Source organism: Micromys minutus, assembly GCF_963924665.1.
Source record: "Micromys minutus genome assembly, chromosome: 25".
In the NCBI taxonomy this organism is placed as follows: Eukaryota; Metazoa; Chordata; class Mammalia; order Rodentia; family Muridae; genus Micromys; species Micromys minutus.
Window position 1 is genome coordinate 25,897,801 of NC_137960.1, and position 144,179 is coordinate 26,041,979.

Here is a 144,179-nt window from a genome sequence, read left to right on the forward strand (position 1 = left end):
TTCCTCTGAGGTCACCTTGAGGCTGCACCCATTGCCAGGTGTCTGTCCCTACTCAAATCTGTGTGTGTGTGTGTGTGTGTGTGTGTGTGTGTGTGTGTGTGTGTGTGCGCGCGCGCGCGCGCGCGCGCGCACATGTGTCTTTCAGATTTTCTTTTTTAACAGTGTCTCACTATAGCCCTTGGCTGGACTGGAAATCCCTATGCAGACCAGTTTGGCCTCAAATTTATAGAGATCCACCTACCTCAGCATCCTAGGATTAAAAGCATGTGCCTGGCTGTTTGTATCTTCTTCAGAGGCTAGGGGGAGGGTACCTTACTATGCTGGCCTCAAATTCTAGAGCTGAGAGAAGTTTTTCTGCAGTGGCCTCCTGAGTAGCTCAGTCTGCACCGAATTTGCATTACCAACAGGTCCCAGCCAAGGAGGTAGAGTAGGAAAGGAGTTTGCAACTCTACTTCACAGTGTAATTTAAAATCCTGAAGAGACAGTGTTTAACAGAAGAACAGTAGTCATAAAAATATACAGTTAAGTATATTTAATAGAAATATCAGTCATTACAGTTCCTATTGCTGGTCACAAAAGCATGTATGTCTTTTGTAATCGATATAATTTTTACCATGCAAAAAGTATTTTTATTATATTCATATGAACAGATTAGATTTTAAAACAAGTTTATACAGACTTCAAAAGGCATGTTAGGCCCAAAGAAAACATGGGGTTTATTTAAATACTACTAAAATTACATGGGATGCCGCTGGGCATGCTCACATTCACAGTTTATAAAGGTAGAAAACCTCACCTTCGGGAGTCAGCTCTGAGAGAGATGTGTTTGCACCAGCACACTCCCTCGCTAGGTCTGTTCTAACACAGGCGGAGCAAACACTGAGAGATGGACAGCTTTAACAAAAACTCAACATGTCAGCAGCAAATTTCAGCCAAACCAGGCTGGAAACCAATATTCAAAGTGACTGAAGTACAGTTTTTAGCTGAGACTGAAAACTGGAGACTAAACCATAAGCTTAATACTCCAGACAGCACTATGTAGTTGTTTAGCAGATTACATATTAAAATATAATCCCCAAATTTAATTTAAGAGCACAATTTTAACCTAGTCAATATAGTATTTCCAGAGACGTAAGGACAGAGACACTCCCCCAGCTAGGCTTATTCACCAACAGTGGGCCTGGGCCCTCTGGGGTCATGCTTAGGAAGTAAGACTACCTGGACAATACTGGAAGCACCAGGTTCACAGATAGATTTAATGTTGAGTGAGACAGTCACTGTTTTGAGATGCAAGGAATTCTCAAAACAGACTCATGGCTTATGAGTAGTGGCAGCACACTAAGCCTGGAGACACCACAGACACATCAGCTGAGGTGGGCCCCACCTATTCAACCAGTCACATCACCAGGACTACAGCCAGTTCTGAAAATAACAAATGGAAGAGGGGGTTTATTGTAAAGCAACTGGCTGAATTACAATTCAACTTAGCCTCATAATTAACCATAGCATATTTACTTCATAATCTTTAATAAGCATGTCAGCCTTACCAATAACGCATTTCCTCAATCTTGAAACATTATTTTAAAAGATTAAATTCCCCAGTTGGTATGGTACCAAAATTTAGTTCAATACCAAAATTCACAGTACTACTCAGAAGTGAGTGTCTCCTGGGGTTCCAGAGTGCAGGAGTGAACTGTCTCCTCTGTGGATGGATCTCAGGCACCGTGAGGTCATATGCTGAGTCAGAGGGCCGTGGACAACTGGTACCACTGCTTCAAGCTGTTGTCCTCTCACTACAAGACAAGACCCTAAATACATAGGTTATACATATATGTACGCAGATATGCACACTTCCTGAACAATAATGATAACCATTTTCCCCACAGGAATTCTGTTGAGTCACTGAAGAACCTTCTGTCTACAGTCTAGCGCAGTCCAGACCAGCTATGGAGATAGGATGCCCATCCAGAGGAACGAGAAGCATTTTCTTCCTCACCTTTAGAAGATTAAAAGTAGAAATTATTATTTAATCTCACCAATGTCAAAACTAAATATGGAATCACTATATAGTATAAGCAAATAGTCTACTTCATTGATTACATCAGGCACTATAAGACATATTAATTATTGTTCTAAATTTCAGGGTTTTTTTTTTTTTTTTTTTTTTTGGGCACTTCAACTCCATACTTTAGTCAGATTTACTGATCAGTGACTTTTTCTGTTCCAAGATCCCTATTCAAATGCCACACTTAGAGATGTCATGACCCCTTGACTAAGTTTCAGATTTTTGTCTTTCATTGCTTTTGAGTTTTAGGGTATGGTGGTTAGGTATTTTGTACAATGCTCACTGGGACTTGTCTGTTTAGTTCACTTTCACATGGAATTATATTTGAGAAAGGTAAACACCCTTCTGCTGTAGCAAAGCAAATACTAACACGGTAACACTGGCTGTTACTGTCGGCAGGGAACCTGCTAGTGTAATGCTCACTTTCCTCCTTCCCATTGCTAAACTCTAATGTGCAGTCTGCCTTGGGAAATGTGGACTTACTGTTGTCCATGACCCATTTTCTAGTTTGGACTCAAATTATTACTTCCTGTGGTACTTGCAGAAGCCTGGCTACCGGACGTGGATCCTTGAAGGATCTCTATGCTATGCTATGGCAGGAGAGAACTGACTCCCAAGGGTTGTTCTCTAACCTTCTTGAAATGCATGCATGACATGTGTATACTAGTAACAATTATAATAACTGTAACTGATTTCTCCCATGTCACTGAACAATAAAATGTTAATAAAATTTATAATAAAACATCGAGAGAGATTTTGAGCAGAAAATAGCATTAAAATGTTTGCATAATTTTAACACTTCCTCACTATTTTTGAAAGTATTACAGGCTAAAGATGAACCAATTTTACAAACAACAATACAACCTATTACAAAAATTTATAACCTATAACAAAAATTTCTTCTTTAATGTCTTATGTCAGGTATCATTTAAATGATAAGAATTAAAACAACCTGAATTTCTTGCTTTACAAATGAGTATCCGAATTCAGAAACTCTGAGTGCATTCAGGGGTGCAGAGTATTTCATAAGGTCATTATGTTCTTAGGTCTGTTAGTCTGATCCATGACTTTAATTACCTACCAGCATTTTCATGTAGTAAAATCCTATAACAATGCCACACAGTTTTAATTAAATTTTACGATAAGCATGCTTTTGATTAATTTTCTAAGGGATTATGGACTTATTTTATATATGTAGATATGAGATGATGATTCCTGCTATCTTATTACTTTTAAGTATTTTCAGCTTCAGCTGCTACGGTATGGTATGCTTGTGAGGTAGGAAGGCTACATAAGGAACTGAGGAATTATCTCATGGCCCGGGTTTAGATTCCCCTCTAACTGATGAAGCATGAGACAACCATGGTCTTAAAAGTGAGTTCATGTGTTCCTTATAAAGCAGCCCAGTTTCTGCAACAGCCACCTTGCTGTGAAGTTTTTCAGAATTGAGAATTCAGTGTATAAAAAATCTTTTCCCCCTTTGAGTCCCAAACAATTCTCAACAAATTATCTAACACAAAAAGAAAAAAAAAACTAGTATGTACATGTGTACAATCTTATGATTTTCATTCTGACACTTAGTTTCTACCTAGCTGAATTTTTCCACATAGTTCCTGATTTGTGGTTGCAATTGGCTTTAGCTATGAAAATTATATGCAAGGAAATTAGGGGTGTTGCAATACTTGGTTGCAAATAATTTGCCATCTGGTGTTGGGTCAGAAAATGCAGCTTCATTAGTGCGGAGGGAACAGCCAAACATGAAGCAATTCCTCACAGTGTCACCAGTTGTCTTGCAATGTGCTTTCTTCCTTTCAGTCTGAAGACCCAGATTCTACTTATTTCACAAACTGCAGGTTCTGGTACATCTGAACACTGCCAAGCTCTAGAACATTCTTTAGTGGCACTTGGTTCTGACAGAACACGAAAGGCCTGTTTGATGGGTTTCACAATTAAACATCCAACTACTCTCTTTTCATCAATAAAGAGGAAGGTTTTGGTTTTGTTTGAACACATGGGAACATCCTGCTGGACACCCAATTCTAGATCCACAAGTTCTTGGACACCCTCTACCTTTTTAATGGCATAAATTGAATCATGTGGCAGAACCAACACTATCTTCCCATCCCAAAATGCTGCTACCATCTGTTCTCTTTTCCAGCCCACATACTTAATTACTTCCAGAAACCCGTGGTGATGCTGGAGATGTTGTATTTTGTCTTCAGGGCTGGAAGCAGTATAGACCATGCCACAAGACTGACGCATAATTGTTCCAAAATGTTTCTGACCTGCGTCATTGATGAGCTGGTCATTTCCTCCTTTATTTATATCTCTGGAATTAATATTTTTCTGTACATTTGTCTGTTTCAGGAAGTTAGTACATGTAGTGGGTTCCACAGAAGATTGTTCTTCAGGTGGAGACCTTTTTGTGTTCACTGAAGCAACACTGAAGATGGGATAGATAGACTCTGAAGAAATAGTCTTGTTTTCATCAAGTGAATTCTCGGAAGGAACGTTATGTTTATCAAGTTTACATTTTATTGAAGAAACTACTGCACCTGAGGAATTCTTTCTCGGTTACCCTTCCTTTTTACCTCTTGCATCCAGTAGCTCAACATTTGATTTTTCTTCCACTAACAAGGACTTTGGTACTTGCTTTGCCTCAGGAGCATCTTCAGTGACCTTTGGCCCATTTTTCTGCAAAAGTATTGGTAACAAAAAATGCTGCTCTATCCTGGGGTGTAACTTGTGGCTTTATTTTCTAATTTTATGCTGGAAAACAACTGTTCTCTTTGTCCACAACTGGCTTATAAATCACTTGATTTGGCTTGGAATTTTTCAGGTTTCTTGATGTAGACTTGATGTGCTTATAATTCAGTTGATTAGCAGTTAAACTTTCCTGCTTCTTCTTATTCTCGGTACAGCCAGGTTTCCTTTGAATTATTGCTGTCACACTGGGAGTTTATCTCCATTTTTATTTGATGGACAAATAGATCTGCACTGTCTTACCAATGTCCTCTCCAGTGGGTTGAGGTAGTGCTGACTTTTATTGTACAAAGACACAGTAGACACAGCTGGTTTAAATAACGAGCTGCGGTTGCAAATGACAACCTATTGTTTTCAGTTGTTTTGAGTGGAGTTGAAGTGGGATGTCGTCAGTGAAAGCATGGCTTTTCTTCCTTTTGAACACTGCCTTGACTATTATGTTTGTTAGGTGATGGAAATAGATTTTTCAGCAAATCTTAAATTTAATTTGCTTGATGAAATATCTGTTAATAGGCTATCGTTATCAGCATCCAGTGTATGTCGCTTCCTCTTCCTTGGAGTAAGTTTCCATCATTTTAACTAAACTCCTTTTTCCTCAGTCTCCCTCTGGACCTGCGTCCACTGCTGCAGGGAGAACCACGGAACTCTGCTCACAGGAGCCTGGCTCTGCCCTCTGAATTTCTTAGAAGCATGGAGCATGCTATTAGATGAAGTGTGACGGTACCTGAGCAATACCAATGCTGAATTTAGTACGGCCTTTTTAAACTTCTGTGAAGAGAGGCAGACTTTTTTTTTTTAAACCTGAAATCACTTTAAATCTTTCACCAGTCTTAGAAAGATTTCTTTATTCTTTTTCTTCTGCTCCTTTAAGAACCTTTATCATTTTATGGAGTATTTCATTTCCATATATGCTTGTGCAACACTTGTAGAGGTCAGAAGAGGGCATCGGTGCCACTGTTACTATAGTTACAACTGGATATGAGCATCCTTGTAGGTGCTGGGCACTGAAGTCAAGTCCTCTGGAGGAGCAGCCAGTGTTCTTAACCACTGAGCCATCTCTCCAGCCTCTAGAACATTATTATTGTTAAACGAAGCCATTTATGAGCAGTGCTGATGCCAAATACATACGATTTCAGAAGAACCCAGGTACCACTGTCCAACCACAATCTCCCCTCCATTCTCTTCTCCAATGCTGTTTCTCTCTAATTTCCCTTTCTAATCTTTTTAAAAAATATACAATAGAGTTTATTTAGGGCATGGGGAGGGGAGTTGAGGGAGGGAAAAGAGAGAGGGGGGGGAGAGAGAGGGAGGGGAATGGGGGAAATGAGGAAGAGGGTAAGAAAGAAGGAGCAAGAGAAGAGTATTACCTTTCTCTACGAGTCTGAGAAACTTTCCCAACTCATTTGAAAGCATTTTTTTCCCCACAAGAAAGTTCACTTTAGGGGCTGGAGAGATGGCTCAGTGGTTAAGAGCACTGGCTGCTCTTCCAGAGGTCCTGAGTTCAATTCCCAGCAACCACATGGTGGCTCACAACCATCTGTAATGGGATCTGATGCCCTCTTCTGGTGTGTCTTCTGGTGTGAAGACAGCTACAGTGTACTTATAAATAATAAATAAATCTTTTTTAAAAAGAGAGAAAGTTCACTTTATAAAAAGCAACAACAAACAACAGCGGTCCTCTCCCAGACACAGGGTCTTAGACGCCCAGCTGAGGGTGACCTTGAATTCCTGAACCTCTTCTCCTACCTCCCAAATTGAAGCTGTGATTAGAGGTATGCAGCACTTATTTAGGAATCGATGGGGATAGCACCCAGGGCCAATGCTAAGCAAACACTCCACAGAACTACGTCTCCAGCCCCTTGTCTTACAACTCTGAGCCAAAATAGAGGAAAAGGCCTCCACATGGAAGGACAGGACATCAACTAAACATCTGTCCAGTGCCTTCTTTTCTCTGCTTTTCTGGGTCTTTAACTATTTCTTGATGGTCTGTACAATTCCTTCTTGCGTGTGTCTTGGTTCACTTGTTCTGCCAACTGTTTCTGTGTCAGTCATTAATCCACCAAGGTTCTTAATTTTGTGGGTTCTCATTTCCTATGTCAGTGAGAGAAGCAGCAAATAATTTTAAGACACTCAGGAGACTCTTTAAGATAAATTAAACTTTAAGAATTACATTTAAGTGTTGTTGAGAAAGTTCAGTGGGTAACAGAGCTTGTCTTACAAGCCCGATGACCTGAGTTCAATTCCTGGAACATATCATAGAGAGCGAGAATTGGCTTCCAAAAGCCGTCCTTGTGGCTTACATGCATGTGCATCTTGTATATACCTGGTGTGCATGGACTCCATGCAAGCCCAGACATTAATGGTGGTTTGAATACGCGATGTTGCCCACGGGCTTCTGTGCTTGAGCCCTTGGTCTCCAGCTGGTGGCTGTGTTTGGGAAGGTTATGGAACCTTCAAGAGGTCTTGCTGGAAGAAGAATATTGCTGGTGGGCTCTGACGTTTTACAGTCACAAGTTGGTATCTCTGTATTTTGGGCCTAGTATTGCAATGTTAGAGTAAGTACACAGTGAACTTGTGAGATGTTCTTGGTGCTCTCTTTGCCCAGATCCACCTGGATGTAACCAGAAAATTGTACACACGCAGTCTTTGAATAAGTGTAATGCTCCTATAGATGCCAAGTTCAGAATGATGGACTGCTATGGACAAAAATGACCAGTTTCTTCAGTTCGTAAATGATATATTAAGTTAAAACACATGACTTATTGTAACTGAGGGGACCAAAGCAAGCAAACAAACAACTAGACCCTCACCACCCCTCACTCAATGACCTGCATCAGAATGAGGCAGACCGTCCACTGACGGCAGAGTAGACCCTGATGTCAATGACACAGTGGGCATGGCGTGCTGGAGGAGATTACAAGCCTCTAGTTCTACTTCTGCTGGAAAAACTGGCCATGAGTTGAAAACCAGAGACTGACGACAGCTACAGGAGACATTACTGTACTTTCTCTGTATGCTCGAGAATGAAAACATTCTAGACCAATTCAAAAATAAAAGCATGATTCTTAACCTGCATTTTCAAGTCAGGTCTATCAGCCACGACATTTCAAAGGAGCCTACAGAAACACTGTTAACCTCACTGATGTGAACATCACAGTCCACCATGGAACTGCATCTGAAAAGTGCACTGAGACAAGGATTGGGTCACATGACTGTTGTCCCTCTACCGTCAAAGAGTGGGAATAGAGTCAGGGGAGGTGAGGGAGGAAGAAAACATGTAAACACACCAAACTCAACACCAGGGTACAGATGGACTTTTCAGAGGTAGAAAGTCAAACTAGGTCATACTGTATTTTGTGGTGTACTTAATTCACTGATGTATTGCAATTGCCCCAAATGTTAAAGAGCCAGCTTTTCAACTCTGATTATGTGTATGACAAAAGTAATCGAAGTGAACAAAATTTAAACAGAAAAAGGTTACATGCACACAGCAATTCTTATGCAAGAGCAATGGTTGGTGCCAAGGACCACTCAGCAGTGAATGTCTCCCATCACGTACGTACCTTGAGCAACTGTAGCAAGCTTTCCCTTCTCTTCAGGGCTGAGCTGCAGCATCGTGTCTATCACCGGAAGAAGCCTCTCTCTTTCACTACCGGGCTTCAGGAAAATGAACCGCAGCAAGACATTCTTCAAGTACTCCAGGTTAGCCACAGACTTCTCGCGCTCTTGGTTTCTTTCCAGTCTTCTTATTTCGCTTTTGAGAAGCTGGCATTAGGGGTTAGTTAGCAGAGTTTGGGCACGCAAACTGAACACACACATTCCCATCTTTTTTCTGAGCAATCCCTGCCCCATGAAAACCAAACTGGAGCGGAGACAACAGAGAGGGCGATGGACCAACTCAAGGAGAGAGTAAACCAAGGAACAGGCGAAGTGCTTTAGTCTGACAGGAGAAGAGCAGAAGCACCCAGTGTGAACACAGACATTCCTGCCCAAGCATCACACATGCTGAACACTGGGGAGTGACGGAAGCACTAATGAACAACCAGGGCCACAGTTGGTGCAAGTGCACTCCCTCCTACTCTGGGGACATGTGCAAGCACTCGGAGTCTGGGAGCAGGTGAGGAGGGGGACATCTGCAGCCTCCCTGTGTGCAGAGACAGTCTCTCAGGATGTCCAGAGCAAACAGAAGGTTATCAAAACAAGCTCAGTTCAGGCACACTAAAGAGCACCAGACATTATAAAACACTACCAGAAAAAGAAGGAGATAATTTGAAAAGTAGTAAAAAGTTAAAAACCACCCCCCCAAAACAACCAAAAACCCCATTAATTTTTAAATGTATGAGTGTGTTGGGAATGGAAGGGGGATGTTCCTGAGGCATCGGACCCTGGAGTCAGAGCTGCAAGGGTGCAGTCTGTATTTTAGCCACTGGGCCATTTTTCCAGCCCCTTTCCTACCCATCTTTGAGGATGACTTTAACGTTTTAAGTAAAACTGATATTTTTGTGGTACAGAAGAGTTGGCCTACTCTCCTAAGATCCAGGATCATTTAAAAATGTGACAGAGGTTTAAGAGATACATGCATGATGTATAGAAATAGAACTAGTCAGTGATGCTAGACATGATGATGGTGCTTTGCAAAGTCGAAACCTACAGAGATGTACATTAAAGTATTTAGATGTCACCGTAAATATAATTCAGTACAAAAACTGACTTGACAAGGACAGCTGATAGCTATACACAGAGGTAGGGCACAAGCACAGAGAGGCAGAACCACATGTGTTTGCCCCCAGGCAGCCACAGGTTTTAGTTTTGCCCTACCATTTTTACAAGCTGCTGTCGCTGCCTCCTGCCTGCCTCTGCCACCTCCCCCATAGTCATTCATTCATTTATTTCTTGGGACTAGGTCTCATTATGTAGCTGCAGCTGACCTGGAACTTAAAAATCTGCCTGCTCTGACTCCCAAGTGTTGGATTAAAGATGTGTATTACTTCTATGTCTGGCTCAGTTTCAGCTTTTTACCCCTTAAGGTCCTCAAGTCATTATGAAAATTAAATAAACTTTTTTTTTAGGGGGGCGGTGTTGTTCAAGACAGGGGTTCCCTGTGAATTCCTGGCTGTCCTGGAACTAGCTCTATAGCCCAAGCTGGCCTTGAACGCACAGAGATCCACTTGCCTGTCTCCCGAGTGGCTGGATCATTCTTAGATGGGGTATCTCATCTGAACACTCTCAGCTGTAGTCCTACATGCTTGTAGTATTAGCACTCAGGAGGATAGTCAGACATGAGAAGCCATATGTGGCCACATTACAAGCTCAGGGCCAGCTCAGGGTGTGTTCCAAGAAGTAGGAGAGGAGGAGAGAAAGACTGACCCAGTGTGTGTGTGTGTGGGGGGGGGGCAGGCAGAGGAAAGAAAGAGGGAGAAAGGGAAAGAGGGAAGGGAAGGGAAGATGAAGGAAGGGAATGCCTTGAATTATTGGTGCTCAATTGTCCTTAGAATTCAAGGACATATGCTTATGTTTTATTTAAGTCTGTGAGAAAAAAGGATTGGGAAATGTCTGCCCAACTGCTATACTATCTGAGAAGGAGTATGAATGAACAATATTTAACAAATACATGGAATAGATCCAGAAATGAGCCCTCACGTATATGGTCACCTGATTTTTGACAAAGGAGCTGTAAACATTCAATGGAAAAAGGACAGCCTATTCAACAAATGGTGTTGGTCCAACTGGCACTCAGCATGCAAAAGAATGAAAATAGACCCTTTCTTATCTCCTTGTACAAAGCTCAAGTGCAAGTGGATCAAAGATCTCCACATTAAACCAGATACACTGAAACTATAAGATGAAAAAGTAGGGAAAACCTCAGAACACATAGGCACAGGAGAAAATTTCTTGAACAGAACACCAATGGCTCGAGCTCTAAGGTCAAAGATTGACAAATGGGACTTAATGAGATTTCAAAGTTTCTGTAAGGCTAAAGACACTGTCAAGAAAACAAAACGGCAGCCAACAGAATGGGAAAACATCTTTACCAACTCCACATCAGATAGAGGCCTAATATCCAAGGTATACAAAGAACTCAAAAAGCTAGACACCAGAGAATTAAACAACCCTACTAAAAAATGGAGTACAGACTTAAACAAAAAGTTCTCAATCAAGGAATATCGAATGGCTGAGAAACATCTAAGGAAGTGCTCAACATCCTTAGCCATCAGGGAAATGCAAATCAAAACAACCCTGAGATTCCACCTCACACCAGTCAGATTGGCCAATATCCAAAACTCAGATGACAGCAAATGCTGGTGAGGATGCGGAGAAAGAGAAACACTTCTCCACTGCTGGTGGGGTTGTAAACTGATACAACCACTCTGGAAATCAGTCTGGTGATACCTCAGAAAATTGGACATAGTACTACCTGAAGACCCAGTTATTCCACTTCCGGGCATTTACCCCAGAGAAGCTCCAACATACAACAAAGACACATGCACCACAATGTTCATAGCAGCCCTATTTATAATAGCCGAAGCTGGAAAGAACCCAGATGACCTTCAGTAGATGAATGGATATAAAAATTGTGGTACATTTACACAATGGAGTACTACTCAGCTATCAGAAACAACGACTTAACGAAATTTTTAAGAAAATGGATGCAACTAGAGAAGATCATCCTGAGTGAGATAACCAGTCACAAAAGAACAGGCACAATATGCAGTCACTGATAATTGGATACTAACCCCAGAAAGCTCTGAACACCCCAGAAACAACTCACAGACTGTGTAAAGTACAACAACAACAACAAAAAAATACAAAAGCAATAGCTCCTATCATGAGGAACTATAAGTAACACAGACGCTATGGCTGCATCTGGAACGTGAACTTGTAAAATGGAGTGCATGCACACAGAGGTTAGAGAAGTAACTGGCACAGAGCATTTCAGGGTAGCCAGCGTCTGCCCACACCTTGATTTGCTCCATAAGGATGGCGTTGGTAGCCTCTGTCTCCCGAAGCAGGCCGTTTAAGTGATCTGCACTCTTTGTGGTGGAACTGAGCTTCTCAGCCAATTCTTCTTTGGTAAATTCAGTATGCCATAAGGAGGTCTCTGTAATATGTTGTTCTACGAATTAAAAAAATAAAATAAAATAATTTTTTTTTAAAATCAGAGATTACAGCTGCTAAATAAAAAAATGAAATGTTTTACTTGGTAACATGCACACTTCTTGTTATTCATCTATGACATGCATCAGCTCATAGGTTTCTAGCTGAAGGCAGCACCAGTTAGACTGACTTTCTGCTGCAGGACACACAGTTTTGGAGCAAAGGTTCTGCCAGCCCCTCACAGTTTTGTAATTTGGGGGTGTGTGTGATGGTGTCCTGGGTTCCCAGTGTGAGGTAGTACTGGGAGATGGGGCACAGTGGAGTGAAGTTAGGTCACGGGAGGGGTGCCTTTGACAGGAAACTGGAGCCCTGGCCCATTCCTGTCCTCTTCTTGGCTCAGGTGCTCGCCATTACATTCTGTTTTGCCAGTTTTAAAATGATAGGGCCTAGTGACCATGGGCTGAAACTGTAAACCAAGACTAATCTTTCTTTTTTTTTTTTTTTTAATATTTATTTATTTTGTATATATGAGCACACTGTAGCTGTCTTCAGACACACCAGAAGAGGGCAACAGATCCCATTACAGATGGTTGTGAGCCACCATGTGGTTGCTGGGATTTGAACTCAGGACCTCTGGAAGAGCAGTCGGTGCTCTTAACCGCTGAGCCATCTCTCCAGCCCCCTAATCTTTCTTCTTAAGTTACCTTTCTCAAGGGTTTTGTTACAGTATCTGAATGTGGCTAACACAACAGTGAATATAAACGTGGTCCCAGAGCATTAGAAAGATTAGAGTCCTCCTGAATTATTAACAGTAATATTCATGACAGGTAAGAACAAAAAGCATACCAAAACTATACTGTATTTATCAGAGCAAATTTACCAATACTTCACTGTAAGGAACAAATGGAAACTTAGTTTCTTGGTGGGTAAGGGAGCCATTCACTTACTTTATAATAACATTAAATGACTTTATGACTTCCAATGACTTCACCATCCACTTCTGGCTCAGGACTATGCTTGTGTTAATGTGTTTTTGGATTAAAAGTGTGTGCCACCACTGCCTGGCTATGTTTTAGTTTTTAAAGAGATCTGTTTCATTCTGTAGTGTCTTCACTGGAATAGCTCAAAAACCACATAAAAAATCAGAGTAGTATTTATCAAGCAAGCCAGTCAAAGTAAAAATGAAATAAAACCAAGAACCAGTCACATGAGGTGACTTACCAAGCTTGCTGTCAGGAGAGCTGAGGAGCTGCTCCAAGGACTGAATGTGTGTACCCGCTGACGACACAGACTCAGGGTCAGTTGTCTCCATCCCCTCCCCCTCCTCACGGGCCACAGTGTGCATGTCCAGAAGTGGAAGGTCTGCGGTTCTTCTTTCTCGGAGGCTTTTCGAAGGTTGATGGGAAGAAGCAGGGCCTAGTAGATATTTTAAAGGGTTAAGTGAAATTGTTACATGAACTTGACCCCAACATTTCTTCAATAAAGGTAAATAAATTAAACAGCAGGTACACAAATAGTATCTGAAGAAAGGATGCTACATGGTTAGAAACATTCAGTCACTTGACATTCAGCTATGCTGATCATCCAACAGAAACAACATACATTGCTCCTTGCTGCCTATGATGAACAGTTGGCTATGCTTATCCTGCGTAACACCCGTCTTTCCCCTGTCATCCTGGCTGGTACTTAGTGCTGCCTGCTTACATCTCCAGTGTCCACGTCACAGAGCCCAGAGTTCAGTGTAGGGAACCATCGGTGACCATAGAATTCTTGGGCACATGCCTTTAATCCTAACATTTGGCTGACACAGTGAGTTCCAGGCAAACCAGGGCTACAGAGTATGATTTTATCTCAAAAAAGGAAGAAAGAATTTCTTGTTTGCCTATAAAGAACACTTTTACAGACCTGTGAAGCTCATAAGACTTACAAATGTATTACTTGATTGATGAGACTTTATGCAAGGTCTCATAGCTTAATCCAGAATTTTTAAGTTTCAAAGTTCATTTATTTTCAGTAAGTGTCTCCCAATTCTTGTAAAGCTCAGTTAGCCTCTGGCTGCCTGTTTGGAGCATTTCCCTGAGTTTCTGACATTTTTACCAACTGCTTATTACACTGCTGATCCCCTCATTACGATTTCTTTGTACAACCTGTTTTTTTTTTTTTTTTTTTTTGGCTGATCATTTCCTTTTAAACTCTTGGTGCAAGTTAAATTCTCCTAAGGCCAGTTTTTGGCCTTGTTAAGTGATGCGTGCCTGACATGACATGGGAAATGAAGCACCATGAACATACGACTAAAACGTCAGTGTCATGACTGATGCTCCCCTGGCTTCTCTGGAAGCAGAATCGAAGACAGTGGGTGAAGCGACAGTTCCACCTCACTAAAATGTGAGGGAAGAAGATGCACTGGTAAAAAACTGGACAAGTACAGTTCATAATCCCTAGCTCTGCCCAAATCTTCCAACCAAGAACCCCTGCGCTTGAGGGAGAGTAATAGATGAGAGAGTTAGAGCTCATGCCGTCCGCCTGACAGGAGGGTGTCTAAGCCAAACAAAAAGTAAACACGGTTATGAGCATCAGTAACCTCACAAGTTGCCTAGGCTGCTGAACATATAATCAAGGGCTCACATGACTCAGGTCTATTTCCAGTAAGCAAGTCAATAATTCATGATACAAGTTACTAGCCTGTAACTTTTTCTTTTAAGTTTTACATGTTTTTAGTTATTACTATTATTATTTTTATTTTGGGTCTCTGGGTGTTTTGCATGTATGTCTGTATACCGTGTGCAGTCAGTGCTATCAGAAGTTGGAAGAGGTTATTGGATTCCCTGTGACTGGAGTTACAGATGGATGTGAACCAAGAAGCGGGTGCTGGGGAGCAAACCCAGGTCCTCTGGAATTGTAGCAAGTATTCTTAACCATTAACCCATCCAATATTTTACTTTCTCATCAATTTATGAATGATGTTCTTATATGATACACATATGCCGTAACACAGAAAGGTAACCCTCCCACACAGATACACATACTTCTTGTGGATGGCTCACTCTTAAGCTGGAAGAGCTGAGCTTCCACCTTGGAGAGCTGGTGCTGCAGAGTCTCCACTGTTTTTCTGTGTTCATCCTGCAAGTGTCGAACTTGGTCTCGGAAGCTGTTACGGAGTGCTTCATTCTGGGATGTGAGTTGACACATTGTCTGGGCATGTTCAGACTTCATCACGGTGTTCTCAGATTGAACTGAACACAACCTGAAGGTGAGAGGAGCTATGTTCATATGAGAGCCTAGAACTACACTTGCTGAAGCAGCCTGTCAGCTGGACTCTCTGGGTTCAGTCCCCAGCACCACAGAAACTGAACACATTGGTATATCCTTGGAATTTCAGCACACAGGGGTAGAGGCAGGAGGATCAGAAGGTCACCCTCATCTACGTAATGAGTAAGTAAGACTAGCCTGGGAGATAGAAAGCCCTTTTAAACATTTACACACACACACACACACACACACACACAAATTCTACTTATGATTTTATGTAGGCAGCTCATATAAGATTAATCTACCAATTACATATTACCTTGAACATATGAAAAAGGATACTATTCATAAAGAGTCCAAAGGAAAACACCAATTTTGAGTCAATTAGCATGGAACACACAGGCACAAAGACCTGATTTATTATAGCTACTTCTTGTTCTTACAGCACATGAGATTTGCTGGTTGATCTGGGAAAACACTAACACCCAGTTTTCATACTCCAGCTACTGACGCTGTAGTAGTTGTCCTGGGAATCAGCTACTAACAGCAGTTCTCCACTTGAGTTTGAGTGTCAGGCCGACAACCGTTAGCAGACCTACACTTCGGGAGCAACTACTTCTATTAATTAATTTAAGTTTATCCTTTTTATTATTACTGTGTGAGTGAATGATGGGTATGTTATGGGCAAACATATGGCAGGCGTCAGAGACAATTTTGTAGTCAGTTCTCTCCTTCCACTGTTTCATGGGCTCCAGGGGCTGAGTTCGTGTCCCCAGGTTTGCTCAGCAAATGTCTCCTTAGTGAGCCATCTCAGCAGCCTGAGCAACAACTTCCTTTAAAGTTCATTTGTATCTTTGTTATTTTATGTTTGGTTTTAGCAAACCTCAACCAGAAAACACTAATGAAATTTCCAGAAATATTTGCTCATAAGAATTAGAAGCAATTAAAAAATACTGAACTATGCCCTCTCCTGGGTCTCATGCCTGATAGTTCCAAACCTGACTCCAGTGTTAAATGAACATTTTTACCTATTGGATGTATACTGTATTAAAATGAATTTTTTTCTGTCATAAACATATACACCATGTTAAGTTAAAACAGACTTAATGTCCAAAGAAGGAAAGGCAATAAAAAAAAAATCACTGATTTTTTTCTTTCTTTTTTTTTCTCTTTTCCTTTTAAAGACAGGGCCTTATAATTCAGTTCAGGATGGACTTAAACTTGTTATGTAACCTTGGTCCTGAACTTCAGTTCTGAGATTACATGTATATGCTACCATGCCCGGCTTTAGAAAAAGGGATCTTAATGGGCAAGTTCATAGTGACTAGTAAGACAATCTACATAGTATCTTGCAAGCATTTTGTTTATAATGGTCACAAGGAGGAAGCATTCTCAGTTACAACAGTTTTCTGAGGGCTGAGATACAGCTCAGAAGCAGAGCACTTGCCCATTTCAATCTCCAGCATCATATACACAAAGAATACTCGGTAGCAGCCTCCAGGTATTAGCAGCGATACTTCTGATGTACTAGCAAGCAAGCTGCTTGCAAACTCCTCACACAGAACTGAAATACCAGTCCTTGACAGCTTATTTTGTCCCAGTTGTGACTTGGGACACATAACCACAAGAATTAAAGTAATTAAAGAATATTAGTTGGGCTCTGTAGGTTATATCAACATTGGTTGGCCTCATTAGTGAATAATTACTTAATTCTCCTTTACGGCAATAAAGAAAAAACTTTTTAAATTTGACACGAGTTGGAAAGCCTTTTTTTAAAAAGTAAAGTTCCTGATTATTATAAAGGCTGTAAGAAAAGTGGGATATCAGATGTTAGCTGTTGTAAAAATGCTAAAGATAAAACCCATCTGAGTGAAGCTTGCTGGTAGGTAAGGCAAAGTCCTCAAGCCTCGGTGAGCTCCCCCTCCTTCTGCAGTTAAGGAGGAACACACGAGAGTACTTGGCGGCTTCCTGACACTAAGGGCACTTGCTGCTGCTGGCAGCCTTACTTTTCCCGAAGTTCTGCCTCTTTGGTCACAGTTTCCTGCAGCATCCGGTTGTGCCTCTCTAGCAGAGTGTCATGCTCAGACTGCAGTGTCTGGAACTCTGACACACTGATTTGTAAGCTGTTTTGGCTGTCCTGTAACTTGATTTTCAGTTGGTCAATCAGCATTTCCAGGTGTTCCCTAAAACAGAATAGTTCAACAACATTTATGAAAGGTAAACTCATTTTGTGGTCTCAAATGTTTGCTGTTTCAATGTCAGACTTTTTGTTGCTGTGGATGATTCTAAAGGACACATAATCACAAGAATTAAAATAATTAAAAAATGTTATAGTGAGTTTGCAAATATCAGGCACTATGAATTAAAAAAAAAATGTTTCTTGAGTTTATTTTATCTATCCATGGTTGGTTTGATACTTGCACAAACTGGCTTTGAACTAGTGGCAATCCTCCCATCTCAGCTTCCTGAGTGCTGGGATCACAAAGCTTGGGCTTGTGTGGGTTTGATATTTCATACTGAGATGGAACAGGATATCATGTGGTGTCAGACTAGGCTACGTGGTATAGTCTATGGTTATATTGGTTAGAAACAACCTCACACACCTCTCAGACAGTGGTTATAAGAATGGCATGTGATGTTAAAATACAGCGAAAGGCAGTATGTGAAGAAAAGGATAAGTCTGTTTAGAATTGGAATAAAATCTTGGTGGAAATAATGAAAACCTACAATTCTTCCATAATGCATATATTATTAATTCCTTAAAAGATGTATAAGAAATGGACATTCTCTAAGGTGACAATTCTCACCCACAAGAAGCTCTAATAAAAAAAAAAAATCACAAAAATAGGTTAAGAAAAAGTGTAAAACACTGCTAAGAACTTAAAACATTGAAGAAAGCTGAACTCAAATTCAGGGATGCTCAGAATGGTTCTTAACAGATGATGATAGTCACTAAGAGATATTTATGATGGCTATGGGTAGAAAAATACCTTAATAGGTCCAGAACAGAACCCAACTAAAGCATAAGCGTGCAAGCATTACAGTACGAGCCCTGTTCCGAACCTTAGAAATGGTATACAGCAAAATCAGAATGGACATGCCATTCCCCTTCCCCATCTCCTTCTGAGACAGAGTTTCTCTGCAGCCTTGGCTGTCCTGGAACTCACTCCAAAGTCCAGACCGGCCTCTGCCTCCTAAGTGCTGGGGTTGAACTGTGTGCGCCACCACATCCAGCTCATCTCTTGTTCCTGGTGTATGTCTGAACAACTTACCAAATGGATCTGGATGCTAATTTTAATGTCATTTAATTGTAATGCCTATGTCTCTGCTATGTTTGGACCTTATAGACACAAGAGGTTAGTTTAGAGACTGAATTCTGGCTTTAACATTTTTTAGTGTTTGCAATAATGCCTGTGCTGTGTCCTTCCCTAGTTGCCTGGGAATATGGTGACACCAAGAATTTCTCTACTCACTAGTAATGGTGCCTAGAATTCTAGTCAAAAGCAACCAAAACAGGGCTTCTGACCAACTTTGGGAAGAACCTATATTTACATTTGTATGGGGAAAACCTTAGACTTTACCTTTCTTGTTTAGCTCCCTCAGTTTCGGCCTGAGACACAGATTTATTTTTCTGTTGTTTTAGAACGTTATGAACTCGGACTTTGTAGCTCTCAAATTCAGAGGTGACAGCAGCTTGTTCTGCCTATAACATTTAAGAGAGAGAAAATTGTCACTGTGACATCATCTGCCTATGTCCTTTCAGAGGCTAATGAAATGAAGTAAAAACAAGTGAAAATGAATAAAATAGCTTATTGTTCATTTTAGCCTTTATTAATGCTACTAATAGTGAGTTCTGGGGCTGGGAATGGCTGTTCATCCCTGCAATCTCAGCAGAAAGGAGCATCGAGAAGAGTTTGAGGCCAGCCTGAGATATACTATGGTTTCCAGGTCAGTATAGGATATAGAGTAAATTCCCAGTCTCATACAATGAACAAAGCAAACCCCAAAATACTACAAACTTAACTGGAACGGAAACCCAGCCCTGCTGACCTGACCCTCTTTAAAACGCCAGTCATGTCCTTACCACTCATAAACCTCACACTGACACTCTGCTGCTATTACTCTGCAAAACATTCAGACCTATGATCTGTTCTCTTCTTATAAACAGAAAAACCTGGTTCTCAAAGACAGATCCATTTTACACAGTGGTAAAAGTTAAGCTGTGAGTTTTTGAAGTGATCTGTAGATTCCCACACTCCTTAGGTAACTGTCTGGACACCAAGAATTTCTCTGCCCGCTGGTAACTGGACCTGAAATTCTAGTCAAAAGCGATGAAAACAGGGCTAATATTACCAATCACTTAGGTAGGAGAGATATTTCTAATGAAGCCACAGTAAGTAACTAAATGCTTTGTATGTTAAAGCCGGGGAAGCAGGCCCATTCTATTAGAATGTCACAGGGCTTTTCCAAAATAAATGTGACAGTTTTACACATACACATTGCTAAACATAAATGTAAGATAATTGTTGTACTCATGACTTTCATTTTAGAAAAAAAAGAAAACCCAAAGACCAATTAAAAAACAAAAACAAAAACAAAAAACATGCTGTCAAGAGCTGGGTGGCTCAGGGGCTAGAAGTACTAATTATGAAAGTCTGAATACCTGAGTTTGAGCCCTAAAATCCTTGGTGTTTTTTAAAGCCAGATCAGAGGTGTGTATTTACCTTCCCTGTACTCCCATGGCAAGCCAGGAGGCAGAGAGAGGAGAACTGCATGAGGCAGCTGGCTCTGAGTACACAGCACAGCAGCAGATACGCGGGGAGAGCCTTCTCTAGACCTCTGACCTCTGACCTCCACACATACATGGTGACTCCTGTGCTCCATAAACACTATCCCTGGGATGTTGGAGGGGCCGTGTGGTTGGATTATAGAGGATGATCTGAGGTGGGTGTGCATCTGCTAATCACAACACTGCTGGGGATATAGCCCTGGAGCACTAGAACCCTGTGGGTTCGTCCTGAAGGACACACCTTGGCAGAGCGGCTCTCCTCCTGCAGGGCCGCCACCCTCTGCTGGTATGCACTTAGTGTGCGCTGGTGCTGTTCTGCAGAAGTCTTTAGATGCTCATGGATTTTGTGTTTCTCAGATGTCATCTCAGCCAGCTGAATCTGGAGAGACAGATTAAATTAAACAATAGTGGATTTTAGATATTAGTAAAACATTTTCTTACTAGTAGGCTGACTTATTTTTTTAAATCAGAATCTTCATAATTTAAGACTAAATATTTAATGTTTAATTAAAAGCCATCAGACATTATACATACAAAATACAGCAAATATAAAACAAGCTCGCTTCTTGCAACTGTATTTTCAGTCAGAGGTAAAGATGAAATTTGGGGCCATGTTTATTTTATTTGCACTATTAGACCCTTAAAGGCATGACGGTCACTAGCCTGAACTGTGCTGTATTACTAGATGTTACTGCATCTGTTTCAGCAAAGTGCTGAGCAATCTTTTTAAGAACCTCTAAAGAGTAACTCCTTACCTGATAGATAAACATTGAAAATGAATTTTTTTCTAGAAAACAAACAAACAAATAAACAAAAACACCAAAACCCCCAAACCTCTTTAGTTTTTATATAGATGTTTGTCTGTATGTATGTCTGTTGCCCTTAGAGGTCACTAGAAAGCACATCAGATTCCTGGAATGATGAGTGAGTGAGTGAGTGAGTGAGTGAGTGTGTGTGTGTGTGTGTGTGTGTGTATGTGTGTGTGTGTATGTGTATGTGTGTGTGTGTGTGTATGTGTGTGTGTGTGTGTGTGTGTATGTGTGTGTGTGTGTATATGTGTGTGTGTGTGTGTGTGTGTGTGTGTGTATGTGTGTGTGGGATGGACAGTTGTGAGCCATCATGTGGGTGCTATGAACTGAACCTGGATTCCCTACAACAGTAGTGAGCTCAGTGCTCTTCAAAAAATTCAAAAATCTTACTTTATAGACTTCCACTTGCTGCTGGCTTGCTTCCAGCTCACCCTTTAAAGATGCCTGGAGTAGTAAGTGGTCCGTTTCCTACAGAAACAGAGCCGTGGTTAAACAAACACTAGAGACTTGGAGCCGTGAGTGAGCACTAAAAGGTACCGGGAATGAACATACTGCTTGCTTTGCGTCTGCCAGCTCCTTTTTGGTTTTCACAAGCAGCTGCTTGATTTTGGTGTTCTTTTCTTCACAGTGCTGTACTGAAGACTGCAGTGAAGCTAGCCCACGAAGCAATTTCAGCAGAAAGAGATAAGATTTGTATTAGTAAACACGACACACAAATTACTTTTTTCTTCATATTAATGTACCAGAAACTCATGTCAGCTCTTCATTTGGAGCTTTCAAATATATCCAACAATACATTCCTCTGTGCCAATCACCCACCTCAAATACTTACAAACACATAGCGGATCTTACTGTACCCTGACAGGCTCAGAACAATGCAGTTCACAAGCTAGTTTTCCAAATATAGTTTAAAACGGAACACAGAGAGGTGCCTTCATTCACATACAGTCTATGGCTGCATTAGTATGATCCACTGGTACCCCGAGGAACTACCACAAGGACTGTGTAGCCCACAAAAACAAAATATTTATTACTCGGCCCATGATAGAAAATGTGCAAACCTCTGGTCTACTCTAAAACTCTACTGGGTATTTTTAAAGCAAATATGTTCATCTGGAAATATTTACATATGTATAAATTAAATAAAAGCATACTTATATTTATATGAAGCTCCTTGGGTCAAAGAACACAGACTGAAACGGGAGACAACAGTTTACAAGATGACGTAAAGTCATGTCTGCATGCCACACGAAACACAAAAGGCTATGCGGTGCCATATGTTCAAAGGTCTTACCAATTTTACAGAAGGAGGGAAGTTTCACAGGACAAGAAGCACTTAGGACTAGAAGGATCCCAAGGGTATTCAAGAGTGGAGAGGAAAGGGAGAAGTACGGGAACACGATTTATACCCGTGGTGAAATCACATGCAGAGAAAAATGTCTAGTCCTTTACTGTAGAGAGTACTGCAAGCCTGCTGTGTGGTTGTGCCTCACCCTACCTCTGAGGCTTCCTTCTCTAACATGACTGCAGCCCGAGGGCATGTTTTAGTCCATCCGTTAGTTTCTGTGGTGCTTTCTGACACACTTTTTAGCAAAGAGACACCGGAAGCTCCTCAGGTGTTGCCCCTTTACCTGATCTTACTGTGTGGCTCTACCTTAGTGTCTCCTTTTATGTTACTTCCTCTTCACTTATGCATCTGAAGTCATTGTGTAGTAGCTGCTCTGCTTCTGGCCATGGGAGTGACAGGGTCTAGACTTAAACTTTGCTGTCATATACAAGTGAGCAACGGAATAGCAACACCTTTCCCTCCCTGACACTCAAACAATAAATAGTGGAGGAGTGTGATGGCTAAGAGATGGCAAACGAAGACGGTGAGCCACACTTCCTGTCCTGACTTTGTGCACGGGAACAGCCTGTAGAACGGGGTGTGAGGGTGGAAAGCTGAGACGGCTGTTGCTCTTGCTGAGAGGTAATGACTCCGGGGAAAGAACAGCCAGCGGTGCTGCAATGTGAGTGCTTTAGACTCCACACTGACGGTCACTAGCTACCAGCCAGGGCGGAGAAACCCCAGTGAACAAACGCACAGGGGTTCAGAAAGAGAAAATGACGCACAGCTAGGGGAAAAGAAAGGAAGATAATCAGACCATATTTTACAGAAATAATGGATATACAGGTATTATATGTGTTCAAAGAAACACTAACATAAGAAGAATTTTAAAACTGAATATAACAGAACTTTTAGAGATAAAAATGGGATTCAATATTTAAAGTGAAATTTTTACCACATGGAATTAACAGATTAAGAGACTGTAGATTAGTGAATGGGAAGACAGAGTAGTAGGAAATTCCGCAGACTCCATTCCACGGTGGGGCCACAGTATTAGGGACTTCCAGAAACTCCATCCCATGATGGGGCATTTGCTACTTCAAAGAAACAAAAGACAAACTAAAGATGTACAGGAAAACTCTGAATTGCCAAAGCGGAAGTACAGCATGTTACTACATGGTGTAAAAGACTTGCACAAGACAAGGACTACCGCTACAAAGGCATACACTTCATAGGCAACCACTCTGAAAATGGCTCAAATATTTCAACAGTTGAGACTTAGTTTGGAGGGAAAAGCAAGACCCAATTATAGAGCTATTTAAAAGGTCGTGGAAGCTGTAGCACTGTTCAGTGGTTAAGGGCAAGGACTGCTCTTTCAGAGGCCTGGAGTTGGTTTATAATTCCCTGTAACTCCAGCCTCCAGAGGATCCAACTCCTGCCTACTGTGGTGCCTGCACTCAGATGCTTACATCCACAGATAGACAACTAAAAACGCACATGTATGTGTGTGTGTGTGTTCATGTGTGTGTGTATAATATATATAATAACACAGAAGGATTGCGGATTTAGTTCAGTCTCTGGGTTCAGTCCTCAGCCCCAGGGGTTGCAGCAGTGAACACACCACTTACTTAGGTTAAAAGGCAAATGTCAGTAACAATCAAAAGGCTCAGTTGTGTAAGTATTAGTAAGTACTGGAGCTAGAAAAGAACATTCACAGTAAGAGTGACCAAATCATTAGGAATACTCGAGAATTCTAAGTGTGAATGCAGCCAATACTAGACTTTCAAAATAAATGGAACACAAATGTGGCAGAATTGAAAAGACACAAAGGGATCCAAGATTATGGCTTGAGATTTCAACACAGCTCTCAGCACACGGAAGAAGTAGATGAGAGCAAAATCATTATGACTTGAAAATCAGATGACCTGAACCCATCCACCAACTGATGGCCACCAACTATTACACAGAATACTGTTGTCAAGTGTACTAAGAAAACTCACTCATCAGACATCAGACAAACCTAAAACTCAACATATTAAAAAGGAATCTTCTGAAATTACTCAAACCAAGAAAAGTGCCATTCAGGGGCGCTTAAAGGGAAATATATTTTATGGGAAAAATGCATACAATCACCTTAAAGAGGAATGCTTCACTGCTACTTAGTATTTCCTAATCTGCTGACAACCATTAAACCATGAACAAACATGACTGGTACCTTGCAGCAAGCACTATATGAATCATTAATCTCTTAATGGCAGATGGTTTGATCTGCTTCTGGCCCTCAAGACTGTGCCACATGTGCTGGTGATTAAAGACTGGTATGAATAGCTGGGTGTGGTAGCACACAACTTTAATCCCAGCATTTAGGAGCCAGAGGCAGGCAGATCTCCGTAACTTAGTTCTGGGCTAGCCCAGACTCTGTCTATTTAAAAAAAAAAAAGTTTGCAGAGGAAGAGAGACAGGGCAAGGCAGGCAGGCAGGGAGGGAGGGAGGGAGGGAGGGAGAGAGGGAGGGAGGGAGGGAGAGAGGCAGGCAGGGAGGGAGGCAGGCAGGGAGGGAGGCAGGCAGAGAGGCAGGCAGGGAGGGAGGGAGGGAGGGAGAGAGGCAGGCAGGGAGGGAGGGAGGGAGAGAGGCAGGTAGGGAGGCAGGGAGGGAGGCAGACAGGCAGGCAGGCAGGCTTGTATGAATTCGTGACTCATGCTGTTCTCTTTATCATGTTAAAAAAAAGGCATGATAAAGAAAAGGGAATTGTTTTACTCACTCATTTCTTCTTGTAGGGTTTCTTGTTTTTGTTTCTGAATTTTCATTTCTTGTTCCAAATCTTCTATCTTACTGTTTTTATTTGTTAACTTTTGATTTAATTCTTTCACCAACCGTTCATAATCTGCTATTTCCATATTCATCAACGTGGTCTGCTGGGCATCCTGCATGTTTTATAAAAGACTTACTATTACTAGGGCAGCTAGTCTTAGAAACTGCTGTAGTCATGCAACAGGAACAAGTAGGTTTTATTATGTTTTTCGGTAGTATAGACATAATTTAATGAGGAAGTAAGAAGCTCAATAGTTCACAGTTCTAATTTCATCAAGTGTTTTCTAACAGTTTAAAACTCAGCTTTTTAAATTCCATCTAACTTTAATTAAAGTAGTTCTAGTCTTGTGAAGTTCTTATATATGGAATATTAGTATTAAGGTAACTCTCACAATGCCTTTTTTTTACTTTCTCTTTTTTATATATTACTATAGCTCACAAAATTTGTTACATAACAACATATGATTGAATACACATTTTTTTTTTCCTTTTTCTTTTTCTTTCTTTTTTTTTTCTAAGAAGGACTGAGGCATCCACATTTTGGCCTTCCTTCTTTTTGAACTTCATATGGTCTCAGAGTTGTTTCTTGGGTATTCAGAGCTTTCTTTACAATGCCTTTTATAAAATATTCCTTTAAAAAGTAGAGAGAAATCAATTAAAATGAATTTTAAGCTTTGACAATAATCTTCATGTATCATACAATACAGCAACCACACATAGAGAGAGAAATAAACTCATGAGCCTAGGTTCTTCTGAACAGACAAAAATTCAAGTTTTAAGTTTTAATTTGATAAGGCTAACAATCTGTAAGGGACTTTTTTAGTATTATAGCCAATCTGTAAGATATTTTTTACATGTACAGAAGTGCAGTAGTGTGAGCTACATTGTTCTATGAACACGTCCTAGTCTGAGGTCCTGGGATCAAAGCCAGGCTTTCGGCATGCTAACCAGGCACTCTGTCACAGAGTTCTCTCTTGGAGAATTTCTGTACCTTTTTAACCAGTTCTAATTCTTGCATCGTTTTCTGAAGCTGCTTCTTTTCCTTTTGAAATTGGAGTTGAAGTTCTTCGAGCTCATTTACCGTACTGACATGTTCCTACAATTAAACCCAAAGCACAATCAACATTACGGAAGACATTCATTATGTATAAAATGCATACCATACACAAACCGCAAGATTTTGGTAATGTTTCAAAACTTTAAAAACTATATGGCTAGCACATAAAACTACAACAGAGTCTCCATTATAGAGTTGGCATACATTAAAGAATTAACTAACACAATTAATGAGACTGTCTCATAAATGTACTCAGTAAGACTGTTCATTCAAGCAATATGTGATTAAAATCTACTGTATACATGGGACCTGGTCTCTGGGTTGTTCTTACCTTAATTTTCTGTTCTTTCTGAAGTTTCTCAGCTTCTAGTTCTTTTTCTACTCCCCCTTTGGCTCTCTGGACTTCTAAGATCTGTGCTTCCAATAACTTGGCATTAGCTTGCAGGGTCTCAATTCGAGCCAGAAGATCCTCATTGTCTGAAGTTAGTCTTTCACACTGGAAAATAAATGTCTCGTTATTGTGAACACAAAGTAGACATATACAGAAGGTGAAATATGTAATGAGAACACCAGTGTCGAATAAAAGTGACTTCACCATTAACCACACAGATGAACTGTTAAGTCAAGAATAAGTTTAAAGAAATAATCACTGCTGATACTGACCTGGCAAAAACTTCCCACAGAACAAGAAGCAACCTTGGAAGGTAGGAGGTGGGGGACCCTCAAGAATGTACCAGAGACCTGGGAGGTGAGAGACTCTCAGGACTCAAGGGGAGGGACCCTAGATGAAATGCCTTCCAGTGGGGAGAGGGAACTTGTAGAGCCCACCTCCAGTAGAAAGACAGGGCGTCAAGTGGAGGGATGGGGTTGTCATTCCACAGTCGAAAACTGACCCAAAATTGTTCCTGTCTGAAAGAACTACAGGGACAAAAATGGAGAAGAGGCTGGGGGAAAGGAGGTCCAGTGATGGGCCCAGATTGGGATCCAGCTGAGGAGGAGGCCCCAAGGCCTGACACTGTTCCTGATGCTATGGTGTGCTTACAGACAGGGGCCCAGCACGACTGCCTTCAGAATGGCCTAACAAGCAGCTGAAATAGTCAAATGCATATATGTACACCTAACCAATGGACAGGAGCTAGTGACCCCTGTAGTTAAATGAGGGGAAAGCTGGAAGAAGCTGAAAAGAAGGGTGAAAACCAGCAGTCTAACCTGGACCCCTGGGATCTCTCAGACACTGAGCCACCAACCAGGCAGCACACACCAGCTGATATGAGGCCCCCACACAGATACAGCAGAGGACTGACAGGTCTGGACTTAGAAAAGATGCACCTAACTCTCCAGAGAAACTTGGGACCCCAGGGAGTGAGGAGGTCTGGTGAAGTATGGGTGGAGCAGGAGGGGACATCCTCTTTGACATGGGAATGTAGGGGTTGGGGGAGGATGTGTGGAATGTGGAACAGCTGGAGGGTAGACCAGGAATGGGATAAAGTCTGGAGTGTAAAAAAGAAGATTAAAGAATAAATGAAAAAAAAAAAAAAAACAAAAAGTAAAAATAAAAAACCCAAACAAACAGTTCCTGTTGGACTGAGGTTAGTTGACATCTTCAAGCGCATGCACAGTAATGGCATGCTCCTGAAATGAACAGTAACAATGCTTGCTAGTCAACAGTAAGAAAGGTTTAATTAAAGAAGATACTGACATGGCTCCAGCCACATATGTACCAGAGGATGGCACTGTCTGCACGGGAGAAGCTCTTGGTCCTGTGAAGGTCGATTTCCCAGTGTAGGGGAATGCTAGGGAGGTGAGGTGGGAGTGGGTGGTTGGGAGGGGGAGCAACTGCATAGACTTAGGGGTACGGAGGATGAGAGAGGGGAACTGGGAAAGGTGATAGCATCTGAAATGTAATTACACAAACTATCTAATAAAAAGCGAAAACAAAAAACTAGGATACTGTTAGCTATTGTGATGGTTTGCAAATACTTGGCCCAGGGAGTAGCACTATTAGGAGGTGTGGCCTTGTCGAAGTAGGTGTGTCCCTGTGGGTGTGGGCTTTAAGAACCTCATCCTAGCTACCTGGAAGCCAGTCTTCTCCTGGCAGCCTTCAGATGAAGATGTAGAACTCTCAGCTCCTGCTACCCCATGTCTGCCTGGATGCTGCCATGTTCCCACCTTGATGATAATATACTGAACCTCTGAATCTGTAAGCCAGCCCCAATTGAATGTTGTCCTTATAAGAGTTGCCTTAGTCTTGGTGTCTGTTAACATCAGTAAAACCCTAACTAAGACAGTCAAATTCTTTTCTTGATACAAAACAATGAAAAATGTTTTTCTTCTGATTATAGTTTATCTTCTTGTGCAAGAGAAAATAAGATTAAAATGTATTTACTATAATTTTGCTTGTCTAAATGTATCCAACTTGAAATTACCTGGCAAGTCGAATTTCTTAATTGCTTGGTAAGGTCTTCTATATGATGTTCAAAATTATTAGCACGTTCTTTTTCCACATCCAGCTGTTCAGACTGCTTATCATATTCTAAGAGAAGGTTCTTCAATAAAAGACAAGATTTAACTCTAAGTGATGAAGCATTCATTAGGTCAGGACATATAATCAAGCCACCTTGACACCTTAAGAGCACATTTGAAATTTTTAAAATACTTATTATGAAAATGTAAAAGCATTTGGCAATATGACAAAAAATTAGTACCCTTAATATATATGACCTTATATATCCATTAAAAACATACTTGAAAAATTAAATATGAGCTTGTTCCTTTTTCATAGGTCAGTTACATGAGGACTTTGCTTTTTTTACACTTTATAATGCCATAATCTACTAATGTTCTCCAGAATAACACCAGGTATAAGTTTAATCTTTTAATTTTTCTACTTTGTAAATTCGAAAATTGCTTTTTAGTTTATAAAAAAAATTGGGATCAGAAGTCAGCAAAAGGTTGAGAATTTTATTTTAGATATTAAAAAATGTTTCATACATACAGAATTTATTTTAGTGTGTATAGTGTAATAAAGCTTGGATTATGCTTACTTCAATTATCTTCCTAATTCTCTCCTCCCTAATTTCTGCTTGCAGCTTTGTGTAGCATAACTTAGTCAGCATGAACCGAATGGTAAGGCTCCAGCTCTACGTTACTAGTCTCTTAAAATTTTTAAGGCAATGGCCTTGAGTCTCTGCTTCAGAGGCCCACTTGTAAACTGGTAATGAGGATAAGATACTTCTACTATTTCTTCTGAAAATACACCTGTAAGACATGTGAAGTGTTGGAAAGATAGCCTGTCATGTGTTGGCGTCTCCTCTGTCTTCTGTAAATCTGAGTCTGATTAGAATTCTACTGTTCATCTTTTTCCCTCTTTCTTTACTTTCTTATACAGTCTCTATCTTGCCCTTTTGTCTACCTGTAACTGCCACTAGAATTTAGGAGTAAGGGGACAGGAATTTAGGAAAATCTGCTGTTGACCAGCCTCTGTCTAGAACCAGGAATGGGGCCCATCTACATAAATATTATTGAATATAAATATGTAAAAAAGTGTAGTATTTATTTTATACTTGGTGATTTTGTTAGATTTGGAAAAACAGCCAGGCCTCGTGTTATTAAAGGCAGTAGGGACATTCCCCAGGCGGAGTCTTGGGGTCTGCACTGTGAACACTGGATCACAGCAGGTTTCTTCTCTACACTGAATTATGAGGAAATTCCCCAACACATTTTAACTGTAAGAAACAACAATTCAAAAGCACTATTTAAAGGCTAATTTTTCTTGGTGTGGTGGCAAATGCCTTTAATTCCAGTACTTGGGAGCAAGTGGATTTCTGTTTCCAGGCCAGCCAGGGGCTACACAGTGAAACCCTGTCTAACATCAAACAAAAAAACTTAAGATACAACCGAAGAGTAACCTTTTATGTACACTAAACAAAAAACAAAAACAGAAATTCAAATTTCCATAGCCAAAACAACATATTTTATGTTCTAGTTTTATAATTCTAGTATACTCATTCGTTATAAATAAAGTCTGCATTGAAAGTAACGGTTTTACCTTATAGCTTTCAGCTCCTTGGATGAGCTCCTTCATAGAGGCAGACAAGCGGTCCTTTTCTGACCGGACGGATTCGAGTTCATCCCGTAGTGTCTGGGCCTGTTGAAAATATAGTGAGTGCTTTTCATTTATAGAAATACTTGATTTTCCACAACACAGGGTCCTAAAGTCTTGTGCTTTTGTTGCCTTACCTCTTTCCTGTTGGAATCCAGTTCTTTCTTTGCTTTCACAGCAACTACTTTTATCTTACTGATTTTCTCATCCTTGTCTTTGGATTCTTTTTCCAGACTTTCTAAAACAGAAAAGGATCACATATAAAGTCAAAAAGAAAAAAATAGTGAAATTATTTATCTTAACCCCAGAAATGGTTTTATTCTTGAACACAAAATTTGTAGCCCGAAATTAATGGTAAGTAGCCAGAACTTTATTTTGTAAATAGAAACCTTAGTCATTCATTAGCTAAGTGGGGTAAATTATGTAAAACTTTAAGTCTCTGTTAATAGTTTATTTTCCAAGGTCATTTCTTAATACTTAGAAATTGGAGTTTCTAAGACTGTTAATGTTGAGTCTGAAAGGATTTTCAGAGATGGTTTGTAAATCAGGACAAACAGGAAAGAGGTAAAAGTACATTTACATAATGATGCACAGTCTTCCTCTAGACTGTGCCTATATATAAACATCTTTCGTCACCCTATTTGACTACCTCTTCCAGTTAAACTTGAGTTTAAGACTATTTTTGTTACCTTTTCTTAACTGCAGTTAACATGGAAATCCCTGGTACCCATAGAAGGAAAGAACTGACTCCTGAAAGTTAACTTCTGACCTCTACATAGGGTATGTCAGGCACAGCCATATAGATTATACAGATACATTAATAATAAATAATAAAGTAAGACACATCAGTATATCAGCAATAAATAGTAGAGTCTAAAAAGGGCAGGGGAGAGACCATAATAGGAGGTGTAATATCACAAACATGCTTGTTTTTCCATTAAAAAAAAAACCCAAAACAATAGAAACCACACTTCTCCTCTTACAGAGCAATACCTTTCAAAGAGTTGCCTGCATATATACTCTTACATTTCTCTTCCCCATCCTTTTCAAGGCCACTTCAACCAAGCCTTGGCCCCAGCACACCAGAAAACTGTCCTCTGTGCTGCTTAACTCAATAGGTGGCTCTTAGCACTCACTTAACCCATCCGAAGCATCTGCAGTGGCTAAAGGTTTTCCCATGTCTGTTACTTGGACATAGCTTGACTTCCAGACTTTTGTTCAATGATGGGGACTCGGGTCCTCATCCATTTATGCTTCTCTCTCTCTCTCTCTCTCTCTCTCTCTCTCTCTCTCTCTCCCCCCCCCCCTCTCCCCCTCCTTCCCTCCCTCTTGCCTTTGGGATCTCAACCTTTGGCATTTTATGCCCACAATTCGACTGTGCGTTTTCTACCTTGATGCTAGTCATCTCAGTTACAGATGTTATGTAGCATCCTATGTGATGATCCATATATTTAGTCTAAAATTGAGCATCTTTCTTCACTCAAACTATCTTTGGCAGAAAACTGGGAGTCATTCTGAACTCTTTTCCATTCTCCTTTCCCCACTAGACTGAAGAATCATAGATACATCATAAAACACTTAAGTCTTTATTTCTTCATCTTTCAGCAGGAACAACAGAGCTAGTCCATAAAATCACTAAAAGGATCAAAGGGTATGTATGAAAGCTTTATTTTTCTGTGCATTGCACTAGCGTGTTCATAATCAGCTACTCCTTGGGAACTTTCTGGTCTCCTTGATGCTATTTAAAAAAAAAAAAAGAATCAAGAGACAAGCACACTTCTTGCTAAAATACCATTTTTTCTTGTGTCATACATCTTACTCTTCAGGACCTAATGGCAGTGATATTTTCTCCTGTCCCTAAGCACTGACCTTAACTTCTTCCTGTTAATGAGTACTTTGTTTGGATCTTGTCTATTGCCATTATATACAATAGTTGATTACTCAAAATGTCTATGTGGATAAAAAATCCAAAACTAATTCACAGAATCAATTATGAATGGAGCATAGAATAGCACTAGAATAGAACAGCATTCTAGTTTGGGTTAAATGACAGAATGTGACTTTTAGAAGAGAAGGTAAACAGATGGCAGAGGACAGTTGGGGAATGAGAAAAAGACAGCCAATTACTGTGTATTTAATAACTCGCTATTGAGACTATAGTTCCCAACTATCTTAAACATTAACAAAATATTTTTCTAATTAATGGTGACAACACATATAAAACCATAGTTACCTATTTTTTCTTCCAGCTCTTTTACCAATGAAAGTTGATCATTTTTTACAGAAGGCGATTTCTCTAAGGAATCCTAGATTTTATAGAGAAAAACAAAACAAAACAAAACAAAAGAACCCCTAAACCAGAATTCATTTCATTGCCCACAATAAAACTGTCATCATTTTAATCATGAGAAGATCTTAACCCAAAAAAACCATATAAATAGCGATTTGGTTAATTTTATTTCCTATTGCTAGAGTAAGCAATATTACATTTATTATGTATATGGCCTTTACTAAAACAGTGCCAAAGAACAAGATGACTAATTTGACACACCCCAAATACATATGTAATAAAGAAATGACTACATGGTGATCACATCACTCCACAACACAACTTCTAAGAGAGCTTTAGATTTTTAATTAAAACGGAATACCACTATAGCTCATTCTTTTGATCAAGTGGTCTTTAAAAAGATAAGCACTGTCCGCGTCCTGAGGGTGGTTCTGATTTGTCTTTGATTATTTTGCTCATGACTAGTCACACTTGACTGAGGTATATCACATCAAAGTGGATTATTAATTCATTTGCCAGAAATTTGTTACTTGAGCCTAAATGCTAAGACATAACTTTCAGACTATAAAAATGTCAATACATGTATTTTCTACAACCTATGAGCAGAGCTAAGGATTTATTTGAATCAATACAACTCAAAATACTAGTACCTTTAGCAGTATCAATTCTGCTCTCACATCCTGTAGTTCAGACTCCCTCTGTTCAAGCAATAGCCTTAGGTTTTCATGTTCTATTACAAGAACCTTTTCATTATGGACTTCATTTTTGCTGTGTAATGTCTGAGATAATTCTGCAAACTGAGTTGAAAGAGTCTGATTTTCAAGACTTGTTTTTTCATTAATATTCTTCATTTCTAGAAGATCAAGTTGCAAGGCCTCTTTTGTCGATGTGACTTCATCTAATTCTTGTCTTAGGAGAATTTTCTCTTGTTCAGAGTCTCTTACTAAAGTCCTTAGTTCTTCACACTGAGCTACACTCTCCTCTTGAAGGCACTTAATCTTTCTTTCTAATTCTAATACTCTCGCATCATACTCAAAGACCAAGTTATGTTTTTCTTCCTTTACTTTCACTAAGGAGTCACCCACAGCTTGTAGAACTTTGACAACATCTTCCTCTTCATTTCCTTCTAAAATGCTTAGCTTCATTTGCCTAAGATACTCATACAACTGAGTTTTGACAAATGACTTCTGAACTTGCTCATTTTCAAGCAGCTTATTTAAACCGTCTCGCTCTTCAACCATTAACTGGAGTTTCTTTTCTAATTCAGCAACATGTTCTTTATAGGCAACATCTTGTTGAGACTGAAGAGCTTCTAAATCCCTGCTTAGCTGGACCTTTTCAGAATGCAGTCTATTGTTTTCCTCATAAAGAGACTTGATTTCAGACGACAATGCTTCTTGGTCTTCAGTCATAGTTTTCACTTGAACCATAATGTTTTGGTCATTTTGACTCTTTTCTCTTAACATTTCTTCTAGTTTCCCTGTTAGCTCACTGACTCTTTGTCTCAGTTCACTGTTGTGCTGGGCAGCTCCCTCTGCTGCTTCCCTGAGTTCTATAGACAGTCTTTGTTCCCTTTCCCATTTCTGATGGAGATCATCTATCTCTTCACGGGAAGTTTTGATTTTACTTATAAAATCATCTTTTTCTTTAGCGAGAGAACTTATCTTTGCTTCTAATTCCTGTAACATGGTGTCTTTTTGACCAAGACTGGATAAATACATGCTATTATCTGCCTGAAGGTTCTTTATGGTACTTTCGAGTTCTGGTATTAATTCATGTTGCGATACTAATTTTTCATTTTCTCCTTGTAGGCGATTTATACTTTCAAGAAGAGCATCTTTTTCATTAAAAGCAGTTCTTAGTCTCTGCTGAAGCTCATGAACATCAGATGCTTGCTGTTGCTTCATTGTTTCAAACTCTTGACTAATTTTTCCAGCAGATTCTCCAAGTTCTGTTTGTAAAATTTCCATCATCTCTCGTAAACTCTCATAATTTAGAACTACCTCTTGCTTTTCATGCTGTAGATTTTCACACTGTTCCTTAAGACCCTGTATTTCAAACATTAATGCTAACTTTTCTTTTTCTGAACCTGACATAAATGTCTCACTTAGTTCAGAGATTTCTTTCTGATGCTGTTCCTGAAGACGCTGTATTTCTCTGTTATGTTGTTCCACAGCACAGCAAAGCTGTCTATTTAAATCTTCTCGCTCATATTTTAATTTTTCTACTACATAGCCCTGTTCTTCTTTAGCCAGCAACAGTTCATTAATTTTAAACTCCAAGTCTTCTCGTTCATGGAAAAACTCATCCTTTACGTGCTGGGCATCCATTTCAAGTTTTAACTTGAGATTATTCATGTAAGTCACTTCATCTTTTAAGATGCTACGTTGAGATTCCAGTTCTTTTAATGAATCTTCCAATTGTCTGACTTTATCATATACTGTTTGCTCTGTAAAAGGATCTTCCTGTAAGGCCACAGAGCAATTTTGACTGTCCTGGCTTGCATCTGAGGTGCCTTCATTTAAGCTTTCCAACTCACATGGGCCTTTCTCTGGAGTGTTCTCACTCGCCTCCCACTGCGTCACCCTGTCCTCTTTTAGTTTATGTATTTCTGCCTCATGTTCTTTAGCTGATATTTCCAACTGAGACCTCAGTTCATTAACTTCTTCTTTGTGTGTAGCTCTCAGCTGCAAAATCTCTTCTTGGAAAGTATTAATATCTTTTTGGTAGTGCTGAGCATTGTCCTCAATGACTTTCTGGAGCTGAATAATCTCCTGCTGTTTTTCATCACTGGTAGCTTCTAATTGCTTTTGTAGACATAGAATTCGTTCCTCAAGTACTGCTGTAATGTTTTGAATCTCTTGCTGCAGTTTGTTAACATTATCTTCAGAGTCACTCCGAGACTTAAGCTGTTCTAACAGCTCTTCTTTTTTATGGACCGCCTCCTCCAGGTCTTTCTGTAACACAGCCTTTTCTTTGCTGTGCTCTGAGTGTACCGCCATCAGCTCACTCTTAACGCGCTCAATTTCTTTTACATAGGTTCTGTTCAATTGTTCAAACTCTTTTTGTGTCTCTTCCAGTTTAGTTACAGAATCCTATTACAAAAATAAGCACAAATAAATCTTTAAAGACGAAAGAAATCTCTATCTTTACTAAAGGGTTAACTAGATGGGAAAAGAGGCAAACAGAATATATCTAGAGAAATATGATTCTGAAATCTGAAGAATTTTGTTCAGGCCTTGCCTCACTCAAGCAGAACTATTATCACCAATATAAAAATCTATTACTAAAAGTACTAACAACTAGGAAACCTCTGTATTTTACCACTGTTTTAAAGGTAATCAATTATTTGAGGTAAAAAGCTACAATATATAGCTCCAGAACAGATTAATAAGAGACATTTTAGAGAAAATACGTTAAAACATTACAGACGAAGTAACAATGTACTACTAAATGTTCTAAATGATAAAACATGAGCAGATGAAAGTCTTTAGAGTTGTGAAAAACTCAAAATCTTAAAAGGTTTTTATTAAAGAATGACATGGTTATAAGAAAGATTAAACTATGTAAGAAATAAAATGTTAGTTTATCTCTGCATTACTGCATGCTTTTAGTATTGCTAGCTGAATAAGGAACTGAACCCAGGGCCTCTACTACTGGGCCATATCCCTATTCCTCTTCTCACTTTTTGACACACACAGGGTGTTACAAAGCTGCTCAAGCTGGCCTTGAACTCATTTTGGATGCTAGACTGGCCCTGAACTTGTGAACCTCATAGCTTTTCTGAGTGTCTGGAATTATGGGTCTATGCTTCCAGAGCTGACGGTTTTGTTTCTGATAAAAGTAGTAACACTGGACTAGATACCCTTTAAAAACTAAATTATTTAGTGTGTGTGTGTGTGTGTGTGTGTGTGTGTGAGAGAGAGAGAGAGAGAGAGAGAGAGAGAGAGAGAGAGAGAAAAGTTGGATGATGGATGGACAGATAGATGGATAGACAGATAGATACGAGTGTGCATATGCCACGGCACATTCATGGAGGTTATAGACAACTTGTAGGAGTCAGTTATCTCTTCTGCCATTTATATTTTGGGGGCAGGTCACCAAGTTTGGAGGCAAGCACCTCTATTACTAGAAACAGTACCTTGTTAAGTATCCCAGGCTGGCCTTGACTTTGACATGTTCCTGCCTGAGCCTCCCAAGTGCTGGCATGTGTATCCATGCTTGGCTAGATTAGATGCTTAAGATCCTATTCCACTGTAAAATTCCTTTATAGTCTGTGTAAGTTAACAGATAAAAGAACACTAAATGTTGCCTTACCTCAACCTCTTGCTTCACTTTAATATTTTCTTTTTTTAGACGTAGACACTGTTGTTCAGTCTCTGCTTTTTCCAGAAGAAGAGCATCCAAGCGTTCAGTTAGTACCTGTTTTTGAATGACATGATTTGTCTTTATGAGGTTAAAAAAAAAGCTGTCTTGTTCTCTGTTATCCCCAAACATAATCTTTCAGTCTCATCCCGACCTTTAAAGCAGAGCACCCATGGCAGCCTTCCCTGCCCCCTCTGCTCCATGGATCCCAAAAGAGCTCCCCTTCTAAGCTTCCCTGCCCTATTTGTTGCTTTGTCCCAGATGCTAGCAGTCACCCACTACTAACCCAAGGGCTGCTCCTTTCTGGCCAAAAGTAGGCTGAAAGCAGACCCATACCTTTCCAATTGCTCCTGAGATACAATGAACCCCCCACCCCACCTCCAGTCTTATCCGAAGATCTGTAGTAGGAAACCTACTGTGATTTCTCTTTCTTCCCTGACCCTAACCATAACAGATCACCAAGACCTTCTCTCTTCCAACCTTTCTTCCCTCAACTTATCCCAGTACCCCAGCCTCCAACACTAGCGGGCATTTCCTGTGAACATACCAGTTGAGCAGGCTGAGGGAAAAAAAAAAACATGAAAACACACAGCCATAATACTCTCTGAAAACCCAAAAAGGAAACAGTAGCTAAGGAACAAAACACCCAACCAACAAAGACAAATGCAGAAGTCAACACCCAGACCTTTTCATTCAAACCCTGAAGCCTAGATGCCAGCATATAAACACAATCAGTAACAGCCATGTCCTGAATATTCCAACAAAGCTGAAGCATAGGAAAAAGACCTGGAACAGCCTTTGTGACTATGACAGAAGTTCCTAAAGATGGAAAGAATAAATCTCTAAAAGAAATCCAGAAAAACACAAACAGTGGAGGAAATGAATTTTTGGAAATTGGAAATAGAATCAATAAAGAAAACCCAAGCCAACAGAATTCTAGAAACAAAAAAATCAGAAATTCAAACAAGAACTACAGATATAAGCTTCACCAACAGAATACAGGAAATGAAAAGCCAGATTCTCAGGCACTGAAGATATGATAGAAGAAATGGATGTATCAGTCAAAGAAAAATATTAAATCTAAAAAAAACCCCCTGAGACAAAGCATCCAGGAAATCTGAGACACTAAGAAAAGACCAAATAAAGAGCAATAGGTATTGAAGAATGAAAAGAAACCCAGCTCAAAGGACCAGAAAAAGTTTTCAACACAATCATAGAAGAAAATCTTACTAACCTAAAGGAGATGCTTATCAAGGTATAAAAAAAGCATACAAAACACCAAATAAATTGGACTGGAAAGTCCCCACACCACATAATAATCAAAGCACTAAATATACAAAACAAAGAAAGAATATTAAAAGTCACCAGAGAAAAAGACCAAGATACATATAAAGGCAGAATGATCAAAATTACACCCAACTTCTCAACAGACTAAAATCCAGGTGGTCTTGGACAAAGGTACCTCAGATGCTAAGAAACCAAAGGTATTGGCCCAGATTATTATACCCAGCAAAACCTAACAAAAATAAAAGAACAACGGGAGAAAAGATGTTAAAGACACAGAAAGTTTTAACATACTTAAGGAAAACAATGTGACAGAATGCTCTAAAAGAAGATCCTTTGCTAGGAGGCACACGTTAGAAGGTGATAACTAGCTCTGCAAAGTGAGATCTCAGGACCTGGCCCTACTGGGCTGGAGACAGCTCAGTAGCAGAGTCCTTTCAGCTAGTGTAAGGCCTGGATATCAATTCCAGCATTATAGAATCAAACCAACCAACATCCAGCAAATTAGAAACAGCAACTATTGTCAATAGAAGTACAAAGTGTGGGTCTTAAAGACTGAGTACTGGAGGCTATGTAGTGTCAGAGATTAGAAGTTCATACCCCAATAAAAGGGTCATTTAACACCCAAAGGGTTTGTGACCCACACACTGAGAACTGGTTCTAGAGACACCCTGTCATTTAACACCCAAGGAAACAAACAAATAGAAACTTAACAGACAATCTGAACAGGCAGGAAATAATCTTGCTTCTCCTCTGAGAAGACAGACTGACAGTACAGGTATGATGCCTGACACCTTTACTCCTGGTATTGGTAAGCACAGGCAGGAAGATCTCTGAGTGTGAAGCCAGCCTGATATATGGAGTGAGTTTCAGAAATGCCAAGGCTACACAAAGAAACATGGTCTTTAAAACCTCTTTAGATAACCTTCTCTGTTTTAGCAAATGTGTGGGAAGGCAAAGCAATACAATGGAAACCAGATCAACAAGCCAAGTCAGTTCTTAAAAAAAAAGACAGGTCTAACAAGGCAGATGAAGAGAATACAGAGTTCACAAATGATGTAACTAAAACAGGAGTTCTCTATATAAAGCAGAATCTAAAAAGTTAGAGATATTAAATTATCAATAATATTGAAACCTCAAATGAAATGGATAAAAATTCCTAAAATAACACAGCTTTGAAACATTACAAAACATAATATTCCTTATTAATAAATATTGTGGAATAAAGAAAATAGAAAGAATGAACATAACAGGTTTTCAAGGAGCAAAAAATCTGAGTTTCATATGAACTTGTCTAGAAAAAAGGCAAATAATTTTTTAAGATATACAAAATCAGTATAATGCAAAAAACTTGAAATAATTTACAGAAAGTGCAAATCAGAGGTTCATTTTACAACATGTATAGATGTATCTAATCAGGACTACATCTAGTTTGGACACTGTGACAGGAATAGTTCTTGAGCCAGGAGTTTAAAGCTGGTCTAGGAAACATGGTGAGCTCCCATTTCACACTGTATCTCCTCCCCACAAATACATAAGAAAAAGAGTGTAACTGCCAAACAGAAACTTTAATACAGTAATGGAAAAACAAAAAAAGTTATTTCTAGATAAAACGAACCATAGCTTATGTACTGGCTGGTTTTGACACAAGCTGGAGTTATCACAGAGAAAGGAGCCTCAGTTGAGGAAATGCCTCCATGAAATCCAGCTGTAAGGCATTTTCTCAACTAGTGATCAAGGGGGAAAGGGCCCAGCCCATTGTGGATGGTGCCATCCCTGAGCTGGTAGACCTGGGTTCTATAAGAAAGCAGGCTGAGCAAACCCATGGGAAGCAAGCCAGTAAGTGACATCCCTCCATGGCCTCTACATCAGCTCCTGCTTCCTGACCTGCTTGAGTTCCAGTCCTGACTTCCTTTGATGATGAACAGCAATGTGGGAGTGTAAGCTAAATAAACCCTTTCCTCCCCAGCTTGCTTCTTGGTTACAATGTTTTGTGCAGGAATAGAAACCCTGACTAAGACAGCTTATGAAAGACATATGAAGAAATATTTTACAAAAGGAAAATTTGTTAATAGAGTTTATAAGCACTTACAGAAAAAAGCCAAACAAACAGGACCTATACGTAATTAGAAACTGGCCAGAATGTCACAGAAGTAACTACATAGAAGATTAATATGTAAAGCAGTTTCATTTTGGCCACTGGGGCTCCAGTAGAAGTTTCTTACCCTAGTTCTCCATCATCCTCTGTCCAGACTTATTCTTAATCCCATATCAGCCCTCTCTGCAGAGGCCCTGCCTACCACCCTGACTCACATGTACTGGGGACTCTACTTTCCGTGTGGAACAAAACCCTTCTCAGTTTTCCTGGACTTATTTTGTCCTTCTGCAGCCTATAGTGGAAGCCTCCTCCTCACAAAAGCTCCACTGCTTGGAGATGCCACCTCCTCCTGGTGTAGACCCAGTTCCCCTAGCTCTTTCTTACAGCCACCCTCAGCCTTTCCTCCTAGCCCATCTCTGTCCTTTTCTACCAATCTTCAGAAGCACTCTCAGAGCAACCACACAGCCAGCACATTCAAAGAACAGAGCACCCAGCCAACAAAGACAAGACCAGATATCAACATGAAATATCTCAAACATCATAACTCCACATCCCTGCCAAATCACAAACACAAAACAGACAAGACAATATGCCCCAAACAGAGCCCAGTAACCCACTACAGCAATCCTTGAGAAACCCAGTAACCCACTACAGCAATCCCTGAGAAACCCAGTAACCCACTACAGCAATCCCTGAGAGGTGGCTGTATCACTGAAACACAAAGGACAGCAACTATGAATGTATATAAGAACTGTAAAGGGGATACAAATAAACCTCTAAAGACCATGAAAACACAAGCAGGTGAATGAAGTAATGAAAACAGCTCAAGACATGAAAAACAGAATCAAAATTATTAAAACAAGCAAACAAACACCCAAGCTGAAATAAAACTAGAAATGAAAATTTTAGGATGTCAGACAAAAAAACTTCAGAGGTAAAAGGACAGGAGCTATCTAGGAAAGGCTAAGGCTAGCAGGTGGCTTCCAGGAGGTGGCTCACCTTTCTGCATGGATTAAGATGAACTCTGAGGTGCAAGGTCCCTGAGACTTCATCTCAGGATGACTTCCTGCAGCTGGCATGCCTTTCCTGTCACTATTACATAGCCTAAAGATTCCTGGGCATCAGCCCACCCTATTGAGCAGACTTTCTGCAGATCAACATAAAGATGATTTTAAAGAATTAACTGATTTAATTCAAATAATCTTATGAAGAAAGTTTTAAGAGATGGTTTTAGTTGTCTTGTACTAAGTTCAAAATTCTTGATTTAAAAGAATTGAGAATAGAATGTGCCCACTCCTCATAATAGTAAGTCAAGGCTGCACAATAAGAAATACAATGAGCTTTCATAATTACACTAAGAAGACATAGGCTTGGAACAAACTTGTATTCAAGGATAAATCATTCAGGTCCCAGGATAAAGCCACAGGTGAACACTATGATAAAGCAAGGCCATATGAAATTTTTGCTTTGCATTTACAATGAGCTTATAGAATGAAACACTGCTTTTAACTTAATATCAAGATCCTTTTGTGACTCCCATTTTGTGTAACATTTTATCTATGAGAACTTTTGTCTATAAAAAGGCCAGAGAAAAAGAAATAAAGATAATGGGGTTGGCTTGGGGGGAGGGGTTCTGCTCCATCCACCTCATCCATATGTCTGTTTGTATGTGTGTAAGGTATATGTGTGTGTATGCATGCATGAACATTTGTGGAGTTGAGACAGGTGGCTGGGCCTGGCGAAAGTATGAATGTGTGTATGAATGTGTGTGTATGTGTGTCTGTGCATATGTTCCTGTGTAAAGAATTTTAATTACTGGCTGCCTGGTCAGAGAAGGAAGCACTAGCAATAAACCCTTTTCCTAATAACTCATCTCCCCTCCCCCAGCTGTTAAGCAACAGGTGATAATTCATCTGAAGCCATCCTTCTGGGCCCAGAATAACAGAAGAATCAAGGAGATGAAATATTATTTATACTAAGCAATTTTTACTCTTGCCAAACCAAGTTTGGCCCTCAGCAGATGCTCCACCTCCTCTGTTGCCTTCTAGAGAGCCAGTGCTCAGGCAGGATCTCAGCACTTTTCCACAGAGTTTAAGACACAGAAGAGAGACCTCAAACACTGAAGGTAAGGTAGAAAAAATGGATAGGTTAGTCAAAGAAAATGTGAAATCTGGAAAAAACCAGCCATCCAGAAAAGACCAAATCTACAAATAGTGGGAATGCAAGGAGTAGAAACTCAGGTGAAAGGTGTAGAGATATTTTTTAACAAAATTATAGAAGAACATTTCTGTAATCTAAAGAAGGAGGTACCAATAAAGAACACCAAATAGACAGGACCAGAAATTTCCCCAAGATACACACTAATCAAAGACTTAACCACACAGAACAAAAGATATTAAAAAGGAAAAAAACCCCAAGTCACTTATAAAGTCAGGCCCATTAGAATAATGACTGACTTGCCAAAGTTAAACTAAGATCATATGAGCAATTAACCTCTAATGAAAGAAAACAGAAGCAGTAATTAAAAGTCTCCCAATCAAAAAAGTCCAGGGCCAGAAAGTCAATGCAGAATTTTACCACACCTTCAAAACAGGAAAATAGATCAATATCATTTATAAACATAGATGTACATATTCTTCATAAAATACGTGAAACTGATACTTGCTAGGAGAAGCAAGATCAGTTTTATACGACAGAGTACCGTTGGGCATACCTCTTACTCGGGTGAAGTCAGTTAGCCAATCTAAAAACCCACGTGTTTTGGGGTATTTTGTTATTGTTTTTTTTTTCCTTCCTCGACAGGAAAAGAACATGACGTTAGGTGGGTAAGAATGAAGAGCTGAAGAGCTGAGAGGACTTGGGGATAGAACAGGGGAAAGAATATGAGCACAAGATACTGCACGAAGCATTTTAAAATAATTTAAAAGTCGCAACAAAAAGTAATTTTTATCTCGTGTGTATGAGTGTCTCCCTTTGTGCATGTATGTGCACGGTGTGTGACTGGTGCCTGTGCAGGCCAGGCACAGGAAATGGAGTTACACAGAGGGTTATGAGCCGCCCTGTAGCCCCCTCTGTAAGAACAGCAAGTGCTCTTAACTGCAGAGCCATCTCCAGACCTGAAAGGAAAGGCCTGATGAGCATTCTGAAGATGTTCTGTGCATACTCTCTACACTGTCTCTTCCAATCTTTATAACCAACCATTGTTTTCCATACTGAAAAGCTGAAACTAATCTGGTAACCTAGGGTGAAGAAATAAGAACAAGGAAACAAAGATAGTCTATCTTGACATCCCTGGGAGACCAAAGACTTCTTAGGACTTCCAACTTCCATACTTCTGTGAATCAGTCCTAATTTCTGTGAATCTGAGAAAATTTTGGTTGCCTGGTATCGTGGCATATACCTTTAATCCCAGTACTTGGGAGGAACAGGCAGGTGGATCTCTGAGTTAGAGACAGCCAAGGCTACACAGAGAAGCTGTTATTTAAAAAAAAAAAAAAAAAAAAAAAAAAAAAAAAAAAAAACAACAAACAAACAAAAAAAACTTTTGCTGTTCAACAAAACTAAAATGTCCTATATGCTTACATGTAAAGTCATAGCTCTCAATAAAAAAGAGTAGAGTAATCCTTAAAAAGTAGAAAACAGTACATAATAATTTTCATGGAATGGTGGTGTAATGCTTTTAATCCCTGCACTCAGGAGGCAGAAGAAAGCATATGCCCTTGCTCATTTGTTTTTACAGTTTCCTGTACAGTCGTATGGACGAGTCTGTCACAATGAACTGTTAATCTAGTTAGTAAGTTTGACCAAGATACCTAGCAAAAGAGGTGTGCACGGGATAAGCAAACAGTGCAGACATTCACGGGATCACTGTCAAAGTCCAGTTTCAGAACTGCAACAGATCTAGAGGACAGCCAGAGCAATTCCTTGCAGGAAACAGAAGGCGTCAGGAAGCAGGAGTGCCAAGCAAATGGAGAGACACACTGGAGCCATCTCCTGAAGCTACAACAACAGGTCTGTGGCGACTGTTCCAGGTGCAGGATAACGGAAATAGGAAAGAGGGCAACTCTAAAGTTAAATGGTACAAAAACTAATGGTGACACCTAGTGGTGGGGGTCTGGCAAGTTGAGCTGAGATTACAAGGAAATGTGTGAGCATCCCCACGCTGCTTCAGGCGGCTAGAGCTAAAGCTATCCAATGTGGGTCAGCAGCCACCCCGCTGTATAAATCTACCTGCCCATGATGGAAGCACACATTGCTAACTATAGTGAAGGAAGACTGACTGTTTGCAATGACGCCCCCTTCACTCTGAGTTAGAGAACTAATAGGCTAAACCACAGTCAGCAATGAGGTGACTGAACAGAAGGAAAGACCGTTTGCAGCAGGGAGACGACCCTCACAGAGATTGTGTCTATTACTAGACACTTCCTACAATTAACAACAACTGCTTCCTTACCTTAACAATATCGTCAGTTCCTCCATCAACAGGTTTTGATTTGAGTTCTTCAACTTCCTTGTCTAATTCTAAAGAAATAAAAAGATTCCGGTTCAGAAAGTAAGAAAAGAATTACTATTAAACTGACAGGTACATTCTAAGAACCCCAAGCCTATGAATTAGAATGTATCTGAGAAGTCAGTAGTTGGAGAAATAGTAACTCCATCCAAACAATAGTAGTCCTTTTTTTCTTCTCCCTCTTCATATAAAAACTTTCATTTGGAAGAGTGGTCTAAGTTCCCATTACCCGGCTTTAGTGCACATGAATAATTGTGTTTTAAACTATCGAAATGATCCCTGAAAGTATACCAAAGAGCACACACGGGGGCACCCACAGCCCAGCTGCATATGTAGCAGAGGATGCCTTAACTGGAATCAATGCGAGGCTCAATGACCCAGCATAGGGGAATGCTACGGTGCCGAGGCAGGAGTGGGTGAGTGGGTGGGGGAGCACCCTCTTAGAGGAAGGGGGAAGGCGGTTGAGGATGGGGGGTCTATGGAGGGGAAACTGGCAAAGGGGGATAACATTTAAAATGTAAATAAATAAAATAACCAATTAAAAATAGTTGTGTTTCATGTGAAACTGTACTCACTTCTTCCTTTCCTGTCTTTTCTTATTTGTCTACATATATATATAGGTGGGGGGGGGGCGCTTGCTATGTTGCCCTAGCTGGTCTTGAAATCCTGGGCTCAACTTTTGTCTTAGCCTCTAGACTATCAAGGACTAGGTGTGTGCACCACTAGGACTAACTACCCTGAAAATCTGGAAGCATGTCCCATACATTCTACTGTTTTTGTTGTAAATATTTACTGTATAATCTTAAAGCAGTAATTAAACATATATCAAACACAGGTATTAATCTAAGTATTTCATCAATGCATGTCTAGTTCCACAGCTAAGTTCATCTCCCCAAAGGAAACTGCAAGGCTGGGCATGGTCTAATGAAAAAAAATAATTTCAAACCCGGTACCTGTACACCTTGCTTTGGCTTTCTGTAGGAGCATCATTTGCTTCTTGGCAAACTTGATGAGATCTTCTCTGGGCAATGTTTCTAGCTGAAAGATGTAGTCATATTACTGACTTTTATAACCCATGTTTCCAGTATGCCCACCTAAAAAAACCACAATATCTGCCTAAAGACAGAAACACTCTAAATATTCAAGCCACTCATATTTTTTTTAAATTGACAAACACAACTTCAATAACTGAAAGTTAATTAGACAAATCGAATATCAAACAAAAAACTCCAGCATAAAACTCTTACAGAAAACATTAATTCTCTAACTGTTCAAGTAGGGGCTGGAACTAAAGATTTCTAGAGCTGTAAAATTCATTCTGTTGCAAATTGAAAACCTAACTACATTCAAGTGTGAATCGGGTTACACTTAGATGTCAACTAAAACATTAGGGTTCACTAACTGAAAAATCAGTTCATCTTTGTGCTAGAAGTTCTTCATCTGCAGAATGAGAATAGGGAAGGAACTTATTTCACGAAACTTACATGAAAGATTCCGATGCTTAGGCAAATGCAAGTCAGTATGCCAACAATACATTTTGGTAATAAACCACTACCTTTCCTTATTATTTAGCATTAAACACTGTGGTGCTGTAAGAACAACCTCATTCAACCCTCCCTTGACTATGCAGCTGGAGCCAACAGGATATAGCTCCTCGATTTTTCCTTCCTCTTACTTAACCCCCCTCTTAATCGTGTCACTGTGTAAACTTTCATAGAACAGACAAGTTAAATGTTTGAAATACAGCAGGATCTCAGCATAGTGCCGACGCGGATCAGGAAGTAAACAAACAGCTTGCACATCAGGAAATTAAAAAAAGAACAGGAAATCTGTAAGTGATAGTAAATTAGAATGGAACTCCCCGAGGAAAGGTTAGTTATTAAAAAAAGAAGAAAAAGAAAGAAAGAAAGAAAGTCCCCCATGCCAAAGTTTTCCAATTCATTAACCTTGTGCCCTACAGGGAACCTGGTGGCAGAGTGCTCTCCTCACCTTGGATTTCGGGGTCGCGGAGGGTGCTGCAGCCACGGCATCTTGAGCAGAATCCTGCAAAACAAACCATCACAAGAGCTCATCCCATTTCCAGGTACAAGGCGCGGCCAAAGAAATTTGTGGCGAGGAGGACCCTTCCAAGGCGGTAGGGGCCAGAGCTGGGCCGTCGTCACGGCAAGAGATAGAACCAGGTTCAATGCCCAGCACCGCGGCGGGGGTCGGGCCGCGAAGGCGGGGACAGGGTACTGGCCGTGCCCTCCCACTCCTCGAGCGGCACAGGGGCCAGCGGGGCGGCGCGACGCCCACCGTTACCTCCATCGTGGCTGCGACCCGCGGCCACCACCGCCGCTTCAGGAGTCTCAGCTGCTCCGCCTCCGAGGCTGCCGAGGGCGGGTCAAAGGTCTTGCTACGCCTCCCCCGCGTCTCCAAGGCTACGCAGAGCGGCACTTCCGCTTCCTCCTCCGTGTCTGGAAGGAAGTGCTCCGTGCGCAGGTCCCCTGGGCCCAGCCAGAGAGTTCAGGGTTACCCTGCACCGTCCTGTGCCGAGTGAGCACGTTTCTTTTTTTTAATCACCTTGTTTCCTAATTTTTAAAGATGTGGTTTACAAATGTAACTATCCCGACTAGCAGGCATATGTGAAACAAATAGTTTATAGGTGACTTAATTCTGTCACATTCAAAATAGGTTCCTTTGTGAATAGTAATTGGGAATAAATTACCGGATCCATTATTTCCCGGGACTTTTAAAATGCTGGCATGCAGACTCTGAATTTCCAAATATTAATTTACGGGCTGAGGTGCTTCTTGGGTTGTTAATATTGTCAATTTGAAAGGATCTACAATCCTCCAGGAGACAACCTCTGGACATGTGAGAGATTTATCTAGATTACTATGGAGACCCACAGTAACTGTGGGAGGCAGCATTCCACAGACTGGTGTCCATGGCTGCATAAAAACGGAGAAATCAGACAGAACACAAGCATTAACCTGAAAGAATTCCTCAAGGTCACAGTGTGGGAAGGTAAGAGTGACTAGTGTCCAATAGGCACCCTCCTTTGTGGGTAAAGAGCAGAATAAAGGGATTCAAGGGCTCTGTCAGAGAGGCCTTTCTTTTCCTCCTGGATGCTCACAAGGGGATGAAGGCAAGATAAAGAAATCCAAACCAACCAAACAAAACCCCTGAGGACTCTAAGAGAGGAAAGCAAATGGGAGACCGAAAATGTACATTTCGTCGTTATTGTCTTATAGAGTGGTAGCAGGACACCCCTAGACTGATGGAGGCCTTCAAAAATGCCGGATACTTTTCTATAGCTAAGTCTGGCCTAAACATAAACTAGAGGACAGAGCAAGTGCTTGCTGGTGGGGAATATTAATTAACGTGTTGCATTTTCATAGGTCAGAGGGGGTTCATTCAGCAGGTTTTTCAGGTTGTCTACTTTCAGGTGTACACTAATTGCAGGTACAGGCCTTCAAGCAGTTGGGCCCTCACCCCAAGTAGACCCAGAGAGGGTTTCAAGTACATATGGCAAAAGCCAAGTATTTCTCCGGGGAGAGAAAATCATTACCTCCCCTCAATCCTCATTTCCAATAACAGCACAGCAAGCAACTGCATGCCTTCTCTCTTGTTTCTATGATCCGTCCGAAAAAGTTATTTTCTTCAGTTTTACAGTGGTCCAGCCTTCTGTTAGTTAATTTCCATGTATTATTTAGGTTCAATGAGAAGTTGTTTCTAGAGGTGGGATTTTCCTATAGATTTTTTTTTTGACTCAAAAATTGCCCTCTGGAAAAATATTTTTGAATCAGCATAGATGGAGAAAAAAAGATATTCCATGACAAATCCGAATGTCAACAGTATCTTTCTTTTAATCCATTAGTAAACAGGACACTAGAAGCAATACATCAACACAAGGAGATTAACTAAACTCAAGAAAACACCAGAAATTAATCATCTCACAGGAAAACCAACAGAATAGAAAACACAGGAAAACAGACATTAAAATAACAAGAACAATCCAATGTTAGTGACTGATATCTCTCAGCATCAGTGGATTCACTTACCAAATAAAAAGACACAGTCTAAAGAGTGGATGTATAAACAGTATCCAGCCTTCTGTTGCTTATAGAAACCCACCTCAGCCGCAACAAAAAACAGTATCACAGAATAAAGGGCAAGAGAAAATATTAAAGAACAAATGGATATCACATACAAGGCTGATGTGCAACACGGGTCCCTGGGGCATGGTGGGGTTTCTTTTGGGTATGTCCCAGGAGTGCTATTGCAGAAGCTGGGAACAACTCAGATGGTTCATGACAGAAGAAAGGATACAGAAACTGTGGTTCATTTACACAACTGCTCAGCTATTTAAAACAAGGACATCCTGAGTTTTGCAAGCAAATGGATGAACATAGAAAACAGCATTCTGAGTGAGGTAACTATGACCCTAAAGGACATGCACAGTATTTACTCACTAATAGGTAGATATTATTTACAAATTAGAGAAAATGCAGAATACCCAAGACACATACCACAGAACTCAAGAAGTTCAACTAGCTGAAGGGCCCAAGTCACACTTGGGAGGGAGGCAGAGACCTAGAAGGGAAAAGGGACAGGGGTGCGGGATGTATAAAGAACACAAGAAGGTAAAAACCGATAAAAGAAATTAAAAACCAGGTAAAGATCTAAACAGAATTTTCAACAGAAGAATCTCAGTAGGTGGAGAAACACTTAAATGTTGAGTCCTTTAGTCATCACTGAAATGTAAATCATAGGACACTAAAGATTCCATCTGACACCAGTTACTGTGGCTAAAATAATACAAAAGTGACAGAACATTCTGGCAAAGATAATAAGCAAGGGGAACACTCCTCCAGTGCTAGTAGGAGGGCAGACTTTTACAACCCCTTTTGAAACTATTCAGTTTTTTTAAAGAAAAGATTTAATAAGCAAACGAACATTTTGAAGCTGTAATTTATTGTATTATTTATTTAAAGCTCCAAACTTAAAGATTAAATAACCCCTTAGAAGTACAAATGATCAAAAAGCAACCTACTATGACTTGGAAATAAAAAAATAAGAATGAGGGGCTGGGGTGGTTGGTAAAATTCAATTGGTAAAACAATTGTCCTAAAAGTCTGACTGTCGATGTGGGGATAAGGGGATCCCCAAAGCTTACTTGTCTGCAAGTCTGAGAATCAGTGTGCTCCAAGACAGTAAAACAAACATACTAGTAACAACGGGTAAGTGAACATGGCTCCAAAACTGAGGGACATGGGGTGGAACACACGGGGAGGCCTGATGGCCTGAGTTCAGTTCCCAGAACCCACAATGTGGCAGAACACAACTGTCAAGTGGTGCTGCCCTCTGACCACCACACACTTAACCACATGTGTGGGTTCGGGAAAGTGAGAGGAAGACACTGCCAGTCTCTCCTTCACATGTGTGCACACACAACGTGTACACAAGGTGAGTGTGGGGAGCCGGGTCACAGTTCCTGTTCAAAATGTCTCTGTTTAATTCATTAGCAAACAGGTCACGTTGATCTAATATTCCTTAGTGAGTCTTTTTGCATTAAAATTGACACTTTATTTTATGATAAAGGTTCTAGTGTTATATTAGGATTAATGGCCTACATAGTAAGAAAGCCTAGACAGGTGGCTGGGCAGTTGGCAGCTCTAGTTGAGTTTCATAGAGCACTCTGTTTTGATTGCTAGGACCCACATGGCAGCTGACAACTGTCTAACTCCAGTTCCAGGCTATCCAGCGCCAGGTTTTCTCATACATGGTGCAAAGAAAATACACACAGTCAAAACACTCATGGGTAGGTGTGTGTATTTGTGTGTCTACAAAATTTAAGTGTAATTATAAAAATATAATTATGTAGATTCATTAAGGCCTAGCAGATGCTGTTGCAAGGTGTGCTGGTCTCATACACCTAAGAACATTTAGCAGGTATAAAACGTGGAGGTCCCCAGTGGAAATGAGTCTAAGTATGACCTGTCTGTCTCTGAGGATTTAGTTTTGGAAGGTGATTTTTTTCTCCCTATTTAACCCTGAGTTCAACTTGGCCTTGGGTCCCAAACAGTTCCCACCCCTCTCTGTCCACCCCCTAGACAATTTCAAGTCCCATTACCTGCCCCTCCTGTCACATTCATCGATTTGATATTTTCTGGAGTGGATAAAGTTCTCAATTTTCTCCAGGTCTCCTACACTGGCCGCTCATTGTAATCGTTGAACAGGGTCGTAGCCGATCAGATGGAAGGGAAAGCACGGCTGTCCCTGAGGACGCAGGAATGAGCATCCCAGACATGATTGCCGCAAGCGGGTGTGCCAGTGTCACCTTCTGGGCAATCTTAATGTCTGTACATCGTAATTGAGATCTTCCTCCATTATTGAGACCTAGCGCTGCCCAGGTCCTTCTTCCCCTCTATTTCTTCCCCTCTAGCTGATTGCTTCCTCCCAAATTCTACAATAAGAGTTTTCTAAAAAACGCAGGTCTTTCGAGCAAAGATTAGGAACCTCCTGATCATTCAGTGTGAACTGAACTTCCGCTCCTACCCAGTTCAGCTGTGCTGGCACCATCACAGTGACATCAGTGACATTCTGTGAGCACACAACGGTGTCCACCCCCCCCCCCAGGAACTTTATTGATGGTATTCAAACAGTATGGAGACCTCCCTATGCATCTCCTGTCTTTATGGGGTTCTGGAATGGAAATTGTGAGGGAGATGCTCAGTGTTGGGGACTGAGTTGGGGTGGGGACTCCTCAGTAACTAAGGGCCTCTCTCTTGCTATCAGTCTCTGCTGAGTGGTGGGTTGTCCAGTGGTTCTTACTCTTTGGAGGCCATGTAGGCCCTGAGGTCCACCACTCTATTGCTGTAACCATATTCCTTGTCATACCAAGAAATGAGTTTCACAAAGTTGTCATTAAGAGCAATGCTAGCTCCAGAATCAAAGGTGGAAAGGTGGGAGTTGCTATGAAAGTCCTGGGAGGCAAGCTGTTCCTCAGCGTAGCCCAGGATGCCCTTTTTTTATTGTACATTCTTTATATTTAATATTTAAATGTTATTCCCTTTGAACCCACATTTATCTCCCCTCCCCCTCCACTTGTTTCCATGAAGATGCTCACTTTTCCTCTCTACCTCAGTGCCTTGGCATTCCCCTACACCCGAGAAACACATTTCACTGGACCAAAGACCTCTTCTTCCATTGTTGCCAGAAAAGGCTATCCTCTTCTTCATATGCAGCTGTAGCCATGAGTCTCTCCATGTGTGCTCAATGGTTGGTGTTTCAGTCCCTGGGAGTATCTGTCCACAAACCAGCTCTACAAAGTTTAATACATAGATAACTCCAACACTAGGAGAAAACTACACTCTAGGACAAGCAAGGAAACAATCATCTTCCAGCAAACCCAAAAGAAAAAAAGCACACAAACATAATTCTACCTTTAACAAAAAAAATCACTATTTTTAATATCTCTTAACATTAATAGACTCAATTCGCCAATAAAAAGACACAGTCTATTAGACTGGATATGTTAATAGGACCCATCATTTTGATGAGTATAGGAAACTCATCTCAGTAACATGGACAGAAGCTACCTCAGAGTAAAAGGCTGGTAAAAACATTTCCAAGCAAATGGCACCACGAAAAAGCTGAAGTAGCCATTCTAACATTGAATAAAATAGACTTTAAACCAAAAGTTAACAAAAAAGATAAGGAAGAATATGTTTTACTCTTTAAAGGAAAAAACGATCAAGATGATCTTTCAATCCTGAACATCAATGCTCCAAATACAAGGGCACCCACATTTATAAAAAAAAACTAAAGCTCAAACATATATTGCACCACACAATAATAGTGGGAGACTTCAACACCCCACTCTCATCAATGGACAAACATGCAAGAATAAACTGAACAGAGACACAGTGAAACTAACAGAAGTTATGAATCAAATGGATTTAAAAGACACCTTTAGAACATTTCATCCTGAAACAAAAGAATATTCCTTCTTCTTCTCAATACATTACAAAACCGTCTCCAAAATTGACTATGTAGTCAGTCACAAAACAGGCCTCAACAGATGCAGGAATTTCAAAATAATCCTATGCCTCCTTTCAGATTACCATGGACTAAGGCTGGTCTTTAACAACAACAACAACAACAACAACAACAACAAAATAACAAAAAGCCCACATACACATAAGAGCTGAATAATGTTCTACTCAATAATAAATTGGTCAAGGTAGAAATAAAGAAAGAAAATATAGACTTTTTAGAATTAACGAAAATGAAGGCACAACGTACCTGAACTTACGGGACACAATGAAAGCAGTGCTAACTGGAGAGAGCATACACAAGCAGCTTGACAGAACACCTGAAAGCTCTAGAGTAAAAAGAATCAAATTTGCTCAAGAGGAGTAGAAGGCAGCAAATAATCAAACTTGGAGCAGAAATCAACCAAACAGAAACAAAAAGAACTATACGAAGAATCAACAAAACCAAGAGCTTGTTCTTTGAAAAAATCAGCAAGATAGAAAAACTCCTAGCCAGACTAACCAAAGGGCACATGGACAGCATTCAATTTAACAAAATCAGAAATGAAATGGGAGACATAACAACAAAAACAGAGGAAGTTCAAAAAATCACCAGATCCTAATACAAGAACCTATATTCAACAAAACTGGAAAATGTGGATGAAACAGACAATTTTTTAGTACCAAAGTTAAACCAGGATCAGTTAAACCATCTAAGCTGTCCCAAAACTCCTGAAAAATAGAAGCAGCCATCAAAGATTTCCCAAATAAAAAAGCCCAGGACCAGATGGATTTATTACAGAATTCTATCAGCCCTTTAAAGAAGACCTAATACCAATACTCTTCAAACAATTATCCAAAATAGAAACAGAAGGAACACTACCCAATTCATTCTATGAAGCCAAATTACACTCATACCTAAACCACTCAAAGTCCCAACAAAGAAAGAGAGCTTCAAACCAATCTCCCTTATCTACATTGGTGCAAAAATACTCAATAAAATTCTCTCAAACCACATCAAGAACACATCAACTCCATCAAGAGCATGCCAACTCCAAACTCTACCTCAACAGCATCCCTTACCCTTAACCTAAACCAAATATTAACCCTAATGCTAACCTTAACCCTAAAATTATCATTACCATTACCATTACCATAACCCTAATCCTTACTCTTACCCTTACCCTTAACTTTACCTTTATTCTTACACTTTTCCCTATACCTATTTCTATCCCTACAACCTTCCAAACTCCAAATCAAACTACTACCTGTAATCTTAACCCAAATCTAACACCTAACTCTAATTATACCCTTAAAACTACCCCTACCAAGTCCCCTATTCCTAACCCTAAACGTAAATCTAATCCTACACTGACCACTACCAGTACCCTGCCATTACTCTTGCTCTTACCTTTATTCCCATAATTACCATTACCCTTACTTCTTACTCTTACGCCTACCATGACTCTATCCCACCGGTACACACACTCCTACTGTCTTAGGGTTTTTGTTCTTGCACAAACATCATGACCAAGAAGCAAGTCAGAAAGGAAAGAGTTTATTCAGCTTACACTTCCACATTGCTGTTCATCACCAAAGGAAGTCAGGACTGGAACTCAAGCAGGTCAGGAAGCAGAAGCTGATGCAGAGGCCATGGAGGGATGGCTTGCTTCCCCTGGCTTGCTCACCTTGCATTCTTATAGAACTCAGGATGACCAGCCCAGGAATGGGACCACCCAAAAATGGGCCTTCCCACCCTTGATCACTAATGAGAAAATGTCTTACCCCAGTTCTCATAGAGGCATTTCTTCAAGGGAGGCTTCTTTCTTCATGATAATAACTCCAGCTTTCTTCATGATAATAACTCCAGCTTGTGTCAATTTGACACATAAAACCAGCCAGTAAATGTTTTATCTTCTGTTCATTCACCTACACTACATCATGAGTTTCCTTTTATGATATTTGGTTAATTGTTTTTCAACCTCTAGAAATGTGTTCCACGTTGTTAATTCCTGCTTCCTATCTCAGAAGCAGTTAACTCATGACACTTGAAGACTGGTAGAGTTCTAATTACAGTTCTCATATCAGAGAGAGTTTTAATAGCAGTCCTGTCATAAAGGGCTTAATAATTGCTTGTATAATTTTGGGAATTCTTTTTTTTCTCTTTAAAAAAGTTTATTTTATTTTTTAGTTCTGTGTGTATTCATAGCAGCCTAATTTATAGTAGCCAGAAGTTGGAAAGAACCTAGATGTCCTTCAACAGAGGAATACATACAGAAAGTGTTGTACATATACACAATCGAGTGTGTATATAGGAAAACAATGAGTTAATGAAATTCCTAGGCAAATGGATGGAACTTGAAGCTATCATCCTGATAATAGTGATGTAACCCAGTCACAAAAGAACACTCATAGTATGTACTCATTTATAAGCAGCTACTAACCCAAAAATCTTGAATACCCAAGAAACAACTCACACAACTTATGAAGCTCAAAGAGAAGGAATGCCAGAATGTGGATGTCCCAGTCCTTCTTAGAAGGGAGAACAAAATGCTCACAGGAGGAAATAAAGGGACAAATAGAGGACCAGGGAATGGAGAAAAGATCATCCAGAGACTTCCTCACCTGGGGATCCATCCCATATGCAGCCACTCAACCCAAGCACTATTGCTGATGTGAAGTAGTACTTACTGGCAGAAACCTGATATGGATGCCTCCTCAGAGGCTCTGCCAGAACCATACTGATACAGAGGTGGATGCTTGCAGCTAACCATCAGACTGAACATGAGGACCCCTGTGAAGGAGCTAGAGAAAATACTGAAGGAGCTGAAAGGGTCTGCAAACCCATGGGAAAAACAAAATTATCAACTAACCAAACCCACCACAGCTCCCTCCCAAGAACTAAAACAACAACCAGTGAGTTCACACAGAGAGACCCTTGGCCCCAGGTGCATATGCAGCAGAGGATAACATTCTCTGCCATCAGTGGGAGGAGAGGCCTTTGGTCCAGTGAAGGCTAGTTTTTCCAGTGTAAAGGAATGCCAATGTCCTGGAGGCAATGGGAGGGGGAGGGGTGGATAGAATTGGTGGAAGGGATAACATCTGAAATGTAAATGCAGAGAATATATCCAATTAAAAAAAAATAAAAATATTTTCATTGACATAAATCTTTGTTTATTGATATATAATTTCAAATTAATTTTGTTACTCTTAGATAGGTGCTGTGCCTATGAAACTCATTTAAAAATACAAGACTTAAAGCCAGTCCTTCTAATAGCTGCTATTAGAAACTGTTTGGGATAATTAAATAATGCAAGTTAATGCTCAGATAATAAACTCATGGTCATATTAGAATCTGATTTAATTACAATAAAATATTTTCAAGATTATTCAAATAGTAAATACCTGGTACTAATCATGTTTATTTCAGTTGTACTGTATATGTATAGATCATTTTCAGAAAACATCAGAGATCGACAAAATATGACTTTTAAAATGATTTTATTATTAATATATCTGTTGGTTAGGAGATATGTCTGCTCCTGACCCTACCCCCATCCCACTTCAAAGAAGATATTGAGCCTCATGCCCTCCAGGTGGATTTGTTTCAATTTTGGCAAGCAAGCCACTGTGTAAGAAATTCCCTTATTTCATCTGCAGACAAAATACTGTCCAGAAAAAAAATGGATACCTGCTAAGCTCTGCCTATATGGGGTAATCTTGTCCTTCATAATTCCTGCTTCTCTTAAGGTCTGTCAGATAGTTCTGGGCTAGAAGGCTGAAGATATATGCTTCAATGGTCTGAGGAGTATTGGGGACTCTCCAGGTAGTCAGTTGTCTTTGTATACGTCTTGCAAGCTTTGTTTTTGTGCTCCCTACATTTTCAGGCAATATTTAATTCTTCTCAGATCCCTCACAGGGTTTGAGACTAGTTGTTGTCTCACAATTGAACTTAAGTTGCTTAACATTAAGGAAGGTTTGATTTCCAGATTTGAAAGGATGGTTTTCAGATGGTAATGTAAGTTAAAAATCAAACTTAATTGAGCTACAAAATTAGAAACTCTTTAAGTTAGGACAGATGATAGAATATTTTGTCTAAATTGTCAAATGTGATGAACTGGATGTTATCATCCTTTATAATCTATATACATAATTGTTATAATTGTGTTCAATGTATATCTGAGAATCTTTTTAATTGGACAAAAAGAAGGAAATTTAGCTGCTTGTATTCTAATGCTAATGGGATTCACTACATTATTTTTCACAAGATGGTCTACATCTACCTCATGGGAGCCTGCTGCCTGATAATTCTGATTCATAAATAAAGATGCCAACAGCCAATAGCTGGGGAGAGGAGAGAGAGGCCAGATTTAGGGTTCCTGGGCTTGAGACCATGAGTGAGAGGAGATGAAGGAGAGACACCATGCCTAAGGAGTGTGCAGAACAGAGAGGCAGAGCCCACATGTAAAGGATCCAGGAAAGTGCAGTCCAAAAGGGTGCTCAATTATGTCAGAAACAGGCAAGATGGAGCATAGACATTAGTAAGTAATAACTCAGAATTATTGGTAGGAGACATATTCTAGCAACATGGAAGCTAGGCAATTTCCCAGCTATTCAGCTATTGTGCTACATAAGGCATATTAAATATAAACCCTGAATGTGTGTCTTTCATTTGGGACCATGAACCATTGAGAGTGGAAACAACCTCTGCCAGGATTTATTAAAAATATTAATACAAAACTACCCTAATACAAACCTAACTTAACCCTAATCCTCATACTTATCTTTACCCTAACACGTACACTTGCCCTTAGAAAACTCAAATCCTAGCCTTAACCCTAACCCTTTCCCTTACTGTTACCCCTATGCTAAGCTTCACTGTAACTCTAACCCTAATCCTTTCCCTTTCCCTTATGCTTACCCTTACTCTTATGCTTACACTTAACCCTTTGCCACTAGTATCCAGTGCCTATAGCTAACCATAGGGGTACAACAACTACCCCTACCTGTATACCAATCTCATCCCCAAACCAAACCCAACTCATAGACCTAATCTGTCTTCTACCCATACAACCTCTCCTACACTTATACCAAGCACTGCCCCACCCCACCTTACTCCCAAACCTACCCATACATCTACCACTATATCTATATGTAAAAATAACCATAACCTCACCCCTAATCAAAACCTAACTTCAACCTCTACTGCTACCCCTGCCACTAAACTTAAATGTAATCCTAACCCTACACCCACCTCCACTACTTCTATACTTACCCTAACACTTCTTTTTTTTCTCTCTCCTTTCTCTTCCCCTTCTCTTTCCCATAACTGTAATCCTAACCCTAGTCCTTACCCTATTATTAACCCTAACCTATCCCTAATCTTTACATAACCTCTATCCCTGCCCTTACTAAAACCATATCCTTATCATTACCCTTACTCTTACTCTTATGTTACACTTAAATACCCTTACACTTACCCTTAGCTCTACCCATACATTTATCCTACCCCTTACTCTACTGATACTTCTACCACAATCCCAATGCCAACCCTTACTGTTGTGAGTTGTCCTGATGATACTCTGTGTATCCTGATGTTAATTCTGCATGCATCACTGAGCAGTGGATCAGGTAGGTACTTGAGTGATATTCATGTGAACCTTTTCCCTCTTTTAACCAGTCAAATAAAAGCTAGAGCCTGTTATTGGGCAGTGGAAGGAAAAGGTGGGATGGGAGGTCTTGGAGAGTTGAGGGAGGTGAGAAGAGAGGAAAGAAGGGAGGAGAGGACAGGAGTGGAGGAGGAGGAAGAGAAGCTAGAGCACAACCACGTGGTCAGGAGAAGCTGTAAGTAGCAAGGCTACTTAAGTACAGTAGCTGGGGACCAAGTTGGTATAGTGATGGAGCTGTCCAATCTAGGCATAGAACTTATAAATACAACTTGATTGTGTGTTTTTATATGGATTTATTGGCATTAAAAAATACTGCAACACCAACGTCTTGCTTAGAACCCAACTAACCAGAGATAAAAGTCCACCCCCAAGCCCTCCAAAACCAGCTAGGGCTGCAGTCTAAAGCTGCAGCAGTGCATAAGTTAAGCTCTGAGTGGGTCTAAGGGGCTTACAGAGAGCTACTGAGAGGTTCCCTTCCCAAACCACAACATGGTTGGGGTTCCCTGAGCCTAAGAAGGATCAGGAGCCTGGGGTGCGATTGCCTGTAGAATAGCCTTCACAGCTGAGATTGATATCTGAAAAGACAGCAATTAGCCTTCTAAAGCCTTCTCACAGGCATAGCGGGCCGATCCTGGCATCTTCTGAAGGAGGACACAGGACAGCTAGACCTGCTCCACCACCTGAGATTGTGGGCAAACGCAGCTGGCCTCCAAAGGCAGGATGGTCCAGAATTGGAATGCAGTGTCCCCAGTTGTACAGGAGAGGGAGACAAAGGTCCAAGAAACTCCAAATCCGGTACTATATATATTTTTGGATACTTAAAGATCAAAAGCACAATGAATACCTTTTGGATTTTTTTTTTTTTTTTGAGTGATCTTTTTGAAGGGTTTGAGAGGAATGGGTTTAAAGAAGATTGACACCTTGTCAGTTATAATTATTACAATGTTAGGTAGCTTGGTGCTGTGCCCTTATAAGGAATACTATACCTGCAATAGCTATGACTTGGATATATGGAGAAGTAACCGTGTCCTTTGCTTTAGTAACTTCAGAAGTAGCTCTTGACCTTCTGACTGACCTCAGTAAGGACTGACAATCAGGTGTAGCATTCTCAAAATTCAGTTGTTTTGAAATGATATTTTTATCTCAGAGCTAGGAAGCACACTTTCTGCTTCCTCTTTCAGCCAAGCAACAAATACCTTACAAGGTTCATCTGGTTATTATATCATATTAGCAAGCCTCTCCGTGCTCCCTGGGTTTCAACTGATAGTGCTAGCCTCTCCGTGCTCCGAGTGTTTCAATTGAGACAGCCAGCAGATCCTCCTTGCTCAACTTCAGCTGGGTTGCCACTCCCAGCCATTCCCCTGTACCCATAATCATTTCAACCTCAAGCCCTACCTCTACTCCAACCCCAATCACAACCCAACACCAACCCATTATTCTGATACCAACTTGTCTTAATTAGGGTTTTGATTGCTGCAACAAAAAACTATAACCAAAAAAGCAAGTTGGGAGTAGAAAAAAATTTATTTGGTTTATACTTCCATGTTTCTGTTTATCAGAAAGTTAGAAAAGGAACTCACATGGGTCAGGATCCTGGAGGCAGGAGTTGATGCAGAGACCATGGAGGGGTGGTGTTTACAGGCTTGCTTCACGTGGTTTGCTCATCCTGCTTTCTTATAGAACCCAGGACCACCACCAGCCCAAGGATGACACCACTCACAATGAGCTGGGTCTTCCCCATTGATCACTAATTAAGAAAATGCCTTACAGATGGATCTCATGAAAGCCATTGAAGCATTTCCTCAACTGAGACTCCTTCCTCTCTGATGACTTTAGCCTGTGTTGAGTTGATCAGCCAGTCAAATAAGACTACCCATTCTTGCACTTCAAGTTTGAGACTAAGGACCCAAAATACCAAAAAAAAAAAGGGGGGGGGGACTCTATCTTTGAGAATTACCCAATCTTAGATATTTTGTTAAAGCAATAGGAAATGAACTTTGAACTTCCTTCACACCATTTAGAAAGGAACAACAAAGCCAATTTCTCAATATTAAATCTACAGTTATGCAAGGAAGAGGTAAATGTCACTAGGAATATGTACATTGGTATGTGTTCTGGATTTAGATTAAATAATTGTTAGCTTGGGGTAGAAGCTTCAGTAAGGAGGATGGGAGCAGACCTCAATATATGAACCTTTGTGAAGGTGTGCAGCTTTTATCTGAACTATAGGGTGCTCCTCTTTGTTCTCCACTGTAAATCAAAAAACAATAAAACCAAAATCCCAAACACAAAACAAAAACAAGCAAACAACACAACAAAATACAGCCTTTACTCTCTCTTGGCTTTTGTATCAGGGCAAATTTTGGAATCGATAAGTTATTATTGGCCTATGGCATTACTGTTATAGTTTTATCTCTGCTGCTATAACAAACTCAAAAGCAACCTGTTTTATAGATTATAGTTTATCACTGAGGGAAGCTCAGGCAAGAACTCAAGGCATTAACTTAAAGCAAAACCAAAGGAGTGATATAACTTATTGGCTTGCTCCCAGACTCACCTTTAACTAATTTTCTTAAACAGACCAGACCTACCTGCCTAGGAATGGTGATGCCCACAGGGGTCTGAGTTCTTATACATCAACTAGCAAACAAACAACAACAACAAAACAAATAAAAACAAAAGCAAGCAAGCAAGCAAACAAACAAAAAACCCCACAGACACACCCACAGCCTAATCTGATGAAGCCAATTCCTGAGTTGAGGTTCTCTCTTCCCAAGAGTATCAACTTGACAACCAAGATTAGCCTTCTCACAAAGACAGCCAAAATGGTTCCACATTGGGTAGCAGAAACTGTAGTAAAAGAAAAGATTCCTCTCCTTCCCTACCACTAGGTTCAACAGAAAATGTATTAACAAGAGAAAAACATTCACACTTACTTAAAATGTTTTCCATGACAAGAAACAGTAAAAATAAACACTCAGACAAGTAAGACTGTGAAATTCTTATAATAGGTTTTAAGAAAATTATAAAGAAAATGATTGGACAAAAGAACATATTATAATGATAATAAATTGGAAAGCACATGTGGTTGAAATTTAAGAAGGGCAGGCACAAGGCCTGTCATTGGGTGAGAAGGAAGAGTAGGAAGGAACAAAGTTTTAGAAGGGGGGAGGGAAGAAGGAGAGAGGGAGAGACACGATGGAGGAAGATGAGGTTGAACCTCTCTGTGTGGTGCTACATTGCTACAGGTTCTTATAAATATTTTATAAGGGATGGATTTGTATAGAATGATCTGTCTCATCTAGATGGGCAAATCATATTAAATCATTTGGCTCTTGAGTTTATAGTGTGGACGATTTGTGGAGTGTAAATTTTATTGATAAAATCTAGGATAGAGATATTGCTGAACTGCAACTTTCTGGAGTTTTGGGGTTGATGGGCTTCTTGGAGTATGGGCAGAGTTTGTGGCTAGCAGAGAAGTGGCCAGGAGAGAGACTAACCAGAGGGTGGCCTTTGGGTGAGATAAAAATAATGTTAATTCTATATGGCCCACCGGAACTAACATGGGAGAGATGCTGCCGGAGTCAGAGAGTACCTGGGGACAGCATGGTGTGGTGATGCGCTGGAACTGGCCGCTGTCCCTTTTAATATTTACTGCAACAAGCACATATCAAGGCCTCCTTCAGAGCATGTGGTGATCTGTATTGTCCTCCTCTCTCCGAGTATAGAGGGGGTGTCTGGAGGGAGGCTTTGTGAGAGAGAAGAAGAGCAAGGGAGTAGATGAACATGACCTCGTGCTCCTGTGTGTTCTCAGATGTGACATTTATTGAGGGTAGCATGTCCACACCAACTGTACACATATCTTTTATTCACCTGATGTAATCATCATCTGAGACTCACTGCCTCCATCTGCTAACATAGGCCTAGTCCTGGAAGCTTCTAGCTTCTGTACAGTCTTATCCAGATCTTAAATGTCTTCAGCCTCTGAGACTTACTGCTGAATAACTTCACTCGTAGCTTTTTCTGAACTCACCTGTTCTGGCTAAAACAGTTCTCCAAGCTGACTGATTCAATCTGGCTTCTTTCTCAGCCTCTGACTTTTTGTTCTGCTTGACCACAGACTAACTCTGGCAATGTGTTCTAACCTTCTGGCACCTTCTCATTCTCTGGCTCTTTCTACCTGTGTCTAGCTTTTGCTCTTTCTGCACCCAGTCTCTGTACTTGTCTTAGTCAAACTGCCTTCTCTCCTTTGTGCTCATCTCTCTTAAGTAGCCTCTCTTTTCTGATCTCATGAGAGTTGAACATATCTTATCCTGTCAAATCTTTCTCTCATCCATCACTTTGTTTGGCTCTCAATATGATATCACTTTCAAACAGGTGTGCTTCCTTCTACAAATGTCACCTTCATTGTACTAAGGTTGTGTCTGTACTCCAGCCAGAGGGATTAAAGGCCTGTGCTGAGGCTGAGACACACCACAACTAGAAGTAGATTGTTCCTATAAACAGTACAATCTCAGGGTTCATAGTGTGATCCAATATCGTGCAACAACCAACATTTTAAAATAAATCTGGAGAAAAAAAGAGGAAAACATCCTGTAGATGCATATAAAGTTTAGTGGATCTGTAATTTGTCTACTTGGCTAGGCTGAACTGTTTCTAGGAATCCTTTGTCTGCAGGTCTTCTACGAGAGTGCACGACTCCTGAGGCTCTTGTGCAAACTGGAGGGCAGCATTGAAGTAGCATCTTCTACTTTATACACTGTGTTGCTTCTGGCTCATCTTGTAGGCACAGATATACAGTCGGTCCCACAGCTGATCCACTTTTTCTATATCTTTTTCAACTTTTCTAGTCCCTGGGACAGACATACATTTTGCTTTATGATAATGTACGTTAGCTTTTCCTTCAGGACTTTCCTACCAGCTTGGGGCACCAATAACTAACATGGGTTTATCTGACCTTGCCCAAACTCATGTTTTTGAATTGGCATTTGTATAGAGTGGTAGAATGATTACTGAAGGCCCAAGACCTTGGTTTCTAGCTCAGTACAGTTGGTGGGTAGTAAAATATTAGGAGGCAGAGCTTGATGGGAGGGCTATGTGTTATTGAAAGCATGACCTCAAAAAAGATTTATTGGAACTCTCTGTTCGGCTTCCCAGGCATCATGTGAACAGCATGCTGTAGTATGCACCTCTATTCAAATATACTTCTTCCCACTGGCCCAAACCTGCAGGGCTAACCCATGGATTAGAAACTCTACCATGTGAACTAAAGTTGACTTCCTCCTTTTATAAGCCAATTGTTTCATTTATTTGTTATAGTAATAAAAAGACAACTAACATATGTCATCTCTTGTGTGTAAACATGTTCATGTGTATACACACGTACATACACACACATACATACACACATACATACATATACACATACACACATACATACATATACACATACATACTCATACATACATACACACATACATACATATACACATACATACTCATACATACATACACACATACATACACACAAATACATACACACAAATACATACATATACACACATATATACACACATACATACACACATACATATACAAGTGTGTGTGTGTGTGTGTGTGTGTGTGTGTGTGTGTGTGTGTGTGCATGTGCACATGCATGTGTGCATGCATGCCAGAGAACCTTCTCAGGTGCTGCTTCCCACTTAATCTTTTGAGACAGGGTCTCTCACTGAACCTGGAGCTTATCAATTTGGTGAAAGTTCTCAGTTACCAGCAAGGTCCAGGAACCCACCAGTCTCTACCTCTCCAGAGCTGGAATTATAAACAGACATTGTTTTACCTACTTTTTACATAGGTGCTAGGAATCCAAATTCAGGTCATCTTGCTTGTGGGAAAAGCACTGTATCCTCTCAGCAATCAATCAATCCAGTCTTATTGCTCCCTTTTAATAAGTCTGGATGTCAGTTAATTTTCATTTCCTAAATTTATGAGTTTATACCATTTTAACTCAAGCATAGTACAGGGCTAAATATTATCACTCAAACTCTTCAGCAAAAACAGGTACATAATTTATTCTTTTGGTCTGTGAGTATATTGGTTACTTAATTGCTGTGATAAAATACTGTGACCTAAAGTAACTTAGGGAAGAAAGAGTTTACTTTGTTTTTCAGTACTGGAGGAAGAGTCCATAATGGGAGGGGAGTCATGGCAGCAGGAAGCTGAAAGAACAAATCATCAACCACAGTTAGAAACAGAAAAAAAGTAGAAGGGTGAGGTGATAACCTCTCACAGCCCATCCACAGTGATGTGCTTCCTCCTACAAGGCCACACCTCCTCGTTACTTTTCCAAACAGAGCTGTCTGCTGAGGAATAGGCGTTCACATCTGTGCACTCTGAGAGACATTTCTCCTTTAAACTACTACAGCAACATTAATATTCTAAGTATCCCAATTAGTGACATGGGTATTTTCTTAATTACCATTTTAATAGTAAGCAAGTAATCAAAATGATAGAAATATGTTGTTGCTTATTAGATAGTATATGGGTCACTAATTTCTGCTGATATAACACAATTTATTAGAGTAAGATAATTATTCATTATACGCATTAACTTATGGGTCAGTAAGTCAAAAGTCGCCTAGGCTAGTCTTGCCAGAGGTCAGTTTGCTGTAGGTCTTCATCATCGACTTAAAAATGCTACCTGTTCTGCTCTGTTCATTGCAAGCTGATAGATGTATCAGAAAGCAAGGGAAAGATGTAAGACTTAAGTAAGAGTATCCCGTATACTCAAGTCTCATAGCCAAGTTAACTCACAGAGTAAATTTGGAAGTATGGGGTGGGAAACTGAGATTTCTAATTCATAATAAAGAATATTTATTTGGTCTTTATCCCCGTTCGTAATGTGAAACTGGAGCTCATGAAATTTCCAAAGTCGTATGAGATCATAAAGATGAAAAGAACATCTTTTGTTGCTAAGTCTCTTTCAGGCATAGCTGAAGTTATGTCAATGTGGTGTCATTTGGCAACTCTCAAAGGAAGGAAACAGGTTAGAGGATTGGAAACTTCAGGCAGGCCTCTCATTCACCCCAAGGCTTCTTTCTTTGCCTGTTTGCAATTGCCAGCACATCTGTAGGTGGGGAGCATGATTGTTGCCAGCAGCGGATAGTTTAATTCTGGGGACTCTGGTGAGGGTATAAATTTGAGGCTCCCAAGAGGGCCTGGGTAGTTGCTGATTTCCCCTGCTGATGCTTCCATTGCTGTTGTGTTTGCTATCGCTAAATTGCTGGACTGCCAGACTACTGGGTCGCTGGACTTCTGGGTTGCTAGATTGCTGTTTTGCTGCTGGTTTCCTGTTGATTTGTTGCTGACTTGCTGGACTCCCAGATATTCTGACTACGAAGACTGGATTTGCCCCAAAGAACCTGATGACCCTAATCAGTAGGGAAGTAACATATAGAATTCTACATCCCCTTTCCAATCTAACCTTCTTTCTCTTCTACCTAGTGTTGGGAGGCTAGAAGAAATTAGGGTGGAATAAGGGTTGGAATGGAGGTAGAAGTATAGGAACCCAAGAAAATTAAAAATTAACACCAACACTGGGCAAATAGCTCAGTGAGAAAAATGTTCCCCACATTAAGCACAAAGACCTGAGTTCAGAATCCCAGCACCTGTGCATAAATGCCAGATATAGAAGTTTGTGTCTATAACCCCAGAGCAGGTGGCCAGAGACAAGCAGATTCCACAGGGTTTACCACCTAGTCATTCCAGTCAATGCCTGAGCTTCTGCTCGGTGAGAAGAAACCCCCTCTCAAAAAAGTAAAGTAGAATGTGATAGAAGTTAACCAGTGTTGACCTAGCATCATCTGCACACTGACATCCACTGTATCTACATACACACATGTGGGTACAGCAAACACACACACACACACACACACACACACACACACACACACACACACCAGAAACCCCGATGTACAGCTCTTCTGTTAGAACTGATAATGTGGGACTGAGATTCATATTAAGAATAGCACCAATTTCCTGGACCCGAGCTGCTTGTGCCTAATGTGTTCATGGTGCACCTTTCTTTAGGTGATCAGGGAACAACCAGCTGAGGAATTGATTGGGGCAGAGGAGGGAAAGCCCATAGAAGTTTTCAGAAGTAAATCACTGAGAGTGTTGCTAGCACATGAAGAAGGAATGTTTCCAGCTCAGCAACAAACTTTGGTTTTTAGGCAGGAAGAACCACAATGTTTCTGAGGAAAGAAGACAGAGTCAGGTCTAATTATGGGATTATTGTGGCATCTCTTAAGGACATGGGAGTGTTGGGGGGCTTCTTTCAATTAGTCCCACATACTATAAATACATCCTGTTGAGAGAGTAAACCGAAATGAGAAGGCATCTTATCTCCCCTCTCTCTTCCTGGGTGCAGATTCTGAAAAACACTATTCACCGAAGGAGGAGATGAGTAAAAACAATTATATTTTAGAAACCATAATTTATCTCTTGAATCCCTTCCAAGCTCATTGCAAAACCCCATAGCATCCTATCACTGAAAGCATTTTAATAGTAAATGTATTGGTTTGAAAAATAAAAGTAGATGCTTTCCGTAGAATTTGGCTTCCAGACATGAAGGTATTCAGTTTTTTCTCTCTCTCTCTCTCTTTTATTTTTTATTTATTTATTTTTTTTATAAAGAAAAACATTTAATTGGAACTGGCTTACAGTTTCAGAGGCTGAAAAAAATCTAAAAGAAATGTGTATAAGCTATCAAAATTAAACAATTTAATAGATAATTTAATGGGTTTCTAACAAGGAAAGAGATTGAAGCAGAAATCAAAAACAAAGCAAAAATACTCCCCCCCCCCTTAACTAAAACAGTCTGGGCCCAGGTAAATTCACTGCTGAATCCTATCAGACCTCAGACAAACAAATGAAACATGCATTTCAAATGATTCTATAAAAACAAAACAACAAAACTACCAATATTTTATGGGACTGGTATTACACACCTGCACGTGCATGTTCACACACACATGCACAAGCAAATACAACTAGAGACCAAGCTTCTCAAGGATGATTTACTATAATCAAATTGGCTTCGTTCCCATGATGCAGGGATCTGTAATTTGCTGGCCAGCTTCTTCCATGGGGCGAAGCCTTCAGGACATTCCTTCTTCCCAGATCTTGGTGAGGACCTCCATTTGTGGTGCCCGCACTACAAACAGCTACTCCATATCGGGCGAAGGCCTGAGGGTTTGAAAAAAAGATACAACTCAATTATTCATGTTATCAGAAATGCTTTACTCCATCTCCAACTCTCTTTTATTTTTAATCCTTCGATTTTTTTTTCTTTTTTGTGAAACATCTTTTCTCTTTGTAGGGATGGCTGTCCTGGAACTCAAACTATGGACCAAGCTAAACTCAGACTCAGAGATCTGCCTGCTTCTGCCTCCCCAGTGCAGGGATTAAGAGCATGTGCCAAAACCACCTGACTAGTATTTAGGTTTCAAAATTAATTTTTCTTTTTTTTCTTTCTTTCGTTTTTTTTTTTTGTTTTTTGTATGTAATACATTTTTTTTTTTTTTTTTTTTTTTTTTTTTTTATCCCAGCGTTTTGGGATTTTTTTTTTTTTTTTTTTTTTTTTTTTTTTTTTTTTTTTTTGCTGTGAAGAGACACCATGACCATGCAACTTTTACAAAGAAAAATATTTAATTGGGGCTGGCCATCAGTTTCAAAGGTTTAGTCCATTATTACCGTGGCAGGAAGCATAGCAGCGTGCCAGCAGACATGGTGCTTAGCATCTGAGAGTTCTACATCTTGATCAGCAGGCAACAGAAGCTACTGTGAGCCACACTGGTCATAGCTTGAGCATCGGAGACCTTAAAGCCCGGCTCCACAGTAATAAACTTCCTCCCACAAGACCGCACTCCTTAATAGAACCACTCCCTATGGGCCAAGCATTCAACCATATGAGTCTACGGGAGCCATTCCCTCTCAGAACACCAAACCCAGTGAGGTCAGCAAAACTGGAAATGATACTAAATAGTTGAGAAGACTGTCACATTTTGTAAAAGCAGGAGAAAGCACACACCCAGAAAAATCTTCCTCATCATTCTCTGGGTATGAAGCCATACTACTTTCAAGACTTAAATATTGTCATCACATAATTCTAGACACGGGATAAATATTTGGGTGCTTTATGAGGCCCTTTCACCTACATTTAGGCAAACAAACAATGTTACATATGCCAAAGTTAACAACGTTTCTGAACAATGTTTCTGAGCACAGAGGGTGCTGTGTCCTGTACCAGGTGGACCCAGCCCTCAGATGAACTAGGATAAGTTTTTAGAGGAGCCAGAGACCACCAAGACCAGGTCAGAAGCCAGGTCTGCCTATTGTATAGGTACAGATCACTGAGGTACAGCTCCAGGCCTCATAAATTTTTGCTACAAGTTACATGAAGGAGAGTTTTAGGTGATTTTTCCCTCCACTTCAAAGAAATCCTTCATTTTCAACAAAGCCTGATGTCTGAGCCTTCCTTTCCCTAAATATTGTAGTGGCAAACCAGTATATAGTTATAAATTCAGGATGTTATAAAAAGAAGTGCAGCCAAAGGGAAGCATACACATCATAGCTGTGATTAAAAAAAAAAAAAAAAAAAAAAAAAAAAAAAAAAAAAAAAAGGCACAGTAGGCCTGATTAAGTCTGCTTTAAAATTCTGCAATAAAAAGCTGTGTAATCATCACCATTATCCCCTGTTGGCAAAGTGTGTGTCTCTTTTGATCATGATGACTTCATAGGAGTAGAGAGTACTAGGAGAGGTTGAGAATCCCTGGTCACTCTTATTACATAAGCACTAAGTCTATAGAAGTGCTGGGTCGATGCTTTATTTATTTTATTATAGGCCCCCAGCTTTACACAGGTTTAGAACTGCCGAGAATGTTGAAGGCACTGTCTGTGATTGATTTCGCCAGAGATGGTATACAAAATAACAGCCTCACAATCAAAGAGAGCCATATAATTCTTTCTCCTCCAAGCTTAGAAAGTAAGATGCAGCTTACCCGGTAGAGGGCGCAGCTAGCATGCATGCGTGCAGGGGTTTCTATGACTACAGCAGCCGGCAGAGTAACGATCCAAGGAGGACTTTTGGCTCAACACGATTAAGTAGCCGGAGATGGATCAAACTTCAAGAGTCTGTCCCCCAACTAAGCACAACACAATTTGGTCAAAGTTTTCCTGGCAGTAACCAACTCAATCCCATATGCACAACAAAGCTTATGAGTACATCAAAAAAAAAAAAAAAAAAAAATCTTTCTAAAGTACATGCGGCATCTTCTATGAAGGTGAATTTTCTGTATTATAAGGGTCTGCAGAAGGATGCACTGTGGCTTTGGTTACACAGACAGTGTGAAGGTCACTAGATTAGAATGGACGTCCACTCCTGGCCTTCTAGGCTGAGAACAGATTATGCACCTCTCCCTTTGAGGGGGTACCCCTGTGTGTTGAGCCTTCCTCTTTTCCCTTGTGCTTATCTGTGAGCACAAGGAACCCTGGACCTTCACACATGATGCCTTAGATGCCACAATCTTCTGCAGACTGAGTGCAGTGTGGTTCCTCCCTTCAAGTGGTAAACCCAGGAGGACCAGGAAGGTCATGGTCACCCTCCATATACATGAGGCCCCATGTCAACAAATCGAAAGAAGAAAAAGGAGGAGGGAAGGGAAGCTGTCAGGAAAGTGTATTTTGAAGTCATACTAATTCTAATTACTCATCACTGAATTAAAATGTTGGGAGAGGAACCTTTTCTTCTAGGCCATTTCAAGTCAGGAACTGAAATGCATTTGGGAGAGGTTGAAAGGGAAAAGAGGCCTTCCTCTGCAGAACTGTCCATGGTAAAAGCTCAGAGAGAAAAGGAAGAGCTGTGGGGAAGTTGGGGGAGCGATTCCTGCAGGTCTTGAACTTGGCCTCTGGGAGAACTGATGTTTTCTGCACTGCAATTACAGCAGCTAATTCTCATCAGTCCAAGAAGGCTGGTAAAGAAAGCAGATGACCTCTCTGCATACCCGTAGAGAAAATGATGTCTCCTTTCCGTTGTTTACTGGGTTACATACAAGAGGTTTCCATGGTTCAGGCAGCCATGGTACCAACAATGCAAAGATCGCAGAGTAAGACTGGAGACTGAAAAAAAGGCAAAGAACCGAGGCTGTGTGAGTCCCAGGACTTGCTTCAGAAGAGAGGCGAACAGGAGGAGAAGAGAGCTAAGAACTCAAATCCAGTTGGGTCCTGTGTGAATTTCTCCAGCCATTTAAAGCACCTATGGAATAGCTCCATTCACTAAGATCAAAAATAAGAGCATTTCAAAGAATGCTGGTCATGGGAAACGAATGTAAACAAAATGACCAAGCCACAGATCAAAGAATAAAACAACCATTGAAAATTTTAATCATTTTTGCTCTCTTTTGTTTTGTATAACTTTTTAGTTTTCAAGTTTTTTGTGTGCATGCCTGACTGTATACATGCGTATAGGGGTGGCGAGAAAGAGAGAAAGAGAGAGACAAAGAGAGACATAGTTGAATTTATATATATGTTCATCAGAGTTTGTCTTTTTTTTTTATTGGATATATTTTATTTATATTTCAAATGTTATCTCTTTCCCAGTTTCCCCTCCATAATCCCCCTACCCTATACTCTCCCCCCTCACCCATCCTTTCTTGCTTCCCCACCCTGACATTCCTCTCACTGGGGCATCAAGTCTTGGCAAGACCAAGGGTTTCTTCTCCCATTGATACCCAATAAGGCCATCCTCTGCTACATATACTGCTGGAGTCACGAGTCCCTTCATGTGAACTCTTTGGATAGTGGTTTAGTTCCCTGGGAGCTCTGGCTGGTTGGTATTGTTCTTATGGGGTTGCAAACCTACAGTTCTTTCAGTCTTTTATCTTTTTTTTTTTTTTTTTTTTTAACATTTAGCATCTTTTAATTTGCATTTGTTCTTACACATGCAGGTACCATTCATCACCAGAGCACTGTTAATCCCGGTGTGCAGATGAGTTGATGAAGTTCAAATACCGATCAATACCCAGTGACTAAAATTAAGGCTTTGCTGTTTTTTTTTTTTTTTTGGCATAAAACTATATGAATTTATTTTTGTCAGTACTTGATTTTTTTAAAGGTTTGATAGTATACATTGAAATCTTACTGGTTACCATAAACATAAAGTACATGTAAAACCAAACATAGCATGGAAGTAGTCAAAGTTTTTTTGGTGTGTATAGATTAAACATAATGATTTTTAAATACCAAAAATTGCCACAAGGCTAACTTCCTAGCTCTTGAGTTATTAATGATTTAAGGTCTAGGTGTACCACACTCTGAGAGGGTGCTATATACTTGTTGTTTTCTAAGAAGGATTGAGACTTCCACTTTTTGGCCTTTCTTTTTTTGAGCTTCATATGATCTGTGAGTTGTTTCTTGGGTATTCAGAGCTTTCTGGGGCTAGTGTCCAATTATCAGCGACTGTACATTATATCTGTTCTTTTGTCATTGGGTTACCTAACTCAGGATGATATTTTCTAGTTCCATCTATATGCCTAAAAATTTCATTAAGTCATTGTTTTTAATAGTTGAGTAGTACTCCACTGTGTAAATGTACCATATTTTCTGTATCCATTCCGTTATTGGACATCTGGGTTCTTTCCAGCTTCTGGCTACTATAAACAAGGCTGCTATATACATAGTAGGGCATGTATCTTTGTTAAATGTTGGAGCATCTTTTGGGTATATGTCCAGGAATGGTAAAGCTGGGTCCTCAGGTAGTACTATGACCAATTTTCTAAGGTACCTCCAGACTGATTTTCAGAGTGGTTGTACCAGTTTGCAATACCACCAAGAGTGAAGGAGTGTTCTTCTTTCTCCACATCCTCACCAGCATCTGCTGTCACCTGAGTTTTTGATCTTAGCCATTCTGACTGGTGTGAGGTAGAATCTCAGGGTTATTTTGATTTGTGTTTCCCTGATGACTAAGGATATTGAACCATTTCTTTAGGTGCTTCTCAGCCATTCAGTATTCCTCAGTTGAGAATTCTTTGTTTAGCTCTGTCCCTCGTTTTTTAATAGGATTATTTGACTTCTCTGGAGTCTTTTTGAGTTCTTTGTATATATTGGATATTAAACCTCTATCAGATGTGGGATTGGCAAAGATCTTTCCCAATCTTTTGGTTTCTTTTTGTCCTAATGGCAGTATCCTTTGCCTTACAGAAGCTTTGCAATTTTATAAGGTTTAATTTGTTGATTCTTTATGTAGAACATAATCCATTGGTGTTTTGTTCAGGAAAATTTTCCTTGTGCCTATGTGTTCTAAGCTCTTTCCCACTTTCTATTCTATTAGTTTGAGTGTATCTGGTTTTAGGTGGAGATCTTTGATCCACTTGAACTTGAGCTTTGTACAGGGCAATAAGAATAGATCCATTTGCATTCTTCTACATGCTGACTGCCAGTTAAACCAGCACCATTTGTTAAAAATGCTCTTTTTTTCCCACTAGATGGCTTTAGCTCTTTTGTCAAAGATCAAGTGGTCATAGGTGTGTAGGTCCATTTCTGGATCTTCAGTTCTATTCCATTGATCTACCTGCCTGTCTCTGTACCAAATCCATTCAGTTTTTATCACTATTGCTCTGTAAAACAGCTTGAGGTCAGGGACGGTGATTCCCCCAGAAGTTCTTTTATTGTTGAGAATAGTTTTTGCTATCTTGGGTTTTTGTTATTTCAACTGAATTTGCAAATTGCTGTTTCTAACTCTATGAGGAATTGAGTTGGAATTTTGATGGGGATTGCATTGAATGTGTAGATTGCTTTGGCAAAAGGGACATTTTACTATATTACTCCTTCCCAATCTATGATCATGGGAGATCTTTCCGTCTTCTGAGATCTTCAATTTTTTTTCAGAGACTTAAAGTTCTTGTCGTACAGATTTTTCACTTGTTTGGTTAGAGTCACACCAAGGTATTTTATATTCTTGTGACTATTGTGAACAGAGTATGTCTTAAAGAGACCACAGAAGAGTGGGAGGTGCTTCTTCTGTTATTTTCCACCTTATACCCTTGAGACAGGCTCTCTCACAGAACCTGACAATCTTCTTGTCTTACCCCCACCCCACTCAGTATTGGAGTTATGGAGCACTCATACATGTAAAGAAAAAATTTAAGACAATCATCATAATAAAAATCATGGCCAAACATAAGGGCATGCTTCAGCACCTGAGGAACTCCAGGGCACCGTCATACTGAGAACACAGGCTGCAAGTCAGAAACTATGGGATACCCAGGATGATGTCTCTTGTTTCGTGATGATGTTTAGACATAAATAGGCACAGCTGACCTTATTTAAAATGTCTATATTTTCCCTGGCAAGTTTTTTGCCTTCTTTCTCTTAAAATACAGCTGCAAAATTTCTGTTAATTACCAAGTTCTTGGCCAGTTCATGAATTTTGTAACTTTAATGCCCCAATCCAAATTTCTGAGCATTTAAAGGATCTGAAAAAACAAAGTGTTTGCCACTCATATATGAGAAGCTGAGTTGGATGCCCAGAGCATATGAAGAGGCAGAACTGCAGGAGCCCCACTTTTCCTGTGTAAAGACAGGGGTTGAGACAGGAGCATCCCTGGAAGCTTTCAGGACAGTTAGCCTCATGTATACAGTAGTAAATAGAAAGGCATCAGTTCCAACAGTTAGAAAGCCGTTGATACCCATGTTTGTCTTCTGACTTCCACATGCATGGTGTAGTATGCAGGAATTCATGTTCACACACACACACACACACACACAACAATGCACTCAAAGGTTGAGTTAGAAAGAAAGACAAAGGAAGACAGAAAGGAGCAGAAAGAGAGAGACAGAGAGACAGAAAGAGGAAGCGTTTAAGGTGAAAAGCCTAAAATTTCCTGTTTCTAGGTCTTTAGTACCCTTGTCAGGCAGAACTCTTACTTGGGGTGTTGCTAGCCACACCACTATGGACATAGTACTTGTGCTCCTTAAGAATAGAAGGTCTGCAGAATATTTATTATTTAATTTTTATTGTTTTCAATGTTCATTTGCTAAACCATATTCTTAAATATCTATATGTGGACCAATCCAGTCAGGATCCCAGCACTGACAGGAAGAAATGGACACAGGTTCCGTCCTCCAGTCAAGAAACTATTTTCAACTAGGAGCTGCTTGTCAAGGAACCTTACTTTTCTCCAGTGGAGTCTCACGAAGTATATGAGTGAGCCCCCATGCCAAGCAGTAGGTGGACAATGCAAAATAAATTCAATGCTATTTTTGTAGACTTTTTGTCTTAGACTTCTTCAGGCATTTTTTTTCTTACTTTTTTTTCTTGCTTGTATAGTTTGGCTTTTGTTTTTAGTGTGTGTGTGTGTGTGTGTGTGTGTGTGTGTCTGTCTGTCTGTCTGTCTGTCTGTCTAATGAATGATGAAGATGTGGGGAAGACCTAGGAGAAGTAGGGGAAAGGAAGAAGGCATGATTAAAATATGTTGTGAGAAAAAAAATGTGGCTTTTTTTTCAATCCAACAATATCTCTATGTGTGATATACTTTGATAACAACTTTCTAGATTTAAATTTAGCATCCAAGTATTTAAAGCAGGTATTTCTACCACAAAGAACAGAGGATAAACTGACTCAGTAGTTCCAAAACAGTCAAGCAGGTAAAAATGCCTGGAGATAAAGGGTAACATATATTTTGATTTTTTCCTCCATTTCAGAAGTACTTACTACATGCCAATCATTGTTCTATATCCTCTCCTATAATTCTTTTTATTTCTCTACTTATGGTGAATGCACCCATCCATATAATAAGATTGAAGATAATACTTTTCCATAAAAGTCTCGACAACTGGTTATACAGGTAATTTCAGCTCATCTATTTTTTAAATAGATTTTTTAAAGTGAATCTCTAATTTAACTATTTGGTGGCCTATCACCCTTGAATGAAAAAGACAAATTGGATCTTAAATGTGTTTTCCAACCAAGGATTTTCTTTTGCTCTTGGGTCATCAAGACGTCAACTTAAAGATGTGAGCTCTTTCTAGGACAGAAAGCATATGCAGTAGAAATTATCAACCATTGCTGCTTTGGACTGTTAAACTCATTTATTTTATTCTTGAAATAGCTTTTAGATACAAATCTTCTAACATAACTGCTACCAACCCTTCCCACATAAAGCATAGTTAGAATCCACATAGATTTTAGCTAAATGTTCTGGGGAGACTGTCAGACAGTGATTAATGAATTATCAGGCAAAGAGAAGCTGCCTCTGTTTGTTGCCAGGGTGCTTTGACACCCTTGGTTGCCATGGTGCTTTGACACCTCTTGGCAGCAATTTGAGAGCTTACCAAGAAAACAGAGAAGGAGCCCTTGTAACAAATGCTTCCGCCCTAACACTTGTTCAAGGCACAGTTCCACTGTGGCCATGGTGACGTGAGAAAAAAGTGCTTCCAAGGCCCATCCATAAGGGGAACTTTGTAAGAACCAGACAGAATCTTCCATGTTGATGAATGAACAATGAAATCTTCCAGAGAGACTGACCGGGAAATGGGGTTTTCTCCTGTATTGTGATGGGCACCTCCATGTCTGTTTAGTTGCATGGCCTCAGCAAACAGCAATCATTTCAGTAACTTTTGGTCATTCTTCCCGGGTACTCAATAAGTGGACTTCTCTGTGATATAGCTGGCTTTTGGCATGACAGTCATAACTTTTATTAACTAGTCCACAGGAAATTAAATCTACTAGAATGAATGGAAAAAATACATTAACGATTAATATCAACCTTCATTATATATAACTTGACAAAAATGCAATGTTTCCAATAAGCTACACACACACACACACACCCAGAGTGGAGAGTGAGAAGGGGAAGGGAGGGGGAGGGGGGGTTGTGAACACCCCATGCATAGGCCCATTCAGGCTAGCTCCACCAAAGCAGAAAATTGTGTCTGCTTTGCTTATTGCTGGACCATGAGCATAAAGCACAGGATTTAGAACTTGAAAAGAGCTAACTAGTTTTTGTGGACAGGTTGCATGAAAAGATGGTGGCTATGGGTTTCTTGGGACCTAAGCTAGATGATTTCCAGTGTAACGCTGAGGTATGAGATTTTGTGTCTTTTTAGTCTTCTCTTTTCGGTCACTTAATGAAATGTAAAGCAATCTTTATCACTTGCCTGTTTTGTTCACTGCAAAGATTCGTTATTTTAAAGCTATCAATGATAAGTTTAATTATGAAAGTTTCATACACACATATCAGTTATTTTTCTGCTATTGTTATAAAACTTCATGACCAAGGCAACTCATAGAGAAAAAGAGTTTGTTTGGAATTATGGTTCTAGAAGGCTAAGATTCTATTATGACAGTTTTTTTGCTCCCTGCTAGCACCCCAAATCCTCATTAGTAATATTAATCTGATTGGCAATGAAAAGGCTGTCCTGTTGTATCTACTGTTAACTACAAATTCTCATCAACTCAATGTATATAGGTCAACAAATATTTTAAGTTAAATTAGATTCATCTATTTGGATCATTTGGAAAACAGTAGACATTTTAAAGTAGTGAACTAAAACAGAGTATTGAATTTATGAACAGACCACTGTTTTGTTACTGTTGTTATAGAAGATGTAGTAAGCTGGATGCCAAGGGTCCTACTGGAACATTGATCAAGAAGCAAAAGTATAAATTTTCCCTGCAAAAGCATTAGTGAATAACACAGTAAGACAAAAAAAAAAAAAAGTTTATTTGAATGATTGAAGAACAAGAAGGAGGAGGAGGAAGAGAAGAGGAGGAGAAGAAGAGGAGGAGAGGAAGAGGAGGAGGAGGAAGAGGAAGAGGAGAAGGAGGAAAAGGAGGAGGAGGAGGAGGAAGTGGAGGAGGAGGAGGAAGTTGAGGAGGAAAAGGAGGAGAAGGAAAAGAAGGAGGAAAAGGAGGAGAAGGAGGAGAAGGAGAAGGAGGAGGAAGTGGAGGAGGAGGAGGAAGTTGAGAAGGAGGAAGTGGAGGAGGAAAAGGAGGAGAAGGAAGAGAAGGAGGAGGAAGTGGAGGAGGAGGAGGAAGTGGAGGAGGAGGAGGAGAAGGAAGAAAAGGAGGAGAAGCAGGAGGAAGTGGAGGAGGAAAAGGAGGAGAAGGAAGAGAAGGAGGAGGAAGTGGAGGAGGAGGAGGAAGTTGAGGAGAAGGAGGAAGTGGAGGAGGAAAAGGAGGAGAAGGAGGAGAAGGAGGAGGAAGTGGAGGAGGAGGAGGAGGAGGAGGAGGAGGAGGAAATCTGTCACATCAGGGACTCATGGCAGCAGGCCGAAGGCATGGTGGCAGAAACAGCTGGGAGCTCACGTTTTCAACTGCAAACAGGAAGTTTAGAGAAGTAGTAGAAAAGAGTGTGAATCTTTTATTTCTCAAAGCCTATGTCTAATGTCCTCCATAAAGGTCATGCCTCCTGAACCCCTTCTATAGTCCGTGTTAAAACATTTGAGCCTATGGGGGAAGGCTCTCGTTCAAAACCACCAGAAAATATGTCAATGTACTTTGTACTTTGTCCCTCCCCTGCAGTACATCATCTCCAACAATGAAGTGGGGTACTGAGAAATAAGAGAGGCATTCATTGACAAAGCATGATGAATCGTGTATATAGTCCAGGCACAGAGGAAGCTAGGACAGATGATTGTTATAAACTCAAAATTGGCCTGGGCTATGTGGTGACTTCCAGAACAAAGAGCCAAAAGAATGAAAAGACAGGTATGAACTGAGGATTTAGCTCAGTAGTAAAGTATTTTTTTCAACCTGCCTAATCTGTCTAGCATATTGGAGCCTTTGACTCTGAGTTGAACACACACACACACACATACACACACACATACACACACATACACACACATACACACACACATACACACACATACACACACATACACACACATACACATACACACACACACACACACACACACACACACACACACACACACACCATCAGGAGGTGATGAGACAGATAGTAAATAACCTTTGCATTCGGCCTTTTGGGGGCTGCTACAGCTTCACCTTTTTGGCTATAGTTAACCATCCACCTGTGATTCAGTCTGTATCATTTGTTAAATAAGAAGAAAATCAACAATTTAAAGAGAAATGAGAGGGAGGTGATTTCAAGGGAGAGAGAAAGAACAGAATTTCCTCTACTTAGGGATTTTACAGGGCAGTGGCAGTAACTAGACAAAGGCAGACTATTGACATTGGTTCATTCTTTCGGCTATCAAGGACTGAGTCAATGGAAGTTCTACATTCCCTACATCTCTCCCTGTTCCATCTAGGAAGATGATCATGCATTGTCTATGTTCTGCCCACCAGTTAGATGTGGGGGGGGGGGGCTCCCTGTGAACATCTCTGATTCCATCCTTATTAATCTGTTAGCTGTTACTCATTTGACGAGTGTTAACTACCCTCTGACCTTGCAGGTGTCTCAAAAACTTCCTTGTACTAAGCTCTACTTTTTCCTCACATTTACAAGATCTGCTTATAGCATTACCAGGCAGATGGTTTACTCTGCCACAGCTACTGGGATCTAGTGATAGTCTTTCCTGGTTCTTTCATATTAGTTCTGAAAGGATACAAAATACAGCCTAACCCCTTCAAGGACCCCAAGCTAAAGGAGCCTTAACCCCCATGCCTATGAAACCCTAAATAACTCAAATTCCAGACCCTGCTCTCTGCCAGTAAGTAGATATAAGGCCACATTCCTTGCTGTTCCGGAGCCGCTTTCTGTATGAAACTGGGTGAAAGGGTGTAGGACAGGCCCTTGGATACTCGAGCCAGGCCTAGTAAGTTAACAGGAGATAAGCTGACTTAACTGCTTATATGGCTTCTGCAAACTGCTTGCACCATAGAAACCCCCCCACCATAGTGACTTACCCTGAGTGCCATTGTCACCCCCACCCAGGAGACTGCGCAAATACAGACCTCTGAGACTAGGGAACTGATTGGTCCATGGAGCGCGGGCTTGCATAATTTAAAATGATTGGTTTGTGATTTGCGAGCTTTGCCATGATTGGTTTGTAATTTGCAGGCCTTGCGAACCCTATAAAAGCCATTCTGATCCTGCACTCAGGGTCCGCAGTCCTCTCACCCCTGTGTGGTGTATGACTGTGGGCCCCAGTGTGCTTGGAATAAAAATCCTCTTGCAGTTTTCATCAAGATCGCTTCTTGTGAGTGATTTGGGGTGTCACCTTTCCTAGGATGGAGCGTGGGGGTCCTTCCTTTGAGGATCTAAAAGTTCCTTGTCTATATGGGAGTTTGGGGTCTCTTTTCTGAAGTACATGAAGCCATGCCAGAAGCCATTCTTATTTAGGACTCAATTTGTTACAATTAGCTGAATTAGAAGCAAGGACATATGGGGAAATAATGGATTTGGCAGAGCCAGTAGGTCTGCCTTGAGTGCCCAGAGTTCTGTCTCTCTGTTTACATGCCTGACTCAGCTGTCTCAGACTGAGATGCATGGTTCTTATCCATCTCTTTCAGTGCTCTGGATTCTGTGGTTTTAAAATCTAATCTCCCTTTCAACTCCAGTGTCTGTGTACTAGGAATTATTTATTCTGGCTAGCCCATATAAAAGACACACGGTCCTTCAGGTTTGGGGGCCATTCTAACTTACACCCCAGCCATATGTCCCTTGTTACTTGCTGTCTCTTCTGACCATGTACAGAGGCCTCCTTCTCTCTGGTCTCCTTTCTCCTTCTTTCCCTCTCTACTGCCCAATTACAGGCTTTAGTCTTTTATTGATCAATTTACTCAGGGAGCGAGGTTTATATAGCATCACGTGGTGTACATGAGGATCTCTGAGTTGGAAGGCAACCAGAACTTGGGGGCCAGTATTTTGCATTTGAATACATAGCACCAGGCAGTCTGTTCTCAAAAAAAAAAAAAAAAAAAAATAGTGAGCCATTTGCAGTTTTTAACCATGGGTCCTTTCCCCTCACTGCCTGCCTCATTTCTACAGGAAGCGTGTCCTTATAAGAGAATGAAACAACACTTAATTTTCCGTTTCTGTTTCTGCCTGTTACCCTTCCCCTTCCACACACAGCAATGGAAAGACCGTACTATGCGAGAGAAAGCAAGAGTTTCTTTGTCAGACACCCTAAATCCGTCTTGCAGGGGCACAGATCTTGGACCACCAACCTCCAGAGTTGTGAGGAAATAAATTTGTGTTGTACATGACACTGAGTCTGTGTACTTTATTATGGCAGCTGGGAAGACTAAAATGGTATTTGTTAAGCACTCTGCTACATCAGAAGGATACGGATTGGAGTAAAACAGAGGCTTTGCTCTATTGACCAATGGGGGTGAGGGAAGGAAAGGAAAGGAGATATGATCGATGCTCCTAACAAAGCTAATTACTAGTTGTTAAAACTAAAATGAAATAAAGACTTAAACAGAGAATGCATTATGTATAGATTAAAATACAGGAAACCCGAATTTTTACAATAAAATATAAAGTTTAATATAGATGTTTAAATTTCAAGAACAAATAGATATCATAAAAATAACCACATTCCATTAATACATAAAGATGCCAAAGTCACAATTCATTTAATGAAGATAGCTTTGAGGTAGAATCTATAGGTCTTTCTAAGAAAATGAAACTTATGAATAAACTCTCTGTTCATTATCTTTTCCTGAGTTCTGTGACAAGGTTTACTGACATTTGTTTGGATGACACACAATTGCTCCACTGGAAAGATATTTAAGTAGGAGATCCCATATGAAAGAATCCACGTTTAACAAATGGATGGATGGCTCATCAATAACTAAATCAACACTATTTATTTTCTCCTTCCTTAAATGCCCTACAGTTGTTTTTCTAAACTAGATTCAGCAAGAGCTGTAGTGGCAAAGAAGTGGGTAGACAACAAATTACTAACATATTCAAATTCTTGGAGAAATAATCTTATTCTCCAATCCCGAATGAGGCAGATGACTTGGCTTCTTTCTTTGGAGTCAAAATTATTTTTTCAAAAAGAACCTTTAATACCTTACATTTAATGGTAGTTTTGTTGTCTTAGTTTTTATTGCTCTGATAAAATGTCATGACCAAGGCAACTCATAGAAGAAATCGTTTATTTGTGTTTGCAGTCATCAAGGGATATGGGTCCATCCACCACCATCACAGAGAAGTGGCAGGCATGGCAGGTAGAGCGGAGGCTGAGAGCTCACATCGTGAACCACAAGCACAACAGAGAGAAAGTGATGTGAGTCTTCCGAATTCTCAAAGCCACCTGCAGTGATGTTCTTCCTCCTGTAACACTCTTAAACCTCCCCAAACAGCAATACCAGCTAGGGACCAGGTGTTCAAACACATGAGCCTGTAGAAGACAGTCTCATTTAAGAACCATACATGGGAATGAACATTTAATGAATTAGAGAAATTCTTGGAGACTCTAAGCTTGTTGTCACACACAACAGTGCTCTTACTTTGCTGCCCTATCATATCCTGCCATCGACTTTTCCTTCTCCTGTTAGTCCAACTCCCTCTCATACAACCATCCACTGCAGCTCCAGCCAAAACTCTTGTCATTACCGTAAAGACTTCCAAAGTATGCCAGCATCTGGTGTCTTAGGGTTTCCATTGCTGTGGAGAGACACCATGACCACAGCAACTCTTATAAAGGCAACTATTTAACTGAGGCTGGCTTACAGGTTCAGAGGTTCAGTCCATTACCATCAAGGCAAGAAGCACAGCAGTGTGCAGACAGACATAGTGCTAGGGGACCTGGGTGTTCTACATCTTGATGCAAAGGCAGGCAGGATGAAACTCTTTTCTGCAAGCAGCTAAGAGGGGATTCTCTTCTACACTAGGTGGAGCTTGAACACTAGGAGACCTCAATGTCCACCCCTACAGTGACATACAGCTCCCAACAAGGCCACCCCTACTCTAACAGGCCACACTTCCCAACATCACCAATCCCTCTGAGCCAAGCATCCAAACATGTGAGACCATAAAGGGGGAAGGGCTGTGCAAACTCATTCAAACCACCACAATGGATTACTATTACCTCAGCCTAGGATCAGGCTCCTCTCAGCTTGAGTGCTTTAATCCTCCCAAGGTCTATGTGACTTTCCCATGAATCATTCTCCACAGAAAACACAACCCACTCATCTTTAACAGCTAGACTTTCATCTCCCTAGTAAAAGTGACGGTGTAAGGTATATTTATGGTTTATAGGCTTGGCTTTATTGTCACTTTTAATATAATGATACTCTGAATTTAAGTGTGTCTTTTAGTATAGACTTTTGAGAGTTTAGTTTTAAAAATATCTCTAGAATCAAATTACCAAGTACTAAAGAATCGTGACTTCAACATGGCATTGAGAACTGAACCATGCAGTGACTCACCATGACTCAGTACTTAAAAAACAAGAGGCTGTTGCCTTCCCCATCATAATTTCGTTTTTTTGGGTGGGATTAGCAGTTCTTGCTATTAACAAGCCTCAGATTTTATTCAGCAAGGAGACCTAGTTTCAGCTGCCTTCTCTATGCTGTAACTCGCCGAAGTTCTAGCTTTCTGCTTTTTGCAAAATACACATTAATAAAATGAGTCACCCAAAGAATGCAAGACACTGACAGTGGATTGTTTGGGATACATTATGGAGGAGTATCTTTAATGAGTTTGCCATTTGTGGTGCTTATTCATACAGATGAGAAGTGTGAGAATACAGAAGGAAGAAAGCTGGGCAGGACATGCCCATGATGCTTTAGAGACTCAGAGATGTCCTTAAGGAGACCTTTGTGCTTTCCCAAAGCAGACAGTACACTTAAACAAAACTAATTTCAAGCCACATGCGTGACAAAGCAGTTGAAAGTTGGGTTTACACATGAGACTTTATCAAGAGGGAATTAAAAGGTTGAAAATTAGCCAGGCAGTGGTGGCACCTGCCTTTAATCCCAGAACTGGCAGAGGCAGAGGCAGAGGCAGGAGAATCTCTGTGAACTTGATTCTGGCCAGCCTGGTCCATAAGTGTGAGTTTCAGGACAGCCAATACTACCTTGAGAAACCCTATCTCACAAAACAGAACAAAACAAAATAGCTGAAATTATCATACGAATAGTAAAGGAAGCATTAAAAGTATTAGCAGGCACAGTAGTTCAGGACTATAATGCCAACCCTTAAACGATGAGGCAAGAGTGTCATTGTGGTTTCCAGGGTAGCCTAAACTACATGAGTTCCTGTGCAGTCTGAGGTATAGCGTGAGATCCTGTCTCAAAAACAAAACAAAACAAAAAAAACCAGTAAAACAAAACAACAACAACGAAAACATCAAGAGCAAACAACCACATGAGATCCACAGAGAAGTCACCTGCTTTATTGTATAGATGACAAGTTTTACAAGGGTGTAAGTAAGGTGTAATCACATAAAATTAAAAGACAAGATATTTATGTCCAAATATCACTGTTAATGAACAGTTTAAATGTACTCAATGTGTGAAATTAATTTCGAACGTTCCTGGTATCAGCATCTGAGCCTCACAAGCACAAAAGCCCAGAGAATAACCCTCCGACTCTCTGGGTGCTTCACAAGCTCATCTCAGGAGCACCAAGGATGCAGTTCTTTTCCTCAGACACAGCTGGAATACTGGTGACTGTGCTCTACAAATACCGCTTAAGGCAATCATCATGGGAAATACTATCAAGATTCATAATTGCACAGATCTGTAAGGCCTTACAGTGCTGATCACAAGTTGAGCTGCTGTCATAACTCACAAAAAAGTAGTAGTAATATTTCAGGAACTGCTTGCTGTCTATGGTAGCGAATTGCTGAGCTAATCTATGCAAGCTTTTTGGCTGTAGATCTGCAACACCATAGGCCTGAGTCAAGATGTACTCCAGTGTCCAGTTGGATTCTCCCTTTAGATTGGCTTCTGTCAAGTTCAAGTAATACTGCCGCATGTCCTGCATTGAAGACAGTAACAGACCCAGTTCACACAAACACTGTGGCACCATTTGAAGAGGTCTTATTAAACTTTCTGCGACATTCTGAATGTAAAGTGCCATTAAGATCACTTCAAAGGAAAATCACCAAAACCTGCATCACTTTTTTGAACTTTAAAAACAATCAAAGAATATAATAGTACATCATCCCTATATACAGTGAGACATACAAAACAAAGTGCCTTGAATTCTCACAGGTTAAGACCAACCAATAGCAGTTGATAGAAACCAGTCTGGTGCTGGAGGCAGCTAGACCAGCTCAGGAATGCTGTCTGAGAGTCTCACATAGGCTGCAAGTCAGTTGATGTTGGTTTGGCAGCTTGAGATTGTGATAATGATACTGGCATTTTCTATCTTAAAACCAGAAAGCAGAACAAATAAAGGAACTATTTCCTCAAGCTCACCAGTTGTTAATACTTGTTGGCACTTGTGTAAATATACATATATATGTGTGTGTGTGTGTGTGTATGTATGTATATATGTATATATATGTATATGTATGCATATATGTATGTCTATATGTATGTGTATGTATATATACTTATTTTATATATGAACCACAAATAGATACCAGAATATTTGTTCCTGTTTAACTTTTTGGCCTTTTTAAAAATAAATGGACTCATGCTACTCATGTTAAATTGCTTTGTAATTTAGTTGGTATCACAGGATGGGCATCTTTCTACATCAGTAAATACTCTCACATACAAAGCACCATATATATATACACACATATATATATGTATATGCATACATATACACATATAAATATATGAGAGTATTCATGTAGACGTGTGAAGTTCAAATCCCTAACCTGGCAATTGTAAAACAATTCATTTAAACTAGTTTATTAATAGTCTTCATGAACATTTAATTTCATTTTCACTGCTAAAGTCCAATTGTCCTCTGCCTCCTTTTCTTAGTATTCAGAATAACAGAGATGTCTTATAAAAAAATAAATTAGAAATACAATTACATCAACATTAAGCCAATGGAGCAGTTACCCAGTTGAAGTACCCACTATCTAAATGGCCAGCCCTTTGATGTCAATTTTTTCTAAAGTATAGAGCCACAAATTCAATTTGAGTTTTTCCTTAAAAAAAAAAAAAAAAAAAAAAAAACTAACTGAAAATCTAAAACCTTAACTTATATTGAGAACTTAATATGAGCTAAGCATTATTCTTAATGCTTTACATTGATTTTTTTTTTCATGGAAACATCTTAGGAACTCATGATTCAGTCATACCCGTATCCATGTGGCACACATAGGTATGTATTTTTATGTGTGTACGTTTTTCTGTGTGTTACTGTGTATGCATAGGTTCAAGTATGGTGGATGCCTGAGGCCAACACTGGATACTTTCCTCAATTGCTTTCTCCCTTGTTTCTTCTGAGACAGGGTTTCTTCACTGGACCTCAAGGTCCCCCTTTCATCTGGAATGGGTGGTACCAAGCTCTTTGGGCGTCTTGTCTCAACACCACCACTGCACTAGGGAGTCAGATGTGCACAGACTTGCCTGGCATTTTATGTGGCTACTGGGTTTCAGAACTTAGGTCCTGATACAGCAAGCATGTTATCCACTGAGCCATCTCCTGAGCCCCTGCAGTCATATTTTAATTCCCATTTTCAAAAAGAAAAAATTAGAACATAGAGCAGTTTGGCAACAGCTGAAGGCAGAGCATATGTCTGGGTGGGTCCTGTGCTTTTCCAAACAATTATGTTTGGGAGAAGAATAGTTAATATGGGCTGGAGAGATGGCTCATAGCTAAAAGCACTGACTACTCTTTCAGAGGTCCTAAGTTCAAATCCCAGCAACCACATGGTGGCTCACAACCATCTGTAATGCGATCTAGATACTCTCTTTTGATGTGTCTGAAGACATCAACACTATACTCAGATAAAATAAATAAATATGTATTTACTTATTTAATAACTTTTAAAATATTTATTTCAATAAATAAATATTTAAAAATAATTAATACATCTTGGGGAGGGCAATAGTATGTACCAAAGTCCACGAATAAGGCTACATCTAGTGAAAGCTTTGAAAATGTAGCAAAGTTGGGCTGTCCCTCCCTTGTTCAAGTGCCTGTCTGCCTTGCATACACAAGGTCCTGAGCTCAGTCCCTGGCATCCCATAAACCTGGGTATAGGGATGAGCACCTATAATCCAATCGCCTGATAGGAAAAGTCAAGAGGATCAGTAGTCTTAAGAATACAGCAAGCTTTAGAGCAGCCTGCACTACATGAGAACCAGTCTTAAACAAACAAAAAGGTCAGAAAGTCCTTAAAGGGACAGTAACATGTCACAAACTTTACCTACCCACCCATCGGATGACAACAGACATCCACCTTTAAATAAGGACACAGTGAGATATTAGCATCAAGTGCATTTCTCATGAATTTCTGAGACACATTTCACTAAATGAGTGAAAACTTCAGAGACACGTATATACACACGTTAGATCAACTGAAAGTGCTCCGACTTACCAGCAAGGTGTAATCACCAGGCTTGTACTGAAATAGGCGGACACCAGGATTGTTGGTCTCTTTTTCTAAAACTCCTTTCACTGGTGTAACAGCCGGCGCCACAAACGCAGAATTTATTGGATTCCCTAAACAACAGCAACGACAAATCAGGTATATATTATAACGTTTAATTTAACTTTAAAAATATAAACAGCTTAGGTTAAGAGATCAATAGACAAATATAATGGTCACTGATTAACCATGCCTCAAAGCAATTATAATGTTACTTTTGAAAAAATAAGGATATTCAGTAGCAATATCAAAGAGCTGTTACTGATTTTGTTACACAAATGAATGTTATTATGCCTATATAAATTATCTATAAATCCTAACAATGATTGTAAATTTATACAGAGAAATTATTGACTTGATATTCTAAAGTCAGTTTTCAGCACTTCAGATAAGTAGTTGCAAATAGATGCCCGGTAGGATATACATAGATTAGATAGATACTTGATAGATGATAGATACATAACCGATAGATGAGAGAGAGATCATTGAAACAGACAGATGACAGAAGACAGACGGACAGTCACAGACAAATAGATGGTAGTGGTGAAAAAGAAATGATAGAGAGTGGACGGATGATCATAAAGAGACACCGGAAAAAGAACGACGGGATGGAAGAAAATGAGTAAGATCTCATCAGTCAGATCGTGATGAATGTTCAGTGCAGATAATGAGGGAGCCAAGATTTATATATATTTAAAACTCTCTCAAAAAAGCAAGTCTACTATAACACACACACACACACACATACACACACACACAGACACACACACACACACATACACACACAGACACATACAGACACACACACACACACATACACACACAGACACATACAGACAGACACACACACACACACACACACACAGACACACACAGACACACACACACACACACACACACACAAGCAAAAATAAAACCTGGTCTATTTTTTAACCTTACTTAAAGCAATCTTTCAATCATGATATAATAATTTACCTGGCACAAGCCTTTAATCTCAGCATATGGAGAACAGAGGCAAGTACACGTGAATTTGAAGCCAGCCTGTTCTACACAATAGTAATTATAATATAGTTATAATTTGCCATAACTATAACATAGTTATAGTATATTTTAATGTAATATTTATACATTATACTTATAAATATATATTTATATAATACATAAACACACTATATAATTGGTACTGATATAATACATAAATATATATGTATTTATATTTAGTAATATAGTGAATACATATTTATATTGTAATAAATATAATGTTTATTATTTTAATAAATAATATTAAAATTATATTATTTATAATTATGTAGTATTTATATGTTACAATAATGAATAATATAAAGCACCCTTTATATTATATAAATATTATATACACTTACATATAAGATAAGATAATTAATATAAAAATAAAATGTATATATACAAAATACAATAAAGAATATAAGTATATATTTATATAGTATAGTTATAATATAAGCTATAATAGTGAGTTCCAGAACAGCCAGAGCTACACAGTAAGACTCTGTTTCAAAACAAAAAGTAAAAATAAGAATATTTACATATGTAACATATGTCTGCTTTAAGAATGCAATTTTAGGGTGTGCAAGGCCTTTAACCTATCATGGGGTAGGCAATTTTTTTTCAAAACTATTGTCAAAATACTGAGGAGCACACACTTGTTTCCCTCTTCCCTACACAAAATCGAACCCTTTTCTTGCTATCACTTCCTCTAGTTTTCCCTCCCTTCGGTGTGAGTAACAAGAGCATTTGCAAATGAGTCGATTGTAATTTAAGGCACTGAGTGAATTATGATTTGTACTTTAAATTCTGAGAAAAAAATAGAGGGAAAGTTGAATCTAGCAGGTAAATAATAAATACTATTTCTGCACACTCAATTGTCTGACAGAAACTTGGAGTGAGCTGAGTGGTTCCGTGTGGCTGTCAAACAAGCAATTCTGGCCCTGCCCAGCTGCCTAGAGCTTATGTTAAAGAAATCCAGCCACATACCCGATCCTATGATTTGGGCACTCAGCATATAACCATTTGAGATAAATTAGAAAAGGTGACAGATCTCATCTTTAAGCAGAGCTTTAAATGTTTTGACCAGTAAGCACACCAGCCTGTCACAGTCATGCTCCAGAGAGGAGGGCTGAGATCTGCATAAACACATTCATTACCATTCTTATCTGAAAGAATCATAAGGCTGTCTCTATGGGTGTGGCCATAGAACTGTCCCGAAATGACGGAGCTGTATCTTCTGAAAATATCAACCAGTTTCTCATTATAGTACTGTCTCATTGCTGGGGTATCAGTTGCATAAGGGAGGTAGCCCACTGGAACGTGCGCTATGATGTATACCTGGGAAAGGAGATAGGAGACACAGGGCAACTTGTTTGCACATTATTACTAATAATGTCACATCATTATTACTAAGTGACAGCTGGATACCCACGAGTGGACATACATTAACTGAAATTTAGAAAGCAAACATACCCCTGTCCCTTTTGCTGAGAGAAAAAAACAAAGAGCTGTGACTGCAGCCATCAAGGTTACCGTCCTGACACGTGTCCCATTTGTTCTGTACTCCCCGATGGCAGAAGAATATTGACTTTAGTCAACTTTTAAAAAACCTTTTTTAATTTTTACAACTTCTGTTAGTTCCTGATTCTGCCCCAAGCTAAGTAAACAAATTTAGCTTTCTGGTAGTCTGCTGCGAATTCCATTCTATGGGATCTACCTTCTCCTTATTTCGCAGAGAGCTGTTGAGTGTATTTTCCAGCCATTCAAACTGATTTGCTGGGTCTGTCTTGTTCAGGGTCATGACATTTGGGCCATAGTACAAGTTTGTGTTTAGGCTAATGATCCTCAAGTCTGGCTTGCTTGCAACCTTCTGTGAGTAAAAACCACCTGTAAAAACAAGTGGAAAGCACACGTTAGGAACAGGAACACACTTATGCAGACACTTGGGAAAGTGAATTCTTAATGTTAACAGCGTAGCCCGGCTTTCTCACTGCTTGGGTAAGGATCTAAGTTAACATTAAGCTGACCACTTGTTAGGACCAATATGTAAGATTACAAAGTAGGCATAGTTGTATCCAATAGGAATAGTTGGGCAGTGGGCAATGGAGCTGAATTTCTTAAAATAACAATTTATATTAGACAAATCTGCAACTGATCAGAATACAGAGCCATGGTTCTCTGCCACAACTTTAAGATCTACAACAGCATCCCAGCACCTGAGACTCAAGGATCACTGTGGGAAATGGGGGAGAAGGATTGTAAGAGCCAAGGGATCAGGGACTTTGTAAGATTGTGTCTCCAAGAAATATCAGAAAGATACAGACATGAAGTTTCACCAGCATGGTTGCCTATACATGACAACATAAATAGACATGCAAACATGGAAGGAGAAAAGCTCACAAGACTTCAACCTTAGACAAAGAGCTTCAGAAACTAAGAAATGACAAGAGGAGAAATAGTCTTCTCCAGGCCAAGAGCACACCAATTGGTTATCCAATACCAAATGCTCACCCTTGAAAACACACAAGTAGCATCATTATACAGACTAAGCAACTTGTATTTACATGTTTAGAAAGCTATATCTCCATCCATCCATCCACCCACATAAGTAACAACACAGAAAGAGTCTGTGCACTGAAAAAGCAAGAAGGGAGACATACATGAGACTTGGAGGGAGGAAAGAAGAAATAATGGTATTCTATTTTAATCTCAAAAAATACTTTAAAAATATAACAACTTGTGCAATAGGCTCTGTTTTAAATAATAGGACTTAAGATTATGAGAGAATTTTTGAATTATAACATCTAAAGAATGGAGATGCACAGGATCCTGCTACAGACACCCCCCAAAAAGCACATATCCAACCCTACCCATGAGCCAGTGGCGACAGACACAAATTATTCATCTCATTCAGAGTGAGCCTCTCTGATCTTCTGCCTGATATTTTTTTGTCCTGTGCCCACCAATCATCCACTTCTGTGCTTTAAATCATGACTAATTATGGCCTCTTTAACTTCCAGTTTTTACCCCACAGTCATAGCACAGTATAATTTTCCCCACAGTAATAGTTGTGTGAATACTGCACGTGCATGCACACATGAGTGTATTCACATGGATGTGCATGTAGAGGCCAGAGGCCAACCTCTCAAGTAAAATTCATCAAATGCTATATATCTTGTTTATTGAGACAGGGACTGGACCTCACCAAGCTAGGTTAACTGATCACAGCCACTCAAAGATACACCTGTATCTACCTTCCAAGAAGTAAATTAAAAAAAAAACTTTTATAAGTTGCATATTTACAACATACAATGTAACCAATGTAACAAGGTAAAACATTCTGCTATAGTTTAGACTTGAAAATTTCCCAAAGATCCTTATGTGTTGAAGCACTGGACTCAGACGATGTCCATATTTAGAGGTTTCTAAGTCATACAGGGGCATAAAAATCAACCCACTGATAAGTTAACTACGCCATTGGAGGTAGGGATTAGCCAACTACAGGCAGTAGAACACAGGAGGAATATCTTCAAAAGGAATGTCTTGTGTCTGCTCACACTGACTCCTTGTAGTTTTTCTTACTCTCCTTGTCCCCTTTTCCCTTTCTTCATCCTTCCCCCTCTAGCTCTCTTTCAACTCTCCACCCTCTTTTATGATTGACATGAGGTATGGGCCTATTCTCTAACAAACTGGTCTATGTAGTGGGTTGGTCTGGTATTCAAATACTAAATACTGTATCCCAAGACCTGGTTGGTCCAAGACAAGTAGATCCTCACAGGCACCAGCTATTGTGCAAACCTTGATCCTCAAGTTAATTGGCCAATGAAAGGCTAGAGCCTGTCATTAGGCAGTAGAGAAAGGTAGGCAGACCTTCTGGGAAGAAGAAAGGAACTCTGGAAAACAGAAAAAAGAAGAATATTCTTCCAGGAGACGTCAGAGGTGATGTGAGTACAGGCCTGTAAGGTATATCCATGTCAGATGGGGCTAGCTTAAGATGGGTGTCTGGTCAGCTTAAGATGAACTAGTTGAGAGTTTGTCTAGCAAAAGCCTATGCTTTGAAATATTAAAAGGTCTTTGTGTTATGATTTTGGGAACTAGCTAGGGAATAACTGCCGCCATATCAATTTCCAGCATTAATTACTTTATACAGAATATTAGTAATCATTTTTTTTTGCACATCTGCTATGTTGTCTTGGCTTCAACATGGGCCTGAAGCCTTTTGGATAGAAGACCATGAATCAACGGACCTTTGAAAGCAGAAACTCTCTGAAGGACTCCTCCTCCCTCAAGTTGTTTATCTCAGTTCAGGTATTTTATCACAGTGATGAGTGCTTACTAAGCACGCATTACTATTCCAAAAGGGAGGGATGGGCCAATAACAAGGAAGGCTCGGACAAAAGCAAGATGGACACTCAGAAGGATAAATACTGGATCCTAACTCTGTGTCTGGCATCTACCTGGCAGTGGGATATCAGCTCCAATTGTGCAGCCCTATGGCCTCCTCAGTGCATGTCACACGGGCCCCAGGCTGGCTCTGCTTGCACTTGCCTCTTCCCTTGGATGCTACTCCACATTCCTGGCACCTCCACGAAGCTTTGACTCTGTAGCTTCACACATCATCTTTTCAGGGGCAGCCCATGGGAAGGGGAAGGGAGGCTCCACCCGGGGAAGGACTTGCTGTGCACTCTTTCAGAACAGCTCAAGGCACACATGAAAACCTTAGTTATTCTTGCTGGTAAGCTGTTTCTTCATAACATTGTACTTTTGGGGTTAAAAGTATCTATACTTTCTTCTCAATCTATGTTCCAATTACAGTCACACACTTTTATTTATTATATTCACATTCAAAATTCAGCCTTTTCTGCACATGGAACATCTTGGTTGAGAATGGACCAGGAAACCAAAGAGTGCCTTCACTGGATAAACACGTTCACACATGTCCTAGGGTTGCATTGTGAATTAATTTCATTCATACAAAGTGGGTACAGACACTAGAACCAGAAGACTCAAACAAATGTGGAAGATTTAGGCCTAAAGAAGTGGGGGAAAGGGAAGCAAAGGGGTCTCACTAACCTTTCTTTAAAGTGCTAATAGCTTCTTCATCCAGCCAGGGTTTCCAGAGGTCACCTACAGCACTGTAGACCTTACTGGTGACAATTGGCAGCTGGTCCTGGCCACAAAGAAGATAATCCTTAATTGGGATTCTAAAGATATTTAGATTCATTAATGCAGATATTGCTTGAGTGCTGACTATGTTAGTCTTCTATAGGCACAAGGGTAAATTTAGTATTTAATGAACTCATAACTAGCTGGGGGAAAAGCAGACAAAAGGTGATAGGCTAACTTTAGGACATGTTTAGGACATGTTTAGAACATGTTTAGGACATGTTTAGGACATGTTGCCATAGAGGTCCTAGGAGCACAGAACAAGAACAAGCCATGAGCGGAACGAAGGCAGCATTTAAGGTGAAAATTGAGAAGCAATTTCAAGTTGACCTTAAAGCAAAAATGAATGTTGAGCCATAAACATTGCAGTATAGAGGTGTGTGCTACATGCAGACAGAAGCTCACACCTGAGGCCTGACCAGGGTTTCAGTGAACGATGAGGTAAAAGATTGTATTCCTAAGACAATGAAGGCAAGTCTAAGTCTGAGCAGGCAAGACTTCGGTAGTGTGCGGTAAGATTGGAGAAAATTCAGCAACCTGATATTTTAGTAAAGCCATTTAGAATTCTGTTCTAAAGCTGCACAATTCCTTCAAGATTCATATTATACCTGCTGGCTTTTGATTTACACCAGTTTCTTTGTGGCAGGCTACGTTGCAACAACATATTGTCAATTTTAAATAATAAAATATATAAAACTATAGAAACTGAAGAAGATGGCCCAGCAATTAAGAATATGTATTTCACAGGACTGACAGTGATTTCCAGCCACCATGTTGAGTGGTTTAAAACTGACTGTAACTCCAGTTCCAAAGGATCTGATGTCCCTGACCTCTTTTGGCATCATATTTATGTGCATAAACACACACACACACACACACACAGAGAGAGAGAGAGAGAGAAAGAGCAATAAAATCTTTTAAAATATATAAAAAATATATAAAATTTGTCCTAAAGTGGCTCCTTATTGTTTTATTATAAAGTGTCATTCTTATATTAACAATCACTCTAAATTTTCCAACTTTCAATATAGAGACTAGGAGCACCAGATTAGCAAGGTAAACCATCCAAAAAGTTGTCAATCAGAGCCATCCCCACCCCATATCTACCCACTACCGCTTTAACATCCAGTTGGCTATGCATCAGGCTGTCCTTCAGTCCTTTTGGCTGAGACCTCACTACCACTGAGAAATGAGTTAAATCTGGAAGGGACATAACCCATGAGGTTGGCAGCACCTGTCTTACCCAGGTAGAAGAAAATAGAAGCCCTGGTCCACACTGCTTGAACTGTAATGGGAAAGAATTCCTAGATATGCTTCTGATGACCAGCTGAGGTGGTTGTACATCTCTGTGCAGGTTTACAGAGTAGCCGTGCAGGTTTAAAGGCTTTTAATGGAGAAATTGCACCCAAATTTTATAGTAGTGCGCTCTAAAATTGTGGCCACGATAGAAGTCTTTAGAAGAATCTGTTCTAAAACTTCATGTGATACTTGATATATCTAAAACTGTGAGGTGAAGGTGTGTGAGGGCACACAAGATTAGTTGGGTGTGGAGAATAATAGAAACACACACACACACACACACACACACACAAAACACAAGATAAAGACTGAAAATAAAATTCAACAGGGCAGAACATGCTTAGTTGGTTTGTGGGAGGCTGGGGCTGAACATGTGGGAGATCCTGGAATCAATCTCCATCAGTAAATTAAAACCCATAAGATAGAAATAGGAAAAAAATATGTAATTTGTATTTATGAAGCCCAATTGACCTATAGCTAGGACAATTTATAAAAGTTGCTATTTATATTTTTGACTTGATTTAAGATTTGACTTGAAAGATGGAGATAAAATCCAGAGGAATTTATCCTCAAGGAAATCCAGAAAGAATTCATTTGGGGGATGAGATAATAACCCTGTTATGAGGGCTTATGAGGTGCCAGGAAATACACTTTTCATATATTATCACTAATTGCACAAGAACTTTCAAGATAAATATTGTCACTCTTGTTTATAAACCAATGACCTACACACAAGAGATATGTGAGTTACCCAAAACTGAGCAAGATCTCTGAATGAGGAAGGATAGAACTCTAAATTCTCATGAACAAATTTCTGTAACAGAACCTTGTACAGTGACTGAGAATACACAGGTACCTTAACAAATGGCTTCTGTGAGTGACTGGAGTCAGGTCACCTCAGCATTGAATATTCTGGAAATAAATTTTGCCTTGATTTACATCTGAATCGCAAAAGCTGACTTGGAACATGGATCTTCCCTTTGGCAGTTTTAATACTTTAGTTGTGTCTTTAATAACAATCTATCTTAAATCAGAAGGTGATGATTTTCATATATCTAGCAGGTTCTGGAAAATGTCAACATTTGTCAATATTCACTTTGCCTTGCTAAGCCTGTCACGGAACTGAAAAAATAAATAAGAAATTATATCCAGAGGACCGAGAAAATTGAAGAAGTTTATAGCAGAAAAAAGGAAATTAATAATTCACAAACTATGTGATTTGTTTCTAAAATGCTTTATTGCCTTAAAATTTTTTTTTATAACTTTTGTTTTAAAATCTTCTGAAGTCACCTAAAGCCTTCCGTGATGGTTTTCACAGAAGTGCTTCTTTGAGACCCACTTTTATATGTCACCTCTGTCATAACTTTGACACGACTAATAGAGAAATCATCTAAGCACTTCTAGACGCTGAGGGCAGTTTTACCTGTGGCCAGTAGTCATGATTGCCCAGTGCAGGGAAAACCTGGAGGTTCGGAAACAGGTTCTGGACAGTCACTGTCATGTTAGTGATCACCTCTATAACAGAGCCTGTGGAGAGTTCAGGGACTGGGACATGAGGTGGGCTGTCCCTGGAAAGGAGACAGAAATGTGAAGAACAAAATCCCCGGACGTATGCATCGCTTGCTGTAGCTATTGTTATAGATGTCCACTTTAGAAAAGCAAGCTAAAGCCGAAGCGTCAGAGGAGCCAGTCGTTCAGTAGACTGAGCAAGTATGAGCCCCGTACCTCAAGATCAGTTTTAACTACAGAGCAAAACACAACCTCAAAAGAGGGTGGGGTGGAACGAGATAAACTACCCTCTATGACAATTCTATGAAAAAGGGGGGTTGGGTGGGGAGTAGTACAAGAAACTCCAGCCGATTTCACTGTCAGGCTGAGGATTTATAAAAAGCACCACATGATCAGCCAAAAGTAGATTGCAGGACCAAAAGCATAGGTTCAAATATCAGTTTTAACAACAAGTAACTATATATATATATGCAAGTTGTTTAGAATCTCAGTGATTCATTTCCTTGCCTCTTTCATGGAAATAATGATCCAGAGATCTAAAGATTATTATAAAGAATTAATTAATACTAATAATATTAATTATATATAAATTATATGTGCCACATATGGATTATATAAAAATTAATATATAGATATAAAGATTAATTGTTTTAGAATAGAAATTAATTAAAACAGTACCCTCTATACACAGTAAACACCTTTTAAGAATAAGCAATAATCTATTTCAGGATCTAGAAATATAGTCTTTACCACAGTTATCTATAAAGCGAAGCTTCACAAAATGGACATCATAGGTTAACATGCATTTTTTTATATTTTATTCTTACTTATTCAATAAAAATTACTGTCATATTAACCAATATCACAAGAGAGTGGTGCAAATGTGTTATTTATAGAATCATCTCTTGGTTATCACAAACATATCTGTAAAGGCTATACTACAAAAAAAAAACCACCTCACAGGATTTCTAAAATTGTTTTCATCACTAATTTAGTATTAACTATGTGGCCCAGTAGCAGTACATAACATTTTATTAATTCTGATAGCTTCACATACAGGCTAATTTGATTATATTCACTTTCCATTCTCCCCACTAACTTCTAGATTTACACCCACCTCCCTGTCCCCCCTAATTTCATGTTCCCTCTTTTTTCTTTTTAACTCACTGAGTTCAATTTGTAGATACTCACTTGTAGGGGGCCTTCACCGGTACAGAAGACCTAGCATGTTTTAACACATAGAATTTATAATGACATTTAGTACTCTCATGAAGACTACCACACTGTATGTAGGTCAATGCAATATCACTGAGAGTTTATATATGTACTTACCCTGTCCATATCATGAAAGATGCTTCTTGTCCTGAATTCTTAATAAAATCAAAGGCTGATAAAATAAGTTGATATGGAGAGTCACACAGGACATCTCCAAAAGGGCCAGGATTGGAGGCATTTGCTCCTTTAGATGAAGCACACACCTTGGTATGGTCATCTGTAATGTGGTAAGTAGGGTCTAGATGTAAGTCAGTCACATGCCAAAACTGCCCTGTTGGTGAGAAAAGAAATACTGATAAATTTGTGTTTAGAGTAAGACCAAGACACCTATGTGCCTCCTGGCACAGTATCAGTGTTTCTTGCACCATGAAGTTAAGTGCAACTCTCTCCTATGAGATGAAGAAAATTCAAATAGCAGAACATACTGCTTACATGTGTGAAAACAAGCCATGAGTTAGCGTGACCACTCCAAGACTGTGTCAAGATTCAGCTGCACAGCAAGACGTTTGGGGCCACCTTTCTGAGAGGCCAATGAGCTCATTTCATACTGTGTCGCAATAACATGTCTTCTTGCAGAATTTGAGATTTAGCAAATTATTTGCCTTACTCTTGTAGAAAAACAATGATTTAAAAATATTGTTTACTTCACCAAGACTTCACAAGTAAGTAGAGTGCAGACTCAAGAAATATTTATCTCAGTTAATTTTTATATGCTTTATTTATCTCAGTATATTTTTATATGCATAAAAAAACATGAATCCTTAATGTCCCTGTGACAGACACAGGATCTCTGAGAAAGTCCTAAAAGCTAATTAGTCAGAGGTATGACCAGCATACATGTGTACTCACTGTTAATATTGTGGGAAGCAGCTCTTCAAAGAGAATCTTCCTGTTGAGCTTAGGGAAAAGCCAAATTTATTTGACAGCAATTCTACTTGGAAATCATTAAGAAATACTACATTGAATGAATTATTGGAACAAATTGTACCTTTCACAATGAGTCAGTGTTTTATAATAGGTGTGGTGTTAAGAATTTATATATATAAATAAATATATGTGTTCATATTCATTTATATATTTATTTCATATATTCATATTTTATTCCATTTACATTCATGTTATTTATTGCTATTGTTAATTAATTATATATATTATATTAACTATATTGTATTATATGTAGTAATTTGATTATATTAATTAGTTATACTTATATCATATATACATATATATTATATAATTTAACCTATAATATATAATTTAATTATATAAATTATTATTTATACTATATGTATACATATACACATATACATACATATGAAGGTGGACTCATTGTTTTGAGTTTGTAGTAGAGAAACTAATGCTGGGTATGGTTTGGATGAAAAATGTCTCTCATAGACTCAGGTATTTGAATATTTAGACCCCAGTTGGAGAAATCGAGGAACCTTCAGGAGGTGGCGCCTCAGTGTAAAAACTGGGTCACAGTGGGGAGAGTTTTGAAAGTGCTTAGCCTCATCCTGTCTCTGCTTTGGATTTGAGGTTGAAAGTGTGATTACTGAGCTTCCTGATGCAACTCCTGTGTCACATCCTCCTCTTCTGGATAAAGCCAAATAAAAATAAATAAACTCCTGTTTCTAGAGGGTGTCTCGGTCATGGTATTTTATTGCAGCAACCAAAGGTAACTAATACACTGGGTCAAGGAGTTAAGGTGGTGAGTATTTGCAGCATATATGATTTTCATATAAGGGAATCCTTTAAAAACCTGACTATTGAACTAAATTTTGGAATCACAAACGAGAAAACATTTCCTTTATCTCGTTTTAATTACCATACTTATTTAGTGAGTATATTTTATGCATTTTGTCCAGATTGTCCTTGAAGTGCTCTTCAAAATAGTCTTCCAAATATGCTGCCAAACCATGTTAAAGAGTTTTTATCTCACTCCGATTCTAATGTGCATCCGAAACACATCAGAAGAAACACAGGAAAACAAATAGAATGTAAACTTTTAAACTCTATGCAAAGACAATACAACTTAATAAAACATCATGGGAAAAATACATTGAAAACAGTCGTGACAGTGTTTTGATTGTAATTTGACACAATCTAAAAAGACATCTCAAAGAGGGCTTCTCTACATCAGGCCTGCCTATAAGAAACTTGATGTGGAAAGACCCATCCCACAGTGTAAGGCACCAGTCCCCAAGCAGGTGATCCCAGATTTTGTAATGTGTGCAAGCATGCATCTTTTATTCTCTGCTCTAGTCTGGGGATGCTGAGTAGTTGTTTTAAGTTCCTGCTCAAAGACTTCCCAGTTCTTGTGCCAGGAAATGTTTGTGAACCCTAAAAGACCACCAAAGAGCCGATTCGGATGCAATCACATTGGGGTCCCTTTCTTCAAGCTGGAGCTTGGGTTCCCAACCAACCCGACACACCAGAAAGGTAGAGTCGTGAGCCTAGTTTTAAGCAAGTATTTATGGAGGCAAGAAAAGGAACCTGGTACGCATTGGGGAGCCATTGTGGCCTTTAACATAATTGGCTGGTGTTGGGAGCCAAACCATAAACTTAACTTTCTTCCTGATTGGTGGTTGTTAGGAAGTGAAGCGTCAGGGGAGGGCTTGGAACCTGGAGGTGCAGATTTATGGGGGAATAACCTGGAAACTGATGTTAGACACAGGTCTTGGGGGTGGGCTGGGGGGTAATCTAGAAACTGATGCTAGGTACTGGCCTGTTGGTGGAGTTTAACCTTAGGTCAGGTTCTCTAAGATGGAGTCTGAATCCAAAAGATCTGGTCTCTCACCAGCAATAATAGAACAACCATTTGATTATAGCCTCAGAAATGAAACTAAAACTACAGTGAACTTGCTAAGTAGCAACGATGAGTTATCATTTTGGCATTCATTTCTTGCCAGCATCATCATAATTTTATAACAAGGGTTTACATAAAATCTGGATGTAAACTGATATAAAGGTGTATAAGTGGTCAACTACTCAGTAGTTGCTATTTGAAAATATCAGCGAAGAGTAATTTCTTTCCTTTTACAAAGTAGAAGACACTCTAAACTGTATCTTGAGCTCAGATTCACTTTATCTAGCACCCAGAGCAGAGAAAGCAGTTAGATTGGAATTATGCAGGTTGCCATTTCGTGGGGTATATGTAGACTGCGTCTCTTTTTTGCGCCAGCCTGTGCTGTGATATTTGTAGACTGCAAATGTACAGTAACTATGCAGACAACAGATTGGAGTCAGAATCAAACAGCCTGATTTCCAGCATAAGTGATTAGCACCCAGTAATTAATTTGTCTGTATGATGTTGGCCTGTTTCATCTGTCAGATGGGAGTGGGAATGGTGTCCTTTAAGATCCTTTCAGCCCTCAGAAAGCACCTGACTCTGAACAAGCTACATGTTAGTTTTACGATCATTATTATGTAAAACCTGCAACCTGACAATGAACTTTCCCATTCGCATGTAACTGATCAACTTCATCCGGTACTTATGACATGTTCAGTACTGTTCTGTGAGCTTTTCATCATTATCGTCCAGCAAAAAAGGCCGGAAAGCAGAGCACACGGAGATTAAACCCAGGCCATGTGTTCTAAAGAAAAGGGCTGACCCTGGTTCACACTTCAGAACCCAAGTTGCCTTTAATCACTGTACAATGTCTCTCACATACTTAGTCAAGTAAGCCGCCTTGTGTCAAAGTACCTAATCACATCTACACGTAAGGAACATTGAGGATTAAAGTAAAGGAGATCACAGATGGATTAAATTTTCATAATCCAAAACTTGAGATGGATTTAGAATACATCCCTCTGACGTAATTCAGTACCTGGTCCGCACAGCTCATGGACAGGAATATGTCTGGCGGAGTGAGCCCTTAATAAAGATTCTTTAATTTTATAATTAATGGCATTTAGGCCAAGGCAAATTTCAGGATTCCCTGTAGATCATGTGACCAGGCAATGAAAGCTAAGCTAGAACCTGTTTCTCCAGATGCCGAGGTGGGATTTATACCACATTACATTGCTGGATAGACAAATAAGGGGGTAATTAAAACTCTACAAGCTGGCTGTAAATGAGTCAGAACCTCTGGAGGTTGTACATCCTAACTACATAAAGTGTGTGTGTGTTCGTGAGTGTGTGTTTGTAAGACCACCAATAGACCCTGTGACACAGTCAACAACACACTGAAATCCAAATTTTCTCGTTCAAAGCCCAAAGTTTGTTTTTTTTTTTTTTACCAAAAATTGCTTTCTTATACTCTACACACTTTTCAAAGATTTCTCAAGATATGTGTGTTCCGCACGTCTACGTAAATGCTCAAATTTATTTAACGAGATACTTAAACATTTCAGGAAGAAACTTCAAAGAACGTTTAATAATATGTCCCAGCAAACCCAAGCACCACATACACGGACAATTAATTGTATGTAGTTGTTTAAATAGGCGATGGTTGATCTATTTATAATGTCAGTTGCTATGTGCTAGGTACACCAGCAGGTGACAGCCTACTAAATCTTTGAAAAATGGAGCCAAATACACCCAAGTAAACAACGCCAGGGTGGTTGTCCTCTAGCCACAAGGACTTGGCTTGGGGGAAAACCCACGACTGGGCATTTAAACAGTTAGGAAACAAGCAGAGGCGAGGCTGGGTGGAAGTCGTGGAGGGAAGTGCAAAGGGGCCAGAGGAGAGAGGCCTCCTCATCAAGTGGAAAGCATGTAAAGTAATCCACGCAATGTGAAACCAGTGTCCATCCCCTGCCAAAACAGGAAGATATAGGAAGGAGATTCACATTTTACCCGGCAAAGTTTCATGAACACTTTCATCCATTGATTCATTCAAACCAAAGGCGAATTTGCCTGTGGTGCAGCCTGAGACAGTTCCAGGTCAAAATTCGGAGCCGAGCACGCTTCCAGCAATATAAAAACACGGGGCAGGAGCAGACATACACATGCTCGGGGTAACTTCTGGGTACGAGCGTTATTTGCCAGAAATGAAATGGAGCTGTGGCTTGCAAAAGCTCGACAGCAAAGTCAGGCGCAATTCACTCCTAAGCAAAGAGAAGGGATTCTCTGGACCCCATTCAGGGAAGTCGGATGCAGATCAGAGGCCGGTGTGGAAAGGAGCCAGCAGAAGAGTTTCAGTTCGGAGCACACCTGAACATCTCAAGGACAGCGCTCTCCCTAAATCAAAACAGAACCCCCCCCCCCCAACTAGAGCAATTATTTTTATTAGGGAGATGGGGAAGAAGGAGCTTTACTTTCCGTTTTAAAACCCAGAAGACACTCTACAGTCTTACATTCAGTCTGGACAGCGATTTTCTAACTTGAGAGAAACTAAGAGGGTTAAACTGTCCCCGGGTACCCATCCCCACCCGTCTGGATCTGTTTCTTTCTGTTTTTGGTCGGTGGGTTGGTTTTTCTTAAACCAAGTTTGGAAGCTGCTACTGCTGGGGGAAAGGGGACTGAGGGGATGGGTAGGGGGTGGGGGTGGGGGGAGGTCATGATTACAAAAACAGAAATAGGCACCCGGCTAAGTGTTAAACAGACCTGTTCCCAACAGGAGGACCCAAGTGCACCAAGGGATAGGGAAAGGCTCACAGGTTTTATATTAAGTATGGATGAGACAAGCCGCCTTGGGAGACCTGAAGAGGCAGAAAAAAGGCTCCGACGTCACTGAGCAGAACAGAACAGGACGCTCGGAATGGGACTGAAACTACACGCAAGGTGTGGGGACCCAGACAAGGTGACTCAGGGAATGCCCACAGCTAATTCCGAGTTACCTTTCCCACCAGACAACAGCTTCAGACTTTCCTCCCCTGGGAACTAAACAAGGCAGACCCGGGATGTAAACAAACGCCCAGCAGGCGGCTCGATACTGGCGCCAACAGGGCACCCCCACCGTGGATCAGACCCAGTGACCTTGCTGCCTGGCCTTGGGTCACAGTGACCAGCGTGGCCGCGTACTGTGCCCCGCCGCCCACGCACCGTCGCGACTTCGCCGACCCCCTCCACCGTCCCGTGCAGTCAAAATCGGTCCACTCACCTACAGCTGGGGCGCGATACCCCGACCCCAGGGGCACACCGAGCCCTGGCCAGCATAGCCAGGCAACCAGTAGGTAGCAGAAGAAGTTGCCCAGCAACGCCATGGTGAGCAGAGGCCACTGCCCCAGGAGGCTAGGCTGGAGCTAGGGCGCCGCCGGGACCCGCAGGCCCTGGGGGTGGGGAGGAAGCTAGAGCCTTTCCTGCTGTTGACGCCCAGAAGATCACGTGTGATATCAGATTCCCCTGAGCATGAATTCTTCTAACCTTTTGGACTCTACTTTTATTTTAACATGCTTCCTTATTTCTTAGGTTAGTGGGAAAGAATGTTCTTGCTCCGATCCCATACCTGTTATCCTCCCTGAACCCCAGGTATGCCTACCTGACAGAGCCACTTAGCAGAGGTACTTGAAAGGGCAGGGAAACCCTGAAGTGTGGTCAAACATTTGAGTATCAGAATGGTTTTGGATTTCCTTAATATCTGTCCTATCTGGGAGTCATGACAGAAATGTAAACTCCCAAGCCTCAGGTCACGGCTGATAAATGTACATACAGACCAGCTGGACTGGCCGTGTGTGGCTTCACAGTATTCTGAGGTGACAGGTAGGTGGAATTGGCAAACTATGTCCCAGATTCACCCGGCTGACCTTTTTCCTCTCCACAGCTGAGTTAAAGCATGTCCTCATGCAACATACCTGGTAAACACAAATAAAGACTGTTGATTTTGTACTCCGAAGGAAGTTTTATAAGCGATACTGGCAAAGGAGCCAGAGTCCAAAAACTGTTCGATATGTATCCTCTGTTCTTTCTCTTGGCATTTATGTGAATGTGCCCTCTTTAAAATGAAGCCAACGGTTTTAACTTCTAAAACGTGGGGTTTCTTTTGGAGAAGAGCAAACCTTTGAGAGATGCTGACCTCGTAAATGGTGTGAAGTGTACTGTCTTGAAGAGCTGTGTAGTGTTAAAAGATCCTGCAAAAATACTACGCTTTAGCTGAGTTCAAGGTACCTATTATGGGAAGATGGATACTTTAGGTGGAGACTCACACTGTCTTGGGATACCATGGACTCCTTAATACTTAATTGCCTTAATTTGTGTATCTAGCATATCACTCTCATGATTAATAGAGTGATAATAATTCTATCACTAAGCTTAATTTGTCTTTCGATTTCTTCAATCCTAAGGTTAAGAATACTACATGAAAACCTGGTAGTTTTACCTTCTTAGATTTACATTCTTTCCTAACAGGAACATAACTGGTAAACGTATTGATTTATTACTTTCTTTGTTCTGTAACTATAAATTTTTATAACCCTTTCCATGTTGAAACAATCATTTAGAGAAACCAGAACCTGTGTTCTTAGCCGAGGAGCACTCATATTTGGTTTAGGATACATGATTTTTGTATTTTCTTCAGGTAATTTTACCACTATATTTTACAAACATGTATTTTTCAATCAGAGGGAAAAATAACCTTGTTTTATATCTGCATAATTTAATTATTATATCTTATAAAAAGTTTTTTTAATGGACACTAAGGTTTCCTTTCAGATCCTAGTAGACTCCCCCAAGGTTTGCTACATCATTGGTGTGATTCAAAGCAGTTCAAGAACCATGTGCTTCCCAGCAACATACATGGTCCCTTCTGTAATTTCTCAGTCTACCATCTGAAGAGCACAGGGAGAGTGAGACTGGAAAAGGGTGATGAGCTTGAACAACTTAAGAGAAAGTGAACTAATGATCAGAATAGCAGTTTTGCTCATTATTATAGTGAGCCAATCAGAGAGAACCATTCAGACACAGTTGAGAGCTGATTGAAGTCTTTATTCCAACTGGCTGGGGCGATATCCAAGTGTTTGGGACTTTAGCTTATTTAGAGCAAGAGTTTTTTAAAGAGAAAAACCATATCCTGGTATCTCACTTCACATTGGAAGAGATAGCTTTGCACAAGCAAGTCATTTAACAGAAGCTACAATAAGTTAGCTGGGGCATCTTGGCCTTGGGTCCTACAGTAGAATTTTCCCGCCGGCTTTTCCATTAAAGAAATCAAATTCTAGTTAAACCTGAAATGGCTTCAGCAAGAATATAAGATGGAGGAATCCCTGCAGTGTCTTGCTCAGTCAAACATTATTTTTCAACTTCTAAGACATGTTGTAGGAAGTAAATTGGTTGTGAAATAATTTTGGTTAAGACACAAAATGCAGCCCACACATTGTGAAATCTTTGAAATGCTTGCGAACCTAAACTGATCATGTTTTAAGTGAATGATGAAAGCTGCAGCCTCCTTTCTACTCACTAAGAAGTTCAAGGCTTCAGTGGCCCACACACTGATAAACCCGCAGGGTCAGCCTACGCCTGTGAGTCTCCAGGCCCTGTGCATTTATGTCTATCTGCACAAGGAATAAAGGCAAATGATAGAATAAATTCTCATGAGTGACTGTCAGTGACAGTTACACCCATTAAAAAGAAAACATTTCATCGGCGCTTGCTTATAGTTTCAGAAATTTAGTCCACTCTCATCAAGAATGCATGTAGATGTGCTACCAAAGAAGTAGCCGAGAATTCTGCATCTGGATCTGAGGCAGCTTGAACGGAGAGCACGCTGGGCCTGCTTGGGTTTCTGAAACCTCAAGGCCCACCCTCAATGGCACACTTCATCCAACAAGACCACACTCCCTAATCCTTTCAAATAGTGCCACTCTATAAGCATTATGAACTCATGGGGGCTATTATTATTGAAACCACTACAGAAGGTAAAGGTTTCTTTTCTAGATTACAGACCATCATTAAGAGAAGTCAGGTCCAGAACTCAAGATAGAGCTTGAAGCAGAAACAGAAAGTGATCTGGCTTCTTAACACTCATGCCTAGCTAGCTCTCTTATAAAGCTCAGCTCCACAGGTCCAGGAAGTAAGGTCACTCACACTGGGCTGTACCTTCCTCAATCAATTAACAACCAAGACCCTCACACACATACATGTCCACTGGCTAATCTGATTTGGGCAATCTCTCAGTTAGGATCCTCTTGGGTGAACCTAAGCTATGCCAAGTTGACAGTTAAGGCTGACCAGTACAGTGGTCTAAGGGTGGACTTTCTAAAACAACTTTTAGCTTAGTTTTTACGTTTGAGAACTTTGAATTTCAAAAGTGTTGTTTCCTTAGTTCTTGGTCAATTTTCCCTTGGTCTTGGTAAATATCTCATTTTCTTTAACAATGTAACAGGGGAAATGAGCAGAAAAGTTATTATATCTACAGACCATTAAGTGAAATAGAATTTGGTTTAGTGATGGTTTGGATATGCTTGGCTCAGGGAGTGGCACTATTAGGTGTGGCCCTACTGGAGTAGGTGTGTCACTGTGGGTGTGGGCTGAAGACCCTCATCCTAGCTGCCTGGAAGTCAGTGTTTTCCTAACAGCCTTCAGATGAAGATGTAGAACTCTCAGCTCCTCCTGCACCATACCTGCCTGGATGCTGCCATGTTCCCACCTTGATGATACTGTAAGCCAGCCCCAACTAAATGTTGTCCTTATAAAAGTTGCCTTGGTCATGGTGTCTGTTCACAGCAGTAAAGCCCTATGACAAGTTTGAAGAAAAATGAGACCCAACCACCTTTAAAAAATTAAGATGTAGAAATACCTATTAATGTTTCTATAAATATACACGAGATCTTCCAGTGCAGGTTTTGATCTTTTATACCATTGTGATGGTATTTCCTACTCAAGCCACTCACATACCTTTTCATTCTTTAATGTTTTGGAAGTTAATACCAACAGGCTGTGTTTTCACAATGCACCTTTAACACAGCAGGCCAGAGTCAATGCTTTCAAAGCAAGAGTTAGGAACTCTTGCCAACAGGAGAGATGGTGGCTGTTAGAGACATGGGACAAACATATGATCAAAGTTCTGCTCTGTATTACTAGAGAGTAGACCCTCTAGGGTCAGAAATAAGATAATCTTACTTCGACACAAGCAGTTGTGCATCCAAATGTCTAGTTTTGTCTTTCATCGTTATATATTAAAGTGCGTGTTGAGTGACTAGAGAGAGTTCACTGCTGAACAGCACTTACTCTCCTTTAGAGGACCAGAGGCTGGCTCCTCACAGCTGCAGATACTCTGACCCCTTCTCCTGACCTCTGTGGACATTCACATGCAGCTACATAAACACATGTGCACACTCACACACACACACACACTCATCAAACAGTTTAAAATGCACATTGATTATCTATCTCTAGTATAGGAATCAGAAATTCAAAATGCTTCAAAGTCCTAAACTGTCATGACATCACCAAGGAGAAATTCCATCCCTGACCTAATCATGGCATACTCTGGTGCAAGTGCATTGAATTCTTTTACAAAATTACCTTCGCGTATGTGAGGAAGGTACTTGTGAAACATAGGTCAATTTGGGGTTTAGATCACATTTCTAAGATGTCTTGTTATGCACACGTATATCATAAAATCAAAACTAGTTTTTGTCCTGCATATTTCGGGTAAGAAATTTTGAACCTGTCCTACGGCAAACAGGTAGTGGTATGGTTGTAGTAAAGCAGATAAATTAAAGGAAGTTTCCTCACATTTTATATTTTGACCTTGAATTCACTATACAAACTTAATGAGGGCTGGAGAGATGGCTCAATGGTTAGAGCACTGACTGCTCTTCCAGAGGTCCTGAGTTCGATTCCCAGCAACCACATGGTGGCTCGCAACCATCTGTAATGGGATCTGATGCCCTCTTTTGGTGTGTCTGAAGACAGCGACAGTGTACTTACGTACATAACATAAATAAATATATATTTTTAAACTTAATAAAATAAACCACAAGGTTGCATAAAAATGAGCATTACCTATTTTCCTGAGGGAGATAGTCTAAACTTTCCTCATGGACACTTGTCTGCGGAAACTAATAGCTGGAAGGAAGGTTGCCAGAGGAATTAATACTCAGGGTACTGAAATCTTGCAGTTTTCTTTTAGAATAAACTGAGCTAAAATACTGACTTCCAAGAGAACGTTAAGAGAAACACTGAAGGGCGCCATTCTCAGCATTATTTCCTGGTCACAAGGACGTAGCCATATGGCTCTGATCCTGGCTTCCTCTGTCAGTAGGCAAATAATAGCATTCTGTTTAGATCACAGGCGGAGAAAATGACTCAAGAGCATCTTACAAGTAATAAAATGAAGTCGTGTGTGTGTGTATGTATGTGCATGTATGTGTGTGTATGTGTGTGTATGTGTGTATGTATGTGTGTGTTTGTGTGTGTGTTTGTATGTGTGTATGTGTGTGTATATATGTGTGTATGTATGTGTGTATGTATGTGTGTGTTTGTATGTGTGTGTGTATGTGTGTATGTATGTGTGTGTATGTGTGTATGTATGTGTATGTGTGTGTGTGTGTGTGTGTACACCGCAAATGCAAACTAGCTACAAAAAGATATTTGTCTTGATTTTTGTCAATTCTGTTCTAATTACCTGCTCTATCCAACCCGGAAAGACAGTGGAATTGAACACTTTCATGGATTCTCTGTTCACACATCGTTTTGCCGTTCTTGACTTAGTAAAGTTCTGTATTTTGAGGTGTTTAGAGATGGAGATCCGTGCCAAGCACAGGGGATAAAATCAACTTCTTTTCTTCTAATTGCCTTTGCTATAAAACTTTGATAATGGCACTGTGATCGCATGGCGCTGGATTATATTTACCTTTTGTCACATATTGAAGCTTTTTTTCTTTATACTATTTTTAATAGCAAAAGACCATTTTTGTACTCCTACTCACTATAACTAACTTCCTTAGGTCCTGACCAGATGAACTTATTAAGTCCAGATTCTTCACTGTAGCCTCAAGAATATGTCATCTGCATATTTCCTGGATTACCCAGTTATTTTATAAATGACTTTTTTCCAGCCTTACTTTATGCTATAAGAAAGGCTACTGTATGGAAAACTTTCTAGTAGACGGTTTCAAGATAGATTGATGGCATTAAAAATGACAACCAGCTTTTATATGTGTGTATAACTTTTATTCCAATTCAGTTTGCATTCCGAAGAGAATTATAAGGTATATCCCCATCTTTATAAAAAGTATTCTAAAATTATAAAAAATTGGAAAACAGGGTAAATTTGTGTATCAAAATCTCATGAGTTGCTTGGAGTAACATATCTTAAATTATAATTTTCTGCCTCCATACCAAAGACAAAGTTATAATTAGTGGCCAGTGCTTCAGGAGCTGGCTAACTCTGGGACCCCAGGAAACCAAGTTGTCAAAAGACCCGTCATCTCTTCTATGCCTTTTCATAACAGCGAACAGCAACAATATCCCCAAAGGTAAGAGTCTGAAATAATCCAAAGATAATTGAATCTTTTTACCATTCACGGCTGAATTAAACATTGTCACGCATATGACATAAATATTAGGTGAAGAACAAGGATATTTACAAGCATTGAACATTGCACATGTTCTTTATCTCCTAACCAAACGAGGGATGCTCGTGGTTGATGAGTGAAAAGTTTGCATTATTCAGATTTATGAAAATTACAAAGAAGTGGAAACTAAACTAAGTTAGAAACTTAAAGTGTTAAAACTTCCTTTTCTGTTAAATTATTAAGGGAACTGGAACAAACTGGATCCAAGGAAGGCACATGGTGTCACTGTGGCCTCAACTATCTGCCTTGAAGGGACCTGGATTTTTTAATAGATTTTCATAGAATTTTCTATCCATAATCTTGCTAGACTTCTTTAGAAAATACAAACCTTTGAGCTCATGGTGTCAGGAATGACCTTTTCTAAGGTCAGCAAGGACATGCCAGTACGGTGACAGTACTTTCACTGTCATGTTTAGCCCATGAGGACATAACCGAGGGGATTAGATGGCAGTGGCATTGAATTTTGACTCTGTTGTCTGAAGGTGAAGAATTACTACAAAAATCACCTTAAAGTATTAAGGTGTGTACCCAAGATGGTCAAGCACTGACAGGATCCTCAGAACTCAGTAAGCCTTCGCTGTCGCCTTCATTTCAGAACTCAGCCTTGCCTGACCGCAGTCAAGATTTCTGAAGGTGAGCTTGCTCTAGCTTTGTGTAAACAAAAAAGCAGTGAAGGCTAGATCATAAAAAATAACTTCAGGATAATTGTTAGCAGTGAACTCTTTGATGAGGATTCAAGAAAAATCTCGGCTCTCTGCTCTCCAAAGTTGTTCTACATGTGAAAAGAACTGTGTTTCAGTTCAGAGTGGTTCTGGCTGTAATATTAAAGAAGTGGGCAATCTATTCTCCACTAGCAGCAAGGAAGAAGCTTTCTAATCTTAGTAGGAGTTTGTAAAGGAACTCCAAACATCCCCAAGAGCAATAAGCAAACTGACCCATATCACTATCTTCTAAATAATGTTTCTGTTTTTAAAACGATCTCTATGGGTCTAGTTCAAGGCCTAACTCCTTCTATCTTTCACAAGGGAAATTATTTATAAAACTATTTTTCTCTTTTATGATATTTACACTCCTGTCACTGGACATATATTGAAAACTCGGGTGATTCATTAAAAATAAGAAAAAAACAACTGTAAGGAATTAACATCAAACAGTTCTAACAAAAAAATTAAAGTTCCACCTTTCATTAAAATTATTTGCACTGAGCTCTTACAAACTAAAATATAAAATGTTTAGGATGCCCTAATAACAGTCTCTAATAAATAACTTCTCTGATATTCAGTTACTTTATGTTTCCAATCAGTTATCTTCCTATATTTTCCTGATTGATAGTTTACATTTAAGTTCCAGTTGAAGGCTGGCTCTTCCCAGCAATTCCACGACCTTCTACACACCTTTGGGGCAAATTGATGCAGAATTTTAAAACTCTACAGATGCCAAACCGAGGCAACAACGAGTTCTGAGTTTTTTATTCCTCCCGTTTCACATATTGTTAAGGGACATTGAAAGGCACTTGTAGCTAAGCTGGAAATAAGGGACAGGGGGGAGGGGAAGTGAGAAGAAGAGTCCAGAGGAGAGTGAGAAAGGGAAGAAAGACAGCTAGAAGGGAGGCAGGGACAGAAAATGCAGACTCCTCAGGACTTACCACAACCATCTTGCCATCCTTAATTTCTCTGACAAAATTTGTTTCTTTGCCATCCCACTTCTGCACGTGGATGAGCTTGTCTCCGTCCAACCGAACCACAGACTGAGCAACAACAGAGAGCGGGAGGTTAGCAGGCAGAATACTTCCCAGTCCAATGGCAGCACTATCGGAGAAGACCACAACTCGTACATCACCCATCATCATTCTGTCTGATAGGCACTTCGTCCTCTCTTACTTTCAAGAGTCTCTGTTTTCCAAGATGTGGCCATTGACAATTGTGTTCAAAAACACATAGCCACCAAATCGCTTCTCTAAAATCTACAAATAATGGCTACAGCACAGCAGAAAGGGCAAAAATAGAATAGATCAGAAATAAAAAGGCAGAACTAGTCACTCTTCTTGTTTAAGCAAAGCTTTGTTGTGACACTGGCTAGCTGGTTAAGCTGAGATGACCGGTGGAAGGAACAAGGCCTGGTCTTTCTTTCCAATAAACACCGTTCAATACTCTCTAGGTAAAACTTGCCATAAGATATGAAAATTTCCCAACAAAAGGAGAATAGCCTGCAAGTTTGGCGATGGAAAGTACTCAGTGTCTAGGGTACAACTAGTGAACCGTAGAGTGTTAACTCTGGCTCCTTCTCCCTCGGGGGACATTCGGAAAGCTTATTATCCTTCTCTGTGTCTGCGATGCAGAGAGACTGGGAACCTTCGTCCCAATCGCTGCAGGCTTAAGCTGCCTCTTACCTTACACTTCCTGTCATCTATGCTGGTTTCCTCAAACTCTTCTCCCAGCTGGAAACCGATCTCCGTGTTCTTGAATGTGCACTGTGTCCGGATCACCACTTTGCCTCCTTCCTGACTGATAATCACTGTTGGTTTGGTCACATTTCCCACTTGCCTGGTGGCAAAGCCCACCCCTGAAACAGCAAAAGGAACCGGAGCAGTGACAGCAACTTCCAAAAACAGTTCGTAAAAGCAGAGATCTACTTGCCACTCTGAAAAATCCAGAACTGGATACTAAAGTGTAGCTCCTGTTCAAACCTGATTAATGGTTAACCCAGGAGCCATGGATGAGCTGAGCACAAATAAAGAAATGTTAAATGACCCCCCAAAAGTTACAGCAGCTTCACATTTTCCACAGTCTATCAAATGGTGCCGTTATTTGATCCTGGGCAAGAAGGCAGACAAATGTCACAGTAAGAATTGATTTAAGTGGGCTATGCACAGTCTGGTACAATTAATGCGATATGCTCAGCCCGTCTCTCAGAAACCTGGGAAGTAAAAACGGCGCGCGCGGGAGGGGGGTGTTCTAAGAATCAAAACACAGAGTTAAAGGGGGAACGGTGCATCTTACTTTTACCTACCTAGAGCTTTCATGTACTCATCAAAATTCTGACTGTCTGTTAGCTTCCAGGTCGCACAGAAAGCATCTACCATCCTTGCCCTCCTAGTCGGCTGAAAACAGGCAGGAGCTAGAGAAACTCGGGTCTTACCCACCCCTGTAATTGGCAAAAAAAAATCCTTTGCACCTCAGCAGCAGCCCCTGCCTTTTTATTTGGAAAAGAAGCGGGCAAAAAGCCAATTATTTCAATGGCCAACTTGTCTCTTTCCAGTAGGCTGCCTCACGGGGGAGGGGCTGGGCAGAGAGCTCCAACCCTCCTTGTGATTTGCTCAGGCCACTGGGTTAGCAGAGTAGGTCAAGCAAGATCCTCCCAGTCCACACACCACAATACTGATGCCCAAGAATGCTCCATAGGAAGTCAGCGGGGCCTGGGAACAGAGAACCGGAGAAGAGAGAGGGTTTTTTTTTTTTTTTTTTTTTTTTTTTTTTTTTTGGGGGGGGGGGTGGGAAATTGGCAACTGCCCTCTCAAACTGGGAGGAAAGAAGAGAGAAGGATAATAGGACATTCAGATTGATTTCCTTAAGGAGAGCATGTTGCTGGTTACAAATGAGGGCCTCCTTAAAGAAAACCCACTGAAGTGCCAGATTTTTCAGACAAAGGAGTCTGAAAGGTTCATTTTAGTTTGCTCTTATATTTAAACGGAGAGCAAAACATAGACTAAAATATGCCAAGCTAGGAAAAGATACAGAGCGTGGGTGAAAATGTATTTCCTAGATGAACTCTGTTTGAAACCTACTTAGATATCAACGAAACAGTCTAGCCAGGAAGGCAACTCTCAACACAATCACGGTGGGTTTATCCTTCATTCTTTCTGAGGATGTAAGAACCAGACCAGAGTGGGAAAGGAACCTTAGAAAGTGTGGTTAAGATTCACTAATGAGTTAGAGAAACAAAGAGGAGAGTCTTTTTCTTCACCTCCTCGAGCAGGCTACAGAATTGATATGGAAAAGCTGGACAGACAGCCAATTAGTAAGATCTCAAAGGGCATTTTGGCTTCCTAAAGTCACATCTACCTAAATCTGAGGCTTGCATAAACAGGGAGACAGGAACGGTCTCTTTAAGCGTCCCTATAGAGCTGGCCTACAGTCTGTGCCAGCTCAGTGTACACGTGTACCAGAATAGCTAGAAGGTTCGAACAGGGACGTTCAATGGGGTCTGTGAATTTCCTCTTCAGCTTGAGATTTTCCCTGCTTTATAGTTGTATGTATCCAATCAAAAGGCATTTTCCCAGGCTCGGAGAGAGAAAGAGAGCCAGGAGTCTGCTTTTCTGCCAGTCCAGCTTGAGCCTCAGCTTACAATGCATGCATCCCATTCTGCAGCACACGTGGAAGACAAGGGCTCTAAACAATTTATCCTATTGCTGTGCCAGCCAGGTGGCAGTACACCTGTTTATCAGGAACACCAGAACTGTCACTGTGCTTGTTTTCCTGCAAGTCTGCACTACATGTGTGAATAGTGGCAACTTTCACCAACTTGTGGCACCTACCGAAAACCTTCCAATTGTTTCCGATGGTTTATTCTCACAAATGACCCTTGATGTGAAGACTTAGCTCATTTCGCTTCCACGGTATTTAGCAGTCATTCCCTGCCCCTCCACAACCCCCCTAAATGTAAGCAACTTCTGGTTTTGCCTGATTCTTTAGCAACAGCTACCACACTGTTCTCAAAATATTTCCTGGAACCAAGCAACCTTTCAAATACAAATTTGCATTACTCTCATTACTAACAGCACTGAACATTTTTATGTGCTTTTCTGTGTTTTGTATAGCTTTCATTTAAATATTTTCCCTCTTTAAAGTTGGGTTTTTTCTTTTCTTCTCTTGCTGCTGTGCTGTGGCCATTCTTTGTACATTTTAGAGAGGCTATTTGGTAGATGTGTGTTTTTGCATAAGTCCTTTTTATTTTCCTTTGTTTTCTTGGTTAAAACAAAACTTTCACTAATATGTCAAACTTTATTATGTATACATCTTAAGAATGTGGAAATTGGACTTAGGTTAATGGTACCACAGTATAGCTATTTTACATTTCCAAATCTGATCTTGTCCTCTTATTTAAAACCTTCTTGTTCTCGAGTTAAAGACAGAAATTTAAAGTATCATCTAAGCCAGACCTGCCCCTGGCATTTGAAGGAGGCAGGGCATGTGTTAAATATCTCAGCTTAGTGTGCTGAAATATTTGTCTTTATGCATTTATCCTCTCTATTTTTCAGACAAAGAATACTACAAAAAAGATTTAGTCTAACTAAAAGTACATATGCATCTAATACTTTTATGTAAAATTATAATTCTATAAATTTTATAATTCCTTTCATTGGAAGTATTTTGTAAAATTCATATTGATTTACAGAGGAGAGTATTGCTATGTAGATATATATAGTAGAATTTTTTGGAAAACCCAATCTGTTTAGTGACTACCTAAACCAACACATCTGAGCAAATTTAAATGACTAGCTAAATAATATATACTAGATACAATATGCACGGAATGCTTATTGCTTTAAACAAGAGCATATTTGACTCTATTGAAGTCATTCTAGAGCAGAAACTGTATTTGCTGTGCTAAGGCAGATCCAACCAATATTTTCCTCCAATTCCCTAAACCTTGGAATAATGTACAACACTGCTGGGGGTGTAATAATATACATGCATCATAAAGTCAAGAAGGAACGATGATATACCAAATTATTGACTCTTCTCCTAGAGGGAATTCCCACCTGTTAACTAGTGACAATGAGACCTCTAAACATGTTCATGACCAGCAGTGCTGGCGATCTGGCTTGGTGGCAGAGTGTGGGCCAGGCTCCATTGTCAACAAGCCAAGGGGACATAATGAAATCCATTAGAAAGATCTACTTATACAGTAGTCAAAGAAAAGGGGAGAGAGGGGCTTTGAGAAACCTTGGCGAATCTCCATACAAGGCTGAGTCCCCGGGAGCTTGTTTTCTAACAGCACTCCCTTTTACTTAAAAAAAGAAAAAGAAAAAGGCCAACCAAGATCCTGACCAATAGGCCCTGCAGAATTCCCAGGCATAGATGCTAAGAGAGACAATCAGCATTCAAGATCTTTTTGCTCGAGCTTCTTTTCATTACCAAATTATACAAAATCCTAAGGGAACATCTGCATTACTGAGATGAACTGTGACATGTGCTGACTGTACCGATGACGCAGCGCTCCTGTAAACAGCAGGAGGGAAAGGACTAGACACCCCTTTCAAGCCCCTTTTGCTAAGAGCTCACCTGTCTATCTCTTGCATTATCTCCACAAACAAGAAGCTAAAACTGCCCAGTGCCTAAGTTGCTTCGAGGAAGATCAAAGCCTGTATGCCCAGGTTAATTTCATTCTGCTAGCTGAATTTGATGGAAAAGATACCGAGGAAGTGTGGGTATGTGTGTGTGTGTGGGGGGGGGGGGACAATGGCCCATCTGTCCCTTAGTGATGAGAAGTTTGTGGTTTGGTATGAGCAAAAAAATACCTAGTTTGGACTGAGCAAAACTTCCTCTCTTTTCTGCTTTCTTCTGTTTTGTGCTTTCTACCTCATGTTACCTAAGTGGCCTCTTCCCATGCCTTTTAAACATTGAATATAAAGTAAATTTTTAGATTCCTTCCTTCCAGAGAGACAAAGTGACCCAGAAGATAATTTCTCTTAGGCACAGGACTGTTATAAAACTTTCAGGTTCAGGGCCTTCTCTCCTTGGATTATCTGTGTGCAACAGCTCTGCCAAGAAAAAAAAAAAAAAAAAAAAAAAGCAGCTCTCTTCTCAATTTCTTATCAATTTCTGCTTCCTGCTGTCAGTTAGCACGTATCACAATATGATTTCCTCTCAGGCACTGATCCCGAACTTTGCAGTTATGCCATCTTGTCTCTTTATGTCTAATCCATTGTTTAGTATATTTCTTCCTCAAAGGAACACAACTTCTTGAAGCACCTGTTGTACTCCATGACATAGCTCATCAGGATGACATCCACAGTGTGTGCACGGGCACCAGAAGAAACAAAGGACTCCAAAAAGATATGTTGCTGCCTATGTGGTCTTTGCCAGGTCTTTATCCAAACCGTTTTCTCTTCGCAAACTGTATGCTCTCCAAGGCAAGATACCCAAGTTTCCTCTTTGTTTCTATCATATTAACATTTAGGTGTGTTACCACTCTACTTGACAGAGTGAACCTAGGTGAGTGGGGCCTAAAAATGCTGCAGGTTAAGGTCTCGTGCTATAGACAGTTTTATTCAGAGCATCAGACAATATATACATATTTATGTATATATACATATATAATGTAAACAATTATATACATTATAAAAATTATAAAGAATATAATGTCCTCAGAATACACACATGCACACACACACACTCCTTGTCTAGTGGAAAAGACTGATGTTAACAAATAAGGTGTTTCCATATTCATTTTACAGAAAAAAACCCAGAATCTTATATGAGAATTGTTTATGAATATTTCCCAGATAAATATTAAGCCTTTGAAATATATTTTTTCTAAATAATTTATTGAAGCAAGAACCAGTAGGATTTGAGCAGTAACATCATTGTAAACTGTAAAAACATCATTGAAGCCTCTGATTGTTTTTCCTGTGTTAGTTGATTGAAAAGCATAGCATTATGTTAGGGGAAGGATGACGATCCGGGTCACGGCACCAATGTTAGAGGAAGGATGAAGAGAGTGGGGGGCATATGGCCCATGGAGGTGCAGCGAGGCCTAGGGGCAAAGGAGATGCCTCTGGGGGTTCCATGTTGGGAATCCCTTCCCCCTGAGGGACCAGCCACACAACGGTATAGTACAGAATAGAGTTTATTCAAGTCATGGGAGAGTTAAGAGAGGCAGAGAGAGAAAGAGAGAGAGTAGAGGAGTAGAGGCCGGCCATGTGAGCACATGGGGAGAGAGGGGGAAGGGAAGGGGAAGAGGAGGGGTAGGAGTGGGAGAGCAAGGCTGCAAGAGCACAAGAGCAAGAGAGGCCAAGAGAGAGAGGAGGGGGCAAGCAGCTCCTTTTATAGTGTCAGGTCACTGGGGTGGAGCATACCTGGCTACTGCCAGGTAATTGAGGGGTGGGGTATACCTGGCTGTTGCTAGGTAACTGAGGGGTGGGGTTTACAGAATCCCAACATTCCCCCATTTTTGTTTAATTAAAAAAGAAAAATTAGAGGCGATGGTGGACCAGGAATAGGGTCGTTGTGATCTCTTGACTGCTTCATGCTGGTTTGGGGCGATGTTTTTAGAGAGACCAGAAAAGTGGGGGTAGTGATGTTTGTCCAGTCTTAAGAGTTGGCTGTTTCTTTGTTGTCCAGGGTCTGTGGAACCATCTGAGGATAGGTCAGAAGGAACAGGTCCAGTAAAAGCGTCTGTGTCTGTGAGAGAAGGCTGAAGCATCTGTAGGTTGCTTCTCTGGAGCTGTTCTAGATGTAATAAGCACCTGGACTTGACAAGATGCTGGAACACACATATGTATACATTATAGGTAGAGATTAAGTACATTTGGTTTGGAAGAAAGAAAGATTTTTCAGGAGCAGTCCTAATGCTGTCATTCCTCCCCTTTTCTCATTATAAAAAGGAGAAAAAATGGGAGGGGGAGGCTGATGGTGAAAGGGGAATAGGGGCGTCAAGTCTCATTGGCTACTTCCTGCTGTCTTGGGGCATCATAAGGGAGTGCAGCTGGCTTTCACCATTGGGATCCACCTGGCAGATGTTCACATCAGGCTCCTCTATGGACAGTGGCTGGTAGTCCTGTAACAGGAACTAATTAATAGTTTGATTAGAAATTTTTTTGTCTGTCGTTGAAGTAGACAGAAGATTGATAAACACATTATACTTTTGAAACTGTGTCATTAACTTATATTTTCTTCATTTGCAAACAGTGTTTTAGAGACTGGGAATAGTTCTCATTTTGTAGACTGCCTTCCTTGTGTCAGGTCCAAAGGAAACCCCATTTTTTTCTAAGTTCTGGCAGTGAGAAGCCAGCAGCATTCCTCAGAAAATTGTGAAGCCCATCCCCCTCTTCCCTTTTCACTGGCAGCAGGGACAAATGGCTATCTGTCAAGTCTATTAGCACAGGCTGGCCTCCAGGCTCTCTCAGCACCACAAACATCTCTTACTTGTTTAGAGTCCATCATGGATACCTGGCTCTTCTCAGCTCTTCACTGCTGGCTTCCTTCTGCTCAGGAGTTTCCCTCCCCTTAGTTTATAACCCTGCTATTTTGGCTATGTGCTCTCTTGGTCGTCTCTTTTTCCCACTCTTTTTCCCATTCTTTTTCTTTATCTCTCATTCTCCTCCCTCCCCCTACCTCTCTCTGCCTTGTTCCACTACTTTCTTTGCTCTGGACTCTTCTTCCAGATGCATCTGGAGGTTCTCTCCCTAATATCTACAATAAAAACACTTCCCTTAGCCATACCGTGGAGCACTACCGTCAGTAAGAAGCTTTGAGTTAGATCTTCAAAACCATATAAAACTGAGCATGGTAGGATATGCTTTGATCACAGCATTCAGGAGGAGACAGGACAACTTCAAAGGTCAGGAGACCTCCTTAGTGTGTGCAGAGAACCTCAAACACACACACAAACAACAAAAACAACCTTTTAAAATGACAAGATTGTTGGGAATTGGTTCTACTACTTTGTGTTAATTTGGTTCCCCAAAGATGCTGAGGGTCTCTGTCCCTGGCTGGCTTTGACTGATAATAAAGAATCACCAAAGGTCTTAAGTTCAAGTTCAGTTCTGTCTCCCAACCTACACTTTTTGTCACACCTGATATATAAGGTGCCAATGTCTGGAAGGAGCAGATGGTGTCAACATGGATGTATTAGCACCTTCAACAAATACTTTATAATTCCTTTAAGCGCAAATGACAGCTATACCTAATACTAGGTTAAAAAATAATAACCTCAGAGGCTTAGGCATGTGATTGCGGCAAAAATACATAGCAGTAAATTTCACAATTATTGCTTTATGGGTCCATAAGCCTACTCTCTAAACATTTGAAAGAGGAACTGTCAGTTATGATATGGGTAGCATGTAACACAGGGAAAACCCTTCTACATTAATAACAAATCCTACTCTAGATTGTTAGTTCTCTTTTTAAAATATATATGAGTAATCAAATTTATAGTATAAACTACCACCATTATCACTACCAATGATGATAATGGTGGTGGTGGTGATGATAATAAAACAACACTATAATAAAAAAAACAGGCCTCAACAGATATAAGAAGATTGAAATTCTCCCATGCATTCTATCAGATCACCATGGACTAAGGCTGGTCTTTAATAACAACAAAAACAACAAAAAGCCCACATACACATGGAAGCTGAACAATGCTCTATTCAATGATAACATGGTCAAGGAAGAAATACAGAAAGAAATTGAGGATTTTTTAATTTTTTAATTTTATTTTTTTTAACTGTAACCAGCTTTATTAAAGATACTTTTCATAAACAATCATGGTATTCAGGCAGGACATGAGCAGACACTCAACAATATACAAGAACTTCCAAATTCCCTCCTTGTATAGACTACTAAAATCAGAAAGCCACTGTAAAACCCAATGAAATCTTCATTCAATGCCTCGAAAAGGGGAAGGAGCTTAGAGTGAGGGCTGACATTTCACATTAAGGATGTTGTTTAACTTTTCACAAGCCGACCCTGACTTTCGGGAAATGAACATGGCAGAATTATCAATCTGAAGATCCACAATCTTTTATAAAAGGAACCATTGCTCTTCTGAGAACACTTGATGAAGTCACTGCAAAATCCACATTGTCCAATAGACTAGAAAACCAATGTTGGGGGTCAGGTTTCAATAGGTCTCTGGTTTTAAGAGAATTATGTCTATGTTCATGGTACACAGGGGAAAGGTTATAAAAATGAATTTAGAGTTTTCCCAGACCACAAGGCATTTTGTGCCTTGGTAGCCACTTATGCAGGATCAGGAGCCTTTCAAAATTATCAAGGAAAGCAGTTTTCTGTTCTCAATCCAGCTTTGGTGATATTTTAAAATGTAATGACACATGATCCTCTCCCCTCCCACAATGAAGTTTTCTGTGTGCTAACAATATAGTTTAAAAAAAAAAGTAAAACAAAATTCTGCATTTTTATAAAACTTGCTAAAAAATAGTATTTCAAACTGTACAGTCACCAGAAGTACACAATTATCAAAAATGCACACACGTCACTTGGCATCTCCAGCACCTTCTGCTTTTTGTGCCTGGTCTGTTTTGGCATCTCCATTTTCTGCAGGATTATTCGCAACCTTCCCAGCATGGCTTTCCCCTTCTTCCCATTGGGTATCTTCTCCCCCTTCTTTGCTGGGGCCTTTTTAGGCTTGGACTCAGGCTTTGGAGGAGCAGGCTTAGCAGACAACCTTGCAGATCTTCTCTGTGGCTCGTCCTTCACCTTGGCTTTGTCTCCTTTAGCATCCCCTTCAGCTTTTCTTTTGGGCATGGCGGCGCCAGGGGACGTCGGCGCTGAACACGAGTATACAGCGGTGCGCCGGCTTGGTCCGTCCGGGGGTTGTCCTCGCTGCTTTTTCACACTGCTCCGGATTTTTTTAGAATTTAATGAAAATGAAGGCACAATATACCCAAACTTATGGGATGCAATGAAAGCAGTTCAAAGAGGAAAACTCATAGTGCCTCCAAAAGGAAACTGGAGAAAGCATACACTAGCAGCTTGACAGCACACCTGAAAGCTCTAGAACAAAAAGCAGATACACCCAAGAGGAGTAGATGGCAGGAAATAATCAAACTCAGAGCAGAAATCATCCAAGTGGAAAAAAAAAAAAGAACTATACAAAGAATCAACAGAATCAGGAGCTGGTTCTTTAACAAAATCAAAAAATATGATGTAGTAAAAGACTTCCTAAAGCAAAAACATAAACAAAGCAACAACAACAACAACAAAACTTCCTCAAACAAACAAAACCCAAATGTCATCAGTATATTATATGTGTACAGGATTCACATAAAACAGAATCAAGACTGTTCCAGGAAAGAACAGACTGAGCTAAGATGAGTCAGATACGCAGCAGGACAGGATGAAGTTTAAAAGTAAGCTGGTCAAAAGATTTAGAAATAATAATTAGAAGAATTTAGATCAATAGAGAGACAATAATGACTAGAATATGACCTGTGGAGACTTTCTAAGATGCAGAGGCATTATGCATAACAGAAAAAATAAATAAATAAAAGAAGTATAATGGGAAGTAGGGGCACACATCTTTAATCCCAGCATTTGGGAGGCAGAGGTAAGCAGATCTCTGAGTTCGAGGCCAGCCTGCTTTATAGAGTGAGTTTCTCGACAACGATGACTATAGAGAGTCCCCGAGAAAACACATATACATACACACACACACAAACAAACAAGGTGAGATGTGCAACCTAGATACTGAGGTTACCAGAAAATATATCAAAACAATTGAAATAAGAATATAAAACAAATCCCAAGGAACTTTTTTTTTTTTGTAGCTGATGATATAGTATTAATTTAGGTCACTATACTACACCATTTGAGATATCAGATAAAAAAGAGATCCCAAGTTCTCCAGTCCCAGCAATGTTTTGAATAAAATATAATTTAAATTAAATAAATACAAAAATATGAGAAGTATTCATCCAGAAAAAAACATGCTTAAATTTTAATAATAACTAATACTGTGCCATATTCTTTCCTAGTAAGTTTGAGACAGCTAGTGAACACAGAGCAATACCACAGATGTTTTGACATTGCTTTATTAAAGTACAAAGCAGAACTTTTCTTTGAAAACCCATTTAATTTATACTTTCCTTATAATATTTAACATATGTGACTTACCTGCAGAAATAGACTTCACTGGCATTGGACTTGACAGCCTATATTCCTGTGAAATTGGATCTCTTGTAGCTTTAGTAAAGTCTTATTTTAAGATAGGCTATTGCTCCCAGAAATAAGGCCACGGTTGTCATAAAATCGTGTTTCAAACTCCTTAGATGTTTACTCTAGACTTCGAACAATGTCAGTATTAAGATAATGATTCTTACCTTAAAAGAAAAACACAACTTTATGAACTTCTTTCCAAAGTGAAGGCTCCTGGGTCCAGGGAGGACTCAGTTCAGCTGGAAAGAGACTATGTGTGGCGTTGATAATTCCACCATCAAAGCCAAACTTCCATATTTATTTTTCACAGGGACAGATGTTAAACAACTGGGCGATGTCTTACTTCAAGATTTCCATTGAGTAGCTTTTTGTCAAAAAGTTTAATAAATCACAACTAAATTAAAATTTACATACTTTCCAAAAATATCACATCATTATTACATGTAGTCTTCCAGTTTAGACTCAAGGGACTTTTAGCCCACTTATTCAAAATGTTGAGATTTCTTCCAGTAACCTATGCATTTCTCAATAGGTTTGTGCTCTCAATCCTGTTGCTGTCTTCAAGGATTGGAAATATGAACATGGTAAACTCAAGATGGAACAACGTTCCACACACCAGAGATTTGTGTTGTTAATCTTAAATCTGTCAATCCAGTACTTAGATTAATATACTAATCTTGGAATGTCCTATCTTAGAATTCTCTTCTGAAACAATTTTCTTTTTTACTTTGAGAGTTTACTGAGCAGGTTAAAAGTACAGAATATATCTGTAGACAAATTATTTAACCAGGCTCATTTGTCGTCTATTGTTTGGAAGGCACAATATCCTTAAAACCTACTTTAAGTTCTTCTTTTGTGTCCTACAATTCTTTGGTATGTCTACGTTACTTTGCCTTTTTCCTATCTAACTTCATAGAAGCCCTCATTGACAAGATAAGAGATCTTTGACCTCTGTGTATGTTAACAGTTTGCTTGCAGGAAAACATTACCTAACCCTCATGAAGCAATCACTAGATGTTTTCATGATTCTAATTCAAGGAAAATTAAAAAAAAAAAAAAGTTCTACTGAAATGACACTTGGAGATACAAATACCTTTGATGTTTTCAAAGACAGGATTGGGCGATGGAGGCAGAGCTAGTATCAGTGTTTGAGCTCTTCTAGTAAATGAATCTGACTTTAGCCTGGAAACCCTATAAATGGAAAAGGGTCTACATTTTATTAGAAAAAATATGGCATTAAAAAAGAACAACTTCCCAGAAACAACTCACAGACATTATGAAGTTCAAGAAAAAAAAAAAAAAAAAAAAAAAAAAGAAAACGAAAAACCATTATCCTTAATCTTCACACACCAAGAAAACTTTGACTATTTCCAGGTTACATCTTGTTTTACATGTACTTTATGCTCATTGTAACTAGTAAGACCTTAATGCACACTATCAAACCTTTAAAAAAAACCAAGTACTGACAAAACTGTATTCATATACTTTTATGCAAAAATGCTTAAAATCTGTACATTTATCTTTGTTTTTTAAAATAAAGTTGTTCAATTAAAAAAAAGAACAACTTATTTTTAAAAGGTGACATGCAAGTAGTTGATTGGATAACAAATATAAAATAGTCTTCAATCTTATTTTTCAAAAGGAAATACAGCTAGAGAAGTCAAGAATAGCCAGAAAACAAAACAGCCAAAAAATGAACTAATTAAGAAAAAGAAGATGCAGGAGCCAGGGTGGTAGTGGCTCATTCCTTCAGTACCAGGCAGAGACAGTTAGGCAGATCTCTGTGAGTCCAAGGGCAGACTGGTCTATAGGGCTAGTTCCAGGACTGTACAGAGAAACTCTGTCTCAAAAAACAAAAAACAAACAAATGAAAACAACAACAACAAGCAGGAACAAAGAGAACCAAGAACAGATGGATGGGGCAAATAGAAAACAAAGAATAACAGGTCAGCACAAAGAAACTCGTTGCCAGGTAGACATGACACTTGCCTATAATCTCACCATTTGAGAGCCAGGAAGCAGGACTTTGAGGTCAACCAGAACTCCATAGTGAAATTCAGTCTCAAATCAATAAAAATTAAGATATTACTCAGTGGTAGAGAATTTGTATAGAATGAATAAAGCCTTAAGTTAAGTTCTCAGCCACCCCCCCTCCCCCACACCTTTCAAGAGCAAAAAATAATATGCAAACAAGGTCAAGTGGTTAGATTGTTAGGAGATAAGATTGGCTTTGGGGTACCAAAAAAAAGCTAAAGTCTTTTTTCTCTCTCTCTCTTTTTAATTATTAGATGCTCTCTGTATTTACATTTGAAATATTATCCCCTTTGCCCACCTGCTTCTATCCCTCCCCCCCCCCCCATACTTGTCTTCACGAAGGTGCACTAGCTCCCAATCACCCTCTCCACTTCAGTGCCTTGGCATTTCCCTACACTGGGAAATGTGCCTTTCCTGGACCAAAGGTCTCTTCTCCCATTGATGCCAGACATTGCTATTCTCAGCTACATATGCAACTGGAGCCATGGGCCTCTCAATATGTGCTCAATGGTTGGTGATCTAGTCCATGGGAGCTGTGGAGGATTTGGTTGGTCAACAATGTTGTTCTTCCCGTGAGGCCACAACTCCCTTCAGCTCCTTTATTCCCCCTCCCCAACCCCAGCACCTTCACCAGGGTCCCTATGCTCAGTCTGATGGTTAGCTTCCAGCATGCTCAGCTGCATGATTCTGGTAGAGCCCCTGTGAGGAGGCACCCCTATCTGGTTCCTGACATCGAGCACCTCCCAGCATCAGCGATAGTGCTTGGACCCGGTGGCTGCACATGGGGTGGATCCCCAGGTGAGGCAAAAAGCCTTATTCTGTGTTCTTTCTGTAAAGGCATTAGGGAAAGTTTTGGAGTGAAGAGAATATTCTTCATCTTGATCACTTTTGGGACTGTTTGTTCCTTCTCATTTATCAAAACATTGTACTATTAATAGTATGCTCTGAATAGCTACATTAGTATATGTGTTACAGAACAGCCCAGTCTCATCATATGAGAATGCCCCTTCCCCTACCTGCCCTGGGGTGACCAACATAAAAGCTGATAGGTCTAGAATTACACAGAGTACAGATTTGTGGGGCATTTGTAAAAAGAAGCATGTACTCAGGCAGCAAGAAGATCAGTTAGATTCATGCAGTCTGGGTTAGAAAGAGGGGTGAATTTATGAAATGAAACAACAGTGACTTCATCTATTATAAGGTAACATCTGCAGTTGAGCTTCACATATGACTTTTATGACTTTTATTTTCATTTTGCTTCCTGGTGAAACCAATCTAGGATGTTCTTCTTGGGTTTCCTTTGCTGTCATAAACACGATAACCAAAAGAAACTTGGTGAGAAAAGGTTTATCTCATCTTAGACTCTCAGGTAAAAATTCATCATGAAGAGAAATTAACGTGTGAATAAGCTTGAAGAAGGAACCGAACCTGAAACCACCACAGAAGAACATTGATTAAAGGCTTGTTTCCAGGCTTATGTTCAGCTAGCTTTGTTTTACAGCCAGGCCTGCCTGCCTAGGGATGGCACTGCCCACAGTGGGCCGGACCCTTCTGCAACAGTTAGCAATCAAAATGCTTCCAGGTGCCAATCTCATACAGGTAATTCCATATTTGATGTTCCTTTTTTTCCAACTATACCATGGTAACAACTGAAGCTAACTATGACCTAGTAACTTGGGGACATTTACAGAGGTTATAAACCAAACTGGCTGCAGTTGTGTTAAATGAAACACATATAATAAGTAAAATATATAAAATATTTCATTAGGGATAGGGTTAAAATACCGTAAAGCTTGAGATTTCCACATGAAGCAGGAATAGGGTAGAACTTCATGTTTCACAAGACTAGGAAACACTGCATGTCCTATTTACTCCTTGTGCTTTTTTAACATAGAAAAATGTGCTTCATATACTTGCTAATGTATGAAAATAAACTGAGTAAACTTGTCTGGACCTCAGTTGCTTTTTAAAATGGGTGTTATTGTTATAAATAGTTCTTATAAGTTTTAAGTATGTGGCTCTACTCATATTAATTGGTTAATTTAGTGCCATAAAACAATCCCCAATCTAGTTGAGTTGTGATACACTGTGATCTCTTCTGCTTGTGACAATGTGTGACATTGTTTTAACTCATCGAAAATACAGGGAAATGTATAGAATTTTATAAGTATGAAATTGGTAAGCCAGTTTTAAACATGAATTACCTAGAACTGATTTGCATGTCTAGACTTTTAGTGGGAGCAGTGACAGAGCTCTTCCAAGAAACTGATTTGCATAGTTAGCACACATCTTGGGAGGGCAGGCGCCAGACAAACACCAGGAACATTTTTCCGCTTTTGTCAACAGTTTTGGAAAACTGCCAGGAAGAACTCCTGGGCTCTGTGCTATTATGTGCTACACAAGAAATGGGTTTCACAAGGGTTGAAGTGTATTGGTGACTTGGAGGGTGTGGGACTTGTCTGAGTTTGTAAATTACAGGCCTGCATTGCAACAAAGGGAAAGCTCAAGGAGAGACTCCAGTAAAAAGTCTGCTCCTGAGAAAGCTTCTCAGTGGGAAAGATTCAAAGGGACTAGAGAGGAAGCTTACTTCAAAGCAGGAACCTAGCATGTGTGAGGCTCTAGGACTGACCTGCAGTGCTGAAAAGAAAGGAAGGACTAAAGGTAGTGTTTCTAATTACTGTCCTCCTGAGGAGTAATCTCTCAGTACCATTTTATATTTCACACTATTAAAATCTTCATCCACATGTATATGTTCATTTACCTGTTAACTAATATGCACATGCTAATATACTAATATAGTGTGAACAGTATGAAATGTGAAATGAGTATGAACATTATAAAACAAAAACATACGAAGAATGATATAAAGGTAGAAGAACACAAACCATAAATTTGTATAGATTTTCTTGATTGTGGATGGCTTCATAATAGCATTAAGTACTATCTCAAGGCGCATTATACATGTCAGAAAGCTATCCTCAGTAATAATGAATACAAATTCATATTTCAAAGCACTCTGTCTTATGAACTTACACTTTTAGAAACTATTTGTTTATTTTAATTTTATGCATATGAGTATTTGTTCACATATATGTAAGTGCACCACATGCATGCCTGGTGCCCAAAAGGTCAGAATACAGCACAGAATCTCTCTCTCTCTCTCTCTCTCTCTCTCTCTCTCTCTCTCTCTCTCTGTGTGTGTGTGTGTGTATATATAAAGGCAAAAAACATTTAAGAAATCTGAGACATTCTAAAAAGGCAAGGGGAATAGTAGGAAATAGAAGAAACCCAGGTTCAAGGCACAAAATATATTTTTTTCAACAAAATTATAGAAGAAAAATTTCCTAAACTAAAGGAGGTGCCTCTCAAGGTTCAGAAAGCATACAGAACACCAAATAACTTGTACCAGAAAAGAATTTCCCCTTACCATGTGTTGTGGTTTGAATAGGTTTGGCCACCATAAATTTGTGTGTTTGAATGCTTGACCATGAGGAGTGGCACTGGTAGGAGGTGTGGCCTTGCTTGAGGAAGTGTTTCACTGTGTAGGTGGGGTTTGGGGCCTTCTATTCTCAGGCTTTACCCAGTGAGGAAGAGAGTATTCTTCTGGCTGTCTGCAGAAGACAATCTCATCCTGTCTACCTTTGGAATAAGATGGAGCATTCTCAGATTTTTCTGTAGCACCATTCTTTCCTGTTAGCTGTCATACTTTCCACCATGAAGATAATGAACTAAACTGAAACTGTAAACCAGTCTCAATGAAATGTTTTCATTTATAAGAGTTTCCATGGTCATGGTGTCTCTTCACCGCAATAAAACCCTAATTAAGACATGCAATAATTAAAACACTAAACATACAGAACAAAGAAAGATTGTTAAGGAAAGGAGTAACAGAATAACATCTGACTTCTCAATGAAGACTTTAAAAACTTAAAAAGACTGAATAGATATTCTACTAAATCTAAGAGACCACAGATGCCAGCCAACACGCTATACCCACCAAAACCTTCAATCACATTAGATGAAGAAAGACACTTTATGCTGAAAATCAAATTTAACCAGTATCTACATGTTCACCTTTACAGAAGGTGCTGAAAGGAAAACTTTATGAATACACACTAATCTTATACTCTAAGACCAGAAAAATTAAAGAATAGGAAACACACACACACACACACACACACACACACACACACATCACATGTCACACACCAACAAGACAACAAAATAACAGAAATCAAACAAATACAGCTCATGGATAACTCTCAGCATCAGTTGTCTCAATCCCTCAATAAAAAGACCCTGACAGAATGAATGCAATGAATCCATCCTTCTGCTACATCTAAGAAACACACCTTAACACCAAGGATAGACATTACCTCAAGGTAAAAGCATGATAAAAGATATTACGAGCAACTGGACAAAAGCAGCAAGCTGTGTCAATTCTATCAAAATACCCTTTAAAGCAAAACTAATCATCAGACACTACAAACTCATCAAAGGGAAAACCCACCAAGATGATATTGCAATTCTAAACATTTAAGCACCAAACACAAGGACACCCAAGTTTGTAAAAGAAACACTACTACAGCTAAAATCTCATACTGATTCTCACATACTGATAATGGGTAATTTTGATAACCAACTCTCACCAATAGACAGGTGATCTAGACCAAAACTAAACACAGAAATGCTGGAGCTAAATGACATCATAAGTCAAATGAGCCTAGCAGATATTTGTTTATAAAATATTTCACCCAAACACAAAAGAATGTACCATCTTCTCAGCAGTTCATGGAACTTTCTCCAAAATTGACCACACACTTTAGAAACAAAGCAAGTCTCAATAGATAGAAGAATCCTCTGCATCCTATCTGATCACAACAGACTAAGGTAGGAATCAACAACAGAAAGGTTACAAACTCATAGAAACTGAAAAACTCACTACTGAATGAATAATGAGTCAATCCAGAAATTAAGTACTTTCTATGAAAATAGACATCATATTCAAACTTATGGAACCCAATGATTGTGGTCCTAAGTTCACAGCAATGAGTGTCTACATTTATAAAAAAAAAATAGGAGAGATCTTATACTAGTAAGTCAATAGCACCTCTGAAACTTCTAGAACTCCTACCCAAATGGAGTAGATGACAAGAAATAATTAAACTCATTGCTGAAATTCATAAGATATACACAAGCAAAAATCAATATGAAGAATCAATAAAACAAAGAGTTGATTCTTTGAGGAAATCAATAAGACTGGCAAACTCTTAACCCAATCCCCTAAAAGATAGAGAGAGAAAGAGAGAGAAGATCCAACTGGATAAAACTAGAGATGAAAAGGGAGGACATAGCAGCAGACATCCAGAGAACCGGAGACATACTTACACACCTGCCCTCCACCAACTTCCGCTAGGGAGGCCAGGGATGCAAACGACGGTAATACAAAGATATTTTCTATTTCTTATCCATGGGAAATCAAAGCCGTCAGACTGGTGCAGAACAGGGAGAGAAGGAAGGGAGATGAGCAGAGACTACAGAGAGCTTTTGAGTTAATGATCTTGCAGGAGGTTAGCCACCAAAAGGAATGAGCGGTGACAGTAAGCTTTCCTCTTAGCTTCTAAGGGCTGAGGCAGCTCCTAGAGTGTTGGAGCAGAGGTCACCATTTTCATTATATGTAGACGTGTCTGAGGGACAATTTCCTGAGCTAAGTGCCTCTGTCATTTCTTGTTTAAACTTTTTTGTTTTTGAGAGTTTTATACATGAGTGCCATATTTATGTCCTTTCTACTCTTTTCTCTCCTCCTCAGACTCAGGCCATGTTTCTTCCTCCCTCTTGAGTTCATAACCTGCTCTTCTAAAGGTACTTGTTACACACCCACACATGGTATCTTGAGTCCATGTAGTTGTCTGTGTTTTTCATAAACAGCACTTGGCAGTTAAGTAACCACTCGGGCACTGTAGCATCTGGTAAGACTGCAACAGAACTGGCATTGCAAAGTGAATAATTAGTTATTCGGCAGTGGACAGGCTGATAGAAGCCACTTTTGACAAACAGTACAGAGTTAATACAATACTAGCCAGAAACCGGTCACACCAGATGCACTGAAGTGGAAACGGTGTGATATGAAATAGCGGTTAAAAAGACCAACACGTTTAAGAAGAGTAAAACACTTTCAGTTTCTCTCCTCCCCACCCCCATCTGCCTTGTGGCTATCAGAGTTGTCTCCACTGGCTGAAGGATAGCCCCAAGACCTGAGTCGGGTACCAGGGGACTCCAGTCACTTGAGCTCAAGAGTACTGCAGACAAAGCACTTCTCAGCTTTATGATTACAGCAAGCAAAACATGAGGTGAGGTTTACAATTAGCTCAAGCAAATACAAGTACAAAGTGGTCTTACATATTATCATCTTTGCTCTCGTGAAAAGAGCTAAGAACATTCCTTCTGGGCCTAACAGGACATTATTATGTCGGACGTCTGAATTAGTATGCAGCCCATGCCCAGAAATTGTTTACAGCCAATGTGGTCCTTTCAGCAATAAATAATTCATCCCCACTCCATGTTAGAGGACTAGCCCTCTGGTTTCACCCAGTTTCTGATTTCTCTCCACCAGTGTGGTAATGCTGTAGTTCTGCTGCAGACGCAAGCTGCTTTCCCTAACTCCTTCTACATCCCCACCGCCCATCCAGGCACAGAGAGTAGAAACACTGCATCAATATCAATGGAGGTCAGATCCAACACAGGAAGGTTATCACCACAGTCATTGGAGACAGCCTGTGTATATGACAAGTGACATGTAGGTGGTGTTAGCAGGGCAGACACAATGCAACCCAAACCACAGACTCTGAAATTTTCTTTCACAAAGCTGAAAAAGTATGATGAGAGATCTAAGAGAGAGCCCATGCCAGCCATTTTCCTAAATCAGCATAGTTTTTAACGGCATTCTACATATTCTTCTTTGTATGTACTGATAAGCATAGTATATCTCATAAATAAAGCTGCTTGTGCAACTGGTGGTGGCTTCTTTCGAGATCCACAACTGGTCAAAATACTGAGAATATGTCACTATGGAGTGCCCAACCCTAAATGACACATCTGTACCACATCCTACAACTATAGATCCCTTCTGATGAGGAGATCTTAGGTCAAATTAGACAGCTTTGTTTGCCCGCAAGATAGAACTCTATTCATTGTACACTGGGGATGCCTCATTGGGCCAATCATTGTGATTTAGAGTCTTTACAGCTGGGAAGGACCACAGGTTACTTTTCTACCTCAGCAGCTTGTACCTAGTACCTTCCCGTGCTATAAGAGTTAACCTCAGAGGGGAGGCTTCTGTGTCAGTTCTAACTCAATTGCTCTAAACCCTGTGTCTGAAGTGTGTGTGTGTGTGCATGTGCATGTGTTGTTTCCAGCAACCTGTAATTTGTGGGAAGTGACCAAGGGTAGTCTTGATAGCCTATATTGTTTTGAGAGTCTCTCAGGCCCCTGATCAACAACTCACAGGGAAGTTTCCCTTGTCTGGCACTAGGGCTTTTGACAGTCTATTGAGTCCTTGGGGTGGAAGGGAGCTTCTATATGACAAAGAGCATAATCTACTTGGTGAAGAGAAAGCCCACATGTTGGAAAAGATCTTTGCATATGTATCCAATAGAAGATTAAAATCTATTAATTAAGCTCTCTCTACACATTATATATACTAAATATGCATATATATGTAAGTAAATGGTGTATATAAATATATAAAGTGTATAAACTCAGAGAACAAAGAGTGAAGAAGAAGGAAAGAAAAAAGAGTGAGGAAGGAAGGGAGCCAAACAAAAATAATGGGCTATGTATCTGGACAGAATTATCAAAAGAAGAAACAAAGATGGTTATGTGGCTAAATGACTAAAAATGTTCACCATACTTAGCAATCAGAAAAATACTAATTAATGCTACATGTCTCTCATACAGTAATGTGGCTCTGTTAAAAAAAAAAAGGCTCAGTGTAAAGTGAAACCAGAAACTCTGGGCAGGATGTGGTCTTAACTCCTTTGCAAACTTTAAAGGAAGGTGGACTTCTCTCAGAGTAAATAAATGCCTTCATACACAGACCTTGCAAACCAGGGGCCAAATACACAGCACCCTGCCTCTGCACTGCTGCCCCTGTGTGTTTAGGGATGAGAGTGGATGGATCCAATCTACAAAAGCCTTTTGCATGGTCCAGTCACTGTTTACACAGGCTTATGTATTTAATTCACATACTTTATGACATAGGCCACAGAACAATCACTCTGCAGTTGAGGAAGCAGAAAGTGCTGAATGCATGCCTAGAGGAATGGTCTGACGTCATAGTGATACTCTCTTCTAAAGAGCTCCAAAATTAGAACTCAAAGTATTTGTGGGTTTATTGTATCTGAATTTCCACAAAGAAACTTGAGCACATGGACAAATGGCCGTGATGAACTTTTAGGTGGGTGGCATCGACATACATCAGATAATGGTCAGATTAGCAAGATGTTTAGCAAAAAAGCACAGGAAGAGTCAGAATAACACGACAGCCCAGAAATACAGTCAAAAACTTTGCTTCTCATCTAATATTTCCACAATTTTGCAGTCATCACTAAATCTCGATTTCCTTTTTCTTTCAGCACAGCCTTTGCTCTAGAGAAAAGACTTCTGATGCTGCTACTATGGGCATCTCAGACCCTCTCAGGACTAAATTTAGAACAGGTTTTTTGCTCTGCTTAACTGCCTATAACACTGGTATGTTTCAGAGGAAGACCCATAAGTCAGGAAGCTTCTGTCCTGTCTCCCTGCAGTAACACTAGTTTCAGATGGGCTCTCTCTTTGTTCTTACAGCAGTAAAGATAGCCAGTCTAGGTCAATCATTCATTCAGATGATCCAAGATGATTCACTACAAGAACAGATCTCAAACAAAAGGATCAAATTATCCCAGACATGATTTGCTGGAAGTCTTGTGAGTAGGGAAGGAAATAATCTCATAGCATTTAAACGGGGTGTTACACAGCCTGTGGATAGGCATCTTCCTGTCATGGGGCTTGTCCTAGTTTGAAAAGTCAAGCCAAGCGGAGACAAGCAAAATAAAAGAGTGTGAGACCCATTGGCAAAGGTAAACAGCAGTGACTTGAATACAGCCAAGCCAGATACATATATTACATATGGCCAGAGCTGAACGGCACTAGGGATATGAGGCCCCTAGACCACCTCATCAAACAATGGGTTCACCTCTGGAATTACAGTCAGATTCACTTTTCTCTCTCCCTTTGCTTAAATGCAGTGTGAGCTGAATTTGTCTTCCTAGCAAAAGTATAGGTGAATGCTTTAAATTCTCCATGATGTATTAGGGTTCCACATATATATCAAGATGACAACCACCATCTAGAAACTGCAGCTAGAGGTGGAAGATGGTGAAGGCTCATATTCCCAGGGGATGTACAAACCCTCAGCCAGGCTGGAAAAACTAAGAAGCCTTGAAGCTGCTTAACAGAATCAGGGTGCACAAACCCAGGAAACTTGACTTCAGGGTGCAAGGTTAAATAATGGCAGGGTACATAGTATGAAGATGGTGGGCTCGTCACTGAGAAGAAAGCCACTGGGCCTTCCATTTGCACGACCTACACTTTAGTAATGATGTACCCCTTCTAGAGAATGCAAGACCCAGAGAGGGTAGGGAAAGTATCATTATTGGAATGGTTTTACTCTGGGAAATGGTTTTTTTTTTTTTTTAAATGACAAAAAATAAGAAGGAAACAACCCTCACAAAACAGTTTAATAGAAAATGGGGTATTTGAGAAAATTCACGTGGTTCTAACCATTTTATTGAAGCATGATTGACGTAAAGAAAGCTGTGCATAGTTAACATAAATTTCCTGGTACTTTGGGAGGTAAAATACATAATGACTATTAAGGCCTAGATAAAATGTTAAGACCCAGATAAAATGTTGAGGCCTAGGTAACTGTTACCTGGCTAGCCTGCCATTTCGTTTGTTACTAATACTACAAGGAAACTTTCACATATGCTGTTTCTTCTGTTAAAAAATTTTTTTTCCCGTGCCCAAATTGATTACATCTTCTGTTATGTTCAAGTGCCCTTGGAAACCAGTTCCAGTAGAAGTCAGTAGAACTGCTTTGTCTGCTTACTCACAACAAGCCTGAACCAAGCACCCAGCAGCTCTTTATGCACCTGTGTATAAGCTTTTATAATATCTACCTTTATAAGCTGCCTCTGGGATAGACCTCAACGTAAGAGAGACACCTGCATCTATTTAAAATAAGACTTCTATTTTGAATAGGGGTTCAATAAACTTTAAGTTCCCAAGGCATTCCTGGAAACTGACTTCCTACTTGGCAAAAAGAAACATGTACATGGGTAACTGACCTCTTGGTTGGCAAGTTAAAACATAAATATTAGACAACTCCCATCCTGGTAGAAAAGTTAAGGCATGAATATTAGGTAGGGCAAGTCCCCTGCCACAGTTGAATACCCCAACCCTGATTGCTGGAATAACTTGGCACAGGTGTTTGTGAATTTTAGGCTTAAGAACTTTAATTGATCTTAACTCAAGGTGACAGTTCAGTTCCCCAATCTGAACTGTGGCTTTGATCAATCAATCCTGGAGCATATCTGCCTGACTGAGATCAGTGTTCATGCAGTTTGTGAGGCGATTTCTGGACCCCAACAATGACACCATCGCCACAGTCTATCTTATGGATACATCTACTACTAGATTTGAGTGGAAAAATCTCAGAGCAAGCATGTAAATCCCAACAGCTACCTTAGGGAGGAGTATGAGGAAGAGAAGAGAGAGAGAGAAAAAAAAAACCATACCATTTGAGCTGACATCAAGTTCAGACAACGTAGCAGACAGGAAGAGATGCTCTGAAGTGCAAGAAAGCCCAAAGGAAAGGATCCAGGTGTTAAAAAAAAAATTGGCATCTGAGTCCATTGTATAAATTTACCACAGTTTCTTTATCCATTCTTCTAGTGAGGGACTTCAGTTGTGGCTATTATGAAAAGCTGCTACGAACATAGTTGTCTTTGTGGTAGAATAGAGCATCCTTTAGGTTTATGCCCAGGAGTGGTATAGCTGGGTATTAACATAGGCCAATTCCCAATTTTCTGAGAATCTGCCAGATCGATTTTCAAAGTTGTTGTACAAGTTTGCACACCCACCAGCAACGGAGGAGTGTTTCCTTGTTCCACATTCTCACCATCAGGAGCTGTCACTTGTGGTTTTGATCTGTCATTCTGACAGGTGAAAGATGGAATCTCAGAGTCATTTTGATTTGCATGATTGAACTTCTTTATAAGAGTTTCTTGGGCATTTGAGATTACTCTGCTGATAATTCCCTGCTTATCTCTGTAATCCATGTTTAAATGGATTATTCTGTTTGTTGAAATCAAGTGTCTTGTGCTCTTTGTATTTTTTGAATACTATCCCTCTGTCAAATGTGGAGTTGGTGAAAAATTACAGGCAAATAGATGGGATTAGGGGAAAAAAAATCATTCTGAGTGAGGTAACCCAGACCCAGAAAGGGAAATATGTTTTTATGTACTCATTTATAAGTAGATATTAGCTGTAAGATAAAGGATAATAATGTTACCACCCACAGACCTAAAGGGGCTAAACAACAAGAAGGGATCTAACAGGGACACACAGATCTCTCTGGGAATGGGAAAGAGAATAGATTTAGAAGGTGGACTGGGGGCAATTGGGGTTTGGAACAGGTAGAGGAGTACCAGGAAGAGAGTAGGGGGGCATTTCTGGGGCAAGGTAGAAATCTAGAGCAATGGAAACTTCCAGGAATCTATGACAGTGACCATAGCTAAGACTCCTAGTGATGGGATATAAGGAACCTAAACAGGCCATCTTCTGTAACCAGGCAAGACTTCCAGTGGAGGGACTGGAACATCAACCCAACCACAAAACCTTTGATCTACAATTTGTCCAGTTCGCAAGACGTGCTGTGGTAAAGGTGGCGCAGACATTGTGGGAGTGGCCAACCAATGACTGGTCCACCTTGAGACCCACGTCATGAGAGGAAGCCCATGCGTGACACAGCCTTGAGGGCCAGGAACCAGAAGCTGGATAGCCTAGCAACTTAGGATAAAAACCAAACATGAATAGCAACAAAGAAACAACAACAAAAACTCAATGAAATGATTCCTAATGATACTCTCCTATACTTATAGACTGGAACCTAGCATAATCTTCATCAGACAAGCTTCATTCAGCAACTGATGGAAGCAGATGCAGCAGAGACCCACAGCCAACCATTAGGTGGAGCTGGGGAATCCTGCTGAAGAGGAGATCAAAGAATTGTAGAAGCCAGAGGGGATCTAGAATGCTACAAGAAAACCCACAATTGACCAGGACTAATAGGGGCTCAGAGAGTCTGCATGAGTTTCATCTAGGCCCTCTCTGATTAAATGTTATGGTTGTGTTGCTTGATCTTCCTGTGGGACTCCTAACAATGTGTGGAATAACTGTATCTGACTCTGTCTGCTTTTAAGAGCCTTACTTTCTACTGGGATGCCTCTTCCAGCCTTAGTACAAAAGCAAAGAGGAATGAGGGGAGGTGCCTAGTCTTACTACCATGCTCTGTTGCTATCCCTTGGAGGCCTGACCATTTCTGAAGAAAAAAGGGGAATAGGTCTGGGGAAGAGGAGAGAAGGAGGGGAGAAACTAGGAGGACAAAAAAAAAAAAAAAAAAAAAAAAAAAAAAAAAAAAAAAAGGAAAGAAAGAAAGAAAGAAAAGGAGCCTTTGCTGAACCAAAGACCTCTCCTTCCATTGACTTCAGACAATGCTCTCCTCTACTGCATATGTACCTGGGGCCATGGGTCACTCCATGTGAACTCATTGGTTGGTGTTTTAGTCCCTGGGAGCTATGGTGGGTTTGGTTAGTTGATAATTTTGTTCTTTCAGTGGGGTTGCAGACCCTTTCAGCTCCTTCAGTCCCTTTCTCTAGCTCCGTCACTGGGGTCCTCGTGTTCAGTCTGATGGTTAGCTGCAAGCATCCTCTTCTGTATCACTATGGCTCTGGCAGAGCCTATGAAGAGACATCCGTATAGGTTCCTGCCAGTAGGCACTACTTGGCATCAGCAATAGTCTTTGGGTTTAGTGGCTACATATGGGGTGGATTCCCTGGTGAGGCAGTTTCTGGATGATCATTTCTTCAATCCCTGCTCCTCTATTTGTCCTTTTATTTATCTACATGTCCCTCCCATAAGTGTTTTGCTCTCTCCTCTAAGAAGGACTAGGCACCCACCTTCTGGCCTTCCTTCTCTTTGAGCTTCATAAGCTGTGTGAGTTGTTTCTTGGGTATTCCAAGCTTTGGAGGCTAGTATCTACTTATCAGTGAGTACATACCATGAGTGTTCTTTTGTGACTGGGTTACCTCACTCAGGATGATAGCTTCAAGTTCCATCCATTTGCCTACGAATTTCATGAAGTCACTGTTTTTAATAGCTGAGTACTACTCCATTGTGTAAATGTACCACAATTTCTGTATTCATTCCTCTGTTGAAGGACATCTGGGTTCTTTCCAGCTTCTGGCTATTATAAATAAGGCTGCTATGAACATGGTGGAACATGTGTCCTTGTTAGATGTTGAAGCTTCTTTTGGGTATATAGCCAGGAGTGGAATAGCTGGGTCTTCAGGTAGTACTATGTCCAATTTTCTGAGGAACCACCGGCCTGATTTTCAGAGTGGTTGTACCAGCTCACAACTTCACAAACAGAATAGTGTTGCTCTTTATCACATCTTCAGCAGCATCTGCTGTCATCTGGGTTTTTGATCTCAGCCATTCTAACTGGTGTGAGGTGGAATCTCAGGGTTGTTTTGATTTGCATTTTCCTGATGACCAGGGATGTTAAGCATTTTCTTAGGTGCTTCTCAGCCATTCGATATTCCTCAGTTGAGACTTCTTTGTTTAGCTCTGTACCCCATTTTTTAATAGAATTATTTGTTGTGTTGGCTTTTTGTTGTTTTTGAGGCAGGCACTTGAGAATTGTATAAATGCTTACTATAAATTGTTTTAAATAATCAACATAGCAGCAGAAAATGCATCTGAAATGAATTTAATTTTGGTATATAGAATGTCATGGTCAATTATTTAAAATTAAATCTTGATTTTATAATAAAACAGATAAAACTTTTTACTATGTATGAGGGTTTTTTATTTTTTAAGACTTTTGTTCTTTTATATACATATATATGTATGTATGTGTGTTTATACACGCACAATTTATCTCATGGAATGACATACTGAGTCAAAACAGCTTAGAACTGACTAGCCTTTGCTGAAGAAATATCTAGGAGCTTGCAATTTCTTTAAGCCCAAGACTGGAATTTCTAGGTTCACTCTTGTATTAAACAAACAAAACCTACTCTATGTATGTCAAAGACTATTAAAAATGGCATCAATGTTACCTATTTTAATTAAAATATCTGTGCTGTTTTACATTTACATTTACTTGGATAACAAAGATTTATTTGAATAAAATATTATCAGTTACTGTGCTAAGCACATTAATAATTCAGCCAAATCACTATGAACCACCCTGTGAGGTGGGAGCTATTCATATTTCCGGTTTGCAATAAGGAATACAAATTTGCCTCACTGTGTGTGTGTGTGTGTGTGTGTGTGTGTGAGAGAGAGAGAGAGAGAGAGAGAGAGAGAGATGGCCCATTTCCATCAGATTTGTCTTTCTATTTAAGTCATGGGTTGAACCACTAAACCATATCCTTCATCTTGGTAAATAGAAAATATAAGAACAAGGAGGGGATTTATTATGTTTTAACTTTTTAAATGTGTGTGTGTGTGTTGTAAGTGTAGATGTGTCTGCATGTACCATGATGTTTTGTATAGGTCATAACTCACCTTGTTTCTGAGACAGAGTCTTTTGGTTCCTCACTGCAGGTCTTGTTGGCCTACTGAGTTCCAGCAGCTACTGCCACCTCTCCTTCCCATCTTTCCATCGGATTGCCGGGATTACAGGTGCACACCGGGTTTTCACAGGGATAAGTTCCAGGGCAGTAACACAGATAGTCAGCTGTGAGTGCTGAGTGCTTTTAGCACCTGAGCTTTCTTGACAGCTCTTTTTATGTTTATTATTTTCCAAACATTTGTGCATCCTTGTTAGTCGCTTATTTTATAATTTGAATGTTTGAATTTTTATAATTTTGTTTTACTATTATCTATGTGATTAAAAAATATTTTCCCCATTTAAAAAAAAAGCCTTCTCTTTGTTTTTTAGGTAAGGGATGCTTAACCAGAAAAAAAAAATCTTAAATAGGGAAATAACTTGTCAGAACATTTGAATAAATGATCTAGACCAGTTCCCTCAGGTAATATTTGAAAAGACATAAAATCAAAGATTCCCCTAAATTCTGGTCTTTGAGTACAGGCTGAGAAAGGGGCCATCACATAAAGCATACCATAAATTTTATCTTCCAATGTTATTAGTATTTCTAAAATTATTTGCAGTATTATATTCATCATTGTTCAACTCAGTATTTTTATTAAAAATAAAATTTTTTCATATGGTATATTCTAATTACAGTTTCCTGTGGCCCAACTCTTCCTCGATCCTTCCTGCTTTCCAATACACCGGAATTCACACCTTTTCTCTCTCATTTAGAATACAGACAGACATCTAAATAATAATAATAAAATGAAAAAGACAAAGTAAAACCAAACCAGAATAGGGCAAGACAAACCCTATTCAACAACAACAACAAAACCAAATAGCTAAAGAAAAAGCATAAGACACACACAGACACAGAGATTACACACATTAAACACACAGAAAAACCTGAAAAACAAAACTAAAAACCAGAATATATAAACAAAAAAATCTTAAGATCAAAATATTAATGTCCAGGAATAGTGACTGGGTTTGGTGGCTGCACATGGGAAGGATCCCCAGGTGAGGCAGTCTCTGGATGATTTTTTTCTTCAGTACCTGCTCCTTTATTTGTCCCTGTATTTCCTCCTACGAGTATTTTGTTCTCCTTTCTAAGAAGGACTGAAGCATTCACATTTTTGGTCTTCCTTCTTTGTGAACGTCAAGGTCTATAAATAGTGGCAGGAGCCAGATATGGATGCCTCCTCAGAGGCTCTGCCAAAGTTCTACTGATAGAGCTGAGCATGTTTGCAGCAACCATCTTACTGAGCACAGGGACCCCAATGGAGAAGCTAGAGAAAGGACTGAAGTAGCTGAAAGGGTCTGCAAGCCCACGGGAATAACAACATCAACCAACCAAACCCTCCAGAACATCCAGGGACTAAAACACCAACCACTGAGCACACATGGAGAGACCCGAGGTTCCAGTTGTATACGTAGCCGAGGATGGCACTGTCTGAAATCAATGGGAGGAGAGGCTTTTGGTCCAGTGAAGGCTTGTTTTCCCAGTGTAGGGGAATACCAAAGTGCTGAGGTGTGAGTGGGTGTTTGGGAGTGGGAGAATCTTTATGGAAGCAAGGGGAGGGGGACTGAAAAGGGGGGAAGGGGATAAGATTTGAAATGTAAATACAGAGAATATCCAATTTTTAAAAAGATATAAAAAAAAAAAAAGAATGCCCAGACAAAGTACTGTGAGATAAAAATCATTTGAAAATGTCACTGAGTTCACACTGTATTAACCATCTACTGCTGGGCATGGGACCTTTTCCTCAGTGTAGTTTGAATGAGACCTCATTGGAGAAAACTAAGTTTTCCTTTGTGAATGGTTATCAACTGGACATAGTTTCTGGATTAAGGATAGTGTCCTCTGTCTATTTCCTCTCTGCTTCTGAGGCCTTATCTGGCAGACTCAGGCATGGGGCTCCTTTGGCCAACTACTTTGTGATGTCATTTAGCTCAAGCATTTCTCCATTTAGGTTTTGTCTGGGTGACCTGTATATTGGCAAGAATGGGCCACTTTCATTGTGTGGAAGTCAATATGTGACTTTAGCTAGTGTTTCTTTTAAAAACTTGTGTGCCCTTCTAACAAAGATTCAAGCATCCTCCCTTGGGCCCTCCTTGTTATTTGGCTTTAGAGTCTGTAGGTTTTAGTATGGTCATTCTGCACTTTATGACTAATATACACTTATAAATGAGTATATACCATGCATGTCCTTTTAGAGCTAGGTTACCTCACTCAGGATATTTTCATGTTCCATAAAATTGCCTGCATGATTCATGATATCGTTGTTTGGAATAGCTGAGTAGTATTCCATTGTATAAATGTACCACATTTTCTTTATCTATTCTTTAGTTGAGAGACATCTGGGTTGTTTCTAGTTATTATGAATAAAGCTGCTATGAGTATAGTTGAGCAGGTGTCCTTGTGGGGTGGTAAAGCCTCTTTCTCATATATACCTAGGAGTGGTATAATTGGGTTTTGAGGTAAACTATTCCAAGTTTTCGGAAAAACTGCAAAATTGATTTCCAAAGTGGCTGTACAAGTTTGAACTCCCACCATCTATGGGGGAGTGTTCTCTTTGCTCTACATCCTTCTCAGAAGGGTAAATAAAATAGGTTATCAGAGGTGGGCAGAGGGATAGACCTGGGTAGAAGGGGGCTTAGGAAGAGTAGTGGAAATAAAACAGAAATCTCAAGGTGGGCGTTGAAGGTAAGGAGTATCTCTACAATGTGGTAGAGACCTGGGATTGGGGGACGTCCCAGAGAGTCTATGATGATGACTCTAGCTGACTCTCCTAGTGGTGGGGAATGTGGGGCTTGAAGAGGCTACCTTCTGTGGCCAGGCATGACTCCCAGTGGAGGGATAAGAACCACAGGGAAGAGGAAAGGTAGGTCTGCCATGAATATCTGAGAATTCCCCAGGGAGTGACATAAGAGAGGGGAGACAGGCCCTTCTACGTGGTCTGCTACAGGGCTAGGGATGAGCTCGAAGGAATTTGCAACGGTGAAAAGGATGGAGAATAAACTCTCAATTTTCCTACGTTTCTGGGCTTCCTCCCAAGAATTGGGTTGGATCAATCTGGCCCTATTATTTTCTTTCCTTTTATATTGAAAGAAATGACTACATCTGATTAGAAGTTTGCTATGGGAAATTGCATGTCCAAAATATCAATGCCTGAAATGTGATTGTTTTCTAGGTACTACTAGTAGAGCCAAAAAAGCAAACCACTGTCTCCCTCAACACACAATCGGGAGAGAGACAACTTCTCCCAGTTTTGTTCCCTGGACAATCATCTTGGGAGGTTCATGTACCTTTATTGCCTCTCGTTTTCTGTTTTTCTAGAACTGGTTCATTTTCTCCTGTTTCTAATGCCCTTTTCTATACATATTTCTCTTTACATGCTCTCTTAGTACTTAGTATTTCTTCTTTGCTGCCCTTCCCAATCCTCTTTTTTGTCAATGGTGATGTAGTGATTTTTCCCTTTGCAAAGCAATGAAAACAAATACTGGCCTTGAGCGTGGGCTGGTCGACTCTTATGATAAACCAGATGGCCTCCAATTTGGGCTTGGAAGCCATTGTATTATAGGAAGGCCAAACTAGGTTTATCCCTTTTGTAAACGAAATCACATTCTTCTCAGGATTGAGGCTATGGTCCACCTGTGACCTTGACTACAAATAATCCTATATTGCTTGTTCCAGGAAACAGGAACCATGCCCCGCCCCAAGAACTTGTTATGAGTAGCTTGTTAAACTTACATTTTGCTTTTGTAACCAGTCTTACATGACCAATTCACCACTCTATGGATGGTTTTTGCCCGCCTCCTAAAAAAAAAAAAAAAAAAAAAAAACAAGAGTTGAAAATTTGGTTTGGGTTGGTCTCATTAGCCCTTGTCTTAGAGACACCCACAGACTCAGATCTAGTGTGTACACAGGTAAAGCTTATGCTACTTGAGCCTGGTTGTGTCCCAGCCTCTTAAAATGCAGTGGTGTTAGTGTCAGAGCCAACAACAGCTCAGAATCCAGGTTCTTCTGCCTGCATCTCTGATGGTTGAGGACATCTCAAATGCTATTTTTTTTCCAGGCAATTCCAAAACAAGCAGGAAAACAAAGTTTTGTCAAGAGATCAGCAGCTAAAGGTAGTGGACATGCGGTAAATGTGAGTGTCATTAAAGAGGTGAATAATTAGCAGAGATGTCTGTGGATCAAAGGATTGTGGGACTGTGGGTTTTTATTATGTTCAGTAAAATTTACTAATACTTTCCAGATCTTCATTTTTCTTATGGGAATCTCTTTTTGGTAGTCTTTGTCAACTTCGCCCAGCCTACAGTCATCTGACAGGAAAGTCCCCGTTGAGAAATTCTCTAGATCAGATTGGCCTGTGGGCATATCTATGGGTGGAATTGTCTTTTGTTTCTTGATGAAAGAGGGCCCAGCCCACTGTCAGGGTGCACCATCCCTAGGCATGTGATCATGAGCTATATGAGAAAGATAATTCAGCTTGAGCCTGTGTGTGAGCCTCAGCCTAGGAGAAGTTTTTTTTTTTTTTTGAACTTTCATTTGGACTATTTATTAATCATGTAGTGGCACTAATCTGGCACTAAAACAATATAATCCCCAATATATATTATTTTTAGGCCACTGGGGGAGAAGACTTTTTATACTTCCCTCAATGATGAACTGTGATCTAGGAGTTTAAGCCAAATTGTTTCCTCCCATAAATCATCTTTGTCAGAATATTTTTA

The 144,179-nt window shown here is 40.0% G+C and overlaps 3 protein-coding genes and 2 pseudogenes across 6 annotated transcripts; all 5 read right to left on the bottom strand.

The window, feature by feature from the left end:
- Positions 1-517: 517 nt before the first annotated feature.
- GCC2 (GRIP and coiled-coil domain containing 2) lies at positions 518-46,989 on the bottom strand. 2 transcript variants are annotated; one of them, XM_080937665.1, is made up of 23 exons: positions 46,916-46,989; positions 46,604-46,657; positions 45,568-45,652; positions 44,558-44,625; positions 36,675-36,779; positions 33,008-35,452; positions 32,301-32,373; positions 30,205-30,305; positions 30,014-30,112; positions 28,392-28,511; positions 26,297-26,461; positions 25,900-26,004; positions 24,859-25,021; positions 21,323-21,423; positions 21,161-21,238; positions 20,203-20,340; positions 18,754-18,875; positions 17,179-17,355; positions 14,950-15,167; positions 13,145-13,339; positions 11,788-11,942; positions 8,392-8,593; positions 518-1,996 (listed from the first exon to the last, which is right to left on the bottom strand). In XM_080937665.1, exons 1-23 carry the CDS (start codon positions 46,919-46,921, stop codon positions 1,926-1,928), a joined length of 5,046 nt encoding a protein of 1,681 aa, XP_080793791.1. In that variant the 5' UTR covers positions 46,922-46,989; the 3' UTR covers positions 518-1,925. The 2 variants fall into 2 exon arrangements, with proteins under 2 accessions (XP_080793791.1, XP_080793792.1); XM_080937666.1 differs by lacking the exon at positions 46,916-46,989 and having other exon boundaries at positions 45,568-45,648; positions 46,604-46,618.
- LOC308436689 (N-acetyltransferase ESCO2-like) lies at positions 3,702-5,389 on the bottom strand (annotated as a pseudogene). The gene has a single exon. The product of its transcript is annotated as an N-acetyltransferase ESCO2-like (transcript).
- A 36,670-nt stretch (positions 46,990-83,659) lies between the features above and the next one.
- On the bottom strand, positions 83,660-103,332 carry SMPDL3A (sphingomyelin phosphodiesterase acid like 3A). Its single transcript, XM_080937911.1, has 8 exons — positions 103,166-103,332; positions 97,179-97,392; positions 95,761-95,905; positions 92,946-93,042; positions 89,590-89,759; positions 89,030-89,210; positions 86,799-86,923; positions 83,660-84,268 (listed from the first exon to the last, which is right to left on the bottom strand). Exons 1-8 carry the CDS (start codon positions 103,266-103,268, stop codon positions 83,966-83,968), a joined length of 1,338 nt encoding a protein of 445 aa, XP_080794037.1. The 5' UTR covers positions 103,269-103,332; the 3' UTR covers positions 83,660-83,965.
- Positions 103,333-109,438: 6,106 nt separating this feature from the next.
- On the bottom strand, positions 109,439-112,662 carry FABP7 (fatty acid binding protein 7; the record flags this gene model as incomplete). Its single annotated transcript, XM_080938231.1, has 4 exons — positions 109,439-109,489; positions 111,226-111,327; positions 111,970-112,142; positions 112,590-112,662. The coding sequence occupies 4 exons, from the start codon at positions 112,660-112,662 to the stop codon at positions 109,439-109,441; spliced, it is 399 nt and encodes a 132-aa protein (XP_080794357.1).
- Positions 112,663-120,803: 8,141 nt separating this feature from the next.
- LOC308436845 (non-histone chromosomal protein HMG-17-like) lies at positions 120,804-121,075 on the bottom strand (annotated as a pseudogene). The gene has a single exon. The product of its transcript is annotated as a non-histone chromosomal protein HMG-17-like (transcript).
- Positions 121,076-144,179: the final 23,104 nt, after the last annotated feature.

Bases quoted from the DNA above. Each gene is read 5' to 3' on its own strand.
- GCC2 (XM_080937665.1), bottom strand. The intron at 36,780-44,557 runs GTAAGGAAGCAG...ATTCAAAAACAG, and splicing joins GAACTGACGATATTGTTAAG to GTACTAACTGAACGCTTGGA. The intron at 32,374-33,007 runs GTACTAGTATTT...TATAAAATCTAG, and splicing joins CAGAATTGATACTGCTAAAG to GATTCCTTAGAGAAATCGCC.
- SMPDL3A (XM_080937911.1), bottom strand. From the start codon at position 103,268: ATGGCGTTGCTGGGCAACTTCTTCTGCTACCTACTGGTTGCCTGGCTA. The intron at 89,760-92,945 runs GTTAGTGAGACC...TTGTTTTTACAG, and splicing joins TATTAGCACTTTAAAGAAAG to GTGGTTTTTACTCACAGAAG. The intron at 86,924-89,029 runs GTAATGAATGTG...GCTGTTGTTTAG, and splicing joins GATTCTTTCAGATAAGAATG to GGAATCCAATAAATTCTGCG.